At 43.9% G+C, this 144,179-nt stretch overlaps 1 protein-coding gene across 2 annotated transcripts; it reads right to left on the bottom strand.

Moving 5' to 3' along the window:
- Positions 1 to 23,794: 23,794 nt before the first annotated feature.
- On the bottom strand, positions 23,795 to 140,435 carry LOC138282639 (carbonic anhydrase 2-like). 2 transcript variants are annotated; one of them, XM_069220433.1, is made up of 8 exons: positions 140,340 to 140,435; positions 138,280 to 138,482; positions 136,919 to 137,116; positions 75,775 to 75,893; positions 43,191 to 43,283; positions 34,763 to 34,825; positions 33,829 to 33,984; positions 23,795 to 24,584 (listed from the first exon to the last, which is right to left on the bottom strand). In XM_069220433.1, exons 2-8 carry the CDS (start codon positions 138,311 to 138,313, stop codon positions 24,465 to 24,467), a joined length of 783 nt encoding a protein of 260 aa, XP_069076534.1. In that variant the 5' UTR covers positions 138,314 to 138,482; positions 140,340 to 140,435; the 3' UTR covers positions 23,795 to 24,464. The 2 variants fall into 2 exon arrangements, with proteins under 2 accessions (XP_069076534.1, XP_069076533.1); XM_069220432.1 differs by lacking the exon at positions 140,340 to 140,435 and adding an exon at positions 139,827 to 140,041.
- Between the last annotated feature and the right edge of the window lie 3,744 nt (positions 140,436 to 144,179).

Genomic DNA, 144,179 nt, shown 5'->3' with positions numbered 1-144,179 from the left:
CTAGAAGTTGGGAGAAGGTTCCAACTAGCTCTGACCAGTTCCAGGAATGCCTCTTCTCCTCCGCACTAGCTCCAGACATCAGAAGGGGGCAAATGTGTCAGGGCGGGACACAGCCTATACAAATGTACGTGTTTCCCACTTCTACCTCTCCAAACCCAGGAAGGCCACTCAGTATGCAGATGTACACCTATTACACCTCCACCCTCCCTGTGTGAAGGCTGTCTCAAACGTATGCACAAAGCCCAGCTGTCACTCTACCACAAACGTGGATTGGATTCAAGCTGCCAAAGAACCAGAGTTATGAGCACAGAGAAATGCCCACTTTCTACAATGGTAATGAAAAATCCACCTACACCAGTATGCAGTATTGTTCACTACCGTTACAACCATACCTAACATGCCCATTCCACCCCTCATAGATAAGCGCATACCTCTTCAACATATGCAAGGGTATTTCCTAATGCAATCCTATGAGAGAGGCAGCACTCACATCAGTGAGAAATCACAAAGGCTGCTTGTCACTACCAGGGCATGCCACCCAAAAAGGCACATGTCCTACCACTTACCTACACAGCACCATGCCCATAGGGCAACATAGGGCCTACCCTAGGGGTGACCTATATGTGGTAAAAGGGGGATTCCAGATCTGGCAAGTAAATTTAGATGGCAAGCTAATGTGGCAGTAAAATGTGCACACAGGCCCTGCGGTGTCAGGTCTGAAAGGTGACTTCTGTGTGTGGGGCAAGCTGTGCTGCAGGACCACTAGTAGCATCTAATTTAAAGGCCCTGGGTAAAAGGGTTACCACTGTACAAGGGACTTATAGGTAAATTAAATGTGCCAATCAAGTGTAAGCCTACCATACGACGTTCAGAAGGGAGAGCACATGCATTTTAGCACTGATCAGCAGTGAAATCAGAAAAATAAGACAAAAGAAGGAAAAAAGTTTGGGGATGGCAACGCAAAAAGGGCCAGTTCTAACACAGTGTATTACCACTCCCTCACTATTATTACTGATGGGTTGGGAATAATGTTTTGATGGCTCACTCATTTTGCATTACTCTGATTCTGCATCCTTGCTCCAGTCCTTGAATCTTGAGGCATATCCACATCCTACAGATAGCATACTTCCTACGTAATAAAAAATTAAGGCCCATATTTATACTTTTTGACGCAAACCAGCGCCGGCACTTGTTTGCGTCAAAAATTTTACTGCCGGCTAACGCCATTCCTACGCGCCATGCGGGTGCCTTATTTAAGGAATGACGTTAGCCGGCGTAGGGGAAAACGAGAGGACGCAATACCAAAATGTGGACTGCTCTTCAATCAGATGATTTGAGTTAACGTGAATTATTTGTATTAGAAGTGGCAGAATACAAAGATAAAAAATCTTAGTTGGACAATATACATTACTGCCAAAATAAGAAATTAGTTTATTTTCCCACATTGATAAATAGATTAATTTTTCATGTACTAATAAGTTCTAAATTATATTTGGGTACTAGTTTGTGTTATATGTTTTTCAGATATTGTGGCTTTTTAATTTGTGATGATTGGCTATATGTTGTGTTGATTGTTTATCTGAGTCTGTGACGTCTTTTTTTTTGTCGTCCGAAAGTACAATGTCTTGATTATATGTTATTTGGCTTTTATATAAAAGATTTATGTATATGATTTGAAATTAAATAAAATGTGGGTTTTGTATTGATAATAGAGATCACACAACTATTGTTCTCCATATAAGATAGGAAAGTTGTTTTTGTTGTTCTTTGTTGCAACGCACTAAGACACATGTCTCCTCCAGAAACGCCAGAGAAACTACATCAATGTGCCAAACGATCTATGCCACAAGCAGTTCCAGACTCTGGGTTGTGCCCTACTGAGAGTACAAGTTCATGACCAGACCCCACAATGAAGAAGGGGAGAGGAGAGGGAGCCCAAAGTTTCAAAATAAAGATATGCAAAGTGAGTCAAAGCATGCCCAGGTCAGACCAATTTCCGGGTTCATAAAGGAACATTTCCAGATCTGAAAGAGATTTTCTATCACAAGAACCCACAGCAACTTTAAGGAGGTGCCAGCAGGCTCAACATGAAAGGGTGCACCAAAGAGGAAAAACTTTCTGAGTGCACTCCACGTCCAAGCTCCAGGGTCTTTCAGACACCTAGGCCCTCAAAACTCCAGAGGAGCAACCAGTGAACTCCAAGTGGGGGATACAAGAAATAATAAGCAAACTTTCTCAGTAGAGGGAGCCACCACTTGTAAAAAAAATACCAAGAAGGAATAGCAGAATGACAAGAGCATGACCAGCACCGAAGGAATCAGCACCAAAACCCTAGAATTCTGCAAGAAGACTGTGGAGTCATACACATGGAGTAACTCAGCCAGAGCCACACAACACTATTAAAACATCCCAACAAAAAAAAGACGGAGTGGGGAGGTAGCAAAATGAAGAGAAAGGCCACACTAAGGTAATCCTTAAAGCCCTCAAGCACTCTGAGTGCAACAGCAATGAATAAAGGATGTGGTAAGGCTCCTAATGAAACCCAATCATGATGTGCAAAGGACTGGACACTCAAAACCCAAAATCAAGCATAGAACAAGGGCTCAAGGCAAAAGAGGTGTAAGAGTTCAATGCACAGATGATATAAGCATGAAATTCTAACTGCAGCAACACCCAGCATCAAGCATGTAGAGAGCAAGATGGGAGAATATGCCACACAATTTAGATCCAGCTAATAAGGCAAAAAGGACCACACAACAAATCCTCAGCATGCCCTGCGGGTTAAGATGGAAAACAGTGGACAGCAAAAGTATGCCGAAGGAAACATAGGGTCAGATAGCCCATCAGGAAGTTTGAGATACACAACCAACAAGACAAATGCGTTCTCCTGCACACAATGAAACACATGAAGCATAAGGCACAACCTACAACCAGCCTGCTGGTCAAACAAGCAAAACAGAGGTAAAATACACTAATGAAAAGCTACTACCCCTCTGGATGACCACATTGACAAACTGGGAAGGGGTCACACAACCCCAACTTATAGCACTAAGAAATCAACAGAAATCAGGGACAGAAGGGCAGAAAGAGTCATCAAAAACATATGCCTAGCAACCACAAGCCACACATCCCAAGAACAGACCAGTGGTGCCAACTTGAGTAAAACTTTGACCCTGAAACCGCAAAATGAGATAGGTCAGTGTTGGACCTGGCCCTTTTACAGTGTCATTCCCCAAACATTTTGGCTTTTCCTCCTTATCTCCTTAGTTTTCTGACCCTTTTTGGCTGACGTTATGACTCTGGGCACTTTACCACTGCTAATCGGTGCTAAAGTGCATGTGCTTTCCCTTGTAAACTTGGTATGATTGGCTTATACCTAATTGGCATATTTAATTTATCTATAAATTCCTTGTACAGTGGTATCTCTATACCCAGGGCCTGTAAATTAAATGCTACTAGTGGGCCTGCAGTGCTACTTGAGCCACCCACTGAAGTAGCCTTTCAAACCCATCTCAGGCCTGCTAGCACAGGGCCTGTGTGTTCAGTTTTCTGCCACAGGGACCTGGCATCTAAATTTACTTGCCAGGCCCATAAATCCTCTTTTACTACATTCAAGTCACCCCTAAAGTAGGCCCTAGCTAGCCCTAGGGGCAGGGTGCCATGTATGTAGAAGGCAGGACATGTGCCTAGTACTGTGGCCTGTCCTGGTAGTGACAAACAGCCTATTTGCTTTCTCACTGCTGTGAGTCCTGTCTTCTCATAGGATTGCATTGGAACTGCCCTGCCTTATGTGTAGGGGGTATTGTTTGATTTATGAGGGGTAGCGTAGGCATGTTTGGTATGGTTGTAATGGTAGTGAGAAATGCTGCTTACTGGGGTAGGTGGATTTTTTTATTATCATTACAGAAATGCCACTTCTAGAAAGTGGGCGTTTCTCTGTGCTTATAACTCTGGTGTTTGCAGCTTGACTCCAATCCACGTCTGGGCAGAGTGACAGTTGGGCTTTCTGCATACTTTTCACACAGCCTGTTCACAGGGAGGGTGGAGGTGTCACAGAGGTGCACCTGCATACTGAATACTCTTCCTGTGCTGAGAGAAGGGAGAGGCGGGGAACGCATGCATTTGTAAAGGCTGTGCCCTAGTCTCACACAATAGGGTTGTTTACCCTCAACTGATGTTTGGAGCCTGTGCTGGAAGAAAGAGGGGGCATTCCCAGAACCAGTTGTAACTCCCCTCTCTTTGTGAAACACACTGTCAACTGAGTAAAAGTGCACAGTTTTCCCCACAATTTAGACATCCTTCGGACTCCAGAGATTCTTCTGGAACTTGATAAAGGATGTTGCCGAATGGACTCACCAGGACCCACCTTGGACTGCTGCTGCTGTGCTGACCTGGTCACTATGAGGAACTGCCACCATCTGCATTCCTTGTGCTGGCCTGTTGTTGGGCCTGCTAGTCCTGTGCTTCCTACTCCCTCTTCTGTCTCCATGGGCAGGATGCTGTGGCCCCTGACCTCTGCAACCATCCAGAATTCGAGGAGTGCTGTTGTTGTATTCATAGCACTTGGAAAGCACTTCTTTGTCCTCCCCCCCTGCGCTTCTAGGCACATTGGCCATAAAAGAAGCTTCACTGTCGCAACCCAGGCTCACGGAAGTGGCCCCAGCGCTCGTAAGCGCTTCTCCAAATGCCAATATCACCGCCACGGCCCGAGCACCAGTATCGATCGAAGCGTGTCTGAAGTGCGCTGGAATTAGTCTCCCCAGGGCTCTGGAGAGCTGTTGGTGGTGCCCCCTGGGCACAGGAAGAAGCCGCTTGTAGGAAGGATCTCACCTCCGCAGCCCGGGACAGCGGAGTACCCTTGCACCATGTCAGGTGCTTCGAAGGGCTAGTGGAGGAGTGGGGTAGGCCCTGGGACCAGGAAGCCCAGGTCCGCAGGAGCCCCAGCCTGCAAGCATGAGGTGCTGTCTCCCGTAGGACTTCCGTGCGCCGGATGGAAGGAAGCCTCATCGTAGGACCCGCCCGGTCGAGGAGGAAAGCAACGGGACGGCCACTGAGGAAGGAGTGGGGCTGCCCATCCAGATTGCTGCCTTTCCCAGCAAGGGGCTTGGGCAGCAGGACCCTGGGGAGACAGGGGTGAAGTTTCCCCTTTCCCCCGGTTGCTGCAAAAGGACTACAACACCCCAAGCCCTAGTAATCCATTGTGCCCCAGGTGGGGCCCGATATTACCATAGGAGGGGGTGAGTATCGCCCTCTTCCCCCCTAACATCCACCTATGGTACCTGTTTTGTGCAGAGGAGCGCAGGGGGCTCCCCATGTAGGCTTCTAGGCATGGGAAGTGACTTCTCATCATAATGCAGGTTCTCTTTTGGACAAACTCTTTCTTGGGTTCCAGATATGGACTTTGAGGAGTGATATGTTAACTAGCTTACTTTATGGGATGCTGCATATATGTGCTGATGTTCTTTTTATGGCCACAGACTTGCAATATGTTCCTTAGTGTTCCTTTCATGGATATTTATGAGGTGTTTATGACAAGTGCATTTCCTTTCTTTAATGTAATTCTTGACTACTGCTTATGTTGCAGAATTCTGAGTACTTGCCTGTTCTAATGTGACTACTGCTTATTCTTGCAGAGTATTAGTAACCTGTGTAACATTCTGACAACTGATAAGTTAGCAGGATATTAATGACATGAAATGTGTGGTCTAATTATGTTTTGTGCAATACAGTTTATTTTTACATAGCTTAGTGTTGTGTTTACTTTGTGGTGTATATATTGCGTCACACGTGTTGTGTGTGTTGTGCAAACACTTTACACATTGCCTCTGGGTTAGGCCTGACTGCTTGTGCCAATCTATCAAAGGGGTGAGCAGGGGTTATCTTGGACGCGTAACTCCCTTGGCCTGACTAGAGTGGGTGGATTCTGCCTGGCTTAGGTGCATACCCTAGCCAACCAGAAACTCCATTTCTAACATTGCTTGTCAGCGGTGAGGATAGGACTTGCGCTTGCGCAATACCATTGTGCCTCATTGTTGCACCACAAATTGCACTTAGACCACTACATGTTCCAATTCTCATTTTTTTAAATTGTTCTCCTGTTCTCTCAAACCAGTCAATTTTTATTTATTACTCCTGTGTCATATACTTGCACTTTGGACTCTAGTTGTTTACGCCTATGTTGTGCTTTCATCAAAATGGAGTCTACCTTTGATATGGAGAGTTGTGGTATTACACTCTGGAAGAGTTAAAGGGATTCTGCAGGGAGAGAGGTATACCTGTTATGTGTGGAGAAGCCAATATGATGGTCCTCAAGAGAGCCCTTTTTAATTTTGAGGAGGCACACTGGACAGCAACAGTAAAGGAGGCCCAAGAGGTGGGCGGTTCTGAGGGAGGCCCTAAAGAGACCCATGAGAGTAGTGAGGACTCTGAGTGGGAGAGTCCCCAGTCCACACCCCAGGGGGACAGTGACTCCAGAGAGTTAGACACTGAGGGAGAAGATGATTGGCCAGGGACACCAGTAGAGAGGGAGAACCCCATAGATAGGGAGTCCCTTACTGGGCCCTTGCCTAGCAGCAGCACCACCTCCCATTCCCTGTCACCTGAGGAGCTCAGAGATAAGCAGGAAGTGAGGGACTTGATGCTTCAGCTAGCTGGGCTGGCTGTAGAAGAAAGATGGGCTGAGGTGGAAAAGACCTTAGTTCAGGAGAGGATGGCAGAGGCTGAAAGGGCTTTTGCCAGGGAAAAGCTCACTCTAGAGCTCAGTCTGACAAATCTGGACTCACCAGCTCTGCAGGTGGAGTCCAGTGGTGGCAGCATTGATTGTAGTGTGAGGCACAATCCTTACCTACCCACAGACTTGGTGCCTGGGTTCAAGAAGGTGGACGACATATGTCAGTGGCTGAGGGACCATGAGGAAGCTCTGGTTGCATGCAAGATCCCTGAGAGGGATTGGGGAACTGTCCTAGAGAGCTATACTCCTGAGGTGGGAAGGGATGCCCTACTGGCCCCAGAAGGGAGTGAGAGGCAGGTGTATACCCTCATTTGGAAAGGCCCTGATAGAAAGGTATGGTCTCACCACTGAAGACTACAGGTTGAGGTTCAGAGTAACAGGCAGGAAAACACATACCCAAAATCCCAAAACGAGAAAGAGGTGGGCTTCACCAAAAGTCTAAGCAAGTAGGAAGATTCATCCATACCTAGCGTTTTTAGTTCGTGTACGAAAGTACCCTCTTTTTGGCATGGTTACCCCCACTTTTTGCCTGCTATCAGTATGCTTAGACTGTTTTCACTGGGATCCTTCTAACCAGAACCCCAGTGATTGTGCTCTCTCCCTCTAACGTTGGTTGTCTAGGACTTTGCACATCCCACAATTGGCATACTGGTGCCTCTTAAAAGTCCCTAGTATATGGTACGTAGGTACCCACAGCATTGGGGCACCAGGGGGTCCCCATGGGCTGCAGAATGTATTGTGCCACCCATGGGTGCCCCGGCAAAATATTTCTGCAGCCTGCATGAAAAGGTGCATGCACCCTTGCATCACAGGTCACTGCACCAGGTCAGTGTACATAACACCTAAGGTAAGCCCTCATAGTCCAGGCGGCAGGGTACAGGTTCCTGTGTGTGAAAGCACCCCTGCAGGAGCAGAGGTGCCCCTACAAACTCTACTTCCATTACACTAGATTTCGTAAGTGCGGGAAGCCATTTTATCAGTGTACTGGACACAGATCACTACCTGTGTCCAGCTACGTAATGGTAACTCAGAACCTGGGCATGCATGGAATCAACATGTCGGAATCCTACCCCAATACTGTAGCCAGTATTGGTTGTATGATTCCATGCACTCCGGGGGCTCCTTACAGGACCCTCAGTATTGTTCTGGGGTTTTCTGAGTAGACCGCGCTGCTGCCACCCCTCAGACAGATTTCTGTCCTCCTGCTGCTTGACCAGACAAGATGTGCCGGGGCCCCTGGCAGCATCTGAGTGACCAGGTCAAGCAGGTGACTTCAAAGCCCCCTCCTGATGGGAAGCCACCTTACTAGGGTAGGTCTCCAGATTCGACTTGCAAGACTCCACAAGGGCTTCTCTGCATTGTTTACTTCATCTTCTGGCCACTGGAACTGTAACTGGACTCTTCAGGAACCGACAATCTGGAGCTTCAGCGATGACTCCGCTTTGCAACATTGTTTCTCCAGCTTCTTCCAGCAACTGCAACATTTCCCTGGCTGTGCATCCTCAGAGGTCAGTGAGACTTAAACCTGCACCAAGAAGCAAAACATAATCTACCTTGGAGTGGAGGAGTCACTCCCCTGCATCTGTAGGCACCACCTGCAATGAAGACTGGCTGCGTGGATCTGCTTTCCTTTGTAACTGCATGGATCCTGCTTCACAGGTGGTGGTCTGGAGTGGTCCCCTTGGTCCTCTCTGCCAGCCGTCCAACTTGGGAGACAGTACGCTCTTGCCTTTCCTTGCAGGACAGTACCCCTGTGCACCACAACTTTTCCAGCTACCAAAGCTTCTTTGCTCCTCTTCCGGTGTGCTGATTGGGCCTCACTGTGACTTACTGTGCCTGCTGCCTTTGGGTTGCCTGTGGGGGCTGCGACTGCTTCTGTTGGCTCTCCCGACTGCTTAGGGTAACCTCAGATTTCCATCCTTATGTCTAGTCCCCTGAGTCTTGCTGGTCCTCTTCAGCCTTGCAACTCTTCTTTTGCTCCTGTTGTATTTGCCAAGGCCTGTGGGTGGTTCTTCTGCATCAATGACTATCTGCGACCCGCCAACTGACATGGGACACCATCTGCACTGCTCCCAAGATTTCTCTTCCGCTCCTGGGCTCCACAGCTGGTATTCTTCTACTCTCGTCAACCTGGTTCTGCATCCACAGAAGGGTGTGTAGTGGCTCCTGCCCCCACTGGACACTCCATCGTGGACTGGACTCTGTCCCCTTCTTCTGCAGGTCCTCTTCCACAGGAATCCACTTTTGGTTTCTTCTTGTCTTGTCTTGTTCTAGTACAATCCTTTCTCTAAGACCTCCTGCTAGTCCTTAGAAAAAACAGGTACTTACCTCTGCTCTCCTGGTTGCTGGGGGTCACTCTGGTACTCACTTCTTGGGGTTCCTAGTTCCTCTAGCTCCCCTCTAATGACTCCACATATTCAGGTGGGGGACTGTATCTCACATTTCACTTTCTTAGTATATGGTTTGGCCCTCCTCTGGGGCCCTTTCTATTTTTACTAAGTATTGCCAATGCTTGTTGTTTTTATGCTAACTACTGATTGTTATTGTGTATATATTTAGTGTGTACTTACCATCAGTTGGGGGCAACTGCCTATAAGTATTCTACTGTTGTGTTACTATAATGAAGTACCTTTATTTTTGTAACACTGTATGGTTCTTTCATGTGTGATAAGTTGCTGTGTGGCTATAGTGGTATTGCATAAGCTTTGCATGTCTCCTAGATAAGTCTTGGCTGCTCATCCACAGCTACATCTAGCAAGCCCTGGCTTTCTAGACACTGCCTACACTTCCCTAATAGGGGGTCCCTGGACCTAGTATAAGGGGATAACACCATAAGTGCTCACCACACACCAGGCCAGCTTCCTACAGTATGTATGAATGTTTTGCAACCGAAATGCGGGCTGTCCTCACCAGGCCACCATGCCTGTGTTTTTAGCAGTTCCTAATGGGTCTGAAATTGCAACCTACCTCATGAATATTAGTGAGATAGGTCAATTAAGACCCCATTAGGAATCACCTAATGTGTCAAGAGCACATTAGTACATAGGTGTTTGCGATTTCCTAATAGTGACTCACAAAGATTCGCTATTAGCAACTCACAAAATGAAACCTACATACATGTGGCCCAAAGACCCTGTATGGTGTCCTGCTTTGGCCATACCTAGCTCAATTGCAGCCCTCTGTCTGTCTGAGGTAGGACAATTTCAATCCAGTTACTACTTCCATCACAAAACTTCTGCTCAGAACTCTGATTTTACATGATTACATGGGGTGGGCATAACTTCTGTAATTCCATGTAGCGTTATCACTCAGAATTACCCACAAATTCAGCGAGAATGGACACAAGGATGTATTTTGCACTAGGAAATACCGCTAAATGCAAACAAACTTGAATAGCGAGCCTGAGCACCTATCTCACTAAATGTGCATCCAAAATGGATATGAGACTGCATTTTGTGCAAAGAAATAGTGCTAAATGCAACAGAACACAAACAGTGGGCATGAGTGGCCACTCACATTTGCTAAATGTGCTCTCTAGGTAGGATTTTTCCCACAAATTACTCATAATTACCCAAGCGGCCATAATCATGTTATTATAGGTAATTTTGCATCAAAGAGTAATGTGGACCCACATTAGTCTGATTACCAAGGTTTTATTGAAATTCTGCCCAGGTCCATTGATTTGTAATTGCAATTTGGATCGCATATCAGTGTGGAGTCGCTCTCATATTGAAACATGCATTTGCAGAAGAAATTAAAGGTGCTGCGTCCATATAGGATGTACTTGTTTGTATATTTTTGTATATTATTTTTAAGGTTCAAATCGTAAAAATGGCTTGGTGATCCATGGCTTCCAGGTGTGATTCAAAAGGGTCCACCTAAGTATTAAGTTTTTTTTTTTTTTTAAACAAATGTTTATTCCTATTGTTACAATTTAGGGGCAGATTTAAGAGTCCCTGGCACCTCCTTGCGCCACATTAGCATCATTTTTTCCACAGTAATGTGGCCAAATGGATGCATTGTGCCACTTTGTAACCCTTTGCGCTGCATTATGTCTGTGCCAGGCATTATGTAAGCAAATGGGCGTTCCCTCGCTAGGGGGGCTGGAAAATGGCATACAGAAATCTAAAAGGTTTCTTCGCGTCATTTTTTTCAGCACTTTTAACACCTGCTCAGAGCAGGCGTTAAAAGGAGGTACACCATTGTTTACAATAGGCCTCTTTGGGCTTTGCAGGATTAGCGTCAAAATTGTTGACACTAATCCTGCAAAGCTCCGAACTAGCTTTACATGTTTTATCCTAGTTCCCCTAACTACCGCCATGGTGTGTCGTATCTTAGATACATACATGGTGGCGTTAGGGGAGTGTGAAGAGGTGTAAGAAAAGTGGCACTGCACTGGGTGCAGTGCAACTTTTCTTAAATCAGGCCCTTAATTTTACAGCACGTCAGCGGTAAGAGTGTGCATTGTCCTTGGGGGGGGAGGGGTGACTGCAGCAACAGATTTCCTGTCCTTTCCCACAGCCACGCCCCACCTCAGTAAAGCCTTCACCTAGCTTGAAAAGCATGTCACAGACGAGCAGGTCACCAGGACCAGCTGTACAAGTGCCAGAATCCCTGATGACTTTCTTTTCCTACTGTCCAGGTGTCGCGTGGGCTCTCATTATCCTAAATGAGACTACTGGATTTCTAGGTAACAGAGTCGTTCCTGATGTGTAGGAATGAGTCTGACCCACTTAGAAGGACCTCTGTCACCTTCAATCCGGTTTTGCTCCGGCTAACAAGCAGTGCCTCATCTCTCCCAAGGGGAAGGGATGATTGGGCAGCAGAGCGCATGACATCTTTAGGACTTCTCAGGGAAGTCGTGGTCACTCAGATCCCAACCAGCTCTCTCATCTACAGTATGATCTCATATAGAAATGACAAAGGCAGTTTGAGTTTTATAGATTGTTTGTAATAAAACGACTGCATTTTAGATAATAAGGCGTGAGCCGCAATAACCAGAACCATACAAAACAGTAGGATTGAAATAGTCACGATGAGAGTGAAACATAAAAACAACGCTATCATGGTGTTAATAGATTCTATTCTCTCTCAGTAAGTTATATTTCGAGCACAGCATGTTAAGCTACTAACTTGCCTTTCAGATTCCCCGGGAAGACATCAACCCTCATACCTGAGCAAAGGCCTGTGATCTGGTTCAGCATCTGCAACAGGGCAGTCCGCGTCTAGTTGTGGTTCCCTGGTCGGAATCTCCCTCTTGCGTGTATTAGGACAAGGAAGTGTTTTTATAACTAACATGTCAGTGTGATCACAAAACGTCCCTACGCAAGAATGTATCCAAAGACTAAACTCCTACCACGTCTATCGGCAATGTACCAGACTGTATCCTTGACTGGAGCCCAGAGTGAGCAAGAATGTGTTATTGAGAACTCCAGTGCTGAAGTAGGCTAAACAGTGTGATATAAAAAATAAAACAAGACCGTAGAACTGGCTATTTGAAAAATAACAGTACGAAGCTGAATAAAATGCATTTATAGCAAAGTGCACAGAGGCTCTATGCTGCAAGCAAAGGAATAAAATACATCCAGGGCAAAGTGCACAAAGGCCTAAGGCCTGAAGCAAACGCTCAAAGAATACATAAAAATGACCACACTACACAGGAAAATGTACATTGTTTTGGTTGTCTTATTTTGTGTGATTTGTATGCCTAATCATGTTTAATCGCTGAGCAAATCAAGTGTGTCTAAATTACCTATAAAGGGCACTTAGACACCCTACTACTTGAGTCCCAGACTGCTGCTAATACACGCACTAAAGAGAATAATATAAACCTATTATTGGATTTGGTAGAAAATAACTTTTACTCCTTGGAAATCTCATTGAGTACATCACAAACTCTGGTGTTCGTATCACGGAGGAAGATGAGAATGAGTTTGAACCTAGGTGAAGTGGCTCAGTAGAGCTTAGTCCTGTTTCCCCATACCACCCTAAGGGCATTGGTGATGTATCTAGCTTTTCACTTAATACTGGTTATAAGTTCCTGGGCATCACCAAAACCACTGTTCTGAATTCAAATAACACAGCAGAGGATAAAGGCATTCAATAAAAATAGCTCCCTTTCAGACTACAGTGCTTTATGAATTATGTTTTAATTTTCCCACTTTTAATTTCACATTGATTAATTTATTTTGATTTTCTTTTCACGCTAGGTGCTGGGCTCTGATAGTTTAAGTTTGGCCCGCAATGTTTCCATTCTCAAATACAACACTTAGGGGCAGAATTAGGAGGCCGTTGCACCATAATATCGCAGTAATATGGCAATATTATGGCAAAAGTGCCTTGCCAGATTTACAAAGTGGCGCAATGCATGCATTGCACCTCTTTGTGACCCCTTGCACCACATTATGCCTGCACCAAGCATAATGTATGCAAGAGGGTGTTCCCCCATTAGGGGGCTGAAAATATGTTTTTTTTGCATCAATTGTTTGCATTTTTAATGCCTGCCCAGAGCAGGCGTTAAAAGGGGGCACACCATTATTTATAATGGGCCCCTACATACTGTTCAGCGTATAACTTGCAAATGCAATGCTTGCTGTGTTGCCTAGTAGTTTCTGGCCATGTCGCTCTGCATTTCAATTACTGGCAGCTACTTACTGGGCGCACAGGATTGCAGCAGGCGTAGTACTGGCTCTTCAAAAGCAAGTCTGTCTGCTACCATCCAGGCCCCCTCAAGCCCAGCGCCAGCAATACTGCCAGTCAGGAACTAGACCTGGATTTCCCCTACCTGGTCTGAAATGCTTCACATCCTTAAGCCTAATAGACTCTGAGAGGGGCTTGTCATTTTGTTCATCAACATTCACCCACTTATATTAGAACCTTTTTCTCATGCAGAGCTGTTAGGATTCTAAATCTTAATCACATAATCCGCCAACTTTTTTTTATTTTGCTCCCTATCAATTTAGGAAATTTGGCAATATAATTTAACATATTTTATTCCCACTCATGCTTAGGCACACCTCTTTCTTCATTGTTGGTGATTTCAATATCTGCGCTGAAATTCCTTATATTCCTGACACTATTAATTAGATTAATTCCTTAAAGATTCTAAGTCTTACAAGGCAGGTAACTCATCTTACAGATGTTGCAGGACACATTTAGAACTCATATTTGCTAAAAGGAAGGTGGACATTTGTAGCTCTCAAGTGTGATGGACCACTCACTTATACCATTTGATCTTGCAGTTTAAGGTGGTCATTACGAACTCGGCGGGAAAACCCGCCGGGTTCGGCACTGGCGATCTACAAAAGACTGCCAGTGACTTGTATACCCCGCCGGCTCACATAATTAACATTCCGCTGGGCCAGCAGGTGGAAACAGTGTTTCCTCCAGCCGGCCCAGCGGAATGCAGGGCCTGTACAATGACGCCGGCTCCACATGGAGCTGGCATCAATGTAGCAGTGCGGTGGGTGCAGCAGCACCCTTCACGCATCTCACTGCCCGTAAATCGGGCAGTGACATGCGCGACGGGGCTGTGCACGGGGGCCCCGAGGCACCCATTCCGCCAGACTTTCCCTGGCAAGGTAAACCACCAGGGAAAGGCTGGTGGAAAACAGGTACATTATCCGGCAGGTAGCACTGCTGGAGGTGCTGCCCTGTCAGATATGTAACTCCGCCATCGCCAGGCTGCCTGGCGGCGGTAGCCTGGCGGTGGTAGAGTTACGCCAGTGGCGGTTTTGCCACATCTATTATATGGCGGTCTGGGCCGCCATGCCAGTGGTGGTAATTACAGTCATGCCGGTGGTGGTAATTACCGCCACCGTCAGCATGGCGGCCCAGACCGCCATGTTCATAATGACCCCCTAAATCTGCATCATATGAATTGCTATAAATTGGTGTTAAAAATTGGGTCTTTAGTTGGCAGAAGTATGTACAACGTCCAAGTAGGGACCACAGTCCTAAGCAAGGTAAGTCACATACACAATCTAAATTAACTTGTGCTCACCCTCTGCTAGCCTGGCACAGAGCAGGCAGGCTTAACTTAGAAGGCAATGTGTAAATTATTCATGCAACACTTATTTACAGTAACACAGTGAAAGACACCACAAAATAGCAGTTTAGAAAAACAGATAAAATGTATCCAAGTAACACAAGACCAAAATGACAAAAATCAGATCAGTAGAAGTTGAGATATGAATTTTTAAAGATTAACCCCTTCGCTTCCAGGCCTTTTCCCCCTCATGTGCCAGGTCTTTTTTTGGCTATTTGGGGCAGTTTGCTCTTAGGCCCTCATAACCCTTTGTCCACATAAGCTACCCACGCCAAATTTGTGCCATCTTTTTTCCAACACCTTAGGGATTCTAGAGGTACCCCTGAAGGAGACCAAGAAATGAGCCAAAATACAGCAAAGATTTCGTTTTTTAAAAAAACAATGGGAAAAAAGGGCTGCAGAAGAAGGTCTGTGATCTTTTCCCTGAAAATGGCATCAACAAAGGGTTTGCGGTGCTAGAAGCACCATCTTCCCAGCTTTCAGGAACAGGCAGACTTTAATCAGAAAACCACATTTTTCAACACAATTTTGGCATTTTACTGGGAAATACCCCAGTTTTACTATTTTTTGTGCTTGTAGTCTCCTTCCAGTTAGTGACAGAAATGGGTATGAAACCAATACTGGATCCTGGAGAGCTAAACATTTCTAAAAAGTAGACAAAATTCCAAATTCAGCAAGGGGTTATTTGTGTAGATCCTACAAGGTTTTCCTTACAGAAAATAACAGCTGAAATAAAAAATAAAAAATTGAGCTGAAAAAAACAGCAGTTTTTTCCACGTTTTACTCTGTAACTTTTTCCTGTGATGTCAGATTTGTGAAAGCAATATACTGTTACATCTGCTGGACTCTTCTGGTTGTGGAGATACATAGGGCTTTTAGATTCATCAAGAACCCTAGGTACCCAGAGCCAATAAATGAGCTGCACCTTGCAATGGGTTTTCATTCTATACTGGGTATACAGCAATTCATTTGCTTAAATATAAAGAGTGAAAAATAGTTACAAAGAAAACCTTTGTATTTCCAAAATGGTCACAAGATAAGGTATTGAGAAGCAGTGGTGATTTGCACATCTCTGAATTCTGGGGTCCCCATTCTAGCATGTGAATTAAAGGGCATTTCTCAAATAGTTATCTCTTTTACACACTGTCTTACATTTGAAAGGAAAAAACGCAGAGAAAGACAAGGGGCACTAACACTTGTTCTGCTGTTTTGTGTTCCCCCAAGTCTCCTGATACAAATGGTACCTCACTTGCGTGGGTAGGCCTAATGCTCACGACAGGAAACGCAACATGGACACATCACATTTTTACATTGAAATCTGACATGTTTTTTGCAAAGTGCCTAGCTGTAAATTTTTGCCTCTAGTTCAGCCGGCACCTTGCGAAACCTACCAAACCTGTGCATTTTTCACAAATAGACACCTAGGAAAATCCAGGATGGGGTGACTTGTGGGGCTCTCACCAGGTTCTGTTACCCAGAACCCTTTGCAAACCTCAAAAGTTGGCCAACAAAACACTTTTTCCTCACTTGTGTGAGTAGGCCTAGCGCCCATGACAGGAAATGCCTCAAAACACAACGTGGGCATATCACATTTTCCCAAAGAAAACAGAGCAGTTTTTTGGAAAGTGTCTAGTTGTGGATTTTGGCCTCTAGCTCAGCCGTTACCTAAGGAAACCTACCAAACTTGTGCATTTATTAAAACTAGACACCTAGGAGAATCCCTGATGGGGTGCCTTGTGGGGCTCTCACCATGTTCTGTTACCCAGAAGTCTTTACAAACCTCAAAATGTGGCTCAAAAACACTTTTTTCTCACATTTTGGTGACAGAAAGTTCTGGAATCTGAGAGGAGCCACAAATTTCCTTCCGCCCAGCATTCCCCCAAGTCTCCTGATAAAAATGGTACCTCACTTGTGTGGGTAGGCCTAGTGCCCATGACCGGAAATGCCCCAAAACACAAAGTGGACACATCACATTTTCACAAAGAAAACAGAGTTGTTTTTTGGAAAGTGCCTAGCTGTAGATTTTAGCCTCAAGCTCAGCCGGCACCTAAGGAAACCTACCAAACCTGTGTATTTTTTAAAACTATACACCTGGGGAAATCCAAGATGAGGTGACTTGTGGTGCTCTCACCAGGTTCTGTTACCTAGAATCCTTTGCAAACCTCAAAATTTGGCCAAAAAAAACACATTTCCTCACATTTCGGTGACAGAAGTTTCTGGAATCTTAGAGGAGCCACAAATGTCCTTCCGCCCAGCGTTCCCCCAAGTCTCCCGATAACAATTGTACCTCACTTGTGTGGGTAGGACTAGTGCCCGCGAAAGGAAATGCCCCAAAACACTATCTGGACACATCAAAATTATCAAATACAAAACTACCTGTTTTTGCGGGGGCCACCTGCGTTTTTGGTCCTGGGCTCAGCAGCCATGCAGGGAAACCTACCAAACCCAGACATTTCTGAAAACTAGATACCCAAGGGAGTCCAGGGAGGTGGATCCCCCATTGGATCCCCAGTGTTTTCTTACCCAGAATCCTCAGCAAACCTCAAATTTAGCTAAACAAATCACATTTTGCCCACATTTCTGTGTGGGATCACCACACCCGGACAAATTTCCTACCACCCAACATTTCCCTCAGTGTCCCGGTAAAAATGATACCTCACTTGTGTAGGTGGGCCAAGTGCCTTGGACAGGGAAGAGCCGAAACGTGTTGAAATTGAGGGGGAACCAAAGCGGGTCCAAAAGGGCAATTTGAAAAAACACTTTTCAGGCTGGCAAGTGGGGCAGAGTTTTTATTGGTATAGATGAGACAATCCTGGGTGGTAGGAATTTTGTGGATTTCTGCACATTCCTTAAGGTTCCATCACAAAAATGTGGAAAAGATGTGTGATTTCCAGCAAAGTTGGAGGTTTGCAGGGCATTGTAGGTAAGAAAATGGTTCGGGTGGATTTGAAGCACACCACCCTGGACTCACCCAGATGTTTAGTTTTCAGATGTGTCTAGGTCTTGTGGATTTTTCTACATGGCAGTGTCCCAAAGTCCAAAAAGTGCAGCCCTCACCGTTCCAAGTGGGACGATTTTGAGAGTTAGCCAAGCTCTCATGGCCCAAATGTAAAACCAAAATCCAAATAATCAAATGTCCTCTTGCTTGCCGTGGAATAAGATGTTTTAGTGTGCGGAGGGGAAAGGTGAAAGACTGTTACCCCCGTCAGTTGGGATGGGGGCATAAATATGCCCATACTGGTTGGTAGCCACCACCACCAATTTTTTTTTTTTTATTCCCTGGCATCTATTACACTTTCTGCCCCCTTCCCCCGGGGTATGGATCGAGGGTAAATGCACCATCTGCCCACTTGTGTGCAGAACAACTTTGGCCCCATTTATTTAGGGTGGTGGTATGGCCATACCCCACCCTCTTATTTTAAGAAAAAAAAATCTTACCTGGTCTCTGGTGGGCTTTCTGCCCCGCTTGGGGGCAGATGAGCCTTCCAAAAAGAGGCCAATCTGCCCCCCAGGTGGCAGATGTGGCGAACAGTAATGTGCCCCCGTGGGGAGCAACCCTTGCCCAAGGGGCTGCCCCCCAAACAAAACACACACATACACACACACCAATCCCTAGTGCCTAAGTGGTTTCTGTCCCCAGCTGGGGCACATCAGCAGAAATGGCCTAAAAACTATTTGCCGGTCGCTCCCCTCATCAATATAAATAAATAAAAAAAAGCCCTGGTGCCTAATGGCTTCTATCCCCTGGGGTCAGATCAGCCTAATTAATATTAGTTGATCTGCCCTCGGGGGGGCAGAAAAGGCCTAATAAATAAATTGCCCCCCTGGGAGCGACCCTTGCCTAAGCGGTCGCTCCCCTTATCAATATATGTATATATTTAAAAAAAACATCCCTGGTGCCTAATGGCTTCTGGTCCCCCTGGGGGCAGATCGGCCTGATTAATATAGGGTGATCTTCCCCCGGGGGCAGAAATGGCCTTATAATAAATTGGCCCGATTAGGGAGCAACCCTTGCCCAAGGGGCCACTCCCCTTCTTTGTTTACCTATGGTAAACAAACATCCCTGGTGTCTAGTGGGCGTTGCTGCAGCACAATCGATATGCGATCACGCTGCAGGAATGCTCAGAGAGACATGAAAAGGGAAGGAAAAGCCTCCCCAGCCCCCGGTACCAAGGAGAAACTAATCTGTTGGCTTTAAGCGTGACGGGACTTGACCTCTGATGTCATCAGACGTCACTGAGTGGGGGCCTGGGGGGCGAGGGTGGAAGGGGATGTGATTCCCCTTCCAGCCCTGGGATGGTGGGGTGGATGCCCTTGTGGGAAGTGCTACCACTTCCCCCAAGGGTTAGTCCCAGGATGTAATGGTTACGTCTGTGGCACCTTAGCACCACACCATCGGAGGTAACCATTACGTCCATGGCGACCAAGGGGTTAAATGTGAAAACAGTGCTTAGAAGTCCATAGCAGTAAAAAAAGTTAATCGATGTTGTGAGGGACTGGTGCAACTCCAAAATCTAGGCTGACAACGATGGAGGGTAGGCCGGCTACAAAACTCACCCAGGGACTGCTGAACTGTACCTTTGTTGGAGCAATGTGTTGATTGTGAGGACACGATGTGCTGATATCTCTGCAGGACTTGGGAGGATGCATCACTTTTTGAAGTTTGTAGCTGCAAAGCTGACTTCTGGGACCCGGTACTGGAGGGGGGGGACCTCAGGCAAGGGTAGGACTGGACTCACAGATGGCAGAGCTGCTTAGGCCCACTTCCAAGGGTTCAGGACTGGGGAGGACCACTTGGCAGGGTAGACACACAGATGGCAGAGTCCAGGTGCTGTAGCAGGTGAGTTGCAGGCAGTCCTTGATGTCCATGAGACTGCAGAAGAACTGGGGGTGAGCCCACAAGCCTTTAGAGACTCTTGGATGCAAGGATGTAGAGAACAGGTCCAGTCCTTCTCACTGCAGGACTGAAGCAGCAGGCAGAAGGCCAACACAGCAGAGCAAACAGCAAAGTGACAGTCCCTCCTACAGCACCGCACACAGCAACAATAGGGCAACACAGCAATGCAGTTGTAGACTGCCAGACCCTCTTGGCAGCACAGCAGTCATTCTTCCTGGCAGAGTGTCCTTGCTTCTAGTAGAGATCTGATTTGGTGGGATTTGGGATCTAGTATTTATACTTTGGTGCCTGGTTCTAGAAGGTGGGAGAAACATCCAGGTATTCTTTTGAAGGTTACAAACTCCCTGTCCTCCAAGGCTCCTGACACTTTACAGGGGATCATGCAGCCCTTTCTGTGAGGAGAGGCACAACCCTATTCAAGAGTAGAGTAAGTGGGGCAGTGGTGAGTTCTCCCCCCATTAAGCCAGGTAATGGCCCATCAGCCGGGTGATGGGCCATCAGGATGCAAACGTCACACCCAATCTCCCTTTGTGGGTAACTGTCTAGAGGGAATGCACAAAGCCTAGCTGTCAACATCCCAAGATGTGTATTTAGACAGGCAGAGACACAGAATGGTTAAAGTAAGAAAATGCCAACTTTTTAAGGGTGCCATTTTCAGACTTGAAATTTAAAATCTGACTTCACCATAAATTGTGATTTGAAACTGTGAGTCCAGGGGCACCAAATTCCATATGTCTATCTTTTTTCATTTGGAAGTTACACTTACAAGATGTTTTAAGGCAACCCTAATGCTATCCTATCGGAGAGATGGCCTTGTAATACTGAAAAAAATAATTTCAGAGTTTATCAATATCTGGACATGTTAAACTTAAAGGGACGTGTCAAACTTTTCGAATACACTGCACACTGCCCTTGGGGCTAACTAGGGCCTACCTTAGGGGTGTTTTACATGTAATAAAAAAGGTTTGGCCTGGCAAGTGGGTACACTTGCTAGGCCAAAACTGAAGTTTAAACTGCACACACAGGCACTGCAGTGGCAGGCCTCAGACATGTTTGAACGACTTCTGTAGTGAGTGGCACAACCAGTGCTGTAGGCCCACAAGTAGCATTTACTTTACAGGCCCATGGCTCATATAGTGCACTTTACTAGGGACTTACAAGATTTAAATATGCCAAACAGGTGTAAACCAATTATACCATGTTTAGAGGAGAAACCCCATGCACTTTAACACTGTTTAACAGTAGTAAAGTGCTTAGAGTCCTAAAACCAACAAAAACAGGGTTAGAAAAAGAGGAGGAGGAAGGCAAAGAGTTTGGGGATGACATTGCTGAGAGGGCCATTTCCAGCAGTCAGTTAGAAGGTGTTGGGCTAAACTTTTTCAGGAAGCTTTCACTAACATCTTGACCAAATGCGGACCCAGTTTCTCAACGGGCATGAACGTTAAAAACATCAAAAGATGGGGTACAATAGCCGCTAGTTCACTATTACCATTAAACACTTATTTCACCTATCATAGGATATTGTGTTCCATAATGGTAACTTTTGTACTTTTCAGGTTTTAATATCATCTGGCTGTAACCTTTATTTGGAATGGTACATAATTAAAAACCTCAGAATTTTCAGGTTTGAAATACCATCTAACTTATTTCTACTATTTTTCTTTTTAAAATGAATGATTTCAGGCAAGAAGATAACGTTATTTCTATATGAATTTGGCTTATCTAAAAAGTTATCTAAAAAATAGTAGACCCTTAAGCCTAACCCTAATATTAGTATCAAAAAGTTCCTTAAGCTTGACCATTAATGTTTAGGGACAAAATTACTGAGGCTTGGAATTGCTCTGTCACTGCCCCGCTTATAACACCGTTACATTCTGGGAAAAGTTCAACTTTTTCAATGGTCTACATTTAATGAAATAGATGTAGCCAATTTCTGTATCAAGACTGCAATTTGGACCCCATCTACTTACATTATTTCTAGCTGATATGCCCAAATCGTTTTTATGTGTTACTCAATTACATCTGAAGTATTAAATAGCAACTTAATATATTACGCTAAGCAGCTGACTTAATCCTATTGATTGTACTCCTATGGAGATTCAGCAGCAGATTACAGACCTTTCCACATATTGTAATAATAGTTTCCTAGAGACAAATACCTCAAAAACACGAGCAGCTATTTATGGAAAGAACAACATCTTTCTTTAGGTGTACGATGATGAATTCTAAGACTGCCTTGTAAGCCAGTATAAATATCTAGGTGTATTGTTTAAAGTAAATATAAGTTGGAATGCTCATTTGGAATCACATAAGGATAATGCAATTGATGGCATTTATGTTTTTCAATTTTTAAACTTTGCTTGTGGAGGACACTCTCTTAAACCCATTATTCAAGCAGAAAAACTTGCACTTATGTTGCACATTACCTTGTATTTTAGACCGTCCACCAAATATTAAAATATTCAAGGGAATGTGCTGGGAAAAAGCCATAGCTATTGCCATGTCAGATGAAATTGAAGACATGTGATTGGAAATAGGGCTATACAGCATGAAGTCGCTGGTGAAAATTTGGAGCTATTTTTTTTTTATTTAATAATAAACAAGCAATGAAATTCTACATCAGTTAAATTGCTTCCAGCTGTGGTGAATGCTGAAACTTACTGAGTACTGATGAAGAAGAATTTCCAAAGCAAGTATGAATTCGGGCTCATTCCCTGTAGAAACTGTTATTGGAAAAAGTCAAAGTAAAAGCAGGTTTGGAGTTTAGATTTTTGTGATGATTGCTATTTGGCGACGAAATTGCCTTTGCAGAGTCTGTGGGGCTCATTACGAGTTTGGCGGTCTGACAGTTGGGCCACCAAACCTGAGGCGGTGAGGCTGCCATCACACCGGTGGCCTCACTCCCCAACGTATTACGATGTTTCCACCAGGCTGACCGGTGGAAACATTGTAATATGACATTTAAGCTGGTCAGCCTGGCAGAAATAGTGCAGAGGCCAATGCTGTCGCACAAAAGCAGCTTCGGAATGTCCACTGTCTGCACAGCAGGCAGTGCGCATCCCAAGGGTGCTGGCAGGAGGGCCCCTGCACTGACCATCCCCATGGGCATGGGCAGTTCAGGGGCCCCCAGCACAGGCTTTCCGACAGGCTTTCCATGGCTGTGAAACAGCCAAGGAAAGGCTTGTGGAAAGTGGACTTGTGATCAGCACGGCAGTGCTGCCATGGACACAATCGTGGTTGACCACGACTCTAACCGCCACCACTCCGTTGGGATCTGTGAACCTGGCGGTGGCGGTGGTCCCGTGGCAGTCGAACCGCCAGGGTTGTAATCTGGCAGACGGACCGCAGGAGGGCAGCGGTCCGACTGCCAGCGTGAGTTTGACGGTCTTAAGACACCCAAACTTGTAATGAGGCCCTTAGACAAAGTAGTAATCAATTGATAGTAGGTAGTTCTGCATAGTGTGATCTGACAACTATTACTAATGGTTAAAATAGGGCTATTATCTAAGAATTCTAATTTTGTATGTCAATATTAAGAGGTGTGTAATTGCCTCAGCAAAATCCCAAATTAGTTGCGCTATACGCTGATTATTGCCGCAATATTTGTTAAAAAGCATGAAGTATTATTATCTACTGTTCAAGTGATTCGATGTTATATTATATGGGAGGTCCCATGATGCACTTCGAAATAAAAATTGATATTGTATCTATAATCTTTGTCTGCTTTTTAAAAAACATCATGCATTTGGTCTTACTCTTCATGTATTTTAATTTGTATTGCTAACATGTATTTCAGTTAATGATTAGTTTTTCCTCTGTAAATTGTTTGTGGTGTACCGTTTAAACGTGCATTTGTTTGTTTAAGAAACTGTTTTACAGTAACTGAAAAAGAGATAGATTGCTCTGAGACTGGACATTTTTCGGTATTCTGGGAGTTGTATGAGAATCGTGCAATGTTGTAAGTAAGTGGAAAAGCAATTTTTAAATATCAGATAGCTAACTTTGAATTGAAATGGATACTTGAAACATTTGTGTAGTTAATTGCTTATGTGGTGTTGCCAAGTTCAGATACCATTCTTTCCAATAACCGATCTTAAAAACAACAGTTGCAAACAAGAGATTTATTTATTGCTATTTTATTAGACATGTATGTAAAACATATTTAAAATACAATCTTAAATTAATCTGAGGTTCATTAAACGTAGTTTAAATTAGTTCTCCTATTACAGATACTTTATAGTACCAGCAAAAATTTACAGACAACACGTATATTAAGACTTTAAAATGTGCAAAGTTTACGATTTTCCATTTTAATTTAATTTTGCTACTTAAAAATAAACATTAAAATAGGTATACTATAAATATATTATTTTAATCAATCATACAGAATGCGTCCTAAATTGATAGAATGTAATCATGTGGATACGCTTCACATTTACAGGTCATGAAGTTGCTTGCATTAAGAAAAAACGCGTTAGGGTTCTCTCAATTATAAAAGGGTAAGCACTAACTGCAACTTGTGATTTAAAATGACATTGTGAGGCAATTTAAACAACACTTCACACTTAGTGATAGAGGAGCTGATTATCATGCACTGAAAGAAGAGGAGTTGTTTACTATTTTTCATTGCATAATTTTAATCAGAGAAAATGAGAAGGAACATTCAGGGATCCACTGAATGAGCAACAAACATGGGTGTGTCGCGAGCAGAGGGAAACCTTTTGCCTTGTGCTTAATGGCAGGCCTACATCACTCAAAATCAGCAAATCCAATGAAGATCCCTGTTGCTCTTAATGGAAAGAGGCTCTAACTTGTCTGCTTTTAAGAGGCTGTGGTGGTCGGTAATTGTTGACCATGTGACAAGGAGTTTCATTCTCATCGTTGAAGTAGAGACTTCGCAGCTTCGCTATCTAAAAAAGTAAAAATACACCAGTGTCAGTTTGAAAAACAAAGGTTTACTTTGTTGCAAAACATCAGTCAACCAATATTGTTACCGAAAAGGGAAAAATAAAAAAAACTATGTTATAGGAATGATTCAGCATTTTGCATTGTCATCTACTAGGAATGTAACCTGTGAACTGAATCCCAACAGTTCTTTCACATTCTACTATCCCTAGTCCAGACAATCTACTTTACACCAATAATCCTGACCTCATGCCAAAAGAATGACCTGGAAATTGTTAATTTCCTCCAATTCTGTTTTCTTTTGCAATATGCATAATCTCTATCCCCATGAGTAAAGATATTATCCAGTTATTGCTCTCTGATCCATATTAATGATTTTCTATCTACTTCATCTGGTCCAAGAGAATGAAGTACAGTCATTACATATATTTTTTATCAAAACTTATACTTTGATCAGATCAGTTGCTGTCTTGAAAGTTTTTGGGTGATCTGTAAAACAAGGAGCGAGAAAAGGTGGGTTGGGGGCAAATCACGTTTTCCCCATGCATTTTCCCATAGGGTTTTTTAACACACCTACAGACCAAACCGCTGAACTTACTCACACCAAATTCAGCAGAAAGCTAGCTCCTGCTCCAGAAAGCACGCTTTTTGTGATTTGGTGTAAATCCGTTCAGTGGTTTTAGAGATATAAAAGGGAAAAACATAGATATCTAGAGACACAGATCCTCAGCGGATCAAACTGTCCCCATTCAGTTATCTGATTGGCTGCCAACAATTCAACAAGGAAGTGTTGGCAGCCTTCTTGGGACCTGGCTTCAGCCGAGTCGAAGAAAAAAAGTGAAAAAAAAGAAAGAAGGGTCAGGGTAGGATCACCGTGAGCCCCTAGCCTTGGTCTAGGGGTTCATTACAGACCCTGCCAGGGCTAAAAAGCATTTTTTTTAAATGACGGAAAAATCCACAGATTTTTTTTATATTGCCTCTGGGTGGGCCATGTCTGGGGGTATTGGGGGCTTTAGAAAGGAGGGGGTGCATGCCCCCTCCCCCAGGGCTTGTATTAGCCCTGAGGACTACCACCTCCCTGGGGTCATCACAGACAAATATGCGGGTGCTGCGCGGCCCCCTGTAGCCCGGGGACCACCACATCCCCAGGCAAAACAATAATTTGATATGTGGGAGGTCCGTATGGCCTCCCCCAAAGCCCTGGGAAATGCCACCTCCACAGGGCTAAAGATTGAATCAAGACCCCCCCCACATCTCCAGGGACCACCACCTCCCTAGGGCAAAAGATTAAATTAACACAGGGGCCTGTGTGGCCCCTCTGCAGTCCTAGGGACTGCCACCTCCCAGGGGCTGAAAAAAGATAAGGATAAGGGGTCTGTTGTGGACCTCTGGACCTGGGACCACCACCTCCCCGGGGTGAATTTCAGATATTGGAGGGGGCCATGAAGCACCCCTAGAGGAGCCAATAATGGCCCTGGGACACAGCTAATTGCTGTGACTTGGCAGGAGCTTTGATAGCTCCTGCCAAGTCAGAGCAAACACTCCTGTTATGGCAAGTGAGAGCTGTCAACCAGCTCTTGCTTGCTGGGAGCGGAGGTTTCCTCTGTTTTCCTGCCCACAGACAGGCGAGCAGGGAAACAGAGGAAACAAATGCTCTCACAGACAGGGAGGTGCATGTTCAGCAACTCCCTGTCTATGACAGAAGTACCGGCTCCCGCAGGAGGAGGGGAGCCAGTTGGGACCCGCAGTCCCATTGCACACTTAGGCCCTCATTCCGACCCTGGCGGTCCAAGACCGCCAGGGCCGTGGGCAACGGAAGCACCACCAACAGGCTGGCGGTGCTTCATTGCACATTCTGACCGCGGCGGTAAAGCCGCGGTCAGAAAAGGGGATCTGGCGGTTTCCCGCCGGATTTCCCCTGGCTGGGCTGAATCTCCATGGCGGCGCTGCAAGCAGCGCCGCCATGGGGATTCCGACCCCCTTCCCGCCAGCCTGTTTCTGGCGGTTTTTACCGCCAGGAACAGGATGGCGGAACGGGTGTCGTGGGGCCCCTGGGGGCCCCTGCACTGCCCATGCCACTGGCATGGGCCCCCTAACAGGGCCCCAGCATGATTTTCACTGTCTGCATAGCAGACAGTGAAAATCGCGACGGGTGCTACTACACCCGTCGCACACCTGCAACACCGCCGGCTACATTCGGAGCCGGCTTCTGTGTTGCAGGCCCTTTCCCGCTGGGCTGGCGGGCGCTCCCTTGGCGGGCGCCCGCCGGCCCAGCGGGAAAGTCAGAATGGCCCCCGCGGTCTTTTGACCGCGGGCGACCATTTGGCGGTTCCCGCCAGGCGGGCGGTGACCGCCGCACGCCCGGGTCAGAATGACCCCCTTAGTGCCCTGAGGGGCACCAAGGACAGATGTCTGGGCCCCCGTGGATGGGGACCCTGGAGCCGAGATCATCCCAGGAAGGGGGCCACATGGCCCACTCCCACATGGCCCACTCCTATATATATATATATTAAGGCCGGGCCCTGGGGATGGGGTACCTGGGGCTGAATTCGGCCAGGGAGGGGGGCCATGCAGCCCACCTCCCCCCTTTGAATAGAGGTGGGCCTCAGAGGATGGGGTCCTCTGGGCCGAAGTCGGCGGAGGGAGGTGGGCCACATGGATCCACCTTCCCCACCGTTCTCCATTAAAATTGCTACTAGTATGCAAATCTGCAAATCTCCTTAAAGCTGGGCCAACTTGGCCCTGCACCGCCAACCTTAGTAGTATGCATATGTCTTCCCCCCTTCTGCCAGGATGAAGGACAGCTTCCCTAAGGCCCTCACAGTGTGGTTCCCGCCAGTTGGTGTGTTCTTGATGCAGAGGAATATGAGGAAATCAAAAAACAAAGAAGCACTTATTTCATGTAGATAAAAGGAAGGACCGTGGTTTGGTGGAGATTTACGTCTTTGTAATCTAGTTGGGCTCGCTATAGGAAGATTCAATTTATCACAGAATTCTAGAGAAAGACGGACAATCAACAACCACATTGCCAAAATGCACACAAGGCCACTGATGACATTTCCTTGTGCTCCATTACACAGCTGTATTGTAGAACACACAGTAGACATTTACCCAAGTAGGCAGAAAGAACTCTACTTTGGTAGATATTTCATGCAAAGCTGTGCACTCTTTTTGGATAAAAGGGCAGGTGAAGTCCTTTTGTGGCAGAGTCACTCACACAGCTACTGACACACCCCCAGCACACTCACACACCGACTCACAGATGCACTCAGACATTCACTCATGCATCCACTCACAAGCCCACTCAGACACTCCTGTACCCACTCACAGACCCACTCACAGACTCACACACCCACTCACAGACCCACTCAGAGACTCATGCACCCCCTCACAGACCCATTCAGACACTCATGCACCCACTCACAGTCCCACTCAGAGATTCTTGCACCCACTCACAGCAGTGTCAGATTTGAAGGGACATTGTGGAGTGATATAAGTATGATGGATTGAATGGTCCTTTGTCTAGGGAGAGATAGCAAGATAGCTAGACCACTAACTGCCTACCATAGAGGGGTCACCACATTTCATGTAATGTATTATAACACTACGACTGGATATGGGCCATGTAAAAAGAGTTCTGTTCGGAGATAGTTCTTAGTTTTCATTTTCCATTCTACTTTTTGCATCTTATTTTAGGATAGCATCACACATTACACGTAAATCCCCTTATTGGATTCTGGGAATCTTTGTCCAGGCGTGTTGTTTCCAATAATATGAAAATAAAGCTTATCCTGGATGGTATAAAATATTAATACAGCGGATTAAAATACTAGATTCTAAACACCCCAAAGTTCTTTGGGGCATTGTCATTTGACCATGCAGGCATGTACCATTTATATGTTCCATGATGGCAGGATGTCTATATATCAGGTGGGTGTCTGATGAAGTGTTTTGTCGCAAGTGTTTACTGTGTCATTCAACATTGTCGTTCAACCTATTTTGCCTGAATGACCTAAAAATCTAAATTTGCTATTCATAAAATAACCTCGTTTTAGTCTGGGCTAACTTCCTCAATTTCTGCAAGGAGCGTGCATGTTAATTCATTTGTTGTGTAACCCTGTTTTGTGATGTGAGCAAATAGTTTGCTTAGTTAGGGTAGCTCAGCTTTTACTGGATTTGTGCTCTAATATTCAGATTGGACACTGCTTGTGTTTTTTTTCTGTGTGCCTCAGTCCAGATGAATATTTGAGCAGGTACATGATATTTGACCTATTGATGGTGGTCATAGTTTTTTCCAATACCTATGTAATACTGAATCCAGCTGTTCCGCTGGAGTAACGTGTGTACATAAACTGCAGTTCCAGCAGGTGTATTGGACTCCTTCAGTTGGTTAATGTCAGTGGAAAAGGTAAAGTCACAGGTAATCTGAATGCGAGGTGTTTTCATAGGTTTACAGCTGACAATCCTTACTGTTATTTCGTGTTCATTTCGGTGCTCTTTTCTCTACTTTCTGAGAGAAACCTCATTAACCTACGTTTTTTTACTTAATGTTTTTGCATTAATGTCAAAAGGTGAGAGCAATTCCCGTGTACTATTAAAAATTGAAGTGCAGGTAAATAACAGATACATAAGCAGCGAAACAGCACCCCTATGACAAACATGTTAGCTAGTATGGGTGAGGGGTTTGCATCCATTTTTGAAAAATGTGTTAGCTAAAGGTGTACGAGCAACTTCTTAGATAAAGAAGATAGTTGCACTACAAAAGCAACCAAGCCTTGTTATTGTTTGAGTTCATATGAATGGGGATGTTGTGCTGGGACTCTAGAATATCTTCTGTCTACCCACCGTTTTAAGATAGTTTCTGCAAGACTGCTTTTACCTCCCTTCCTTAAGTCAAATGGTCTATTTTTAAGAGAGCTAAGATTGCATGGATAGGGTGTTACCTTTGCCGAAGGGTTGATCTGTCTAGTGTAGACACGGTAGAGATTAAAATAGGAATGGGTAAAGGCTGCGGATTCAAGATTTTAGGATACATGAACATACAACAATAGATAAAGCAAGAAAAATAGAACCTGACATGCATTAGATCTAACAACAGCTGAGAGCAACAGCGAAAACTTGGTCAACTGGTTAAACACCATCTAAAACTGGGAGTCCAACTTAAATGCTTCCTCAACTGTCAAGTTCCATCTACTTAACATTAGAAATAGTCATCTCCATCTCCTCTTAAAAACTAAGCCACTAATCAAAATGCTAAAACACTCATAAGTAGCTGTTTTCTTCATAAATGTCATTCAGCTGAACCTCACTCCCCCATAATGCTGGGTGTCTCTGTGAAGCAGCTGCTTTTTGTTTCTCTCCCGGCACCTTCAAAGAACAGGAAGAATTTTTAGGTATTGACAGGATTCCCACTGTGGATTGGTGTGGATTTATTTCCCTTGCACTTATTTATGAAATCTCAGATGGAGAAAACAAGATGGCTGCTCCCAGTAACTTTTTAGAGAGTTTGCAGCAAAACATTATTTTATGATTCTGAACAGCAGGACAATTAGTTTTCCTTTCTTGACTTTTACCCCTGTGTGTCTGTAAAAGTATTAAATGAGAAACAAAGAGAGGGGTGAAGGTATTAAGTAATGATAATTTGAAGTAATTTACTTAGCATGTACCCATGAGAATTGATTTGGTCTCATTATTTGTGGAGAATATTAACTGCATCGCAATTGTACATTATCCTGACATTTAACCACTAAGTGATAAAAGAGGGACATGTAGCACAGTTCTGTGCTTTATGCACTGGGTACAGACACAACAAATAATGAAACTTTTCAGCAGATCTCATGATGACTAATCTTAAATGCTACACGAAAACTAGTCAAACAACTGCCAGTAAAACAGGATTGCAACATGCTTCAAAAGCAAGCTACTTCTTTAAAATATATTAACTGGATTTTCCCAATTTCGGCCGCAAATCCTGCATGGTTTATGAGGGTGTATATGTGTTTTGCAAAAATATCACAGATAGGTATGGAAACAATCTTACAGAAGTATTTTTGTTTCCCTAATGGTATCTCAAGTAAACTAGTCATTTGCAACATTTCTGACAGCTCTGGTGTTTATCTGAGCAAAATGCTGTGCTAATACATTTTCCTGGTTTATTGATGTCAGTGTAACTGCCCGAGAATTGCTCATGGTAGAAGTTCTGTTTTTTTCTTATCTAGGGCAGTGTATGAGGAAGTGCATCTCTTTCCCTAAAGGCTCAGGTCACACTGTTGATAAATGCATTCTTGGTGGCCTTATGGGTTTGTTTTGGCTGTCCACCTTCAATCTCTGCCATGTGATCGCTGGGCCTTCGTTTGATCATCAGTTGACTGTGTCTGGGGTAGTTAACTACAAATAAATATTCAGCTTGAGTATAGGTTATATTTTGCTGTTGGTGACATATCATCTTGCTTTGCGTCCCTGTCTGTGTACCAGTAATTTGCTTATCTGTACTCAGTTCCCATTGCTTGCAGGGTCAGGTCTGATTCTTGGTGTCTCATGTTCTGCTTAATATTGTTACATTGGGAGAAAAAGACTACATTGTGCATTCATGTAATAAAAATGTATCACTTTAACCATACCCATTTAAAGCTGTACCTACATAAAGGGTTCATATGTACTGTATTTCAAGGGCGTCTCATTTTTCCTGTACTATATAATATGTTTACGCTTGCGCATTTCAGTCATGCAGTAATTTTCTGGAACAATGAAATCTGAACGGGTTATGCCACTATGTGTAAAGTAAAAAATGGTACTGATGATTCCTGTGTAGTGAAAGCCACAATTCCACGATGGGAGTATTTGGAGGGTGTGGGAAGGGGGGTGCGGAGATCACAGGAACACTGGTTTTCTCCCTTTTTGGGGTAAAATGCTCATGATTTTTGTTCGAAATCAAAGATTGGGGATTTGAGCTGCACAGACACATGATGTCATAGACTTTAAACATAACTTACAGTTCTGAAGAAAATCTAATTATGTTTTCATAGTAACAAAGTAAATTAGGAGGTAGTAGTGCACCAGCATTCTGTATACAGATTAAATTTTCAAAATGTCCAGTTTATTTACTCTCAATTGTTTAATTGTTAACACGTTGCATACCATCTGCCTGCTTCTTCTTCAAAAAAAGTCAGAAACACTCAAATAATTCAGAGCTGTTCAATTATCGAAAAAAGAAGTCAGTGTGGGATGTCCTATAAATCTGGAATCCTAATAACTGGTCCAGCACTGGCTTCTTAATACAGCATCCTGGCATTTTATTTTAAGGCTAACTCTCAGTGGTATTTAACTCCAAAAGTGAAAAATACAAATAGATAACAGCACAATCAAAATGAAACATTAATGACATTAGGAATGATGGATAACCATAATGAAGAAAATAGTCCTTGTGAAGAGTTCAGAAACAAGATATTTAGGAGGGACGAATGCAAAGGCTTGGGCATAAGAGTTAAAGAGCAGAAGCAGAGTGAGAAGCAAAGAGGGGAAGGGATGTCAGCAAACTGAACAGTCCTAGAGCTTGAGTAGATTATACCAAGAAATGAGACATGGAGAGGAGCAAAACTCACACTATAAGCCACACAAAGATAATGACTTTTTAGAGGACTTCTAAAATATAGCCAGCGAAGCGAAGCAAGTGTAGGTGAAATATATGAGAGGTGGGAAGTTTAAATATAATATCAATGTACGAGTTAAAATGGATTTAAGTGGTTACAGGGCATAGAGGAAGAGGGGTTATGACAATAGTCTAGTTAAGAGAACATTAAAGAAGAAATTAGAAATTCAATGTAGTGTAAAATAAGAAGCATCCCACCTCCACTCTGTGAAAGGCATCCTGAACAGCCCAAGAAACAGAGACAGGAGCCCTCTGGACTCTGCTGAAAGTGAATATGTGAGGGCTCCGCATGTTAAGCTTCGGTTGGATGTCTTATGAATCGACAAGAGGGTTGCAATGCTAAAATATGTTCCCGGTGTGACTCCTCATCAAAGAGACATCTTGTGTATCATACATTTTGGAATTGCCTTGGTTGACTAAGTGTTGCGTCCCCAGAGGTGGTTTGCAGTTGCAACCACTTTACATTTCATGCAGAATGTGTCTCGAGGCTAGGGACATTCTACCATTTGCATCCAAATCTCTCCCCTGTAAAAAGGCAATACCTGTTGCACAGATATGTGCCACTTTGACTATATAACAACAATAAGGGGAAGATTTATCGAAATGTCATGCAACACAGTGCAGCAAGACACCTTGCGGCAATGCGTTGTGTAACAGGGAGAGTACAGGAATGTGCCATATTTAACGTCATTTGGCACATTCCTGTCCTCTCCTCCCATTGGCACACTATGTACTGCCTAGCACTAACACAGGCACCCTTGCAGCGTGGCTTGCAGGCAGGATTGTTTTATTGCCGGAAGGGACGACTTCCAGCACAAAAACAATCTCCTTAGTCTTTTTCCTCTTTCTATGTGTGCTGCAAAATGCAGCACACATAGGAAGAGGAAAAAAGCAAGTAGAAATAAACACATTTCTCCTTCTTACACCTCCCCTGGGAAGACGTGGCATTTTGACACATTACCAGGTCTACCACTCAAGGTAAATCTGGGAATCCACCAAAACCCATGGGTGGATGCATGGGAACAACCACACTCCACCCAAGGAATGCCTCCCTGCGGCAGAGTAATGCAAGGCAGCGACTTGGGCTGCCTTATGTTACTCCAGATTTACCAAGCCACCCAAGGTCACACAAAGGGCCATATTTAGAGTTTGGCAGATGGGGTTAGTCTGTCAAAAACGTGACGTATATCCGAAACCCTGTATTATGTTCCCATTATATCCCATAGTCATACGGCAGACGGGATTCACATTTGTAAAGGAATAACCTGTCCCTCAAACTCTAAATCAGGCCCAAGGTGGCCTTGTTTGGCTTGTGAAATCTGACTCTAGGCTTTGCATAACCCTACATTCCCTTGTGTGGTTCAAGGGTGACGCAAAGGATTTGATAAATCTGCCTCTTAGTATGATGTGTTCCAGTCAATAATATGTGCATATGGCAGATGCAGGGAAACAGCATGGGAGTGGCAACTGTGCAGGTGGCCTTCAGGTGGGGCATTGCATATTTAGCAACTTTCCCCTGCAATGTTTCACGCACTGAATACAACAAAATCTGGCTTTGGTTAAAAGTGAGGGATTTCAAATGTATAACTTTTTGAACATACCTGTTTTTCACTGACACATACTGGCTCCCTCAGGACATGCCACAGAACGCATTCTAGAAGGGGAGGAGTAGTGAGCGATCCCTCGTAGGTCCAGAAATCCAATGATGTCGGCAGAAGTTCTGAAGGATCAAAATCAGTGAAAGAAGCCTTTTTGCCCTGCAAAGGACCAAAGGCAGACTAAAAGTTAGGAGTCTGGATTATAACTGGAGACAGATCACATGGGTGTTTTGTGCACTGAGTAGGACAGCAGGTGCATTTTGAGCTCCTTTTATACTGCCACGTGTTAGACATATTTTGGCAGTCCATCTCTGTGCTATGCATTATGAGACGCGTTAGTTTATAATTCCAATGAATAGCTGTATTTTGCCGTATGTGTTGTTATTTGCATTCCGTGTCAGGCTGTTTTAATAATTGCATATTGACAAATAATTCTTTAGCGAAAAAGTACACTTTTGATAAGCATTAGGTGCACAAAATTGGATCTTAAATTAGAACCCGCAAAGGCTGTCTTCCGACTTATACAAGACAAATGAAAGCAAAAGCAAAATTCAAAAAGCACCTCTCTAATGTGCCCCCAGGATGTGTAACATGCATTGGTTTGGGATAAAATAATTCTGGCCTTACTGAGAAAAGTCCTCATTACATTGCTGTTTGTTTTCCTAGGGCGCACATGCATTTCTGAGGAAACATAAAAAGTCTAACTACTTTAATCATGATAAACCACTTTAAAAAAGTGAAATAAGTATTGATTCTTTGAATAGAAGTTATTGATTCGCAAAAGGAAGCTGGCCGTGGCAGACTTCACAAGGGTGCATTAAGTCAGCACGTATAGAGATGATTGAGTACTGGTGCACTTCAGCCATTCCATCAAGCGCTACACTGCCATTCCTAACAGGATACTATTGATGGCAGATTTTACCCAATGAATTCTTACCTTTGTTGGAATGAGTTCTAGTGCTTCAATAATTTTTTGCATGGCGGGGTTCGCATGTCCTATCTGTAGGTGACAAAATGAGGAAACAATTATGTGTGGTGCTAAACAATAAAAGAACCTTTCATATTATATCATTATGACATGATGCCTTGCAGCACAGGGGCACCTTTGTATTTCTTACAGGATTCGAGTGAGTTTTCTAAAGTGCTTTGGGTTTGTGAGTTGCATTGAAATTAAATTAACCTGTAGGAGAACATGTAAAATGAGTTACCATCAACGGCAACCCCTTCTTCAGAAGCTACACTGCCAAGAGGGAATAGATAGTCAGGTATCTGTCGTCTCTCCTCCACACAAAACCTGCCTTCTCGAAGCAGAGCACATAACCACACGATCCCTCGCCTGCCCCCACCTTGACAGTGACAGCGTCCTGATCACTGCCACCCCTATCCCCCATTACTGAAGTGCATCTTTCATGTTGTCACCTCGCACATCAAATATCCAGGGAAGTATGAGTAGATCACATCTACTGTCCCAAAACTACGCTGGTTCAGACTCTACACCCACATCTCCTGAACAGTGACAACCAACCCATCGCCCCGCCTATCCGAAGAAATCACCACCTCTTGAGGACAATGGAACCCACAACACATTTACATCTAAAGGTGCAAAAAAGGAAAAGGCCAAAGTCAAACCTGTGCCCGGGAGCTCTAAGTGCGTGGCACGGGTCAGACTCGCTCTTGGTCTTCCCTGCCTCAGACTGACATGACAGTCCCACCTCTCCAAGGGACATCCGGTGTGCCATTGTTAAGGAACCCCCGGCACCTCCTTATGCCTTCCCTGAATGTAAGGTTAACCTCGCCTATGCCCAGATACAACCTTTTTCATTTTTGTGTGTTTTGTTTCTTTCCAAAGAGGTGTGCACTCCACATTCCCTATCACATATGCATACATAAATACCGTTGTTGTGTCCATGGCGGGTTGTCTTCAGGCGAGGAATGGGCAATATTTAGCAATCACTGTAGAAGCATACAAAATGGAAGCGGCATCCTGACCAGCAGGGACAGATCTTAAAACTGATAATGTTACATGAAGATTTTTTTTAATGGCTCATTGCACTCATCAAACTCAACAGTTGTAACAGATGTAACCTGCATTACTCCTAAGGCTTTACAGAAAACCACAAATCATTAATTAATGGCCATAGGGACCGCATATATAACAGGTAAGTGTAATACCTGACTATGCTGTTTGGCTGTCTGTAATAAAAAGAAGAGTAAGACAAAGGGCTCGGTGGCTCGTGGCAATAAGAATGGGAGAGGCCATCTTGTGTGTTTACAAACGCTGGATGATGTAGAGTAGTGTGGAGGGAGGGGTGGGCAAATCACATAACAAAGTCTAGTCTGTATCCATGACGTGGAACTAGGTCTGCATATGATACTGGAGCCTCTTGGCCTTGATATTTCACATACTATTGGCAATATAGTCCTTTCCTACTTTATCCCAGCGAATAAACACACGAGCGTGCCTTCTGAGCGCCCGCAGGTGGGCTTCAGTGGGGTGCAAGTAAAGCACTTGCCCAAAATAATGCTGTGCACATCACCACCTTTCACGTCAGGATTCGTTTCGCAAGGGCTGTGATGGCAACGCCGTCTGAAATGTAACCCTCCGCGAGGAGAAGTGTGTACATCTGTAATCTGTGCTCCAAGATGTTTTACACAGTGGGAGGCAGGTTGTTTAATCCAGGTTTACACGTCATGCACAATGCATACAGTAGCAGAAAGCGCACTGCTCCCTCCGGTGATAGGGCTTCATTTTTGTCTGGGGCTTCTTCTAAAGCGCCACGTAACAGCAATGGCATCTTGTCGCTCTATGGGGAAAAAGTGTTAGTCGAAGCGCTTTACGAGCTGCTGCTTTCTCAGTCCTGACGCAATTGGATTCTGATAGCTGTCGCCGTAGTTTCAGTCAATTATCGTACGCATTTTGCTTGACTCGACAAATCAGTCGATGAAGGGCACGTACAGGTCAGTATGTCAGAAAAAGGTAAAGATAGGGACAGCCGGCCCGGCCATCTCTCCTCCCTAGCTCAGTCTTCCGGCATAAAATACTCGACATTTAGAGAGGGGTAGTAAGTGTTAGTGACATCAAGGCGCAGGTTCGATAGCGAGTGGCATGACGCATGAATGATAAGGCTGGACTGAGTGCGGACAACAGCGAGGAGCAGGAGGGAGAGTGCCAGGAGGTGAATGCAGCTGAGGTGCAAGTAACTGCGTGACAAGATGTGAGCCAAGGTGAGGGGGCAGGCGCGAATGGCCCCAGGTGGGGAGATTAATGGCCTGTCAGCTCAAGTTGATGTTACACGTATGTTTTTATGAAAGTGTGCGCACCAACGCTATCCTTGAGTGCGGAGTAGTGTCGGACTAGAACAGAAAATCTTCACCAACATAAAAGTGGCCCCATTAGTGAAAGTGGCCCATATTTGCCAATAGGGGTATTTTTTTTTTACTTGAAAAGACTCACTATAGAGCTGTTTTATATGACGTACGGAAGGCAGCGTGCATTTGTATTTGCTACAGGAAATGTTTGTGTTAATATCGGAGAAATCAATAGTAAAAACCGGCTTAGAAAACCCTAAAACAGGCCACAGACAGCCAAAGAAACAGGCCCACACACTGACCTGCCAAACTAGCAAATCGGTCACTGCCTAGTCCGGCCCTACCTCGCCCTGTTTCTCTAGCTAACTGCTGTCCAACCCGGCCGCCAAAGCTGTTCGCCATGTACATAGAAAGCTTTCTTTATACTCGTCCAAGTAAACCACCAAATACTGCCTTGGTGGACAGTGAAGGGGCAGTCCGCTGCTTATCTTGCAGATACACTGGACATACTCACTTTCCACAGTCTCCCCAATCAATTCTGTACATACACTACGATAAAAAATACTTTCATCGAGCAGTCACTGCAGATGAATGCGGCACTGGATGGGTGACCAAGCTATGAGTCCCACCACTAAAAACAACCGATAGCTGTCGCTGGGGCTCCATCCGTGATGGCATCGCTGGGAGTGGAAAAAACATGGCTGTCAGGTTAAGAATGAACTTCAGAGCTTCCTGCCTGAACCCGTTTATCTTAGGGACATAGTGAGTGACACAGACATAAAAAGACACTTTTGTCATGTGGTGAAAAAAGAGATTCTTGGAGTTATAGATGAGCATCTATTAACAGCATATAGGCACTAAGAGAAATTGAAAAGCCGATAAAAATGCACGTGGATCAGCTGGCTGTTCTACCAGAGACCCACAAACCCTTGTAAGACACCACAGTTGACCTTTTGACATTCCAAGATGGACATCCATCAGTGGTAAATTTTGTACTTAAGCCCATAGGAAAGGATGAACGCCTAAGCTTGATATTTGCGAGTGTAAAATGTACTAAGCATTGATTGGTACAGTATGTGCTGTTCTTATGTCTTTGGTACAGTGCTGCCTCCATAAGAAACGAGAGGTACTAAGAGGCTTCTTCACAAATTGATTTTGTAGCAGGTTTAGAAGTGCATTTATGTAACGGTTCAATAGTAAATGTAGCAGAAACAAAAGGGAGGAGCTGGGAAATGGAGAATAGTTAGGGGAGGGATTTGGAGAGGCGTAAGGTGGGGCTAGGGGAGGGGACTAGGCAACCAAAAAGAGACCCACACAGTAGTAAATGCCATTCAGCTCAGAGCTGCAGCAAGTCCAGCACCCCACAAGGTCAAAACTGGTTCCTCAACACTCTCCCGTAGAAGATTTGGAGTCAGGGACGTAATATAAAAAATCCCATAGAAACTCATTTTAAATTAAATTATTTACCCTTTTAAAAATATGAATACATTTAATTAATTTAATGTTGAAATATTTAAATTCTGCATACTTTTTAATTGATTAAAACATATGTAATTAACCAGGGCCTAATTTGTATAACAATGTGAGATGGTGCCCAAAACTGCTCTCTGAAGCCAGCAGCCACCAATATTAAATATTAATACACCAAATACCAAAGCTACATAATCTTTCATCCACTCCAGGTCTCTTTAATCCACCATCAGACACCGCCCCATTCCCCCTTACCTCACTAATGCAGCATCATCTTTTCTCCCTTTGCAACGTTTCTCTATCTTTCTATTCCTCCTTATTTCCACTTTGTGATTTTATTCTCTCTCTTGCTCTCAATAGATGTCTGATCAGCAAAAATAAGTGCCATTCCCCAGAAATGAGCGTTGCTGGTCCCACCAGCAACCACAAGCTCAAATTAAGCACTGTAAGTGACCTATTAAAAGGATGTGAACATTAATGCAACTTGAAAATAAAATGAAATAGATTAAAATTCTACAAATATATTTTTTACTATATAATATAATATATATATACATATATATATAATATAAAATAATATAACATATATTATGTTATATTATATTATATCATATCATATATATTATATTATATTATACTTTAGGTCGGTATTTTTTATTAATGGTTCAAATATTTTTATTGTTTTGTACCATTTAACAATTTCACTCTCCTACATCCCATGGACCAGTGAGGAAAATACCAGAGGGAGCCAGGAGCTAGTGGCCGGGGTGACTAGGGAGGGTTGTGGGCGTGGCATAGCTGGGAGGGAGAGGGGAATAGGGGGAGGGAAGTCCACCTCCGGAGTTGTTAGAATTGTATAAATAATTGGCAGGATAGGTCAGGGTGAGGCTGAGGAGGTGCCACTCTAACAAGGGGGGGAACAATGTTCCTGCTCTCCTGTTGTCTCTTGTGGCAGATGCTGCAGCAGTTCATATCACTGACTACGGCTTTTGGCTGCTGTAGGCGTATGGGCCTTTGACTTGTGGGTTCACTCAGATTGTGTCCTGTGTTCCCTTGAGGGGGGTGACGTGTGTGTGTGGTAGGGTACGTCAGAAGAACTAGGTGTGGTGGCATGTCCCAGAATAGCTCAGGCTTCCTCCATTGTCAGGATTATGCACATTTGTTTCTCCACACAAAGGTGAGTCAGAACAGGTGTCCCCATTTGTATCTGATGCCTTGTTCCTATAGAACAAGGGTCTTCAAACTGGGGAGCGGTCCCCTCTAGGGGGGCCTCAAGTGATCCAATGGGGGCACTAGGCACTGGCCTAAAAGGCAGCATTATACTGATAGCAGTGTTTTTTTTAGTGAGCGGCTGTAAGTCACTCTGTAATGGGCCATCAATAACATATTTTGTCATTTATATTCTGGCTGGGAGGAGGTATCAAAAGGGAAGGGATTTCAAATATTCTTCAAACCGCTCACTCCCCTTTCTAATAATCACACTGTGGGTACCTTTACTTGTTAATAAAGCCTGCCTGACTAGAATATTATGTTTGGCAATCATGTATTTGATTGCTATTTTAAATTTGTAACTGCAATGTTTAAATAGGTCTAGACCTACTTAAACATTGCCAGTTTAATAGAATAATTGTGAAAAATGTTGAGGGGGGCCAGATGATTTTCTTTTCAACAGGGGGGCGTGGCATTAAAGAGTTTTAAAACCACTGCTATAGAAAGATGGTAGCTTCTCTGAAGGTGCGGTGACACTCAAGCGTGATGGGTGACAGGTCTGGTAGAGCCACACCCTGGTGCCCTTGAGCAGAACGGGAACTTGGTTTAGAGCTGAAGCCATGAGAGCCTCTCTCTGTTTACACTAATGAAGAGACAGGGCATTATGTCTTAGGGCATGCCGGGGGATGTGGCCAGGTTTCCCAGTCTGTGTGTGCCCTCTATTATCATGTTTGTTTCTGTCCGGTTAGGGAAGAATTGCTTGAGGAGGTGGGTGGCATTGCCTTCCAGGACCTGCTTTCCGCATTGAGGGTTATTCCTTTAATTCTGATGTTGGAGCAGCATGACCTGTTCACTAGGTCTTCCAGCAGTGTGGAAAGGCTAAGCTTTTGCTCTTGAAGCTCTAAAAGTGTGTGCCTGTGGTTGTCAAGTTCCTCTTCCTTGGCATTATTGGTCATTATTGTCTTCTAGTGTTGTCATTTGCTGACTGAAGTCAGCAACCTCTCGTTTAACTTATTTGATACCTGCAACAACCTCCTTCCTCAGCACGGTGAGCGCATTGAAAATGCCCTCCATAAAGGAGCTGGTGAGGAGAGCTTCTGGGTACTCCTGAAGTGTGCTGGGCAATAAGGCTTTTTGTGGCAGGTGACCACCTACTGGTATGCCATGCTGCAATTCTCTTTTTTTGGATAATGCCTTAGAGAGCATATCTCTCAAGGTGAAGTCGGAGCCAGACCTCTTGAAAGTAAAATGGAGATGCCTGGGGAGTAAAGCTTTGCCTCCTTCACCTCTCCTCTATTGAGCCACATTCCCAGATGACTAAGGCGTTATTGAACCGTGCCATGCCAACTTAATAGCATGTTCCAAATGCAGTCTTGCACGCTTACACATGAGCTTTAAAAACATGTTGCAACTGGAAAAATAAGTAACAATAAAATAACTATTTGCTGCCCCAGTGCTTCAAGTTACAATTGCAAAAAAGTCCACATCCACATTATGGCATGGAATTATACCCAAAGGCGACAGCCAGCACATTCACCTGATGGGGGCTCGCCCAAGCAAGCCAATGGTTGAAAAGGGCTGACTCGAAGTCCCTTTCTGAATAGTGTATGTGGATCTGTGGGTGTTTGTGCTTTGCGTGTTGTGTTTGGAGTATTGTGTGCAGTGTGAAGACTGCCGTATAGCTAAAACTGACTGTAGTCAGACGTAAACATGTCATGCACTAAAATAAGTAAAATTATATATTGATTCAAAGTAATTTCATGATAAAAGCACTCTTTTTTTTCTCCAGTTTTGACACATTCGCTACCACCGTAATTTCAACAGCCTTATCTACCTTGGTTTCATAATTTTTGCCTGTAATCTCCTCAGATAAACAGCATCATCTTTATTGCCTGTACATTACGTCTTGAAGGCTCACCCATTTCTAATAGCCAGTATGTCACTGGTAATGAATAAAAGCTCTCCCACGTAATCTTCGAACTTACCATTGGAAAACAGGAATCCACTCACCAAGTTTTACTCATCAAACCTCCTCAATCAACTTCAAGCATCATGTGCAAAAATTAAACTGTTGCTCATGTAAATAAATACATATGTATATCGATGTATTTTTCTTTAGGTAAAAAAGTTTTAAGTAATATTTATAAACAACACATATATGCTACTAGAAATCACAAAACAAATTGAACAGTAATCAATAGAATTAAAACAGACCATTTGATCTGTTTTAAAACATATATAATCTACTAAATTTACATCACTGTTCAATTATGAATCAATGTATTATGTACAATGAATTGGTACGTGCAAGGGGATTGCGAAAATAGAATTGTGTACAAGTTTTTTCGGGAAGACTTTATATATCGATCCACTTCAGAATAAGGGATCTTTCTTCTTCGGTCGACTTTTACAACATGTAAATTGTCAGATACTGTCTCTTCCTTATCTCAGAAAATTGTGACATTTACCTTCTGGTCCTGTGTAATTACTTGACTGAATTCAACACAACCAAGTATAATTCCCTCTATAAACCATAAACAACCCTAAAAAGGTTCAGTTGCAGCGTTCTTGACATATCCTATTCATTCTAGCTGGACGTTTCCTAGATTGTTTGAACTGAAGACATCCAAATGATTTTCTGCCACATTTTATTAATTGGAATATCGACCTGCACCAAAATTAGGACCATAATATGGACTCCCAAGTGTCCTTGTTTAGATTTACTAACATAAATTCTATACTTCTAGTGTTTTTATATCGGGAGTATGTATTCGGGTACCTATGTTTGATATTTGAACGGGGGTGGGGTGAATAATATAACATATAACAAACCAAACCCGAACAGTGGCATCCACTGTGCCCCAGCTTCACTTCTCTCGCTGCACTTTACAGCTTAAGCTTCTAGGAGCCGCGATCCACAACGCATCATGAGTATCCTTGCTAAAGGCATGTTTGTTTTTCCAAGCCTTTTAATGTGGAGAGAGCGCTCAGCTGCAGGTCTCAAGCCCCCGTCTATGTGAGATACAGATAAATGCAGCAAGATGAACAAACCCCGACGGTTCGTCTTATAAGAGCCACCATCAGGATACAGGGTTGAGACAGGAAAGGTAACCTCAGATGCGGTTTGTTATAAAAGCAATGAAACCTGCCGCCGTGAAACCTGCCACTGAATGTTGGCAGGGTTGGTAAATGACAGGACGCTGCATCTAAGGGGCAGACGATGCAGGGGGTGTCCTGTAACACGCACCAGAAGCAGAGTCTTCCACGTGACCCCCAAGAAGCAGAAGATGTTGTTTTAGAGGCGTGTAAGGGCAGCGTGGACAGGGCACGTTCAGAAAGGAAAGTGGGGTCAATTCTTCTATTCATAATCCGCTCACCTGCAGAAAAACCCCAAGTACAGCCAGCCCATCACAGTGTCGCACTGCCTCGCCAAACGAGCTGTACTTCGTGTTCCAGTGCACCAAATGTAGCTGTGAAAGAAGAAAGGAATATAGTTTAATAACAATGAATTAAAAAAAAACAAGAAATCACCACTGTTCACATTCATCAAATCCTGTGTGGCAAACACTGACTGGAGGCCACTGCTCTAGTTTGTTAATCAACTGTAAAAATGGAATTTGCTCTAAGTGTTTAACATGCCTTTTTAATCACTTTTTCTAATAGGCAAGGTGGGTGTTTTCATTGTTCTCATCTTTTGTCACTTTCTAATGGAAAGAAGGATAATACCTCTTGAGTGCATTGAAGTAACCTCCATGATAACTATGCATTAAGCCCTCGGGGTTTTCAGAAGTTTGACCGCAGTATTTCTTTTGTGTGGATTCAGTGTTTGCAGACTCGCACGGTGTTAAATGAAGCATCCACAAGCCAAGGTCACGGTAAGACATTTCCTAGCGCAGAAAATCAGCGATGTTTTAAAGCCTGCACAAAGGGCTCTGGCCCACGGCCCCAGCATTTTCATGGGGCCCCGATAGAGCGCGTTGCGTAACAAAGGCCCCAGTAGCCCCCGCGGTGCGGGGGTGGCGGCAGGGACGCCATTTAGGGGTCGCCAGGGGTCACAGCTGCGACCACTGCCTTGCCCTTTGCGACCCCTGGCGCGACCTCTGCGACCCCTGGCCTCAGAAATGGCAAAATCAGAACCAGGAGCACTGGGCCAGGGCGTCCTTGCAGACATCGGTTGGAGCTCCATTTCAAGCTCCCTTTTCCTTGTTTTCTGTCAGTGTTTTATGACGCTAATAGTGAATACATATATTATTCACTATTCCTGTAATAAAGAATAGAGTACAACTAGGTAGAATATGGCCCTCAACTGGCATCTGAGGTAAGTAAACAGGCTTTTAAATGTATGGTGTGTGCGTGCTTGCGAATGAGAGTCTCCTTATGAAAGAGTGTGTGTGAATGTGTAAAAAATAAGTATGTGTGTGTAAGCATGTGTGTGAGTAAAAGCCAAGGTCAAATGGCTTGTGATGTCACATCCACTACCACTGTAGTGTCGTCAGTAGCGGGCGACACCATCACCCACCACGCCAGCAGGCGGAAAGGGGTTAGACCCCTGCAGCAGACTCCCCAGTGGGTCTGGCACAGGAATGACATGAGGGATGCTTAAAAGGCAGAGCAGGGAAAATAGGCGGGGTCTTTTTGACGGGGAAGCGAGCGGCGTGGATACATAAATAAGAGTATTTTGCCCCATAGCACCGTGTCGTGTCTGTCTTCGGCATACACTACAACCCCTGGCACTTTGGCGAATTGATGTTCATGGTGGGGGGGGCGACCTCCAGGGGACCCCCAGATACTTTGCAAGGGGGCCCCCACCAGTTTCGTTACCCCATGGGATAGAGCCTGCTCTGTTCTGCAGAGAGTCTTGCCCTGATGACCTTGAATTAGCCTTGAGCAGGTTGATTAAATACCGCTTTTCTTTAATTTATTTTAATGTGGGGGATGTGAGAGAGTCAATTACAGTAATTTACAGAGAAATGTTGTGTTTATGTTTCATGCACATCCATGAAAAAGTTTTGTTTACATCAAAACAGGACTTCCCATATGAGAAAAGGGAGGGTGTCACAGAGATTATTTACAGTAGCAGTGTTACAATACTGAAAACACACATTACTATCCCTCAGTATTAGATGTAAACACATTTAGAATTTGAGCGATGTGCCTGTGCTGTGTCAGTGACATGGCCAAGGAGGGCAAAGAGCTGAAGCTAGATCATAAATTCAAAGCTGTTCTGCACAGGGGCCACCAAAATACATTTGGCCTAGGGCCCTCAAAATTCTTATAATGCCCCTGCAAAGAATGTGATTGCATCACTGCACAATGGCAGGGACATGATGGCCAAGCTGTGGGCTAGTTCAAAATGTAAGTTTGAGAAAGTACCAGCTTGCATTGGTTGGAAAGGTACACAAAATCTGTCAGTTAACTGAAATTACTTGAATGCTGCTTCTTATGTTCTAGTTCAATTTATCAGTGGAATACATTCACCAGAGCTCACTGGGGGAAGCTGGCGTGGGGGCATTGGGTGGAGAAGCAGAAACTTCCCTCTCCACATAGGGAATTTGGGAGAATCGAGGCAAGAGTGTAATGATGCTGTGGCTGCATGGCCACCGTACTTATGTCATTGTGACCTGTGTGGCAAGGACGAGTTGATCCTTACAAGTGGATGAAGATGGTGATGCAGCACCCCATCCACTGCAGATAATGAAGCTGCTCTCTCAACTCTGAGGGCAGTTTGTAGATATACTGCATTGATGGAAGAGGTGACCAGTGAAGCAGTGAGGCCCTATAGAGTGGCCTTATGGAGGTGTTGTGGTAATATTAGCCTTCCATATGCCCCCAGGCGACATAGGTGCACCTCAGAACTCCTATAAGAGATGTTTTAAGGCATGTGCAAAGTGGGCAATTGCCTAGGGCCCCCACTGTCCAACCTTTCTTCTTCTGCCTTCCTACCTCTACCTCCGACATTTTCTCTCTTTGCCCTGTTTACCTGATGGATTTTTGGATCCCATGGAAAGACATATTTCAACTGTTGCTGTGTGAACCCTGTTTCCAGACATTTGTTAGTATCATATGGGGTTCAATTAGGCAAAAATGGGTAGTACAATTCAAAGATGTTATCACCAGTGGCCCCAAAAAATATGTCTTGCCTGGTGCCCTGAAAATTTCTTAGGAGGACACTGACTCCTACTGGGGTCTCTTACCGGTACCCCTTTACTATGGATTCAGCATCCAGGGATGGACAGCACCCCCTCACACAAGACAAGGGATCACAAACAATAGTTTTTTTGATGGGCTTGAATGACAAACAATGTTCACTGATGATGACTGGGTGAAAGATTGCAGGTATATCTATCTATAGGAAATGTTTTTGTGGCTAAATAGATGAGGGTGTGGGGGGAGAGGAATGGATCCTTGTTTGAACATTGTGATGAATGAGGCGGTGATGGCACATCAGATTTTGAGAGTTCCTAGATTATGCTTAGAGAGACTGGAGCTGAGAGGAGATGATTTTGGGACACACTGTTTTCAGATAGGAGCAACTAAGAAGGGATTTAGGAGAGGTTTTGGGGAGCAGCACTTGAGGAAACTAGGGAAATGGAAGAGCGATTGCATGTGGGGATATGTGAAGCTGTAAACAGGATGCTTGACTAAGAAAATGTTCTTTTTTTTTACAGGAAGGTACCAGATCAGTTGGAGAATGGAATCCTGGAATGCATACAAGAAGAGGAAGGAAGTTTGGATCATCAGCCATTCCATCATTAAGTGGGCTAGAGATGAAGATGAAGAGGAAGGAGCCCAGCTGAGCTTTGATGAGGGTGACATGGTGGTGCGTTGTTGCATCTTGTAAGCATTGAGATGGTGACAGTTAATGCCTACATTGTGGGAGAAGAGAGATTCCAGGCAACACCAAGGTGTTGATTCCTTTGGGGGAAAGAATGATTTGGTACACGCAGCAGCACAGAAAATGATAAAGATTATAAAAGTACCTAGAGGAGCTGAGGGAGTTGTGGCAGGAAATGGAGGCAATGGGGGAACACATGCTGCCTAGAAGGATTTGGCAGGGACAGGGGTGAACCAGCCAGCAGCCATCAACAAGGCAAGGGAAAGAGTAAACAGGGAAGTCTCTGGTTTTTGGAGAGTGAATGGAATAAGAGTTGTGGCACACCAGGTGAAGTGGATGGCTTCCCGCAGTTGTTTTGTTCATTTATTGAAGCAGGGGAATGACTTAAACCTGGGACAAATGAAGACAGCACTGGTCCAATAGAAGCAAGTAGGGCTGGGTAACCTGGGAGGGAAAAGGAGATCAAAAGTATCATCTCTTTGGAGGGGTTCTTCTGGTGGCATGTCAAGGGGGCTAAGGATGAGGGTAGGGGCAGCAACAAAAGAATAATGGAAAGAAAAGAGAGAAGGATAGACAGGAAGGATGCCAGGCTTGGTCAAAAAAAGTATGTGCTGGCAGGAGAATGAGAAGGAGAAAGGCCAGAGGGACCTAAACAAGATACAAAATTAAAGGGGCCAAGGGCAATTTAAAGAGTAAAAGGTTATGGGGAGGAGGCCTTAAGGTAACTGTTTGGGGGAGGAAGGGGTTAACTGATAATTTGTTAGTGAATTGTAAGGGCATTTTAGTTTGTGCAGCAAGAGGCCAGAGGATGTCAATAGTCCATTAAGCTTGAATAAAATGGCCGTTTGACAACTACAAATGAGTCTTTGGTTATTGTCCTCCCAGTGCAGGACCCTGGATAGAGGGGTGAGGACCACTCTCTCCAACATGTGGTTTGTGAGGATGGAGTTTCTGGCGTAATGAAGAAGTGAACACACGGCTGCCATGCTTATGTCACCACAAACTCTGAGGCACTAAAATGAAGTTCAAACAGGCATTAATAAAACAGCTATTGGCCCTAAGTTTATACATATATATATTTGGCCTAAATCCCTTACTACTGCCAACCTCTATACTCCGAGAGATCAACAGGACTACCTGAATATTCATCTGGGGAGATCGCAAACCATGAGTCAAATGATCCAAACTCTATCCTTCAGTGTCTGCTGGTGACCTCCAGCTCTTCCATAGCGAATCCTACTAACTAACTTCCCAATTGACACTGATAATTTACTTCTTGCAAACATGCAGGGAAATGCCATTGTGGAGGCATTTAGAAATTCACCTCCTCAAATCGTCCTCTGACTTGGGACTGCTATACATAGATCTAACCTCACCTACCATACCACCAATCCCATTTTCAAATCCACGCAACATGCTTGGTGTAGAGCAAATTTCTTAATGAGAACTTCAACGTGGAACCACTCACATGCTGCTAGTAGTAGGAATAAAGCAATCCACGTTGGAGGTGTTGAAACAGGATAGTCACTGTCCAAGGAGAAATGTTACCTTGATGACCTGATACAAGAAAGGGTCTTGATCCCATTCCAGTTCCTTGCACAAAAATATTGCCTACTACCTTCCCAACACCTGAGGAACATACAGTTAGCTCACAGTTTCAGAGTCATCCTCAGACCTAAACCGTACATTTTCCTCATGGACAACATCCTTCAGTCCATCGCAAAATAGAAAGACCACAGGGGATTTTGTCTGGTTATACTCAACACTGATTGACACCCTCTTCTCAAACTTCTAATGTACCTTCACTGCATCAGTGATGATCTGCATGGCTTGGTGCAGAATTTGAGGATGACGACTCGCTTCACATCATGGAGACCTATGATAGGACACCGAGGCAAGCATGCTTTAAACTTAGCTATTACAAGAATTTGCATCAATGGCACTGGCCCCAGCCAGACTTTTCAGGGTGCAAATGATGATGATTCTATGTGCAAGAGGTGTCAACCAACACTCTGTGACATTGTATGCAGTGTGGGACTTTGCAATGTTTTCAAACTTTTGGAAGGACGTTAGGGACAACATTAAAATGACCCCAGGAATTTCTCTCCCATTGACAGGCAGAAGAGCTATCCTACATAACACGATGCAGTCATCCGACTGCCTCACCACATGCACATTTGGTTCCTGAGTGTCCTAAAGTGGCCAAAGTTTAGATTTTATGGCACTGGAAATCGAATGGCTTATTGCTACACTGAGCTTGGTTGACTGATATCTATGCAATGGCTTCTTATGAAAAGATATTTTACAAGTTGGATGACCGTATGCAACAATTTGAAGAGGTTTGGGGCTAGTTCCTGACAAAGATGCGGTCTGACCCATATTGATCTAACAGGCTACTCCACAGATAGAATATGCTGTCTCAGGAGCTTGCAATCACACAACTTTTGTGTATCCTGGATATCTATAATATCTATAATGTTAGACATTTGGAGAGGAATCCCATTACGGAGTATAGACACAGAGTTTGTTTCACATTGTCCCCAGATTGCATGATTATTGCTACTTACTACATGTACTATTTGAGTATGTTGAACTGTGAGATTTGTGAAGTGGTGCTTCTTTTTTCCCTGCTCCTTCCACCTTCCCCTTTCCTGCCCTCACTTTTTTATTCTCTTCTTTCACCATCGGATCTCAATTAATATGAAACCCTGCAGGGAGGAGGAAGTGCAGCTAGGTGTCGACCAAGATGGCTGTACGCTGCTGAAGTGCCAAGCATGACCCCTCGGGGCACCCTGACGGCTAAGGCCAGCGCTGGGATCACATAGCCTCTCCATCACCCCATGAGGGATTCAAATCACCAAAGCCCCATAAATGGCACTGGGCATCCCGAACAGGGAGATTGCTTTCTGGACCTGCCGCTTCAACGCAGCTATGGTGACCCATCCAACCCCAATGCAAGTTGCAGATGTCTCCTCCCCTGCCCTGGATCGAGATGCCTCACTGGCAGTGCTACCACTAATCCTGCCTCTCCAGCCCTTCCAAAAATAAGAACAATTAGTTCTGTTGTTTTCTCACAGAACCAATCATACTTATATTCTGATCTAGATATCCAGGCTCTGAAGGACACAGGGTTACCCCATTGTGAATTGATGTCTCCAGCCCTTCCAGTGCAGTGTAAAGGAGACATGCCCACTCCAACCTGGGCCCACACAGCTGCTGCAGGGTATCTAGAGAATGCATCACTCCAGCTTGGCTACTTGGCAGCTCAGTGCAGCTCACTGGTTCTAGTGTGGGCCTGCCACTCACCACGTGGTGAGTGCACCGACCCTGCCTCACCTGCCCAAGGCTTTTAAAAAGTTGGCATTTTCCTGTCCTAGCCATTCAGTGCTTGCAGATTGTCTCTGGGTTACATATCTTGGTCTGGTTGGCCTTTGGTCTTTTTTACCATCTCCTAGACAGCGACACACAGCTTAGGAGTGCCTGGATGGGCCATAACTGTCAGGATGGGAGGGTGGAGTTAGGCACAGCCCTACTTACACCTGAACAGGCTGTGCCCTACCTTCACACAAAGGGTTGCATGCCCCCTGTAGTTAGCCTGGAGGCAGGGCAGGGGAGGCAGGAAACCTTAGCACTTCAAAGGGAATCCTCTAGACGTTTCTCCCATATCAAAGAAGGAACCAGGTATAGATATTGGACCCCAGACATCAACTCTTCAGTACACTCCTAGACCTGTGCATACTACAGAAATAGGACTACTGTGCGACTTTATTGCCAGACAGACTGCCACTCTGTTGGTCGGCTACTCTGCTACCCTGCTTGTTTATAAAGAAGACTGAACTTGCACCTTACATTCCAGGCTGAAGCAACTCCAATGGTCAGCCAGATGACCTAGTTTCTAAGCTGAGCTATTAGAACATAAGGAGCTCCAGAAGCTCGGTACAACTGACCTGCTGCTTGAACCTGCAACCGGATCTGCCTGAGCCCTGCTGGCCACTGCTGGAATGCATTCCCAAGTGGTGCCCCTCAGGTCCTAGACCCTTTGTGTTGTTTCAATTGAGCTCCCCTGGAGGCCGTGAATGGGCCTGCTCAGGCCAAGATTGTGCCACTTTCATCAACCAGCAATGGAAGTTTCAGTGAACCAACACTTCCTGTTACAGCATCAACTGTTGTGGTGACCGCAAACACAAAATTCCTGCAATGACCGTCTGAGACGCCAACAGGATCTTTGTGCTACAGTAACATCTGCCGGTGATGCCCGTCCAACCCTTCACACTACTTTGATGGCCATCCATGACTGTCTCACTGCTTCGCAGAGCCCTTTCCACCACCAACAGAACTCTTGGCACTGCACTTAGAAGGTAACTTTTTCAGCAGGATTAACCTGGTGCCTGTATCTGACTTGTGATCCATTGCGGTGAGTCTGAACTTGTGACTTTCACTCAGTTTCGCAGGACCAGATAGTCATGATTGGCACTATGCGCTTTTTGCCTCTATTTTCATCTAAGTCTTTAAAATTGTATATCTCCGGTTCTACTAATTGGATTTTTGTCTTTTTGGTGTCAAATTATTTATTAACTTATACTTTATGTGTCTAAATTGGTGTGGTATTTTTCTTGTGTTGTGTTTTCACTTTATTACTTTTTGAAGTGCTGCAAAAATACACATTTTCTCTTAGTTAAGCCTGACTGATTTTTGACAAGCTATCAAATGGTTGAGTACAGGTTAATTAGGGTTTGCGTGTAACTTCACCCTGACAAGGATTGTGGGTGAGAAGGGTTTCATCAACCAGCAAACCAATTTCCTAGAATAACCAAAGCGAGAAGGCCGGATGTTTGCGTGCAGTCCAACTGCACCAAAAGGAATAGCAGCACATTATTCCAGTCCCCTGGAATGGAATAGGGGCCCTCCAGACACACCACCAAGATGTTGTTGGGAGATTTGCCAACTTCTACTCTGCGTTATACTGCTCAGAGTTTACCTCCTCCACTGCACAGATTAATGTCTTCCCTCACAGATGAGGGACCGGCCCTTTTGGAGGGAGACATAAGAGAGGAAGAGGTAACAAAAACCATATCATTACTCCATACCTGCAAATCCCCAGGGTAAGATGGGTTTCCTGGAGAGTTTTATTACATAGACAAATAATTTCTGCCCCCCTTTACTGACTCATGCTTATTAGGAGGCCGTGGACTTGTGCCCCCTAGGACTGATCTCCACCATGGCCATCATCATGGTCATCCCCAAAGAAGGCAAGGGCCCACTTGCATGCACCAGCAATCCCCTAGTTTCGCTGATCAAGGTAGATCTGAAGGTTATAGCTAAAATCCTAGCCACCTGACTGAGGAAAGTGGTCCTGCAACTGACAGACTCCTCACAAGTGGGTTTTTTCCTGGGGCACACTTCACAAGACCATCTTCAGACCCTTGTTCACATCCTATGGCATGTCAAAGAAGATCTGAAGGAGCAGGCAGCACTCTCCCTCGATGTAAAAAGGCCTTCGAAAAAGTAGAATATCCATATCTCCACAGAGTCATGTTGTGGATGGGTCTTGGGAACAATATCAACTCCAAGATGTATCTCCTCTATGACTCCCCTGATGCAGAAGTCCATTGAGGGGGCTTCATATCCAGATGCTTCCCGATTCACAGAGGCACACGCAAAGGCTGACCCCCCTCTCTGTTGCTGTTCCTCCTACAAATGGAAACCCTCTCTACCATAATTCATGTGCCCACAGATGTGACAGGTATATCTATTGGCACCATGGAAGTGAAGGTTCTCCTTTACGTTGAAGATATCATCCTCCTCCTCTCCCAAATAAACTCTTCACTGACCTCTGTCATGTCCATTATCAATTGTTTCTTTAGCCTCTCAGGATACAAAATCAATTGTGCAAAGAGTGAGGGTCTTCCCTTGTCAAAGGGGACTACCAAACTATTGGCTTTGGTAATCAGATGGGTGCAGCTAAGGGGGTGAGGGCAGATAATGGGATCATTAAAAAAAATTCTAGAAACCGGCCGCTTTGTGGCACTTTTTTCCTTCTTTCAGGAAGGGGAGAAGAAATAGGTGGGGCGAGTGGGAATCAGAGCAGAAACAAGGACGGCAGGGCGGTTGTTAGGAGAGATGAAACAGGGAGCAGCTGGGATAAGATAAGAACAAGAGCTGTGAGGTGGACAGTAACCAACCAGAAGTAAGTACAATAGCCGTGCTCAGTACATTGGCACACTGCATCCGCTAAGCAGGTAAAACACCACTGCATCCGCATTGAAGCCAGGGTCACTCACCATGTAGGAAAGAGCAATAGGACCAGTTGGACAGAAGACATTGAGATGTGCCCAACTCCTGCACAAACAAGTGACACTGTGCTCACCAGTTCTACAGGGCAGGACCCGATGGTGCAGCAGACCCCGGGCGCCAGCCTACAATCAGAGCCTTGAACATGAAGTTAATATTGACTGGGTGGTTTAGGCTCCTGATTTCACCTGAGGTAAAAGTTCACTAAATAGCACCTATTACACAAGAGCCACCAATGTGATTTTTAGGTGCCTCTGGTCCGGGCTGCGACTCACTGTACACGTTAGGCAAAATCACCCAGTGAAGTGAAAATGAGCAGTTACTGAATGATGGTGGGGAATAATCAGCATGCAATAGATTTTTTTTTAGGTTGCAGCATGTGCACACTTTGAAACATCTCAGACAATAAAAGGCGGTTTCGGGATCAATCACAAACCACTGCACTGTCTCCAAGTTCCTACAACAAATGGATAGCTGGCAGGAACTTCTCTAGCTAATCCAGTGACACAAGGTCCCCCAGCCAATCCAGGACCATCACGCTTTCTTCAAAATAAACAAAATATGGTTTAGCTTATTTGATCGTCTGTGATTACCTTGTCATGCAAAGGCTTGTCTTGTTCACCATAACGTAGAAGAGTAGGAGTAAGTTAATGGCAGAACAGCAAAGTTTTGCTATGTGTGTATGTATGTGTAATTGCTGTATTTTGGTCCGTACTTATATATAATGATTTCTGTATATGTGACATTCAATGTTATATTCATACACCGCAAAAGAGATTCCTGGTGCCTTTAAGCTGCAGCGAGGAAAATCCTCTCTTTGCCCAACCTCTGGAGGGATGGGGCTATCCCATCCTAGAGAGAAGCTATAGGATGGGTTCAACTCATTGGAAACCTTTGGAGCACAGGTGATACAAATAAACTAAAAAGGCCAACAGCTATGAGCATATTCTTCCAAAAGCTAAAAAAAAATACAATGTAGTGTGAGTTTGGTTCCAAAAGCCAAAAATAAAAATGCCATCTACATTTAAAAAATAATACAAAGGCCGTAATGTGAGTCCCTTTTACTCCAAAAGCCCAACATCTGAGCACATTTTGATAACGTGGAAAATGAAAAAAGTAGTTCACTCAAAGTAAGACAAATAGCCACAAGAGACCGACTACATGTGAAGGGGCCAGTCTACATGGAAGAGAACAAAACAACAAACGGAGGGTCAAAAATAACCAACTGCCCACAGAAAAGCAAGGATTTTCAAAGGGCCCAGAAACGTACAAATGACAAGTGATGGGTGTCGTCTAAGCCCACAAATAAGATACCTAAAAATAACAGCCATTGACACACACACACACACAGCAGTGATAATAATATTAAACCATAGGCAGAGCTAGGTAGTACATGGATTCTACAGGAGTCTAGCAGGCATTGACATGGAATGTGCCATTGGATTTGCTTTCAAACCAAGAGGTAGTTTATTCTCTTATTTTGTAGGAGACATTTTAGTTGCAGGCATCTGACATAGAATACACGCACATCAAGGAAGGCCATTGTACAAAAAAATTTATCTACGGAGCTCAGAGTAGCTGCAGTGGAATCAAAAACAAAATGTATATAAGCTGTATTATAGAAAGACATAAATATTCACATACGAGTTAATTTTGCTGATATTTATTGTAAAAAGAAGATAGAAAGAGATGGCATATAGCATAAACATTAATAGAAAAATTGAAAGTACTGCACATACTCTTTCTTTTACATTTGTGTTCCTTTACTGCTTGTGTTTCTTCTAGAGACGGTCTCTGCTAGTATTTAATAATACAAAGCAAAAAAGCAATCTCTTCTTTGCTGAAAAGTTTGTGTATCATGCATTTTTAATGAATGTATTCAGCAGGAGCTTCTTGCAACATGTAATGCAGAATTTTATTCTTAGAGAGGGTGGATGAATTCTAACTCTTGAGCAATATTTGTGTAGCAATCATTCATCTTCTAAAAATACACACTGTTTAATATCTGCTGCATGAAGGCATCATTAAACAGGATGACTGACTTTAATAAACAAATATCATGGGTTGGTTTTATGTGTATCCTCTGCAACCCTTACAGACCAGTCTGTGTTTTGTTTTTCATGGCCCATCCACATGTCAGCTAGATTTGCATTTGGCCATTTACATCCGAAGCTTAATGTTTCTGTGGTAGGATCATGCTTTATCTTGTTTTATTCCTTCGCAGTATGCAGCAACTGTATTGTGCTTGCTCACGTGATTTCTGGTGTTCATGACAGGTTAATGAACAGAGATTACAGTGGTACCTGCAATGTTGGTGTAATTGACAATTTACATTTGAGCCAAATTACACCTAATTTTTGACAGCTATCTACTGGCTACAGGAATAAAATAATATAGGTCTACCAGGAGTTTTGTTTAAAATGTTATCTTCCCTCTGCTACCATTTCATTGTTGTATAGATACCCACTAATACAAAGGACCTTCCCTCTATTAACTAACATCTCAGGAGCTCCCCTCTGCGGAGGGTTGTAACCCACACCATCATTGCCTGGGATTGTGGTGTAAAGAGGCTCCCTTAGATGAGGCATGCTACCTAAGGGTGGATGAGAGCTATCTTCCTTCAATCTGATTGGACGTACTATGGACATACAGACTTTTACCTCCACTCATTTTGAAGGATTGATCATTAACACCTTTTGTGTTTATCGCAAATTAAATAATGTGTATTACTTGGGTGCTGGTGTTCCAACTGTATTTCGTTTCATTATTTTGATGCTTGTTCAATTTTAATGCATTTTAACATATGGCCATTTTCTTGTGGCATTATATATTTTCTTCTATACAGAGTAACACCTCATTCTGAACATTCCCATATTTACTGCAGTTATGACAACTGGGATGTAATGTACATTGACACAAGCTTCACACCACCACCTTTGAGCTAGAGCCTGATTTTTCAATCAACCCATTTAAAGAGTCAAGGAGTTTATTCCCACCTTACTAAAGACATTCTAAGACCAAGAGTAGAACAGGGTGAATATTGTGATTTGTGTTTCTCGATAATATCCTCATGAACTTAGCAGACACACTATGTTAGCACTGTACCTGGATGTGAAGAGTCAGAAGCGCTGTTGAAATCTGGTTATAATTCAGGAAACAGTTTTTGGAGAAAGATTTTTGAGGACTTGTGATATAAAAAAACCTGTTTAATAGAGTAACCAACATAGTCTTTATTTTTGGGAAAAGGCGAAAAAAGGCCTTAAAAATGTGTTTTACTAAGAGTGCTAACATATCTCTTATTTTTATTAAAGAAGAACTGAGGCCCAAATCAATTGTGCTTTTTAGGATTTCAGAATTAAAAACCCTGTTCTTCATTTATAGAGGAGAGGGAATTTATATATTAAATTGGTGTATTGTACAAATGAATGGTGACTGGAGAAAGCTATCAAATTTGATTGAATGCTTATCAAGGGGAAAGTTGAAGACTTTTACTGCTAAAAAGTTAGAAAAGCTAATTCTGTCTCCCATAAACATGAGCATATGGCTTCAGGGTGGTGCTAGATGTGCAATGGATATCTTTCTGCCACCTCCAAATGTCATTTCCTAATTATGAAAATAGCAAAATATGGCAAGCGTTTCTCAAAGTAAAATCTCGCAAATGCTGGTTACAATGTGGGGGAGTAGGGAGGGTAAGGGGGCTAGGTTAATGTTATTGGCTGAATTGACTAGTATACTATGATTGCTGGTCTATTCCTTGTTTTCTAATACAAGATAGTGGCAGTAAAACAGTATGAGACTACATGGAAACATGTCATGCAACAATGTTAACTAAGATTTGTTTCTAGTAATAAAACAGTCATTCAAAGATAAACCATAAAGGCTTGCAAGGTATCAGAAATTGCTGAAAAATCATGACAGGGAAGCAAAGTGCCTTGCTAATAAAGCATGAATGCTTGTATCGTGTTAATGAGATTTAACAAAATTTAGAAATAAATTAATTGGTAAAGATAGGATGACTTTAGTTTATTTTAGACTCAATATATTTCAACTAGCTTTGTATTGTTTTGAACGATAGAAGAATTATTCAGGATACTATCCATATCTAATGAAAATTGACTGATTTGTTTTTGAATAGGAGGGTTATTATTAGCAATCATATTTTTTATTTTTTCCATTACAATAATCATTTCTACATGATGAAGTTATTATTGCTTTATGTTTTTGTATGCGGGGTTTCTATTGTGTATTTTCATTTACGGACCTGGTAGTGTTTTCATTGTCTTTGCTTCGCAGATTCTATTCATTACCTATTCTCACTTTAACTCCTTACAACAGTTCACCATTGTATTACTGATGATATTGCAAGGCCATAGTCTAAGCAAAGAGGTCATCATTTATACATACATAACAGAAAAAGTGTTGGCCTTAAAGGGGGAAGTGTAGCCCTTGACTTCCACTGCAATGATTATAATTATTATATTAATAATTAGCAGTTTCATATTGCATACTCGCAATACGCGCATTGCATGAATAGTAACTTCTAGACACCTGGATTGAAGGGGTCTCGTTGAAGATCATTAATCTTTTTAACCACACCTCTGTATATATTGTATGTAACACTTTGGCACTTTATCTATCATGTTATTCACTCTCACTGCGCCATCACTTTAGGAGCACCTGAATATTTGAGTCTTGTTTTTAATTTGTAATCAATATGAAACTGCTAATGGAATTACAGGTACGAATTATATAATAATCTTATTGAGAGAAAAGGTTTCTACAATTATTAAATTATAGCCGGGGAACTCAAGGGCTACACTTCCCCCTTGGGGTCAAAAATGTTTCTGTTATATATTTAAGACCCAGGTCCAGGGGTTACTGGGTTTGCCTCATTTTCTTCTAATTATGATTTATACATAGGCAGATGGGATACTCCATCACAAATGTGACGGATATCCTATCCACCGTATTACCAGTGCCAAGGGATATAACATACTTATAATACATGGGATTCTGTAATTACTGTGTAAATGCCAGTCTCTAATTTCTTTATATTTGGCGGCTTATGACACACCAAGTCACCGATTGGCAGGAAAAAGACATCAGAACTCGATTATTATAGTTTATTTCAGTCGAGTTCTGGAGTCACAATGCCTGCTGCCAGCTGCTGAGATGAAAGGAAAGTAAGGTCACGGAGCATCACTGAAGCAACTGTTTAAAGCAACATTACCTTTCTTTCTTCTGCTCTATATTTTAGCTTACAATGACAAGCAGAGAGATCATGTTTATTTTTTGCTCTCATTAGAAAGTTGGAAAAAAGACAGAATCTTCCTGCATGAATGCACACATTCCGGCCAAGTGCATCTTCTAAAAAAAAAGAAATTAAAAAAAAAAGTGACTTTTGTTGAACTGTTTCTAAGATCTGTTTGCAACAAAATCCTCACAGGTGTTTGATGTATTTAATTCTGTACTAAAGGTCTCATTTAGATTAATGTTCGCAAACATGATCGCTCTTTTATATGAAAGAGCTACGCACCAAGGACAATGGAGTATCTAACTGTTAGAAATGGGGTCTTTGGTTGACAGTCAGGTTACCCCCTGTTCAAGCAAGGACCCTCACTCTAGTTAGGATAAAAGAGAATCACCCTCAGCTAACCCCTGCTTACCCCCTTGGTAGCTTGGCAGAGCAGTAGGCTTAACCTCAGAGTGCTGGGCGTAAAGTATTTGTACCAACACACACAGTAACTTAATGAAAACACTACAAAATGACACTACACCAGCTTAGAAAAATAGGAAATATTTATCTAGACAAAACAAGACCAAAACGACAAAAATCCAACATACACAAGTCAAGTTATGATTTTTTTAAGGTTTAAAATAAAAAGAGTCTTTAGGTAGTTGTAACAACACACTAGCGCTGCTAGCGTGTAAATGTACCTGGTTTGCGTCAAAAATAACCCCGCACGGGCGGTGTGCGTCGAAAGTAACCCTGCACGGCTGTGTGCGTCGAAAACAACTCGGCACGGCGGTGCGCGTTGAAAAAGCCAGCCACACGACGATCCGAAAGTCCCGCGGCGCAGGGTGCGATCTCTCAGCCTCCGTCAGCGATGCTGCGCGTCGTTTCTCCTGCTCCGGGCGTCGGTTTTTCGGTCGCGTTTCCTGCGGCGTCGTTTCTCAGCTGCGGAACCGGCGTCGCGTCGTTTTCTCAGCCGCGATCGGATTTGCGTCGATCTTTTCTCCGCACGGTGCTCGGTGCGTGTGTTTTTGTCCTTAGGCTGCCAGCCTCTCCTTTCAGGGTCCCAGGAACTGGAAGGGCACCACAGAGCAGAGTAGGGGTCTCTCCAGAGACTCCAGGTGCTGGCAGGAAGAAGTCTTTGCTATCCCTGAGACTTCAACAACAGGAGGCAAGCTCTACATCAAGCCCTTGGAGATTTCTTCTTCAAGATGGAAGGCACACAAAGTCCAGTCTTTGCCCTCTTACTCTGGCAGAAGCAGCACTGCAGGAAAGCTCCACAAAGCACAGTCACAGGCAGGGCAGCACTTGTTCCTCAGCGATCAGCTCTTCTCCAGGCAGAGGTTCCCCTTGATTCCAGAAGTGTTTCTAAAGTTTGTAAGTTTGGGTGCCCTTCTTATACCCATTTTAGTCTTTGAAGTCACCTTTCTTCAAAGGGGACTAACACCTTCTTGTGAAATCCTGCCTTGCCCAGGCAAGGCCTCAGACACACACCAGGGGGCTGGAGACAGCATTGTCAGAGGCAGGCACAGTCCTTTCAGATGAGAGTGACCACTCCACCCCTCCCTCCTAGCAGAGATGGCTAATCAGGAAATGCAGATCACACCCCAGCTCCCTTTGTGTCACTGTCTGGTGTGAGGTGAAAAACAACCCAACTGTCAAACTGACCCAGACAGGGAATCCACAAACAAGGCAGAGTCACAGAATGGTTTAAGCAAGAAAATGCTCACTTTCTAAAAGTGGCATTTCCAACCTCACAATCTTAAAATCAACTTTACTAAAAGATGTATTTTTAAATTGTGAGTTCAGGGATCCCAAACTCCACATGTCCATCTACTCTCTAGGGGAATCTACACTTTAATCATATTTAAAGGTAACCCCCATATTATCCTATGAGAGAGAGACAGACCTTGCAACAGTGAAAACGAAATTGGCAGTATTTCACTGTCAGGACATATAAACCACATTACTATATGTCCTACCTTATCCATACACTGCACCCTGCCCTTGGGGCTACCTAGGGCATACCTTAGGGGTGCCTTACATGTAAGGAAAGGGAAGGTTTAGGCCTGGCAAGTGGGTACACTTGCCAAGTCGAATTTACAGTGTAAAAATACACATACAGACACTGCAGTGGCAGGTCTGAGACATGATTACAGAGCTACTTATGTGGGGGGCACAACCAGTGCTGCAGGCCCACTCGTAGCATTTGATTTACAGGCCCTGGCACCTCTAGTGCACCTTACTAGGGACTTACTAGTAAATCAAATATGCCAATCATGGATAAACCACTTACATACAATTTAAACAGGAGAGCATATGCACTTTAGCACTGATTAGCAGTGGTAAAGTGCTCAGAGTTGAAAAGCCAACAGCAACATGTCAGAAAAACATAGGAGGCAGGAGGCGAAAAAGACTGGGGATGACCCTGCATAAGCAAAAGTCCAACACGACCCCCTACCAGCCTAAAGCCAGGGGAGAACAATCAATACCTTGATGTACTTCCCTGATTGGGGCGATAGAACAGGGACCCAGGCCCACAACAGCAGGGGCATGTTCCAGTTCTACGCCTTCCTGACTCCAGTTGGATCCCTCTGTCCATACTCTCAGGGCCCACTAAGCTAACCCATGGGGAACCCTTCTCCACATCTACAGACACCATCTGTGCAACACCTAACTTTACTTTGCTCACAGATGTATTGCAATGGGCAGATAGTACCACCAGGGCCAACACAGGGGTGTTGCCCACTCCACCCCCGGGGTGTGACTCTCGTCCTCCCCCCCCCAGGGGCAACTCTGTCCACCAGGACAGCAAGCCACAGTGGCCCCAGACAACTGTCAGGGATGAGAGCCCGACCTCAGGCCTCTCTAACCACTGTGACTGTGGAGAGTGGGGGGTGGTAGCCCCAGGTGCCTGGCACCCTTTGACCACTCTCTCTTCCACCAGGTCAGGGATGTTAACCTGACCCTGGTCCTCCCCTCTGGGGCTCTGTACCCTCCCCGCAGAAGCGGCACCCCCAGAGTCAAAAACTGTCAGGGTGCTTGTAGAAACAGTCCTGCACAATTCTTCCATCAGTGCAGGGATGTTAACCTGCAACTGATCCTCCAACCTGGGGTCTGTACCTTCAGGTTGGACCAGGGCCAGGGGTGAGGCTTCCCTCCCCCTGCCCTCTCTTCTGGGGTCCTGAACCACCCAACTAGGAGCGGCCCCCCCAGAAGACAACATGGTAGGGGCACTGTTAGCAGTAGCCCCTTCCTCCAGGTCAGGGGGGACACCCTTAACCTGGCCTCCCAATCCAGGGCCTGTACCCACAGACTGGATCACTGCCTGGCAAACCAGGACTTCTTGGGGGGCATACCTACCCCCTACCAGGTCAGAGTTTACCCTCTGAACCTGGTCATCCAACCCAGGGTCACCACCCTGCGGTTGAACCACTGCCTGGCACACCAGGACTTCCTTGGGAGCACACTTACCCCCCATCAGGTCAGAGTTTACCCCCTGAACCTGATCATTCAACCCAGAGTCACCACCCTGCGGTTGAACCATTGCCTGGCACACCAGGACTTCCAGGGGGGCACACTTACCCCCCTCAAGGGACACACTGTCCCGAAGGGCCACACAAGAGTCTGGCTGGCGCAGGTCTCCTGACCTCTGCCCATCTGACAGAGTCTGGATTCCCCCCAACCCAGAAATGGTCTCACCAAGGTCATTCATGGGGGGCTCTGCTCTCAGAGCTGACCCCTGACCCTCCAGGTTCTCCACTGGGGTCCGCAACCCCCTCTCAACCCTCTGTCTGGACTTCTGCACCCCCTCACTAGGAGTGGTACTGCCAGACACCAGAACTGGTGGGACGCTGGCTACAGCGGCCCCCCCAAGTTCTCCTGACACTGTGGGGTCTCCCTCAACAGATGGCCCTATGGTACAGGCTAGGCTCCCCTCCTGGTGTTCCCGCAGGGAACCCTCCAGGACCTGGGACCGGATCTCGGGCACCTTGGGCCTCAACCCATCCCCATTCCCTCTCCTCTGAGACTGGACATGGGGTCCCTCACCCATCCCACTACACTGGGACCTACCTGGGACACTACAATCCTTCCCTACCTCACCTGGTTGGGAACTACCTAGACCACTCCTCTCAGGAGCACCCCCAAATGCCTCTTCAGACTCTCTGGTACTCACCCAGAAGTCTGCCTCCATTGTAAGCTCCCTGGGGTCAGAGAACTCACACTCCACCTGGTGTTGGCATAGCTCTGGAAAATAAGGACTAGACATATGCTCTCCAGCAATTACATCACTCAGCCCCTCACATGAATTAACCAAAGTACCCTTCACCCAACCATCCAGTGACTCTGCTTTGAAAAAGCACCCCACATCACCCTCTTGAGACTGGTGAGACAGTACCTGACTGTCCCTGACACTCAACCCACACTCTTCTGGGATGTTTTCACACTCCATAACCAGGACTTCTACCTGGGGGGAACCCCTCTCCCTGTCACTCTCACCTAGAGTCAGTAGAGTGTCCCTCCCACCAGTAGGAATATGACTCCCCATGCCAGTTCCCCAATCCACCTCAGGGACCCTGTGCATCACTGGAGCTACCTCATACCCCTGAACCTCCTGGCGTGTGTTAACTCCCTCCTTCAAGTAGGGCACCACCTCTCTGGGCATGTGCACTTCTGCAGCATCACTGGATATACAATTGTTGCTGCCACCATTCCAGCTGGACTCAGCCCTCATGACTTCCAGCTCTTTCAATTTAAGCTCGTAAGCATAAATCATTTTTTTAATCTCTAAGTTCCTCCTCCTTTCTTCCAACTCTTCCCACTTGTCATACTCCCTTTGCATCCTCAACTTTTCTGCCTCCAACCGGCGAACCCTTTCTGCCTGTCTGTCCTGTAACTCTTCAGGAGTCAGACCCTTGGGTGACACCCTGCTATCCCTCCTGGGGACCCTCCCCCCAGGCGTAACAGGTTCTTCCACTACACCACTGTGTATCCTCTGCACTTCCCCACCCACATTCTCCTCCTCTGTGTGCCCTCCAGCCTTCTTGATTGTCACCCCGGCCCTCTGTGCCTTTTGCAGCTCCCCCTCCCTGGTGGAGCTCTTAGTGGGACAGTCAAGATCTTTAAGGAACTGTTTCAATTGAGCAACTGAGTACTCCTTCAGTTTCTCCATTTCAAACACAGCTCCAGCTGTTGCATCTCCAGATTGAGACATGATGGTCACAAGTGCAAAGTTCCAAAGGCAGAAAATAAGTTCCCAATGAAGTAAAAAGAATCAGTCAAGGGATCAGCAAAATCATGGAAGTAGAACAAAAAGAGTCCTTAAGAGAAAAATCAAAAGATCACCAAACAAGTAGTATGTGGTCACGTAGTGGTCTGAGATCAAAACAGTAGTGTACACTTAATTACTGTATGTCAAGCACAAATACAAGTCCAATCCCGACCGCTGGTCACCAATGTTAGAAATGGGGTCTTTGGTTGACAGTCAGGTTACCCCCTGTTCAAGCAAGGACCCTCACTCTAGTTAGGATAAAAGAGAATCACCCTCAGCTAACCCCTGCTTACCCCCTTGGTAGCTTGGCAGAGCAGTAGGCTTAACCTCAGAGTGCTGGGCGTAAAGTATTTGTACCAACACACACAGTAACTTAATGAAAACACTACAAAATGACACTACACCAGCTTAGAAAAATAGGAAATATTTATCTAGACAAAACAAGACCAAAACGACAAAAATCCAACATACACAAGTCAAGTTATGATTTTTTTAAGGTTTAAAATAAAAAGAGTCTTTAGGTAGTTGTAACAACACACTAGCGCTGCTAGCGTGTAAATGTACCTGGTTTGCGTCAAAAATAACCCCGCACGGGCGGTGTGCGTCGAAAGTAACCCTGCACGGCTGTGTGCGTCGAAAACAACTCGGCACGGCGGTGCGCGTTGAAAAAGCCAGCCACACGACGATCCGAAAGTCCCGCGGCGCAGGGTGCGATCTCTCAGCCTCCGTCAGCGATGCTGCGCGTCGTTTCTCCTGCTCCGGGCGTCGGTTTTTCGGTCGCGTTTCCTGCGGCGTCGTTTCTCAGCTGCGGAACCGGCGTCGCGTCGTTTTCTCAGCCGCGATCGGATTTGCGTCGATCTTTTCTCCGCACGGTGCTCGGTGCGTGTGTTTTTGTCCTTAGGCTGCCAGCCTCTCCTTTCAGGGTCCCAGGAACTGGAAGGGCACCACAGAGCAGAGTAGGGGTCTCTCCAGAGACTCCAGGTGCTGGCAGGAAGAAGTCTTTGCTATCCCTGAGACTTCAACAACAGGAGGCAAGCTCTACATCAAGCCCTTGGAGATTTCTTCTTCAAGATGGAAGGCACACAAAGTCCAGTCTTTGCCCTCTTACTCTGGCAGAAGCAGCACTGCAGGAAAGCTCCACAAAGCACAGTCACAGGCAGGGCAGCACTTGTTCCTCAGCGATCAGCTCTTCTCCAGGCAGAGGTTCCCCTTGATTCCAGAAGTGTTTCTAAAGTTTGTAAGTTTGGGTGCCCTTCTTATACCCATTTTAGTCTTTGAAGTCACCTTTCTTCAAAGGGGACTAACACCTTCTTGTGAAATCCTGCCTTGCCCAGGCAAGGCCTCAGACACACACCAGGGGGCTGGAGACAGCATTGTCAGAGGCAGGCACAGTCCTTTCAGATGAGAGTGACCACTCCACCCCTCCCTCCTAGCAGAGATGGCTAATCAGGAAATGCAGATCACACCCCAGCTCCCTTTGTGTCACTGTCTGGTGTGAGGTGAAAAACAACCCAACTGTCAAACTGACCCAGACAGGGAATCCACAAACAAGGCAGAGTCACAGAATGGTTTAAGCAAGAAAATGCTCACTTTCTAAAAGTGGCATTTCCAACCTCACAATCTTAAAATCAACTTTACTAAAAGATGTATTTTTAAATTGTGAGTTCAGGGATCCCAAACTCCACATGTCCATCTACTCTCTAGGGGAATCTACACTTTAATCATATTTAAAGGTAACCCCCATATTATCCTATGAGAGAGAGACAGACCTTGCAACAGTGAAAACGAAATTGGCAGTATTTCACTGTCAGGACATATAAACCACATTACTATATGTCCTACCTTATCCATACACTGCACCCTGCCCTTGGGGCTACCTAGGGCATACCTTAGGGGTGCCTTACATGTAAGGAAAGGGAAGGTTTAGGCCTGGCAAGTGGGTACACTTGCCAAGTCGAATTTACAGTGTAAAAATACACATACAGACACTGCAGTGGCAGGTCTGAGACATGATTACAGAGCTACTTATGTGGGGGGCACAACCAGTGCTGCAGGCCCACTCGTAGCATTTGATTTACAGGCCCTGGCACCTCTAGTGCACCTTACTAGGGACTTACTAGTAAATCAAATATGCCAATCATGGATAAACCACTTACATACAATTTAAACAGGAGAGCATATGCACTTTAGCACTGATTAGCAGTGGTAAAGTGCTCAGAGTTGAAAAGCCAACAGCAACATGTCAGAAAAACATAGGAGGCAGGAGGCGAAAAAGACTGGGGATGACCCTGCATAAGCAAAAGTCCAACACTAACACTAAGGGCCAGATGTAGCAAACCATTTGCGACTCGCAAACGGCGAAAATCGCCATTTGCGAGTCGCAAACGTGGGTTTGCTGTGCAGAAATGCATTTTGGGAGTCGGAACCGACTCGCAAAATGCATTTCCGACTCTCAAATAGGAAGGGGAGTTCCCTTCCTATTTGCAACTCGCAGTGGTATGCAATTCCATTTGCGACCGCGTATGTGGTCGCAAATGGAGTCGCAATTACCATCCACTTGAAGTGGATGGTAACCCACTCGCAAACTGGAAGGGGTCCCCATGGGACCCCTTCCCCTTTGTGAGTGGACCCACCAATATTTTTTCAGAGTAGGCAGTGGTCCAAGGGACCACTACCTGCCCTGAAAAAATCCGAAACAAAAGGTTTCGTTTTTTTTTTTAAGTGCAGCTCGTTTTCCTTTAAGGAAAACGGGCTACACTTGAAAAAAAAAAAACTGCTTTATTTAAAAGCAGTCACGGACATGGAGGTCTGCTGTTCCCAGTAGGCCTCCATCCCCGTGAGTGCCCATAGTCGCTATGGGGCCACAATTTGCGACCCACCTCATAAATATTAATGAGGTGGGTCTTTGCGACCCCATAGCGACTCGCAGACGGTGTCTGAGACACCGTTCTGCATTGCAAATTGCGAGTTGAAATTTGCGAGTCGCTCGGACTCGCAAATTGCAACTCGCAATTTGCAAAGTTACTACATCTGGCCCTAAGCCACCACATAAATTAACAATGAATATGGTTTGGATTTTTTGGTAACCAAGGAAAACATGGTTGTTCGTTCTCTGATCAGGTTATTTCAAAATTCATGTTATTCATCTCTTTTCTATGCATGACCAATAAAACGTGGATTCATTTTCAATGCTTTACAAACCCAGAAAAATAGCACAAAAATAACATAACATGGCGTAACACAGTATAACTTAACCAAACATATTGTTTCAAAAGCATCTGTCAGTCACATCTAGGTATAGTCGGCCTACATTTTAGGGAAGGTAATGACACAGGACATGCTTGTAGTTGTGTCAAACTAAAAGAGAGCAGTGGGAAGGAGAATGAATGGCTAGTACAAGGGGTGGGACTGTGGATCACCAATAGATGAGGGTTTCAAACAGTGTTTTTCTAGATTTACACTGAGATTTTTGTGGGGTTTTAATTATGGTGAGCTGTACTGCCTATATTTTTCTGGCCTTCTGAATTCTGCCCTACATTTCACGCACCCTGTTTAGTTTTCTTCATTGTAGGGATAGTTGTGTAAGTATATGCCAAGTACATGCTTTGAATGTTCTTGCTTTAGTTAACTGGACTTTGGTTATTGTTTATGCACCAAATTGGGTAGTCTTTAATTTATTTTTTAGCTATTTGAATTATGCTGCCTCTTATCAGTGACACACCATCACTTTGAAGCAAATGCCTTGTGCTTCGTCTACTGCCCACATATGTACTTTACTTAATGAAGTCACTGCTTTTAAATTTGCATTATCACTGCCCAATTGAGGCAGGAGTGTGAGTAATTTCCATAACCATATGTTCACAGTGAATAAGCACCCATAAAGAAGTGTCAGAGGAGTGGTGAGAGAAATACAAATTATTTGAGTTGGTAAGCACACCAAAAACAAATCAATTCTTGGGACATACTAGAATATCTATTTTTGGGGCCATATTCCATTATTTTCCATGCATAATTTTCAAGTGCCACAGCATCAAATATTTTACTAAAGTTATGTTCAAACATATTAGCAGTATTTCCCTGGTCCGGCTGTTTGTCACTGCTTATGAATGTAATTCTGACAAATTAATTGTCAATAGCCTCTAAATTACTTATCTCTATTTTTGCTTCTACTACGATAGAGTTTAAAGTATATTCTCTTCCTAGAGGATCATTTGTGTTGGGCAGAAAAAGCCATTTACATCCCTAGGTAGCACTTTATATGCCCTGCAAAGTACTGTGGATGTTTTGTAGTACATTGCAATGAACCAAGATTATCATATACCTGTCATCTTATTGTGAATATTTTCCCCAGAATATTACCGTTAGCGAACTCATTTTGGCCTGGATGTCTATTTACTTCAGTAAAGTTCATTGTATCTCATTGTAACATACTGCAACTCGTCCTAAAACAGAGCGTTTTATTTGCATGTTTTTCTAATACCTTAGGGAGAAGGATCAGCGTTCCTGTTCCTTTGTTACAAGAGTGATCTATGTTTCCAGGGTATTCTGGTGAACTTAGAGCACCCACACTTGGGTCCCTTGATCCTCAGCAACATGGTAACAAACTCAGGGGCGTAGCTTAGTCAGTTAGATTCAGAGGGCATGGAACAGAGATTCCCCATTCATCATTGTCCTTGAAATGGCAAAATGAATGAAAACAGTATTAAAGTTTTTTTTAACAGTTTTTATTGTTTTTTGGAAAATAAGAAACCTTATGCATACACACAGTGCATGTCAGCAACTTCACATACAATATTTTGACTTTGGCATGTATTGCACTGAGGTCAAACTGCGTAAATATAGCATCAATTACCAACATCCCGTACCTTAAGAAATCTGAGTATAGAGTTCAAATAATTTCCTATTTACTAACCCTGCCCAGCTCGTCATCCTTCAGAGTCGTCCCCTGATGTAATGTCCTCTTCAGGGAACCTTCCCAGTCAATAAGCTCAAAGCTGGACAGCTGCAGCCACTTCCCTATCAGTACGTGATATTTTCATGCAGCAATCCTCGGCTGCCCCCTATTTCAGAATGTCTCTGAGCCAGTCTGTGAACAGTGGTGTCCTAGTATTCATTCAGTCTCCTTTTGGCCACTAACAAAGCGAGTTGGGTTATTCTACAGTGAACCTTGCGTCCCCTGGGGCACTCCAGCACACCCAGGAGACAGACAAGTGGTGTCAGTGGGACATGCATTTCTGTGGCTAATTTGATACGTTCCACAACTTGTCCCCAATAAGCCTGAACCAAGGTACAGCTCCAAGCCAAAAGCAGGAAATTAGAATCAACCATACCGCATGGCGGGCAGGTGGCCTGTTTCGTGGGAACTATTTTATTTAGTCGTTGAGGGTTACATGTGTACGGTGTAGGTAGCGAAAAATGCAGATGTTTGAACCTATTATTACAGGATACTTTGCGAACCAACCCCAATGCTTTCTGCCAAGCTGCATCCGAGATAGGTACACCCAAATCCCTCTCCCACATGCCTCGTGTGGGGTGCCACATCAGATCGAATGACTTTGTAAAAGAGAGTTATTAGATGTCTCTCTTCTCCCAAGTCAATGAGCCCCTCCAAGCCCGCAGAAGATTTAGGAGCCACGGGGAATCCCATCCAGATCTCTCTTGCCACACTTTCCAATATAGCATACTGTAGAAAATTATGTGGACCTATCCAAAAGGTGTCTTGTGCTTCCTGGAAGGTGATAAAGGTGTCCCCTGGGTATAGGGACCCGGCCTCCATACATCCTTCCTCTCGCCACTATGCCATCGACATGATAGAGTCTATATTTCCAAAAAACTTCAAGTCCCAAATATGCAAGTTCCTACTAAAGAGAGCTATCTGTATGATGCTATGTACCACTTTCCTCCATATACTGGTCATGTGCATAACCAAGTATGATACCGGCGTGTCCGACCTCGCTCCCTGCATCAGCAACTGGAGTAGTCTATTGTTACCTAGTCCATCCACCAGTAAACGGTTCTCCCAGTTATCCGATGGGGCCAGCCATCTAGCAGCATGCTGCAAGTGCGCCACTTAATAGTAGAAGTGTATATCCAGGACTGCTAGACCCGCTTCTTCCATGTCCCTCTGCAAGATTGTTAGTGCTACATGGCTGCATCTGCCCACCCATATCAAAAAGATTAATATACTGTTCAATTCGTGGAAGAACCAGTATTCCTGGGGAAGTAAGAAATTCTGAACTAAATATAGGCAATGGGGGAGCAAAACCATCTTAGCTACTGCCAACCTTCCCATCCCTGGAAGCGGGAGACTGTTCCAGAATTTAACTGAGTTTTCTAGTCCCCTCAACACCCTGTCTACATTGTGTAGCCTATGCTGGCACTCCGTGTGTGTTACCCTGATCCCCAAATATCGAAAGCTTTCTAGTTTCCCATCTAAGTCCCACACTCGGCAGTTGCGTTCTTGGCTTCCCCACTGGGCCTCCTAAGGGAAATAGCGGCAACCTATGTTTGTTAATTCGGAGGCCCGAAACATTGCCAAACTCTTCCAATGACTGCATAAGGATGGGCACTGACTCCTCTGCTGTACGTTGATAGACCAGTGCGTCATCAGCATAGTGTGAGACTATATGGGTTGTGTCTCCTATTCCAATTCCCCATGGCACCAGTTCCACCCTTAGTAACAATGCAAGTGGCTCAATTGCTAAGAAAACAACAGGGGCGACAGAGGACACCCTTCTCCAGTGCTGTGCCCCACCAGCCAGGCATCTGAGGTCTCTCCCCCCCATTAATATGGACCGATGGGTCCGTGTATGAGAGGCTTATCCATGAGCAGAAAGTAGGGCCAAACCCCATACCCCATAGCACCGCCTTCAAGAAGGCCCACTCAACTGTAACAAATGCCTTTTCAAGGTCCAGTGAGACCAGCGGGCACTCTCTACCCATATCTTCTAAAGAAGTACATGTGTCAGTCTACGAAGATTGTGTGTGGTGCTGTGTGCTGGTATAAAACCAGATTGGACATCAAGCACTAATCCCTGAATCACACTGGTCAGTCTTGTTGCTAATATTTTACAGAGTATTTTAAGATTTTTGTTCAGCATGGTGAGAGGCGTATATACAGCAGGATCCAATAAGGCACCCCCTGGGCTCAGCATTAGGCATAGTCTGCAGGAGGATCCTGACCTGCCTTGCCTCTCGGTAGACCTCCAGCAGTTTGTCCCCCAATGTGGACGCAAAAGCTTTGTAGAACTCTGCTGGGAAGCCATTGTTTCCTTGTGATTTGGAAGTTGCAAGCGCTTTTATGGCGCTGTTCACCTCTTCTATAGATATGTCCTCTTCAAGGCTTTGGGCCTTTTCTCTACTCAAATAAAGGGAATCCTACCCATGCCAGGGATCCCTCTAGATATGCCTCATCAACCTGTGGTCCTGGTTCATACACTGTCCTAAAGTGTTCCTGCAATGCCAGCAAGATGTCGCACCCCCGGGACAGGAGTTGTCCCTGCTTATTATGAATAGCTAAAATAGGGGTCACCTCCTTCTCCCTACAAAGCAACCACAGGTCTGCTGGTTTCCCTCCTTCTCTAAGCAACTTCTGACTGTATGGCTTAAGTCCCGTTTTCTCCAGTGTATCCCAGTGCGTGTGGATTGCCCTGTGGGTCAATAGCATCTCTTCTTGTATTTCCGCTGTGTGTGGTACCTTCCTCTGAAGCTCAGCTAATCGGTCCTCTTTTGTTTTCAGGTCAGCCATGAGTGTTCTGCGTACCCCACTAATCTTGCCAATGCTTTTCCGTCTTACAACCGCTTTAAGGGCCTCCCTCTCGACCAACACAGTATTCATCGTTCGCCAATTTGTGGACATATAGGCCCACATTTTGAGAATGGCGGTAAATGCCGCCTACCGCTGGGGCGACGTCCACCAAAAGTCTGTCGCCGCGGCTAACATCCATCTGCCAAAATATTACCACAGCTGGATTTCTGCCACAAGAAGGGTGGAAATCTGGCTGTGGCCATGCTGGCGGATGGTGTTAAGGTGGCGCTGCTACAGCCAGCAGCGCCATGCCAGTAGACCACTGCCAGCCGTATTATGTCAGCGTCCCATCCCATCCCCTGCCGGAAGACCCCCTGGATGCAGGTAAGTCAGATTTCCAACATGGGAGGTGGGTGGGGGTGTTGTGTGTATGTGTGGGGATGTGTGCATGAATGTGTGGGTGTGTGCATGAATGCGAATGTTTGTGTAGTGTTCTTTGCATGTGTGTGTGTGTGCATGTGTGAGAATGCGTGTATGAATGGAAATGTGAATGCGTGTCTGTGTGTTAGTGTGAATGTGTGTACAGATGTATGTGTGAATGAATGGATGCATGCATGTATGAATGAGTGTTTGCTTGGGTGAGTGAATGTGTGAATTCATGGTGTGTGTCTGTAAGTGTGCTTGTATGAGGAATATTGGAAGAGGGGGAGCGTGGATGGAGAGGGGGTGGGGGCATCTGGGAGTGTTGGGGGGGGGGCGGATGGGGCTCCTACCAGTGACAGGGAACGAATTCCCTGTCACTGGTAGTGCCTACCACCATGGTTTTCATGGCTTTATGAACACCACAAAAACCATGGCGGTAGGCAGGGCTAAAATGCCGTGCAATAGAGGCTGGCGGGTTGGAGATTGTTATCTCTAGCCCGGCGGCTCCAATCACCATGGCAGTCAGTGTGGTATATTGGCGGATTGACTTCAGCCAACCTGCCAATGTCATAATGTGGCAGTATGTACCGCCAGCCTGTTGGTGGTACTAAAGCCACATTTACACTGACCACCGGGGTCATAATAACCCCCATAGTGTATTATAGCACTCCCAATCCTGATCTACAGGCTTTGTCGCTCAGCAGGTCTGATGGCATATGCCAAGGTTTCACTCCACGTGTCTTCTCACTCCAAACCAGCATCAGCGAGACAGGGGAGTGGTCAGACTGGTATCGTGCCATGTGCTTTAAGGCCTCTATTTAAACATTGTCCAGATCCCCCAGGAGGAAATGCTCCAATCGGCTAAATGTATTGTGTGTATCTGACCTGCAAGTGTATTCCCTGCCATCTGGGTGCAGCAAGCGCCACCCATCTAGCAGTCCCAGATTGCCAAATGCACTCTGTAAAGTACCAGTCATTTGGGGTTTGGTGCCAGTTCTGGGTGGATGACGATCCCAGTCCCTTATCTAACACACAATTAAAATCCCCAGCCCATATTATGGATGTCCCCACACTGTCCATCGGTAGATCTTGTAGTCTTACAAAGAACCCTCTGTCATTGATGTTTGGGGCATATGAGTTCAGAAACATAGTCTCTTCCCTATTCAGCATACCCTGCAGTAGGACGTACCTCTATTCCACATCTGATTCACTTCATGTGAGTCTGAACGGTACCCCAGGGCCACCCAGATAATTACCCCTCTGGTATATAAGGAATATGAGGTGGCATATAGCTGACCCCTCCATTTATTTTTCAATTTCAGGGGTCTCCTCTATTCCCAGATGCATCTCCTGTAGGCAGGCAATTTCGATCTTGTGTCGTCTGAGAAAAGCATGAACTCTATACTGTTTAGTATAACCCCGGAGCCCTCTGACGTTCCATGTTATTACATTATATGTTTCCGACATTGATCTGATGCTACTTGTCTTCCACTTCCTCCGCTGTCCCTGCTTCTGACTCTGACCCCTACTACCAAGTATTCCGCTGTTTCATGAGGTGCACTACAATGTAAACAAGCAAACCCCCTAACACGTTTGGTAACTTAAAACCATCTCCCCGGACATACAGTATAATAACAACATTTCTACTGCAAATCAAATGAATTCTTGTTGTCAGGATTTACAGCCTACCCACCCCTCCCAAAACAAACCTATCAAACAAAGAGGAGACTCTCCCCAGGCCAGCCCATTACAATGTGTCTCAATATTAGCAGCCTTATTTAGGTAATGCATTACTGACCAGGCTCTCCACTTCAGATTCTTCAACTAAGAGCATGTCTGCTACTGCCTGCGCTCAAAGCTATTGCCTGCACCCAATGCACACGCTGCATATTCTGTCCTATCACTCGGGGGCAGAGAGAAACACACCCTCCCCCAAAAATATTCTGCAGTTATTATATGATCAAAGTTATCAACACATCGTCTTCCACTCCGGATTCCATCTGGTCTATCAGTTCTTGGTTCATCGATGTAGTGGCAGGGGCGGCATCACCCTGGTCCAAAGTCACCAATCTCATGGTTCCGTCTGCCTGGATCTCTACTCTGCCATCTTTGGCCCCCGCAGGTGTCTACTATGTGAGTATCGAAGGAGAACCATCCGCGTCATGGCTCCCTCTTAGAGCCCGTCCATGCATCCTAGTTTTTCCCGCTGAAAGACGTTCCTTCTATACTTTGTCCCACATTTACAGCCATTGCCACACATCTTCAGGTGTCTCAAAAAAGCGTGTAGTGCCACCAGCAATGGCCTTCAGATGGGCCGAATATAGCAAAATATATCAGACACCCATATGCCTAAGCTTGGCCTTGACTTCTAAGAAGGTTTTAAGAGCTGTTTGCACTTTGATAGTATAATCTGGGTAAATCGAGATCTTGTGGTTCTCAAATTTAGCATTATCTGTGTCTATTGCCGCTCTTAGCACGCTGTCTCTGTCCTTATAATTCAAAATGCAAGAAATAATGTCCCTCGTGATGCGCCAGGTTGCGGCAGTACCACCAATGTCCGATGCGCCCTCTCAGCTGAAAACATGTGTGTGAGACCAACTGGTTTCAGAGTGTCTTGTATCCATGTTTCCACAAAATGCTCGACACGGGTCCCCTCCGCCCGCTCGGGGTATGCAGCAATCCTATGTTATTGCATCGGGCGCGTGCCTCTGAGTCTTCCACTCTAGCCTCCAATGCCCCAGAACGGGTCTCCGTTGTTGCTACTTGCTTTTTTAAGGTGGCCACCTCCGCCGGCAGTTGCTCAATAGAACCCTCAGCTACGTGAATTTTGTTGGATACCTTGCTTAGGTCAGTGCACAAGAGATTGACTTCTACGGCCACCATCTTGATCCTGCTTTCTAGCACCTGCCTTGATCCCTGGATAGCCTGCATCACTTCAGCCTGTGACAGCTCCCTAAGTTCTTCATTTTGTCCCCCTCGGCCAGAGGGATGATGTGAGGCATGCTGCAACACTGAGCTTGCAAATCAATGGGATACCAGTCACTATCCCTATCGCCTCCAGTGGCAGCGGGGTCAACACCACTGTCCGGTCTCAACCACCCACCACTCCTTCAGGTGTAGCAGGCACCCGCTCACCTTCTGCCGCCATGCCGATCGCCTCTGCTGATGCAATGTTCCCACGAGCTACCAGGTGCCAGATCACAAGAGCCTCCCTTGGTCCCGTTGCTGCTCAGCCAGGCCCGGCCTCTGATGGCCTACCCCCTGCTTGGCCGATCCGCGCGGCCCAGCACTCAGCCACGCACTGAGGCTGCGAACGGTCCGCCTCAGGCAAACCCCAGTGGCCCGGTCCAAAGCTCGATCTTCCTTAGCCCCTACGCGGGCCTCCAGTGCCACGGGGGGATTCTCCTCTGCCCGGTCCCGATCACAGTCCCACGTGGCTCATCCTCATCACTGGCCCCATTTCGACCGCCTCACCATTTCGATTGCCCGGGGCCATCACAGCATGTCCGCAACCAGCCCATATGTGCCCGACATTGTTGCCAGGCTTGAGATTGTGTTTTTTTGTCGGTGGTGCCTTTATGCTTCAGGATTGTGCAGAATAGTGCGAGGCCGGCTGGAAGCCTCTCAGGCGTGCATCTTGTCGGCCATCTTACATGGCCACGCCCCCCAGTATTAAAGTTACAAGGCTTCTCTGCACCACATAAGTCATTCCCTCTTTTGTTTATTCTTGGCCTGTTTTGTGTGAGAGGGAAGAGGAGGGGCGGCTGTATACAAGCTCTGAAAAGTTTCATAGAGACGTGTGTCTGTGATGTGAGGGCTGCTACTTTGAGTGGAAGCCCCACCACAGACACTGCTGGCATGACTGGAGACCCCTGCACTCAACTACACCAGAAATTATTTATTAGAGGGTGTCACACCCCAACCCTCCCACACACAGAGCTATACCCGTGAATAAATTATGCTGAAAATTAGCTTCAGCCAGTGAAAGTGTGGCCTATAGTTTTTTATTATTTTTATTCCTATACATTTTTCCTGGTCTTTGATCTCAGTCAAGTAATGTGTTCCAAAACGCATTTAACTACCTTGTAATGTCAGTGTTTAGTATTGTAAAACACAGTGCCACATCTTCTATGCATCAGATAATGTAGACAACGACATACCTCTGCAGCATACTTGTGGCCATTAATAGTGTGTTCAGATCCATGGTTGTCACAGTTCCCCCAATGAAAGTGAAATTGCTTCAGCCTGTATATTCCAACGAGTGCTCCGCCACTAATCACTGCAATTCCAGAGAAAATATATTTGTTTTAGTTTTGGACTATTTTTGACATCTGTGTTAATCTATATATTTAATACATTTATTCCCTCAGAAAAGTTATGTTCAGGATTTTCTTTTGAAGTAGTAGTATACATGAACAAGGCCCATTATGTGTGAACCAGAAAACCTGCTCGAACAAAACACAAGAGGATACATAACAATTGCCATTTGAAGACCAAAACAATTTTCAAGTTAATTAGATCGACATTCCAGAACTGGCCCTTCTTTGGATGGAAAAGGAAAGGCATGTTACAACAAATTGTGATACTTGGGGGACCACGGTCATGAAGGATGTCTTCTTTAGATCCAAGTAACCTACTTTGTCAACCTAAATAGCTCGTGCCCCCCTTCAGTGGGGCCAGATCTGTAAGAGCAGTCAGCAAGATCCCACACAACCATAATCTCTGCTTTAGTTAAATTACTTTTCAAGTAATGTCATCACGCAATCTTCACTTGCCTTCAGATAAGATGAGCAGGTTACTACCATTTAAGATTTTTTGCAGAGCCTTAAAGAGGAGCATCTTGTCATCTGTATACATCAGGATTCTTCAACAAGTAGCTTGTGAGCTACTGGTAGTTCTTCAGCTGCCTAAAAGTAGCTCTCCTGGGTCCAGTACTGCCTACTAAATTAGAAGGTTTTGCTTGACATGATTAATATATACATTTACCAAAATTGAAAAATGTTTTTATAAAACAAGGATGTGTGTACTTTCAGAACCAATAAGTTGAGGGTTAAATTTCCTAAGTGTATTTAAAGTGGATATTTGAGTGATAAATCAGGTGGTGATGGGGAGGTTTATTACTAAAATTATGACCTCAGGCCGGGGACATTTAAGCTATGACTGCTTTGTGTTACCTATATAAAGGCATTCCAAATTGACAAAGACTTCTTTTTACATTAATGCTGGCTACCTTGTCTGATGCAGAGGTGATCTCTGTGGTTACTTTTACATAGGGTGGCCACTAACAATCTTTTCTGATGTAATCACTATTTCAATGCAAATTATATTAATAGCTCTGAATGCTTTTTATTGATCAAAAGTAGCTCTCATAACAGAGAAGGCTGGAATCCCTGGTATAAATGTATACATCTATACCAAAAGAGTGGTCCAATTAGTAAGGGACATTTTGGAGGTATTAGTATCTGGGTAGATCCACGTGGAACCTTGCAAGTCAGTGGCCATTTAGCCATCAAATAAAAAATACTGATAAAAAGATATCGTTCCAAAACAAGGCTGAATATGAAATAACAATGTTGTGAAGCCTAGCTAGGAGAATGAATGTGGTTGACTCTTTCGAAAGCCATGGATAGATTATGTAAATTCATTGTTCTGACACTATCCACTTTCACCTCCAGGCTCAAATCATCTAGAATTGCAGTAAGGACTTATCTGCTACTATGAGTTGGACAGAAATCCGTCTGAACTGTTCTGCCTAGGGTGCTCATCTTTATGAAAGGTTGACGTTATATAATAGCCATCTGCTCAGTAGGTGAAGAGTTTAGAATTAAGATTGGCTCATAGTTTACGAAACCTTCTAGAAAAGAATGGGATTTTTTAGCAGAACAGCCACCAGTTCTAATCTAAGAGTCCCTGGGAACCTCCCACACGTTACAGAGAGGTTGATGCATTCTTTAAATAGACATGCCGCAGGTGGGGGCAGGGAGTAGCCAGGTCTTTAAAAGTAAAAGAGAACACAAACTAAGTGGCAAGCCTGATGTCTTGCTACTGGCAATCAGCTTGAGTATTGTGTAGTGTTCCACTATCACCACTTGACATGTTTTTGTAGAGCCACTGACAGGCCAGTAGTACTGAGAGCCTCCCAAAGTGAAGTCTCTGACTTCAGTAGGTGTATTGTACGCTGCTGTAAATTCTAGGTATAGCTGAGTTTGATTCATCAAGAAGTGACAGTACAGAAAACTACTCTACAGAGTTCTACACAGAATTTACAATTCAAACTAATTCACTCGTAGTGAAACACCGGAATCCAATGAAAAGCTAACCACCCACAGGAAAAGTTATATATTTACAGGCTCCAAATGACAATCTCATGACTGAACGGGATCTCTTCTGAAAAAGCAACAGTTTACTTTTTGAGCCACAACACCCTCAGTCGTTCTCATTGTAGATACCTTTCAGTTTTGTTTTTCAATTATATATATTCTTCGGAATCAGACAGAAGGTGATGGAGCACTTTACATGTCACCAGTTACATTACACATGGACTCATTCATGTTTTTTTGTGTTTCATGTGCTAATTTAAGTTTTTTGCCCAGAATCACAGGACGCTGGGCCGACACCAAGACTCCAACCCGGTCCCAAACTTGGCAGCTCTGGGAGTTAACCAATTCCCCTCCAATTGCTGAAGCAATCTCATAAGTAAATCTTTGTGTAACATGGCAGGTCCTGAAATAGCCATGATAGCTGTGTGTGAATGTTTGTTTGTAGTCAAAGGAAATCAAACTTGTATTTGCTTTCTGTTCATACAGGCAGGCAGAACGACATTCCATGTGCATAGAATCACATCAAAATCATAGTAAAAAGGAGGTTACCTTCATTCACGGAGTTCTAAACAAAAATGCTTTCTAACCATGCCCTCTGAAGAGGGTGCTTAATAAGAATGATACACAGGACCAGCACAGAGGAAACTGAAGGAGGGGGAGGGCGCTCCTGCTGTAAAGCATTTTCCAATTCCCATATTTCACCTTCGATGACCTTGCATGACCAATCTTCCAAACAGCTTGCCTGAACTGAGGACCACATGATATTGGCAATGTGAGATGGCCAAATGGAAACCATTAATTTAAACTGACATCTGTCGCCTGCAGTGGCTAGTTACAGAGGGAAACGGCAATCAGTTCTGATCATTAATGTGTAGGGATGAAAAGTAATCAACTGCTATATGACTACGCCTGTAAATAAGATGCATTGTGTGCCCAGTGTGCAACGTGTGCTAAAGCTGGCCTGCGGTTTGTGGTGAGCTATCACTTTAAATTTTATATTTCCAGTCGCAGAAATTATGGCAAAAAATATATTTATATCAACTACCTATGCACTTGAATACTACTTAATTAAGCCACATTAACTCAGAGGCATATTTATATATCTGCGATGAGAGGTCGTTTGTCGTTTTCTGTTTATTGATGCAAACAGAGATCTATAGGTAATGAGTCCTTTCTAGCACGTGAGAGATGTCCGATTTATTGTACATTGCCCTACATTGAATGCCTCCGTCTCTTGCACAGCCGTCACTCAAAGTCATCTACACCATCCATCCGCCGGCCTTGCAAAATGCCGCGGTACTGCACATTCAGTTGTGCCCTTAGTTGCAGGGTCGGCTGCGCCTTGCTCACCGACTTGACAGCTAAAGAGTTCGCAAGACGCAGCAGGTTTACGCCCGGAAGTAATTAGGGCTGGCGTCTACTGAGAGGCTGCTCAATCCCATTACAGGCATTGACTGCCCAGGAGCAGGCTCGGTGCAGGAGGGCGCCTGTCGAAGGACGGAGCGCATGTTCCTGGGGCTCATCGCATTACGTTGTTTCTATCAGGTGTTCTTATGTTGTGGAATTCACGCACCGTATTACCACATGATAAAGGCGTCGCCTTTTTTAATAAAAGAAAGCTCTGCTCACTGCTTACGACCTGAAACACCGCGGGGAGGGCTTGGTCCACTCTACCTCCGTGACTCAACGGAAACAGGTTTGGCCTCTCTGTAAGATGCGCCCAGGACTCACGGAGCGCAGAGTGGGAGAGTATTTGCTTTACAGCAATGCTCTCGGTGCAATACGTGTACAAGAAACAGCATGTTTCACAATAAGCTGAGTTAATTCTCGTAGTTCGATAAAAGTGCACTTAGAAAGGACGTTGTCACGTGAGAGGGACGGGTTAGTAAGTTACAGTTGCGCTACTTTCCAGAGCAAAGCATTTATGAATACTACTAAAGGAGTACTTTGTGAATTGACACCGAACCGTCCAACACACTATTCGCAAAACTGATGGTGCTAATAATATATGAATATGACCCGAATATTCCCAATTTAGGTGTTTTGAGGATTATTTGTACCAGCAGTAAACGTATTATTGAAGTGCTGTGTCGCATACTCTCTAACATGCCTTCATTAATTGTCCTCGTTTAAGGATGTAAATATAGTGAATGCCAGCAGAGAGACTGAAATGCAAAGTTTACCGTTGGTGTGAGGGCATGTCATTGAGAACAGCAAGTAATGTCTGATGATTTAATACCGTTTTTGAGAGATCTTTAATGCACATCTGGGACAGAAAAGAAGAGAAAGTGAAAATAGATATATTACCTAAGATTGGCACCTGCAGCCAGCAATGCTGTTGGCAGGGCATTCATCAGAAAAGGGAAGAAAACAGGAGGAGATTAACATGAAAGAATGAGAAGAAGAGCAATCTTTCCTGAGCCTCATTTTAAACTAAAAGATGTTATGTACAGCCTAGGTGCAAATGAGATACAGAGAGGCGTATCAGATGTTCATTATATTTATATGCGATATATTTATATACAATAGGGAAAAATCAAATAGTGTGTGGTTATCCTAAAAATCTGGCATGTAACTTGCCACCGTGAATCATTGTTGGACAACTGAGTGTCTGCATTCCATGTGAGTACTCCTGAGTAACTCAAATTGTATTAAATAAATCATATGTTCTTCTGCGGTTATAGATGCATCGGCCTTGTTCCATGGTACATGGCAACCTATGACAATGTTTGTAGACTAGGATGATGCTGTTCAAATTCAGCCAGTCTCCTGCAAAAGGCACAAAATGTTTCCTGTAGTAGCACTGATTTCAGTTGTAAATAGTGAATTAATCTTCCATTACAGCTTTCTTTAAAAGTTATCTAAACTATTTTTACTATTATGTTCAAGCTTTGATATTCGTTCAAATTTCCTGTGCCTACCTTCACACTATTTTTGCTCTGTACATTTCACACTTATGTAACACTTCTTCGGGAGAAAAATATTTAAAAAACTGTGTTTATGTTTCATATGCACTTTCCATTTCTAATGCAGGAATAGCTCAAGCCACCAGGTTAAAATTGAATTTGCTTGCTTAGGGTGATTTTGTGGCTCTACCTAACTTGTTTTGTTGGACTAAATTGATATTATCTTCCGTAAATAAGATAGCACTACTGTGTTTTAAAGAACTATTGAAATTTGATTTACAATGGGTAAAAAACACATATTTGTGCCACAAGAGGAAGTTACAGTCTGAAAATTATTTAATTTAGAAATACGCTGAAGTGTTCTAAATCGGATCTCAAAATAAACATTATTCATGTTTCGAAATAAAGGGATTGTCGCTATGTAGATGTAAAGCAGTCAGTTGCCTTGCTTAGTCACAGATGGATTGAGAAAAATAAAAAAAATACATACGTAGGCAACCTAACGATGCTTGTATTGACTATAGAATATTTACATTTTCAATTGGCCTCAAGCCGTATTTTTCCAGTACTTGTACAACTAATCAATTTCACCTTAAATGAGATTTGTGTTGGTGCCTATTGGGAGGGCAATTCAATTGAGAATACTTTATTATAGTGTGTTCTCTTAGTAAGCCTGTGTTGGTGTTTTCTAGAGCTAGTCTTTTGATGGGGTCTGCGCTGCTGTTGGTAATTTTTAGGGTTGAGCCTGCGTATCGCTTGCGAGACGCTATAGTAGTTAAAAAAGGGCTCGGAGCCCCGCCCATGTTACGTCAGTGTCTTTCATTGGTTCGTGGGCTTGCCTTTTAAAATCTGCTTTCTTTCATTAGTGGAAGGCATGCATACGTCATGCCTTTTCCGGTGGTTAGCCCCCCTCGAGCGCAGCGACCTAGTACTGAAAACATACGAGGCTCGCTGTTTTCTGTCCGGTTTGTGGACTACTTTTTCTCTTTTTTCACAGCGTGATCTCGCTTGTTTAGCAGCCCGATCGCTCTCTTTTTTTCCATTTAATGAGGTAAGAAAAGTCCGGTTGGGAGTTTACAACTGCTAATAGCTCTAACTCGGAGAAATGCAAGACCTGTTGCATTGCAAATGCTTGTTTAACCTAAGTTCATACATTGAAAATTCTGTTTAGCCTTTGATACTATATTACAGTAGTATTTTCACAGTATTATACAGTTTTAATGTAATTTGTTTTAAACAGACTAAGGTCTCAGTAAACGTATTATTCATTCATTCATTCATTCATTTCACTCTGTCTCAGTGCCTGATCTTTCCACACAGTGTCTCGAAGAGCTACAACTGGATCTTTCACAGATTGTAGGGGAGGTTGTGTCTTTCAGACATGCTAGGACCACAGTTTCAGAATTATTTTACTAACCATGTATCAATCATAATTTGCGAATTGTGTTCAGCGTATGCTACTCTATGTGTGTGCTTTTGTGTCTTTCAATATAAACCTTCAGATATATCCTTGTGTGCTCTCTTTTCCCGTTGGTTTGCATGAGCATTTACTATTCATGAGCTGTTGGACACCCAACTTAGTCTGTCCATTAGCATCCCGTTCTTCCGATGTGCTGCTTTGAGCATGGGAAGTTGACAGTGGTCGTTTCGCCTAACATGATGTACCGGCCCTTGTCGGCTGTCAGTTTCAAGAGAGCTTCAGTTATGGTGCTGTGCCAATACCAGTCTGCACTGCCAACAGCCTGAGTGGCTGTTCTGCTGTAGACAATACCATGAATGTGCTATTTCTGGATAGCCTACATAAAAATGTCAAACTTCTTCATTTACAGGACTGCCTCAAGCATAATATCATAATTGGAGAACAAATAGCTAAGCTGTGAAGATAGCATCTGCGAGAATGAACAGACATCACTTTTGATTAAAGTGGTCTATTCCTTAAATACAGCATGAAATGGGTGAGTCATGGAACAATGTGAGAAAGAGTGATCCACGTGGTCTTATCTTAGAATCAGGCGCTAATGCTTCTAGAAAAGGACCTTATATTTACATAAAAATTACTTTTCTTCTTGAGGATGCCTCCAGAACATAAGCAAGAGTAGTTTTGACCCTATTAACATAATGCTGGTATACATTATACCATAGCAAACATTTTCTACCAGTGGTGGAGAACAATGTAATGGTAGAAAAAATGTTTTGAAAGTGTTTTGTTCCGAAACTCTTCATAGGTTCAGTGTAGACCAATAAAAGGACGTCTCTAGGACGTTTAAGTTCCAGATAGTGGACACGAGAGTAGATTATGGAAGGGGGAAAGGTGGGTGTGGTGTGAAGAGATCCTAACTAGTAAAAATGCAGGACTGCAAGGTGTTAGACTAAATACGAAATGCACTGAATATATAGATGCCAAGGTTTCAGATTCCTATGTGTGACATTTTTATAATTTCAGTGAAATTATGAGTGACATTTCAACAACTACGAGTGACACTTTCTCACGAGCAAATCAAGCAATGACGGTGAGCAAAACATATAGGCCCTCATTACCACTTCGGCGGTCTTTTTCAAAGACCGCCAAAGCCGCTGCAGTCAATAGGCGACTAGTGCTGACGGTCTGCTGACAGCCATATTAGGAGACCTGAAAGGATTTCGGCCATTTACGGGCAGAAATCCGACTCTGTCGGTGAAGAGACTGTTCCACCACCAGCACCGGCACGGCAACAAGACACCACCAGTCATATTACGATACATAATATGGCGTGGCAGAGTCCTGTCTGTGGTGTGGTGCTGGCAGTGGAAAACGACAGGACCCATCCCCTCCCAGACGACCACCTCACCAGAAAAGGTAAGTTGATCATCTGAAGGGGGGGGGTGGGTGTTAGGTGCATGTGTGTGTGTGTGTGTATGAGTGCCTGAATGGATATGCGTGTGTGTATGTATGTGTTCGTGGAGGCTGTGTGTGTCTGCATGTATGCAGAGGGGAGGGGGGTGTGTCTGGGTGTGAGATCGTGTGTGTTTGTTTGCAGAGGGGTCGGGGTATCTGTCTGATTGCGTGTATGTGTGCAAATGGGGTGTCTGAGTGCATATTTGTGAGCGAGCGAGTGGAGGTGTCTGGATGTATGCTTGCAGTTGGGGTATGTGTCTGCATGTATGCGCAGGGGAGGTGTGTGTGTCAGGGTGTGAGTGAGTAGGGTTGTGTATTGGGATGCATGTGAGTTAGGGTCTGTGCACAAGTCTGCGAGTGAGGGTGTGTGTGCAAGTGTGCAGATGCAGTGGGGGGAGTATGTGAATGTATGCGTGCGTTGAGGGGGTGAGGGTGGGCATGAATGTGGAGGGGCTGTGAATGATTCTGGAGGGAGGTGCATGCGTGAGTGCAAATGGTGTGTGTCAGTGTGAGAGCGGGTGGGGGTATTTGTATTGATATGTGCAGTTGGGTGGGGGTGTGTGCAAGTGTGTGGACGGGTGGGGGGTGCATGGAGGTGTGTGGATGGGTGGGTGGTGCATGGAGGTATGTGGACGTGAGGGTGTATGTGTGCGTTTCTGTCAGTGTTTTTGTGGCAGGGCAACTGCCTTAAAAACCCTGGCGGTTTGCTGCCTCATAATGCGGGCGGCGGCCTGAGGCCTTTCCCCAGCCCAGAGGTGCTCTCCGCAGGCCGTGACGGTGTGACCGCACCAGTGGGCTGGGTGGCATTGTGGCAGTTTGGCTTCAGCCAAACCCTGCAACTTGTAATGCAGTGATCTTTACCGCTGGGTCCATGGCGGTAAGACCGCCGCTGTGAGGTTGGCGGTCTGATGACCCCCAGCCTTGTAATGAGGGACATAAATATAAAAAATTACACCTATTTGAGCAACGAGAAACTCTATGAAGATCTTAAAACTGCTGCAAAGTATCAACATTTCAAAAAGACATCTCAGTCACTATTCTATAGAAATGGTCACTAATAGTTGAGTGAGCTCCCGCCCGGTCCAGCACTCGATGGCGTCCACTAACTGTAAGTTCACACTTTACTACAGTTCTGTAACAGGTGCAATGCACCACAGTGGCTCTACGTCTTGAGTCACCCCTGTCCCTAATCCCATAGCTGCCAAGTTTTCACATGGCTTTTTACTGACATTTCCATGGTTTCACTTCAGATAAAGTGACATTCAGTTGCCAAATATGTGACACTTTTTCATGAGTAACACCAAGCAATGACGTGCATGGCGTGAGTTGAATATCAGAAAGGACACCCTTTTGAACAATGAGAAGTTCTAAAAAAATATCTGGAAACTGCTGCAAAACACCTGAAATGGAAGGTCATTAACCTACAACCCCTTTCACGATGAAGTCTGTAATATTGCTGAATACTCATGTGGTATTGATAGGTGCTGTCACTTTTGTGTAGTACCCATTGCTTTGTGGTACAAAAAGAATAAAAAGTAGAAATAATATTTCCATTAAAGATCTCTCTACCGATAGATTTTTATTTACATTTTGGGACACAGTAATAGGAACATTGGTAAGTAGGTGGAGCTGTGGATGTAACTTTGCTACCATCAGATTGAACCAGATGTTTGCATGTGTAATCTATTATTTGGTGTCATTGGTGGTCCACTGCTCTAAGCCTGTGTCAGCAAAAGCAGGGTGACAGGCTGAAGTTCAGTTACCTCAGTACCACTCACGTGTTGTGGGTATCAGCTGGGGAGCCAAATAGACTCCCAGACCTGGCTTTACCTGGTCTGAGGGCATGTGCGCCTGGCCACCTTTGAAGGATGTGTGTCTGTAAGTGTAGGGTCAACCCTCTGTGAAGCATCCCAAGGACACTACAGACTACTTGTAGTACCAGTAGTTCTCCAAAGAAAGAGCCTCACACACTTAATTTTACCAGTGACCACCTAGGCACTTTTAAATGTGTTTCAGAGGTAATTCATGTATAATACTTAACATATACAGAATGTCATGTTACAAATAAATAATACAACTTTGTTTCCAGTCCTGTTTAGTATCAGCTCGGGCCTTTGCAGACTCTGAACAACAACTAATGACCAGTATTTTTCTCTTGGAAAGGTATCAACTCTAAGAACACTCACCTGGCAGCTGCATTCCAACAATGGGTGTGTGACTCCAAGATGAGTGCTTCACTGGCTAGCTTTGTTTACAGGTTTGAGATACATTTCTTGGGGCTTCAGCTGGGGAGGAGGGTGAAGGTCTCCAGCTACAATGTAAAGGTGTGACTGAGCACACGGAGAGCGACGGGCACCTCTCCTCAAGAGTTCCTCGCTCTGGCTCACAGAAGTGTTTGCTTCTTACAGGACCCCCTGCTTGATGTTTTACACCCCCTCTTCCCATCCCGAGCAGCAGCAATGGCAAGGCTGGTACACATGTAAAACATCCTGCCAGCCCTGCGAGTCATGTGCGCTCACAACACTGTGAAGGTCGGTCAGCACACACAGAGTGTGCGATCCGTGTGGACTATAGCACGCCAGTCTCACATTTGCCTGCAGCCCGCACCGCTACAAGGAAAATAATGTTTAATTTGCCCACCACTCAGTTCATAGTTGTAGTCAGTAGTTCAGTTCGTGCTGTGGAGCGCATTATTAAGTAATTCTGCGGAGATGTATTTGGCAAGAACTTTAACATTTGCTACTAAAAGATACACATGAAGGTAACAAAGTACCGTAAGAGACAGGGAAAGCTTGCAGACTGGAAGACGCACTGAACGTGCTGCTGTAACCTGCTTTTGAGATCAAGCAAAAGTGTCTGTCCTCGTTTCCCAACAGAGCCTGGAAAAAAAAGCGAAAACAAGCCACAGCCACAGCCACAAAAGGACCGCGCACTAGGCTTCTGCTGCTTTGGTGATTGGAGCGCGGCTCTTCCTAGCATCTCGACTTGTGCCAAGCTGTGCAAGCAGAGTGTCAGGAGGCGCTATAAATGTGTGACATGCATTTAGTGCGGTGATGGGGACCACCACACTAATTTGCGTAAGTTTAATGCCTGATGCGTGGTACTTGGCAGGGCTGTGAATACTATGTCTCAGGTAAAGCGAGCATTCAGGCCAACACAAACATTGTTCTATGCTTTGTGGAAAACTTGCTTTGTCTGAGCGTTCATTTACTGTTCTATCTGTCAGGAAAGAAATTTCACAATGAAAAACCACTGCAAAATAACCACAGAATACTATGAAATGACACATAATTCGACTTGTGGCGATTGTATTCTCTGCATGGTGAACATATTTTGATTTGTGATCCAAAATAAATAATCTTTAAAAAATATTATAATATTATCTAAGACTGAAAAGAGAACAGAACAGAGAAATCATGGGTATACAAACAATTATTTTTCATTCTCGTTTTCCAAAATTTCCAATTTTCATACTTCATGAAGTATTTCATAATTTTTCCTAAATATATCTCTCTCTAAAGCAAGACAAATAACACTTGCAAATTCTATGTGCAATTTACTAAGAGTTGTGCGGATGCTTGGAAAACTCTGTACACATTTTGTGTTGTGCCTGTCTGCTTTTCTAAAGGTAAGTAACTCGACAGAATACTTTGCATCACTTCATGCAGCTTTGCGTCCCATGAGTTCCCACACCAAACCTGAGTGTACTATTCCCCATAGTTAAAAAAAAACCGGAATGCACCAATGAACATTTCAGAAAAAAATGTATGCGTATCCAGAAGCTGACAGAGAAATTTCAGATTTTAAAACATAACACTGCTTAATCTTCGAGATCATAACTTGATGCCAGAATCCTATATTTTGCTGTACTGCGTATGATGTTAATTTTGGTTTACAGAAGCGTAACTGTCTGTTGCAATGATACTTGTTACTTTTAGCTTGCAACTGGTTGTAGTGTGTCAACGGCCACTTACATTATCTGAGCACCATAACTACAGGGTGTGGACTCATACCTAATCTTCTTTCCTTTGATAAATCTCTCAAAAGTACTTAGCTGTCCGCTTTCACAAATATTACCAAACCTTCTACCACTAGTTACATTCACCTGCTCATAAAATCCTATCCAAACACCATAGAAAATCTGAATATAGAATGTGTTTAACTAGTGTCCCTAGTATGCTGTCACCAGGGTCCTAGAAGTCAACCAAGGAGCCCAACATTGGGAGTCATTGACTCCTGGTCAAACTGAGTTCTAAGAGCAAGGCCTTTCGTTTGAAGTTTTACGCCTTGCTGGGAGTCTTAATCCCTGAAATCTAAGGTTGTCTGCGCTGCACATGGAGGAGCTGCTTGTAAGGACAAGAAGGCAACGGTGATAGCAAGAAAATACATTTATGGTAGGTAGTGCATAGGTTCGGACGTATCTCCCAGGTCCTGGAATATTCTCGCCCACAAAGTCAAGTAAATAAATTTATCCTTGGTCTTGAGGAAGGTAGTAAAAACTGAACTGTTTGTAAAGGCCTTTGGGGGAAATTCAATCATTGGGGTGCTGCAACTGTCTGAGGTTTTAGGGCCAGATGTACCAAAGGATTTTACCCATTCTGTGTCTATGGGAAAAAGCTTTCGTACATATGGCGCTTAGTGCCTGTTTGCTGCAACAGCTCAGCACTCTTTGGGATTTTGGTGAGGGGCGTTGTATTAAAGATCCTAAATGAATAAATAAATAACCCTTTTGATAACATCTCTACTATCATTATTCACATGCAGTCAACACTGCAGTTTAAAAAAAAAAAAACTGATGATGATGATGTATTTACATTTGTTTCCTACCGCACATGCAAATAAAAACATCTGTCATCGGGCACAGAGCGTACACACTTGCCAAGACAAAAAATCATGAAGTGATCAACGCATCGCTCACAGTTAGTGCAACCATTAGCACATACAGTAAAAACATGAAGACCCTTACGCATATATCTGTTATAGAATGATGCTGATGTAGCTCAGTTCAATATCCTATTGAAATTGAACCAGCTGCCGCCTTCTCTTGCACAAGCGACCAACTGTGAATGTTTCTGTAAACATAGCCCTGGGTGTTACTGTTTCTGACACTCTACTTTGAACATAACCATCATCATCTTAGGGGATAAAAAGAGGTTGATGTGCCCCCCTTGAGATCTTTAGGAGGAATGAGGCCACATCCTAAGGAACAGTATGCATCTGCCATTCCTTCATTGTAGCGTGTCTTTGCTCTCCAGTATTCATATCTCTGTACAATAGTTAGCACTGAAGCTATTCCACAAGGTATATGGGAATGAAGTGTGCCACAATTATATGACTGTGCAGAAAAGTTTCACACAATATATGTTCATATGGACAGAATATAGCTGAAAACAGTACCAGCGGTACCATGTGTACATTTTAGATCAGGAAAAGCAAAAACAAAAGACAGCGCTTATAAACTAGGCTAAAAAAAAATGAAGTTTGGCTTTGCTTTTTGCACACATATTAAGGATAAAAAGTGTTCTCTGGTGTCTAAGTTCATTGTCACCTTTGGAGGCAAGGGAGAGCAGTATCAAACGGTCCCAAAAGTGATTAGCGCTTTGATGCGATGGAAGTTAAAGAAAGATGTCATGGATAAATGAAACACTCCAGAAAGCTTTGAGTGGATGGCAACAATAGGCACCAGGGGAATGTGGTGTTGCAGTGGGGAAACAACCCAAACCACAACTCCAGAAGAACGAAGTCGTGAACAACGAAAACGGAACAACGCTCTTGTTAACCACTACTTTGTTCTTTTATGCCTTAACCACGCATGTGCTGAACAACGCACATGCGTGGTTAAGGCACAGAAGAAGGGAGTCGGCTTCTGAGGAGGACGCGGTCAGGTAAGTGGGGCTGGGGCTGTTTTAGGGGTCGGGTTGGGGTATTTTTAGCTTTTAAGGTTGGAGGTTAGGGTAGGTTAGGTTTTAGGGGGGTGAGGGGCCATGGTAGTTTTAAGGGCAGGGTGGGGGGTTAGGGTATTTTTTGTTTTTAGGGGCTGGGGTGGGGATAGTTTAGGTTTTAGGGGGTGGGGGTTCAGGGTATTTTTAGTTTTTATGGGCAGGGGTGGGGGGTCGGGGTAGTTTAGGTTTTAGGGGGGTCATTGTAGTTTTAGGAGCAGGGGTGAGGGGTTGGGGTATTTTTTGTTTTAAAGGGCGGGGTGGGGGATCGGGTAGTTTATGTTTTAGGAGGGTGGGGGGTCACTGTAGTTTTAGGGGAGGGGTGGGTATGTTGGGTTATTTTTAGTTTTTAGGGTAGTTTTAGGGGCGGGTGGGGGTTTGGGGTATTTTTAGTTTTTGGGAGCAGGGGTAGGGGGTCAGGGTAGTTTAGGTTTTAATGGGGGTGGGGGAGTCACAGTAGTTTTAGGGTTGGGGTGGTGGGTCAGGGTATTTTATCATTTTTAGGAGTAGTTTTAGGGGTGGGGGTAGGGGTAGTTTAGGTTTTAAGGGTCTGGGGGTCACTGTAGTTTTAGGGGCGGTGGTGGGGGGTCGGGGTATTTTTAGGGGGTGGAGGGTCTCAGTAGTTTTAGGGGCGGGTAGTTTAAGTTTTAGAGGTGGGGGTCAGAGTAGTGGGGTAGGGGTAGAATTGTTTTTAGGGGTGGGTCTGGGGGTTTGGGGTACGGTTGTTTTTGGGGTGGGAGGTCGGGGTGGGAGGATCGCATGCTGGAACCACGCATGCCGTTCCACACATGCCTTTACCAGGAATGCCTTTACAGCAGGAAATCATTGCTAAGGCATTTGTGGTAAAGGCATTTGTGGTAACAACCCGGTCATTGTTCCGACTGCGTTGTTTAGGCATGTGTGGTTCCGACTTACATTCATTGCAGTGACCCCAGTGCAAGATGTGGGGCAGGAAATGTACTCTTCAGATACAGGCAGTCCACATTCCAACAATCACTCTAGTATGCCTGATATCTACCAGGAGAAAACACATGCGAACATGCAGACCGCCCCACTCCTTTGAGGACAGAAGGGGCTGTGATGTTGTTGAGAGACGCATTGGATGCATCCAAGTATTGTGATAATTTCAATATGGAATTCTGCACCAGCTCTGGATCTACAAAGGTGTGAGGAAGCAGCTGGGTTTATTACATCGGAATCTGTCATGTCACCGCCCCTGGAGAGCAAAAGCAATGAGCCATCCTTCGCACCCAGAAGACATTGCAAGCGTGAGCTGCTTGCTGTCAGTAACACCCAAGATGTTTATAATGTTTGATGGTAGACATTTTATCTCGTAGTTGATGAGGGTAATCGGTGCAAATGGAGCTAACTATGAAATACATTAAACTGATTATCAGTGGTCCTCAAAAAAAGATATCATTTTGCCAACAGGGTTCAAACTTTTAAAGGTTACTTTTTTTGACACGAATGTATTTGTCCAGTTCACTTTGTAGTAAATGCACACATTTGCTAAATTTTCTTATGTTCTCAAAACAGCAACACGTCTAAGCCTGGTATCATATTTAGAAATACAGTGCTAAATGCAGTTCGTAAACAGTGAAATCGCAATGTATACAGAACTGGAAATGTTTAAGTCTAAGTGTGCATTAAGTGAAGTAGTGCACTAAATATTTTTTTTCTAATGCCTACAAATGTAATTTCTAACTGCAGTAAAAGCACCTAAATGTCACTAATGTACACAGTTGAATATTTGTAACTGTCAAAAGCACGTGGTTTCCACCTTGGGGGTAGGGTTAGGAGGGAGAGGGTCTGTTCCAAGCAAAATAATATACAACGAAAGCAATGCTCAAGTTTACTTTGCTATCCCTTGAACCCCAAAGTAGAAATCACCCAGTTATAGATAGCTGACCAGCTACATTTTTTGTTGTCTGTGCCCCCACTTTTCCCATTTCCCGCTCCGAAGCAGAGGAAAAGGATTAAAGGTGAGTCAGGCACAAAATGGCTTCTACTTAAAATAAATATCTAGGCCCATATTTATACTTTTTGAGCGCCACATTTGCATCGTTTTTTGACACAAAATTGGTGCAAACTTACAAAATACAACTGTATTTTTTAAGTTTGTGCTGTTTTTGCGTCAAAAAATGACGCAAACGCAGTGCTAACAAAGTATAAATATGGGCCCTAGTGCCTTGCCTCCATCCTAATGCAATGTGCCTGCCACCGTACCCCTCCTACCGACTTATCTTAACGTATCTACCTAGGTTTTTAGTTAATAACTAACATTCAGCCACCCTTCTGCAACATTCCCCTTCATCACCCTTCCCAGTCAAGCCTAAATACTAAAAAGAAGTACATAGAGCCACCACCATGGCTAACACCCTCCTGCACCCTGTCTAAATAATGTGAACTACTCTATAATTTGCATCCTGATACCCTCACCAGCCGACCACTGGTCCAGTGCTTAATGTGAGCAGGTGGCTGCCGGTGAGACCGACCAGCACTCATTTTTGGGGAGCAGCACTTAAATTTCCTTTCAGACATTTACTGAGAGCAAGAAAGGAAAAATACACAAAGGGGAAAGAAGGAGAAAGAAAGAAACGGAAAAAATCGTCATGACAGGAGAAAGTAGGAACCTGTGCAAGCAAGATAAAGAGGCAGGAGGTGCCTGGTGGTTGATTAAAGGGCAAGAAGTGTTTTTAAGACTACCCAGCCTTGGTATATGATGCACCAACATTTAATGGCACCCACCGCAGGCTTCTCAGCAGTGCTTTGGGCACCAGCACTCATCCTTTTACAAATTAAGCACTGTATTAGACCATCCCTTTCCCTCACCTCCCAGCTGTCAATGAGAGAGCTGAGAGCCAGTGCTATGGAGAGAGAAACTCTGCGGAGGCCTGCGGCTCAGGGGAGTGGGGGACGTGAGGTAGCATGAGGTGGCACTCAGGCACCTAACTCGGCTGAGTGGAGACCCCAAAGAAGCATGAGATTGTGGATGCGGGAGACTGACACCGTTGCCTCCCACCACTTTGAAAACTACCTCAGGCTTATAGAAGATCATCATGCACTCAAAGACGACATTAGAGACCTGTTCTGCGACTGCTTGCGCGTGATAGCATTGAAAAATGAAACGCCTTCTATCTTCCCTTCCCTTTTACAGGTGGGGGCACCTGAGAGATACCTACTAGGCCTTTGCTTGATTTTTTGGTCATTCTTAGTTTTTAGTGAGCTAGTATGATGTGAGTATGTTGGTATGAGCGTTGCAGGGAATATGTTTTCAGGTCCTATTTTTAGCAATAATATATATGATAACATAAAACATATTTTGTTTATTGATTGGTTGAATAAATACAATTACGTTTATCATTGTTTCTGCATTTATAATGTTTTTGCTTGACATTCAAAAACTGGTTAAATGGGATTCCAGTTTTGACACTTAGATAGGAGGTGTTTTTTTTCTAACACCGTTGGCTCCCACCACTTTGAAAACGACCTCAGGCTTACAGGAGATCTTCTTTCACTCAAGGACGACATTAGAGACCTGTTCTGCTACTGCTTGCTTGTGATAGTAGTGCAAAAAATGAAACGCCTTCTATCTCCCCTGCCCTGCCCTTCCCTCTCCGCTCTACTCTGTCTGTCTCCCTTTACACCTTCACTCATTCTCTTACACTCTCCCAGTTTCCTCCTCTTTTACTATCTCCACCTCTCCTCCTCTGACCCATCACCCGGTAAGGCATGCCCAGAAAATGAAACACACGCCCCCTAATTAACCTTAAGGTTGTAATGACCTTCAAAGCTGTAACCACTTGAGAGAATATTGAAATATTCAACGCAGGTCTTTCATTGTGCAACTGAAATGTTATTGAGCATTTTCGACCCACTCACGCTCAGAAATCAAACATTTGCTGCATGTACATCAGATTTGAAAAATCTAAATTCAATAAAACCTGCTAGGTAGAAAGAAAATGGCAACCCTCGAGTGCACAATGCAATACCTGCCTTGTAATTTCTTTTTTGTCTTCAAAACGTTGCTTGAAATCAAGTCACATATTCTCACACCCACACTGAAGAAAAATGTTTTTATCTTTAGAGAGTCTGCACTTAGGCTTTGGCGGGACACTTTTGTAATACTAAGCTCCATTGTGTGCAAAGACAAAAGAGCGGGCTTGTACACGACTAATCACGGCGATGCAGTGCGGGCTGGTGCCAGCCTGCGGAGGAACAGAACAGATCCATGCATATGAACCAGTCACGAGGAGCCTCACCAGCCTGCCACACCGATGAAGCAGAGAACGAGGAGTCCAGCACGGAGGCAACGCATGAGTCTGCAGCATGTAGCTTACCAAGAAGTGCCTAGGGTATGCTCACATCTCACAACTCCTTAAAATTTGTCGTCATTGAAAGCAATGACTTTAGATCTGATTATCAAGAGAAATAAATCACTTGGACAGAGTCAAAGTTCATCTGATCCGCTCAAAAAACATACTTAAAAAGCGCGTCCAATTAAAATGGAGAGAATAAATGACAGCCAAAAAAAAAAAACATTTAAAAGGAATCTCCTCTTGTATTATGATCACATCTCTTTCGATCAGCTGAACCCAGCCTTCTTTGAAATCATTAACTCAAAAATTGATCATGTGAACAAGCAGTGGCGGCTGGTGACATTTGAAAATGGTCGGGGTAAAAGCTGGGTATGATTTTTAAGAAGTGGGAGAAGCGAGCAAGCTTAATGGACAAATGTGGGGTACAGGGATAGCCTCTTCCCGAGATAAAATTGAAAGAGGATTGACAACTGGTGCATTTTAACAGAAATAAATTTAGTGAGAAAGCAAGGTTTATAAAGAAGTAGGAACGTATAGGCTTTAAATACTAAACTCATTAAAAACATCCTTGTATCTTACTGCATTAATATGTTTAACAGCAACTGTAAAGTGCAAATTGTGCAGCATGGCAATTTTAGGCTCCTTAAAAAGTGTATGCTTGCTCAGTGTCTAGTATTGCACGCACCATTGATTTAGGGAAAAAATGCTCTAACTAGTGTTTGGGAAGCACCCAGAGCTTCCTGCTGCAATAAGTCATATAGAAGTATGTGCAGATAGGTCATTAAGAGGGATGAAAAAGTGGGGCTCTCTGAAAGGAAACATGGAAACTAAATTTCAGTGACTCCCATAGTGTGCCACCCAACCAGTATTTTTGTTTCTCTTTGAAATGCTATGCATCAAGATATATAACACAACTGACATACACCTAAAACCTGCCCGTACTATTGGCTTTGTCATTGATTGTTAGCAGTTAAAGATAAATGAGTAACAACAAGGATTGGTTATAAATATTTAACATTGGAAATGTTTCAATTATGAAACTGTGAGGCTGTGAATTCAATATTATTGATGCCTGTGGAAGGATATTGTCCTTCAGTTATGTGCACTTTATGTTAGATATGCATGTCTTTTTTCTTTGCACATCTCATCCATCTGCACATCTTCATTTTCATCTTTTTCCTCCTCAGCACCCTCTTTTCACTCTCTCCCCGAATGTACTTTCTCACATCTCCCTCACTTCACCACCCCCAAATATCACTGCACTCACTCACATTTAAGCATGTTATTTTCTTTTGCTTTGTAAATATTTTAACATCTGCATACCCTCTACACACATATTTACATAGAATTTTAATTGCAATTGGAATACATGACCATTGTTCTGTGTGATTTTAAGAGAGGTCAACCCACTCATAGGCACTTTGCTTTACCTTCAGCCTATGCGCCAGATCTCTCAATCAAAGCCCCCCATAATCACTTGGCACCACTCAAAGTATGCAGTATGCAAGAGTTACAAGATGCATGAAAAAAATACAGAAACACATTATGAAATTTCCGACACTCTTGGGGAATGCCAGATTAAGTAAGATATTAAATAAAAGAGGAATTAATTCGCTGACATGCATTACTTTAACGTTTTTAACATTCATTGGTCATAAATCAATACGTTTTTGGCATTAATGCCAAGGGCATGAAAATAGAGTCAGTTTTAACATATAGCATGTGTCTGTCTTTACTATAAGCACCTATTTCTCCCTTTGCGCTTGACATGGATATTTGGATCAATTTAGCGGGGGAACAAATACAGCAGCTCCACTTCTGAAGGGGCCAGTGTCCTGCAGGCAGGGCCTGTGGTGTCACAGTGGGGGAGGTTAGCATGCTAAGGGGTCTCAGCACAATATACATAACACAAGATTAGCATTATAGCACTATACCTGTGAATGACAGACGTCTGGCCTCAAACAGGGATGCAGTCTCCGATGCCCGAAACCATAAGACTGGCAGCATAACTGGGCTACAGTGTATACCACCACAGACTACAATAACCATGAATGTCTTTAGAAAGGAAACCCGGCATTGCAGAAAAAAGCTGACAGGCTACCTGGCTTCCATCTCCAGCTTCAAACAGAGGCGAGGCAGGCAGCTGGGAACATACCGCCCAGACTTAAATTAATTGATCTGTTTAGAGACACGATTGTATCTCTAAGTTAATCAATCTATTTAAAATGTCTTAAGTTAAACCTGTAAGGAATTTCAGGGGGGCGCAGCCCCAGAACCCTAATGGAGAAACTGCCCATATGAACTAGGTCAAAGTTCTGGTAATCTAGTCATTCAACACCATTATGGAAAGGTGTGCCTCTTTTAATAAACACACCCTGGAGTAACACTCACCCTAAGAAAGTGTAATTACTATTAGCCCATAAAAATCACCCCAAATCTGGCAAAAAAATAAGAATTGAACAAGCGGTTGAAAAAAACATTACAGTGAAATCCAAAGCTCCTTAAATATGGAATACCAGCACCCCATGTACTGCACAGTAGCATAGATAACACATTGCCAAAGATGCCTTCTAATGACCTAAGCCTGTTCCTCGTGCTCTAAGCAGATATTAAAACAAGTGCACACACTCAGAATTCCAAAGGCTAAGATTGAATAATAACTCTAGGAAAAGATACCTGCATTTCAAGGGCATGATCAATGTGCATTGACAATCGATTCCAAATACATGTGAATAACATAGACATCGGTGCAATCACGAATTATAGAATAGAGAAAACTTGAATAAAATTAGGCTCAGAACATGGGAAGTTAGATCACAAAACATAACGTGATGGCAAACACAAGAAATGTATCAATAAAGAGAATATGGCCACATAATCTATCAATAAACTGTGAGATGAAAAAGAATCTCACCCTCAGAACTTGGGTGATTAAAACAATACCTCAACACTAAAACATATACAAGGGGTGCATTGCAACAGAAAACCAAGCATCTCTAATCTTTCAAGCATTCCTACTGGTTGCATAGTGTTCAATAATGTTATCCAGTAAATTTCCATTGAATACAACTTATTTCTTATAATTTACTGAATTTACTTTAGACTTTTAAGAGATTACTTACTGAAGTGCAACTGGGAAACTTTTTTGTTCTGTATCACAACAAATACAACATGAGGGAAGCCTGAAGTACTGAAAAAACAAGGAACTCCTGCACGAGCCTTTAAGTCTAGCTTTCTTCAGATGTTTTTCTGATGACATTGCTTTCTCCAGTGCAAGCTTCTTTCGCATTCTGGCTTATTTTGGAGTTAAAATAGGAGACCCTAAGAGATTTTTTTTAATTTTGTTCTTCAAGAAGAGGCTTCTTTGAATGTGACAGAAATGACAAACAATCAGTGGGAAAAAGTAAAGTTTTTCCCTCTTGAAATTTTCTAAACAATCTGGCTTCATACCAACATGCTTGTTCAAACATGCCCTAAATGGTAATCGAGCACAGATGGTGTACAAATTGCACTGGGTTTTTACCTCGCAAATCTCTCCAATAAGTAAAAAAAAAATGTTGTTATAATTTTCAGCAAAACCTAAGCAACAAGGTATTCCCCATTTTGACCTGTGAAAATGAGAACCAGAAGGTAGCATTGTGTGGGGTAATATCACGTACATAGTGTTACAGTACTTCCCCCAAATACTTTTACCATTCAATGCTGGTAAAGGACTCTAAGTGAACCAATTAAATGGACAATTAGATAGTGAAGCCATTGCTGAACCCAAGCAATCTATGTTTTTTGTGGAGTCTTTTCTCTCCAGACACAAAGCAGGTAGCAAGGTATATTAAAAAGTGTTCCATTTAAAAGTTTATTTGAAGAAATAGGTCTTATTTGATAGTCCTGGGGACTGAGTGGGTGGGGCTGGTGGTATAAGTAGCTTAGTCTTTCGAGGAAATAAATGAGAGCAGGCAGCTAATCTCTAATCTATTTAGACATGGCCACAGCAGGACTATTTTAAGAAGACGGATTAATGCTGCTGTAGCTGGAGAAGAATGTTCTTCAGGTAGAGAAGCTAATGACGCCAGAGCAGGCATTCTTTCAGAGCAGAAATAAAAAGTACTGCCAGTATGAGCAGTAATTAAAGGATGTGTGCGTAAATGGCTTGGTTGATAATGTAGTGACTAAAATGCACACCTACACATGTTGGATGCATCCAAAGGCCTGCACATTTTGGGTCGGTGCATAAATGTTGTTTTAACATATGCCTCTTCCCGCCTGACATTGTTTGGAACCTACACCAAGGACATTCAAAACATTTTCCCGTTTTCAAATGCATGATTTTAATTTTGTGACTGATAATTTAAGGACTAGATACTCTCAATTATTTGTCTTCTTCTAGTGCAGTCACTCCTCCACTTAGTCACTCTTTGAAGCCCTTGTTTCACTTCATTCTTACCTGAGCAATTCTACTCTGTCTACAGGGGTGCAGAGCCTCACAGCTAGCCCGTCGTTTTATTAAAAAAAGAAAAACTACAATTTGTCAAGTCTCTCTAGAGGGCACTAAATCCCACTTTCCATGGAATGCCCCTTCTTTCAACGCTGGCCTGACACTGTTGTCTTAGATCAGGTGCAGGAGTTGTTTGTCTTTGGAAATAGGCTGTGCCAAACCATCCGCTTCCATTGCCACTGTACCTCTTTCTGTGGTGGTTTTTAAAGGTTTGGATCTTCCCACATATGGGAGCCAGGAGTACAGGATTTGATTGGGCAGAAGTTATGTGCTTGCCCTGGAAAAAAAAGTGTTTTTGCACTCCCATTGGCTCCTGAGAGGGTTCTCATTACACAAGATGGCTACCACATCAAATGTACTTACGTAGAAGCATCTTGTTTTTACTGTACCCACCCACTCCCATCGCTCCTGCAAGAGGTTGACTTGGAGCTTCATCCCGAGTTTGCATCCTCTGTAGCCACACACCCTCTTGCTCATCCCTTCCAATCTCCCATGCCATCCATGCGAACACAGTGCACACTGATGTTACACCTACTAAAGCTAGGAACGGGTCGGAAGTATCACATGGGGGAAGAGTATTCCAAGATGGCGGTGGGTTGCCAGCACATGTAATCCTAATCACAGAGCTAATTTGATGTTTTTATTTAAATGAAAGCTGCATGGACCACTCAAAGGTTGAGCCTCCATGCAGGCTGTTAACCAGCAGACATGGTCCTCATCAGAATACATTTCTGATAGAATTCATGTTTTGAGTTACAGTCTTCCAGTTCCATGAGCCTGCACTTGTGTGATACTAAGAGCGATCGGAATCCAATGCACATAAGTTCCTACGCCAATTTCTATTTATGTAACAAGCGGGATACAGTTGATTTATCCTGGTTATGCATTCAACAAAGCAACATCAGTATTTTTGCCCTAAAAATAAATATTTAGAGCATATCAATATTATCATGATTTATATTAAGTCTCTTAATAAGCTCTTGCGGCAGCTCCATGTATGTCACAAGCATGTGGGCCCTGGCCTGCTTTAGCCTGAGGACACCACCGAACTGCTTTTGGTCTGCTCGTGGACACCAGCATTGCCAGCAGAATAAAGAAAGAAGCAACTGTGAAAGGAAAACCAAACACTAGCCAATATGTTAAGGAATGGAAATGCCAAAATGTATGAAGACTCCTAAAATGGGATGACTGAGTGTGCATGGCATGCAGCAAATGAAAGAAATGTGGCAATGAGAGTGAAGCATCTCTTTCCACTGGAAGTCACTTTTGCTTCCATGATTGCATCATTCCGTTCAGATTCGATGTGAATTTCCTGTCCATGGTACCATTAACCTGTGGGTGCCTTCCCCTTTACCTGGACCACCCACCCATTTTATTGGAATGCATCCTTAAGGCGTAACTATGGTGTCCTTTTTCAGGAGAAATGCACAATTACTCGCCCTCCAGGCCTTGGTACCTTTTTATTTGATTAAAGGAAATAATATGCAGATGGTGTGCTTCATAGCATTTTATTCTTACGTTCTCCTGATGACATAAAAATATGTGTGACGTTTTCTGTCCCGATAGCAGAGTCTCCTCACTCATAAACAAACTATTAAATTGCAGTTTTGTGAATACCAAAAGAGCATAAACTTACCCAAATGTGTAAGTTTACCTTTGTGAATAAGGCCTTGTGTGTCTAAGCTCAACAGTGACTGAAGGGGCACTTACAGTTTTAAGTCAGACCTGTTGGCATTGCCAATGCATATTGAGCCTTCGAGGTATGCCTCTGCCAGTGCTTCCACTAATATCAGTCTGCTGGTTCAGCATTCAAATAGGAGTGGCACTGACACTTACGTGGAACTACATTTCCAAGGCCTCATCGGCAAGTTGGTAAAGAAGTGGACATCATAAGACATTACTTTTTCTTTCGTTTTTTGCTACGTTGGCTGATAATAAAGTGGAGTATACAATGGCAGCACCTAAAAGCGGAAGTCCATGTGTTGAGAGCTTTGTATGCCCTAAATTGAGCAATAGTCAGTTTATGTAAATGAGAGAGTAATTTTATGTTGCTTGCAACCGATTGCCTAACTATCGATAGGAACGCTAATATTTTAGCATAGTAAGAAACCGAGACACGCGGAAGGAAGTGACTCTGTAAAATCACATCATCTGGGTACGTAAATCTGGGACACAAACCAAAATTCCGTGCTTTCACAGTGCAGCATATCAACTACAGCACATCTCCTCCCTCGATGGTGACCTGGAAATCAGCAGTGATTGCAAAAAAAGAAACACTAGTGACAATTTGCCACTGCAGGGCCAGAAGACCGGTCCCTCAATTAATAGAGATACAGAATAATGTCCTCCGTCCAGTGCATAGAGGCCATTCAGTTTGCAACGTGTGTTCTGCAAATGTACCCATTCGCTTCCTCACACGGTTAAACTGCCCAGACTCATGCTGCACCATGACGCTGAATTGGACAAAACACATCAGAAGTAGCAAGTCTTCAGTACTTTTGATGCTTTGTTCTCACTACCATCTGAAAGGTCAGTGCTACTGCAAAAACCTAGGTATCACACTACGTTGTATTTCCAATTTACAGCCAAGAACAGCTGATTCTTTGGGTCAGATTGCCAACATCTATGTACTTAGAACTTAGTGTAAACAAATGAATACTTTCCCTCCCAAGCAAAGAGCTCAATGCAGCCGAAAATAAGTTACGTTTTAACTATTTCTTTTATTGAGCACAACTTTCCCATAAAGTGGTATCTTGGTAACTACAGATCCTACCTGTAGAGCTGTTACAGGCTACAGTGTGCACAAATAAAAGTTTGTCTTTAAGGTAGAATTGCTCAGACAGCTACAGTGGCATGAAGGCAGCGCCAGCTGATTGCAATCCAAATGAAATAACCTAAGGAAGGGAAGACAGCAATATTCTCCTCCATGCATGTCATGTCCTCTTTCACAGTGGTCTGCGCTTCTGCTCAGCCTTGCACAACCTTCTCTGCTTCCCTTCTAAGAGAAGAGAGAGAGGGACCTTTTGTATAGCTTGTGTTTTTAAAGCCAACGCTCATGAATGTTCTTCCACTCTCGTCTGATGCAGGTAGTGACCAGGAGCGGCTTGCGCTGCTTTCTATGGGCATGGCAGCGTGCATGGGGAAGGGGGAATTAATAAAAAAAAAACACACACCTGGATCATCACCACCGGCGCGCCGCTCCTCTGGCTCCTCTGCTGCAGGCACAGGCTCCCAGCCTGCCCTGCAGCCAAACCTGATGCCGCTTAAAGCAGCGTTAGGATTGGCTGAAAATGAGGCGCTCCCAGGCCAACTGGGGGCCTGTGCGTATTCTCTCCAGCCCAGTAACACAGTGCCAGGCTGGAGAGAGCCTACTGCGCATGTGTGTTTGGACGGCCCGAGACGCATTGCACAGTGCACTCCCCTCAGTGCTCGTCACAGCCTGTGGCCCCGCCCCTTTTACTACAAAACAATAATAAACAAAGTTTATTATTGTTTTGAAGTAAAAGGTCTGCAGCTGCTGCTGGTGGGGGGGGGGGGTGATGCTTGTCCGCCCTAGCGGAGGAACTGCACCTGGTAGTGACGTGAGAGTGAAATGCGCACACCCTAGTAGCGTCTGAACGCCGGGGAAGGTAGGGTTCGCGCACACACTTCCACATCTTACAGGGAACACTGCTTGACGGCTGTGAATTAAAGAAAAGTATATGTTTTTTCAGGCATCCAAATGTGTACCACATAATTTTGTTTAAGGACATGAACATTTCTTCATACACGTCATTTGAAATAGAATGCAATGCATATTCTAATTTTACGGAAATGAACATTCTAAGCAAAATATGTGTCGTTTGTGTCATATTCTCTATTGCACACCGTTCATATAACTGAAAAACATACTCTGTGCAATATACAAAAAGATTTTAGTGACCCACCTCCTCCTTCAGCCATTGCTTGTTGGAAGTGTCATTTACATTCTATATCAGCTCACAGGACAGTCATTCAGTGTTGATGACATTGTCCTTTACCCTTGAAGTTGTGCTGATCGGAGTATCCTAAGATGCAACGTAGCTCAAACCTGCCTCCACCGCAGTGCACCAGTGTTCGGTGGAGGAAGTAAAACCAGACACTACAGCACAGCCCCCAAATACTGAGAGTGACTGCAGTGCAGAATCACATATGGTGCATGGTGCCAAAGTGGCCTCTGTGGGGCGCTGCAGTGTCTAGTGCCACCCGGGCTGCAGTTGCATTACTGGCTGCCTTACACGAGGAAAGGAGTCATTTATGACATTCACTGGTGGGTTGTAGGCGTCGCCTTTTAACACAAATACACATTCTGCTGTGCAGTGGGGTGTGGAAGATGTGAGGCCTGAGGCACACCACGACACAGACACTCCATCCACAGTAAAAGCAGCAGAAGAAACACAGGTAGCCGTCCATGAAATCTGGATTAATATGGCATAGAGGCTTCTCTGCACTGATGAGGTGCTTTGTGTCTTGTGTGGCCTTGGAGAAGACTGCCTTGACTTAAGGAGCGCGGAAGCTCATTGTGCAATTCAATGCTTTCTAGGGAATGTATCAAGGTATAATTTCAGTTACACCACAAGCAGTTCCATCCGTGCAGTGAAGTAAAATCTCAAGTATTTATACTTTTTTAGTGCTGCATTTGCGCCGCTTTTTGACGCAAAAACGGTGCAAACTTACAACATGGAATAGTATTTTGCAAGTTTGCACCATTTTTGAGTCAAAAAAAGATGCAAATGCGGCACTAAAACAGTATAAATATGGGCCTCAGTGTACAAACGTGCCTGTCAGGACGTTAAAATAGGCCTTGCAGAGTATGTACTCTTAGGGCTATATTTATACTTTTTGAGGCAAACCAGCGCTGATTTGTGTCAGAAAATTTACCGCCTTAGTTATGGATTGATGGTAGCCGGCGCTGCGGGCTGGTTAGAGTAAAAAAAAAAAAAGACTCTAACTGGGCAGCGCAGGCGTAGGGAAAAATGGGGGTTGTGCGTCAAAAAATTGTGAAAGTGAGGTTAGAGTCAAAAATCAAAGCTCTAACCGGACTTGCGCCATTTTGACGCACAACCCCCATTGAAATGACTTTAGCAAAGGCAGGAGTCATGCCCCCTGCCCAATGGCCATGCCCAGGGGACTTCTGTCCTCTGGGCATGGCCATTGGGCCCAGTGGCATGTAGGGGGGCCCAAGTTAGGCCCCCTATGCCACATAATTTTTTTAAAAAAAATACTTACCTCTACTTACCTGGGATGGGTGCCCCCATTAAATGGGTGTCCTCCAGGGGTGGGCGAGGGTGGGCAGGGAGTGTCCCTGGGGGCAGGGAAGGGCACCTGGGGACTGCTTCCATGGTCAGAGACCATGGAAATGAGCCCACAGGTCCCTTAACGCCTGCCCCCTCCCAAGCGTAAAAAAACAGCGCAAACCAGGCTGGGTGCCATTTTTTAAGGCCCACCCCCTCCTGTGGGTCAGAATGACGCAGGAGTATAAATAAGGTGCACAGACCTTAAAGTCATTTTTTGGACGCGAACGCTTACCTTGCATGTTATTAACGCAAGGCGGTTACACGTATCCAGAAAATGACGCACACTGCTGAATTTTGACGTTCGTGGAGTTGGGCGTCAAAGTATAAATATGGAGTTAGGTTTGCTCCGAATTTGCGTCAAAAAATGTGACGCAAATTCGGCGGAAACAGAGTATAAATATGCCCCTTAGACTTTAATTCGGAGCAGCGTTCTCTCTTGTCTTTGTCCCTCACACACATCTGCCTTTTTGGATAGTGCTAAGTTTCCAGAACGCCGGCCGGTGAGTAGGATCTTTCCCTGGAAGACATGAAAATGTCCAGGCTCCGGGTCTGATTACATTTACCCAAAGCCTTCTCATATCTACGTGTTTGCTCCAATATTACCAGTAGGCCATTTTGACAAGTAAATTTGTAGGCTTCATAAATGAAAGCACAGACTACGAGAAAGTTGAAAACTTTCTGAAGAAAGGCAAATCTTTATGAAACAGAGCTGAACCTCAATTGATTTGCATTATAAAGTTATGCTTATAAATGTTGGTAGATTATTGAACATGTTACAGATTCACTAGACTCTCTTAACAGCTGCATTATAAATGGAATGCTGGTTAAGCATGCATTTGCAATGCATTAGGTCTCGCATTTGCGAGAGTTACAGTTATTGGTGCTGTAAATTTATAACTGGAATTTTCTTGCCACATAAATTGGTCAACCCCGCCTCCTAATTTGGTCTTTTCCTGCCACATGGTGGAAACTGCCCTTAAGTGTAATAGTTACATTTCCAACCCGACGAGCTGCCCTCTACTTTCTTGGCGCTTTCATTTCCAAGAGCTCGTAAAGAATCCAAGAGGCATTTTCTACCACAGAACTACGACTCATATGGTCCTAGTTGCTAGTCACTCAAATGGATTTTATACAGACCTATTAGAAAACACAAGTTAATGAAAAAACAACTTTTATTGTCTTAACACTTTTGAGCCCTGTTGCCCTGGATTATAATGTTTAAACTTCTTACCAGAAGAGGCTAAATTGGACCTGCCTGGAATGATCGATGCTCCATGCGATTGCTGTGGACGTTCCCACACAATCTCATTTTGGAGCAGCCATGTAAAGAACCCATAAATGTCACAAAGCTACTGACACATCGCTTTCATGAAATACAGCCTTCGCCTCAGCCTTGTTTAGCAGCATTGGAATTGTCTCTACGTCCTGTGACTATTTCATTGCTGCATGTTATGCATGTGTGTGTTTGATAAAAAATTTACCTGTGATACATAAAGCTTTCAGATCCCATTGCTAGGATATGGCCTGCAGTCGTAATTAAAAGGGTAGAACTTCAAAAGGTCCTCGGGTGAGAAGGATAAACAATGGGAGTAACTGGTAGCCATGCAAATCGCTCCAATACTGCCAAGCTCGATCGCGCTGTGTGAGACTTAAAAGGCCATGAAGTGTGAAGGATAAACAATGGAAGTAACTGGTAGTCATGCAAATCGCTTCAATACTGCTGAGTGCAATTGCGCTGTATAAGATGTTTTAATGACCATGGAGCGTGAAGGATAATTAACAGAAGTAACTGGTGGTCATCCAAATCACTCCCATACTGTAGAGTGAGATCGTGCAGTGTAAAACTCTGAAATCACCATGGAGCGCATTAGTTCGCGCTGTGTAAGAAATAAAAAAAAGTAGTCCAGAAACAATGTATAAAATATGGATGCTGCGTATGTTAACAGTAGTTGGCCGTTGCTATCGAGGAGGCCTAAACATCGGAAGAGGCATGACGTATGCATAACTTTCTCAAATAAAATCAAAGCAATTTTAAAAGATAAGTCCACTAACGAATGAAAGTGATGGGCGTGGTTAAACCTCACAGAATAGATAACAACAGGTCGAAAAGCAAACGCAGAGCTTGCGTGCTGCTAATGTTTAAAGTAAAAAAAAAAACATAGAGGGTTAATGTGTTAGTCCCATATAACAACGACTAATCTATTTAGACAGACTGTAGTAGAGGTGGCGCTAATACAATCGTTCATCCTTCCTAGGTAAAACAAATGTCAAGCATTCCGTGTGATGATGGAAATAACACAAATTAACTAGTAGAAGACATTTCACGCAGTGGTCACTAATACTGGAAAGAGCTTTTGAACCAATGGAATCCTAACAGCTTTGAGATTTTCTGGAATGTATGTAGCTCGGTAAATTGAAGACAGACACTAAGAAGTTGTGATACCACACAAAAAGTGACCAAGCGTATAAACCTCAAATTAAATATTTCAGAACAACAATGGCGCTATGCTGATTTCTAATTGTGTAATCTGTGATGTTTCAAAAGTAGCAAATGAGCTGAGTTTGTAAACTTTAATATTTTTCAAGGTCTGAGCTTTAGTGGTATCTCCAGGGGTAATATATCAAAAATGAAAGAGATAAAAGGTAAGACTTCTCAGCAATCGGTTGTTGTCAGGCCACCTGCAGCACACATTGGTTCAGAACACTGCCACTCATGACATATGTGACGTTTCTTGGTGTAACCACTTTGCCTTTCAGAAAAACATCTGCTTTCTGGGTACAAAGCAAACCACGCAATTGCACTGCTTAGCTGTGTGAGATATCATTATTCTTCCCTTTTAGACAATCAACCTATAATCTATTTTTAAAATCAAAATAACTTTAGCTTAACAAAACAAGTGCTTATTTTTTTCTTCCTATTTTATAGCTATCTAGTGATACAGCGAAATATACTCAAAACACGCATACTGTGGGTAATTCTTAACATATTGTGTGCACTCTTCATTCAATATTTCCCACTTATGGATAATGCTTCCACTATCATAATGGTAGTAACTTTTGGCACATTATAGGCACTCTTGGCTCAACAGCACCCACCTATGGTTTAATGTTTGTGTTGATCTGCTAGTGATACGGATTTATATTTTGGAAGCACTCTTGGCACAGACATGGCCAGCAGGGTAGTATTGGTAATTCTTGACATTTTAATAACATTATCACTACTGCTGTCTGAGGCCTCAATCTGCACACTTGAAGTAACCCCTCTACGTCCATGCATGTACTCAGTCACCTATTCATGCGCTCATCCATTTCTCCATACATGCACTCACTTATTCAATAATTCACCTTTGCATTCACTCATTATGTAATAAGTGCACTTACTCACCCATGCACTTTATTATTCATTCATGCACTCACTCATCCAACCATTGACTCACTCATCCTTCCAAACCACACACACATAAACTCTCTAGTCATTGCAGAGTTACTTTTGCTTAAAGTCTGCAAAACTTGGATAAAATGGCAGTTTCTCGTCACAGATATTTTTGAAGTGCACATGTACATTTTATAATACACTGTGTGGATCAATCTGTCATTACAAATAATTTGGTAGCCACTCTAATGTTTGCTACCAGGAAAAATATCTTGGCCAAGTCGAGAATGTATGAAATACTTTGTCGAGCAGTGGACAAGTGGCAAACTGACGTTCCACTGGGCAGCTGAATACAACTTTAAAAGTAGGTGTCCTGTCACACACAAGCAGAATAGTGTGCATTCTTTGTGGCCATCAGAGGTTGGCTTATAATATTCACCTGTGTCCATCTGGATCCGTATGTCTCCATATAGCATGGAAAAGTAATCATTGTTACATTTCTGTCGATCAAATATTGGCTTAATATGTACTAAGTATGATATTAGCCTAAACTCAACTATGAATATAAATAAATGTTAGTAATCAACAGATGGTCAACGAACTTTAGATCTATGAAATTAATGAAAGACAAGACAGACCACTGTAGGGAGATCACACCAATAATACAATTTAAAACACAGGTGACTGCAATCCATTTAAACAAGCAAAAGGCTGCCCCTAATTTGCATATTGCAGACAACTTGTGACGTATCTAGTCATCTGTAATAAAAAAAAAGTGTAGCCTCTCAGCCGTAACAACTTATTACAGTTTGAGTTCAGGCGTCACTCACTAACCGCATGTTTATTTTTCCACAATTTAGGTATTTGTAGGAAACACAGAATCTCTCCTCATATTTCTGTGTATTCTGAGCTATTTTTTTCAATCTGGCCTGCTAAACTGATTCTATTATCCTTCTGCAAAAACATCCAACTGCTTATTGCTGTACTTAATTTCGCACTAGATGTTCTCATTTTATTCCTCATGTTCAACTTTATTAACGGAGCAGAAACTCATGTTGACCCCGATTACCAAAATACCTTTTTTTTTAAATAATTTCTCTATTCCTTACGTGTGCTCTGTTGACATATTTTTTTACTCAGGGGAGCCTTGGTTTGAGCAGTCCCTTAGAAACTGCAACTGGATTTGTGTCTTGTCTGCTGCTCAGTGCTAGCAACAGCCCCTTGTGACTTCAGAAACTACATAAGCGATACTTTGGGTAAGGATCACGAGTAACTTTTGAATGCAAGGGCACACTCTACATACACTGTTTATGTAGATGGCCACCCAAGCTTAATAGGCATAAAACCATTAGTTCCCACGAAAATTAAGCATGTTATGTATGTTTGGAAAAAATTTGTACTATGACCACTGCTTGTGGAAGAGCGCCCCCCAAAATGGGGGAGCGCGGCCCCTTTGAAAACGGGGCCGCCGAAGCCCAAGAACTCCTTCGCACTAGTGGTGCGATGGGCTGGCCTATGACTTCCGCCCCCACGCCTTGCAAGGTGTGGGGGCGGAAGTTTTGGAAGGTGAATGTTTCGGCTGCACCAGCTCCGACCGGTTCCAGCCGCCGCATGCCAGTGGGGGGCTACATAAGCGCCCCCCCAGGAAGGCTTGGCCTTCTTGCATTGTGGCGGCTGGGGTGTCGGTCGGCTTGCAGTTGTCCCACCCACCCTCTCCTTAATTTAGGTTGTGTAGAAAGTATTAGGCGGAAAGTGAGGTATTAAAGTAACCAGGAGCAACAGAGGGGTCCCCAAGGCTGGGGCCCCGGTTTAACACCAGAGATAGGATCCGGAAGTCCTGAGCCAACCTGCGGATGTACACACCAGATTAAGGGGTAGGGAGCCCAGATCGCTGGGGGGGCCATGGGGCTCCCGCTCTTGGCCGCCCCGTTACACCCCTAGGCAAATTGGTGTTTGGAGGGGGGGCGGAACCCTGAGCGTGTGGACAAGGAACGGTGTAGTCAGGGCAACCGCCCCTCCTAGGGATACAGGTGAGGTACGGCTCACTTGTGTGGTCCAATGGTGGTTCAGGACAGGAAGGGATCCTGTCATAAGTAAATGATTTATGGTTACTGAAGGATATCTTATGGATGTGATTCATGTTTATTGTGAATATGATAAAGTTTATTTGAAGTGATTTATGGTGAAGTTATATGTAAAAATATCATAAATATCTTGTAATAAAAACTTCTTCCAACCAATAAGTTGTCGGTCTACGTATAGCTGGTGGTGTGGGGGTGAGGGCTTGCTGGCGGTCTCCGGGTTCTATAGACCATCGACTGTGCAACAAGTGCATTCCTGATTTCTCAGGACAGTGAGTTTGTGGTTGAAGATTGTGGTTGAGGGAGATGATCTTTCCTCACATTACAGATTTAATGTTCTCCTCTTCACGTGTCCTTCGGGCATCTGTTCCTGGTGACTCTGCTTGAACAATCTAGCGCTGGTGAACAATCGTGTGAGCCCAGAGTCTTGCATCATCGAATCCTCGACAGCTGGTGACTGAAGTAATATTCCAAGAAACCTGCCACCTCGTGAGACACGCAACTGAGTTCCCTGTGGCAAAGTCCCATGTGTGATGACGTCATTCAGAGTCACAATTGCAGCGATTATTGAGTTGTTTTCCACGGAGGTTTTTACACGTGTAATCAATGGTTTCTCTTGTGTTCTGTCACTTGCTCTGAGTGTCTTCAAACATTACAATGACTTCTACGGGCTTTCCTGTATTTTGTGAACACTCTGCCCTAATAAGCAATGTTTAGAATGTGCATAATTTTGCTTTTAAAATAACATTCATTTGCATCCAAATCCTCTTATGAATGGCATGCACGTTTATGAACATAGTAGTAGTTATATGTAAAATGTATCTTCTATCATCTCCGGCATCTCACGGTACGCTGTTGTGTTTTATTGCCTACTCTTGGTGGTCTGGCGTGGTGCAATTCATTACATTGTATTATGTGCAGAGGTCAGGTGTATTGTGCCATGTTGTGATCTGCACATGTGTTTTGTATTTGTGCTATGTGTTGCAAAGGGTACGTTAAGGTGAATTAGTGCTCGGCTACATTAAAGGACAGTGTGGACTGACTTGCCCCTCTATGTAAAACTGCACGTTTTCTTTATCTTTGTTGACTGATGTCACCTTTGCTCTGAGTTTCTATTCTTCTCATTATTCCTAGTCTTACCCATATTCTTATTCTTATTCTTACTCTTCTTATTATTCTTATTCTTAGTCTTATTATTGTTATTATTCCTGTTCTTGTTCCTGTTCTTATTCTTATTAAGGCTAATTTTACTCAGGTTAAAAAACGAATTCGAAAAAATATACCACAGCTGTTACATCATTCATGCTAATTTATACCTTAGACAACTCCTCAAATAGCACTAAAAACGCATTCACTACAAAACAAATGTCACGAGTGTCTGCTTCTGGGATCTCACAGTAAGCACACAGTTAGAAATGCAGCAATACAAGTGGTGAATGTATTATTCTGTCTTCTCCAAGTCCCACACAAGGGGCCTAGCTGTAAAGGAGCTGGTCCTTGTCCATTTTTCCTGCCCCACCCTGTCCCTCCCACCTCTCAGGATGTGGTGTCCAGTGTCAGACGGCCTGCCCTAGGCATCGAGGTGCTGCAGGGTTATAGGGACCTTTGTCATACACAAAAAGTGGTTATGGCTTTTGTAACTCAAAGACTTTTTTGCTTGGATTAAGTTTAACCTAAGGTCACAGTGACTTTAACCACATCTCTAAATATTGGTCATGTACATTCTATCTCAGCTGCAAATAACGTGCTTCCCTAGGAATGCTCTTTTATGTTTCCAGTGCCCAAGTGCCAGTCAAGTCATTCAGAATTTGATAACTCGATGGACAGTGCTTAATTTGTAGAAGAACTATGTTTCAGCTCCAAAAGTTTTTTTTAGAAGCTCACCGCTGGCACTGCTAAATGTCGGGGTTTTCCATATACCAAGGCAGCCCAGCATTGATTATAGTCATGAATCACTGCTCCACCACCATACACTCCGAGCATCTTCATTTCACTTCTGCAGGGTATGTTTCACCTGTGCTTTCCCCTTTTGTCACTCGTTACAACAGAAGTAACTGGTGGTCATGCAAATCACTCCCATACTGTAGAGCGAGATCGCGCAGTGTAAAACTTTGAAATCGCCATGGAGCGCATTAGTTTGCGCTGTTTAAGAAATAAAAAAAAGTAGTCCAGAAACAATGTATAAAACATGGATGCTGCGTATGTTAACAGTAGTTGGCCGGTGCTCTCGAGGAGGCCTAAACATCGGAAAAGGCATGACGTATGCATACCTTTCACAAATAAAATCAAAGCAATTTTAAAAGACAAGTCCACAAACGAATGAAAGTGATGGGCGTGGTTAAACCCCACAGAATAGAAAACAACAGGTCGAAAAGCAAACGCAGAGCTTGCATGCTGCTAATGTTTAAAGTTAAAAAAAAACCTTAGAGGGTTAATGTGCTTGTCCCATATAACAACGACTAATCTATTTAGACAGACTGTAGTAGAGGTGGAGCTAATACAATAGTTCATCCTTCCTAGGTAAAACAAATGTCAAGCATTCCGTGTGATGATGGAAATACAACAAATTAACTAGTAGAAGACATTTTGCACAATGAACACTAATACTGCAAAGAGCTTTTGAACCAATGGAGTCCTAAGCGCTTTGGGATTTTCTGGAATGTATGTAGCTCGGTAACTTGACGACAGACACTAAGAAGTTGTGATACCACACAAAAAGTGACCAAGCATATAAACCTCAAATTAAATATTTTAGAACAACAATGGTGCTATGCTGATTTTTAATTGTGTAACCTGTGAAGTTTCAAAAGTAGCAAATGAGCTGAGTTTGTAAACTTTAATATTTTTCAAGGTATGAGCTTTAGTGGCATCTCCAGAGGTAATATATAAAAAATTAAAGAGATAAAGTAAGATAAAAGGTAAGAATTCTCAGCAATCGGTTGTCAGGCCACATTCAGCACTCATTGGTTCAGACCACTGCCACTCATGACATATGTGACGTTTCTTGGTGTAACCACTTTGCCTTTCAGAAAAAACATCTGCTTTCTGGGTACAAAGCAAGCCACGCAATTGCACTGCTTAGCAGTGTGGGATATCATTATTCTTCCCCTTTAATAAATCAGCCTATAATCTATTTTTAAAATCCAAATAACTTTAGCTTAACAAAACAAGTGCTTATTTTTTTCTTCCTATTTTATAGCTATCTAGTGATACAGCGAAATATACTCAAAACATGCATACTGCGGGTAATTCTTAACATACTGTGTGCACTCTTCGTTCAATAGTTCCCACTTCTGAATAATGCTTCCACTATCATAATGGTAGTAACTTTTGGCACATTATAGGCACTCTTGGCTCAACAGCACTCGCCTATGGATTAATGTTTTTGTTGATCTTGAGAGACCGTAGCTTATATAATCTATATTAACATGAGATGTTTATGAACTAATGTACAATAATGCGGCATAGAAATTGTATTAATATGTTTTGCTAAAACGTGCACTTGAAATGTGCCCACGGGGAGTGGCCACCAATGTATATGGGGACTAATGAAAATGACTAATGTTGATGAATTATTGCCTTTAAATGGTTTTACACTAGTTATTAATGGTTATGTTATTAAAGTTTTGTTAATAAATCATTAGACCTTAGTTAGCATAAGTAGAGGCATAGCTGCCTGACTCTCATATTAAATGTGTTTTTCTAACGTGCAGTGTGCTGACTTGCTAAAGGACATGAACTCTTGTTTTTCCTTCAAACCAGAAGCTGAATGTAACTATAGTATATCCGTTCTCATGAAGTTCGACTTCCTTGTAGGAATATTTTAGCTAAATGCAACAGTGTAGATTTATGTTAGGTACAAGGTCGCCTAAACCGGTACAGACAATGGAGCTACTGACCGAAGATGCGCAAAGAATTACAAGCGGATGAAATCATACCGGGCATTCTACCTCTAAAGACGTTAATCATACGGACCAATAAAATACATGAGAACTGTTATGGGGTGACAAATTCAATGACCTAATGTAAAGTTAATTGGTTAAAGATAGTGGGGTGCAACCCTTTGTCCAATTAGGTTTTAGGGGAATGTACAACAAAAAGGGGATAAAAACCCTTGACACCAGGAAGTGAATTAGAATGGAGAACTAGAGAGACCAGAGACTAGGAGAGACTAGGGGAGATGCTGATGTGATTTGCTATGATCCAGACACTTTGTCACTTTGACTCGTGACTTGATAATTTTAGTTAGAACCATCCTTGTCCTTAGATTGCCCGTTTATACTTTACCTCCTTATGAGGGAAGTACCCCCTTTTGCCTTTTACCTGAGCTGAGTTCCTGACTGATGGCGAACCAACTGATGTCCTGAAGACGAAGACCGAACCTGAGTGCTGACCCAAACTTGGAGGGTAACTATATGACAATGAAATTGTAATTGTCTGTTTGCTTTTCCTTTCTAGGTACCAACTGCTTTTCTTTTGACAGAGACCACAGCTAGATGTGTTTCCAAATTGGTGTTACTAAATTGTTTTGCATGAAGCCAACATGCCAATGCTAATTCGAGGTTAGTTAAGGGGTTCACTAAACTAACGCAAATAGACAAATGCCTGAATCTATGCTTTGTTGAATAATGTGCTAATGATACTCTGCTAATGATAACCTATGTTCACACCTTGTTATGTCCTGATGTTTGTTATTCTTGCTTTGATGAAATCTTATCAGAGCTGTCATATTGTGACTTTGCTAATGAGTTTCTTGGTTTTGAGACTAATCAACTTACTATTAGAATTGTAATCAATAGGGAATAAATATCACAAAATCATACTAAACTGGTGTGGTTATTCATGACTGAAAGGTCATGATGGTGTCTTGAGTTTTGTTAAATGTAATTGACTAAGGTGAAATGCATTGTTGTAGTAAATATTTATTGACATGTTGATTAGCCATCTCGTCCTAAGGTGTCTTCAATCAGGGTCAAAAGATTCATTGGCCTAAAACGAGTCCCAATATGTGTAAATTAGTCATAAAGGGACACTTTAGCAATCTGCCAGTGATACTGATTTATATTTTGGAAGCACTCTTGGCACAAACGTGGCCAGCAGGGTAGTATTGGTAATTCTTGACATTTTAATAACATTATCACTACTGCTGTCTGAGGCCTCAGTCTGCACACTTGAAGTAACCCCTCTACATCCATGCATGTTCTCAGTCACCTATTCATGCTCTCATCCATTTCTCCATAAATGCACTCACTTATTCAATAATTCGCCTTTGCATTCACTCATTATGTAATAAATGCAGTTACTCACCCATGCACTTTATTATTCATTCATGCACTCACTCATCCAACCATTGACTCACTCATCCTTCCAAACCACACTCACAAAAACTCTCCAGTCATTGAAGAGTTACTTTTGCTTAAAGTCTGCAAAACTTGGATAAAATGGCAGTTTCTCGTCACAGATATTTTTGAAGTGCACATGTTCATTTTATAATACACTGTGTGGATCGATCTGTCATTACAAATAATTTGGTAGCCACTCTAATGTTTGCTACCAGGAAAAGTATCTTGGCCAAGTCAAGAATGTATGATATACTTTGTCGAGCAGTGGACAAGTGGCAAACTGACGTTCCACTGGGCAGCTGAATACAACTTTAAAAGTAGGTGTCCTGTCACACACAAGCAGAATAGTGTGCATTCTTTGTGGCCATCAGAGGTTGGCTTATAATATTCACCTGTGTCCATCTGGATCCGTATGTCTCCATATAGTATGGAAAAGTAATCATTGTTACATTTCTGTCGATCAAATATTGGCTTAATATGTACTAAGTATGATATTAGCCTAAACTCAACTATGAATATAAATAAATGTTAGTAATCAACAGATGGTCAACGAACTTTAGATCTAAGAAATTAATGAAAGACATTTGTAGGAAACACAGAATCTCTCCTCATATTTCTGTGTATTCTGAGCTATTTTTTTCAATCTAGCCTGCTAAACTGATTCTATTATCCTTCTGAAAAAACATCCAACTGCTTATTGCTGTACTTAATTTCGCACTAGACGTTCTCATTTTATTCCTCATGTTCAACTTTATTAACGTAGCGGAATCTCCTGTTGACCCCGATTACCAAAATACCTTTTTTTTTAAATAATTTCTCTATTCGTTACGTGTGTTCTGTTGACATATTTTTTTACTCAGGGGAGCCTTGGTTTGAGCAGTCGCTTGGAAACTGCAACTGGATTTGTGTCTTGTCTGCTGCTCAGTGCTAGCAACAGCCCCTTGTGACTTCAGAAACTACATAAGCGATACTTTGAGTAAGGATCACGAGTAACGTTTGAATGCAAGGGCACACTCTACATACACTGTTTATGTAGATGGCCACCCAAGCTTAATAGGCATAAAACCATTAGTTCCCACGAAAATTAAGCATGTTATGTATGTTTGGAAAAAATTTGTACTATGACCACTGCTTGTAGAGCATCGACTGTGCAACGAGTGCATTCCTGATTTCTCAGGACAGTGAGTTTGTGGTTGAAGATTGTGGTTGAGGGAGATGATCTTTCCTCACATTACAGATTTAATGTTCTCCTCTTCACGTGTCCTTCGGGCATCTGTTCCTGGTGACTCTGCTTGAACAATCTAGCGCTGGTGAACAATCGTGTGAGCCCATAGTCTTGCATCATCGAATCCTCGACAGCTGGTGACTGAAGTAATATTCCAAGAAACCTGCCACCTCGTGAGACACGCAACTGAGTTCCCTGTGGCAAAGTCCCATGTGTGATGACGTCATTCAGAGTCACACTTGCAGCGATTATTGAGTTGTTTTCCACGGATGTTTTTACACGTGTAATCAATGGTTTCTCTTGTGTTCTGTCACTTGCTCTGAGTGTCTTCAAACATTACAGTGACTTCTACGGGCTTTCCTGTATTTTGTGAACACTCTGCCCTAATAAGCAATGTTTAGAATGTGCATAATTTTGCTTTTAAAATAACATTCATTTGCATCCAAATCCTCTTATGAATGGCATGCACGTTTATGAACATAGTAGTAGTTATATGTAAAATGTATCTTCTATCATCTCCGGCATCTCACGGTACGCTGTTGTGTTTTATTGCCTACTCTTGGTGGTCTGGCGTGGTGCAATTCATTACATTGTATTATGTGCAGAGGTCGGGTGTATTGTGCCATGTTGTGATCTGCACATGTGTTTTGTATTTGTGCTATGTGTTGCAAAGGGTACGTTAAGGTGAATTAGTGCTCGGCTACATTAAAGGACAGTGTGGACTGACTTGCCCCTCTATGTAAAACTGCGCGTTTTCTTTATCTTTGTTGACTGATGTCACCTTTGCTCTGAGTTTCTATTCTTCTCATTATTCCTAGTCTTACCCATATTCTTATTCTTATTCTTACTCTTCTTATTATTCTTATTCTTAGTCTTATTATTGTTATCATTCCTGTTCTTGTTCCTGTTCTTATTCTTATTAAGGCTAATTTTACTCAGGTTAAAAAACGAATTCGAAAAAATATACCACAGCTGTTACATCATTCATGCTAATTTATACCTTAGACAACTCCTCAAATAGCACTAAAAACGCATTCACTACAAAACAAATGTCACGAGTGTCTGCTTCTGGGATCTCACAGTAAGCACACAGTTAGAAATGCAGCAATACAAGTGGTGAATGTATTATTCTGTCTTCTCCAAGTCCCACACAAGGGGCCTAGCTGTAAAGGAGCTGGTCCTTGTCCATTTTTCCTGCCCCACCCTGTCCCTCCCACCTCTCAGGATGTGGTATCCAGTGTCAGACGGCCTGCCCTAGGCATCGAGGTGCTGCAGGGTTATAGGGACCTTTGTCATACACAAAAAGTGGTTATGGCTTTTGTAACTCAAAGACTTTTTTGCTTGGATTAAGTTTAACCTAAGGTCACAGTGACTTTAACCACATCTCTAAATATTGGTCATGTACATTCTATCTCAGCTGCAAATAACGTGCTTCCCTAGGAATGCTCTTTTATGTTTCCAGTGCCCAAGTGCCAGTCAAGTCATTCAGAATTTGATAACTCATGGACAGTGCTTAATTTGTAGAAGAACTATGTTTCAGCTCCAAAAGTTTTTTTTAGAAGCTCACCGCTGGCACTGCTAAATGTCGGGGTTTTCCATATACCAAGGCAGCCCAGCATTGATTATAGTCATGAATCACTGCTCCACCGCCATACACTCCGAGCATCTTCATTTCACTTCTGCAGGGTATGTTTCACCTGTGCTTTCCCCTTTTGTCACTCGTTACAACAGAAGTAACTGGTGGTCATGCAAATCACTCCCATACTGTAGAGCGAGATCGCGCAGTGTAAAACTTTGAAATCGCCATGGAGCGCATTAGTTTGCGCTGTTTAAGAAATAAAAAAAAGTAGTCCAGAAACAATGTATAAAACATGGATGCTGCGTATGTTAACAGTAGTTGGCCGGTGCTCTCGAGGAGGCCTAAACATCGGAAAAGGCATGACGTATGCATACCTTTCACAAATAAAATCAAAGCAATTTTAAAAGACAAGTCCACAAACGAATGAAAGTGATGGGCGTGGTTAAACCCCACAGAATAGAAAACAACAGGTCGAAAAGCAAACGCAGAGCTTGCATGCTGCTAATGTTTAAAGTTAAAAAAAAACCTTAGAGGGTTAATGTGCTTGTCCCATATAACAACGACTAATCTATTTAGACAGACTGTAGTAGAGGTGGAGCTAATACAATAGTTCATCCTTCCTAGGTAAAACAAATGTCAAGCATTCCGTGTGATGATGGAAATACAACAAATTAACTAGTAAAAGACATTTTGCACAATGATCACTAATACTGCAAAGAGCTTTTGAACCAATGGAGTCCTAAGCGCTTTGGGATTTTCTGGAATGTATGTAGCTCGGTAACTTGACGACAGACACTAAGAAGTTGTGATACCACACAAAAAGTGACCAAGCATATAAACCTCAAATTAAATATTTTAGAACAACAATGGTGCTATGCTGATTTTTAATTGTGTAACCTGTGAAGTTTCAAAAGTAGCAAATGAGCTGAGTTTGTAAACTTTAATATTTTTCAAGGTATGAGCTTTAGTGGCATCTCCAGAGGTAATATATAAAAAATTAAAGAGATAAAGTAAGATAAAAGGTAAGAATTCTCAGCAATCGGTTGTCAGGCCACATTCAGCACTCATTGGTTCAGACCACTGCCACTCATGACATATGTGACGTTTCTTGGTGTAACCACTTTGCCTTTCAGAAAAAACATCTGCTTTCTGGGTACAAAGCAAGCCACGCAATTGCACTGCTTAGCAGTGTGGGATATCATTATTCTTCCCCTTTAATCAATGAGCCAAAATCTATTTTTAAAATCCAAATAACTTTAGCTTAACAAAACAAGTGCTTATTTTTTTCTTCCTATTTTATAGCTATCTAGTGATACAGCGAAATATACTCAAAACATGCATACTGCGGCTAATTCTTAACATACTGTGTGCACTCTTCGTTCAATAGTTCCCACTTCTGAATAATGCTTCCACTATCATAATGGTAGTAACTTTTGGCACATTATAGGCACTCTTGGCTCAACAGCACTCGCCTATGGTTTAATGTTTGTGTTGATCTTGAGAGACCGTAGCTTATATAATCTATATTAACATGAGATGTTTATGAACTAATGTACAATAATGCGGCATAGAAATTGTATTAATATGTTTTGCTAAAACGTGCACTTGAAATGTGCCCACGGGGAGTGGCCACCAATGTATATGGGGACTAATGAAAATGACTAATGTTGATGAATTATTGCCTTTAAATGGTTTTACACTAATTATTAATGGTTATGTTATTAAAGTTTTGTTAATAAATCATTAGACCTTAGTTAGCATAAGTAGAGGCATAGCTGCCTGACTCTCATATTAAATGTGTTTTTCTAACGTGCAGTGTGCTGACTTGCTAAAGGACATGAACTCTTGTTTTTCCTTCAAACCAGAAGCTGAATGTAACTATAGTATATCCGTTCTCATGAAGTTCGACTTCCTTGTAGGAATATTTTAGCTAAATGCAACAGTGTAGATTTATGTTAGGTACAAGGTCGCCTAAACCGGTACAGACAATGGAGCTACTGACCGAAGATGCGCAAAGAATTACAAGCGGATGAAATCATACCGGGCATTCTACCTCTAAAGACGTTAATCATATGGACCAATAAAATACATGACAACTGTTATGGGGTGACAAATTCAATGACCTAATGTAAAGTTAATTGGTTAAAGATAGTGGGGTGCAACCCTTTGTCCAATTAGGTTTTAGGGGAATGTACAACAAAAAGGGGATAAAAACCCTTGACACCAGGAAGTGAATTAGAATGGAGAACTAGAGAGACCAGAGACTAGGAGAGACTAGGGGAGATGCTGATGTGATTTGCTATGATCCAGACACTTTGTCACTTTGACTCGTGACTTGATAATTTTAGTTAGAACCATCCTTGTCCTTAGATTGCCCGTTTATACTTTACCTCCTTATGAGGGAAGTACCCCCTTTTGCCTTTTACCTGAGCTGAGTTCCTGACTGATGGCGAACCAACTGATGTCCTGAAGACGAAGACCGAACCTGAGTGCTGACCCAAACTTGGAGGGTAACTATATGACAATGAAATTGTAATTGTCTGTTTGCTTTTCCTTTCTAGGTACCAACTGCTTTTCTTTTGACAGAGACCACAGCTAGATGTGTTTCCAAATTGGTGTTACTAAATTGTTTTGCATGAAGCCAACATGCCAATGCTAATTCGAGGTTAGTTAAGGGGTTCACTAAACTAACGCAAATAGACAAATGCCTGAATCTATGCTTTGTTGAATAATGTGCTAATGATACTCTGCTAATGATAACCTATGTTCACACCTTGTTATGTCCTGATGTTTGTGATTCTTGCTTTGATGAAATCTTATCAGAGCTGTCATATTGTGACTTTGCTAATGAGTTTCTTGGTTTTGAGACTAATCAACTTACTATTAGAATTGTAATCAATAGGGAATAAATATCACAAAATCATACTAAACTGGTGTGGTTATTCATGACTAAAAGGTCATGATGGTGTCTTGAGTTTTGTTAAATGTAATTGACTAAGGTGAAATGCATTGTTGTAGTAAATATTTATTGACATGTTGATTAGCCATCTCGTCCTAAGGTGTCTTCAATCAGGGTCAAAAGATTCATTGGCCTAAAACGAGTCCCAATATGTGTAAATTAGTCATAAAGGGACACTTTAGCAATCTGCCAGTGATACTGATTTATATTTTGGAAGCACTCTTGGCACAAACGTGGCCAGCAGGGTAGTATTGGTAATTCTTGACATTTTAATAACATTATCACTACTGCTGTCTGAGGCCTCAGTCTGCACACTTGAAGTAACCCCTCTACATCCATGCATGTTCTCAGTCACCTATTCATGCTCTCATCCATTTCTCCATAAATGCACTCACTTATTCAATAATTCGCCTTTGCATTCACTCATTATGTAATAAATGCAGTTACTCACCCATGCACTTTATTATTCATTCATGCACTCACTCATCCAACCATTGACTCACTCATCCTTCCAAACCACACTCACAAAAACTCTCCAGTCATTGAAGAGTTACTTTTGCTTAAAGTCTGCAAAACTTGGATAAAATGGCAGTTTCTCGTCACAGATATTTTTGAAGTGCACATGTACATTTTATAATACACTGTGTGGATCGATCTGTCATTACAAATAATTTGGTAGCCACTCTAATGTTTGCTACCAGGAAAAGTATCTTGGCCAAGTCAAGAATGTATGATATACTTTGTCGAGCAGTGGACAAGTGGCAAACTGACGTTCCACTGGGCAGCTGAATACAACTTTAAAAGTAGGTGTCCTGTCACACACAAGCAGAATAGTGTGCATTCTTTGTGGCCATCAGAGGTTGGCTTATAATATTCACCTGTGTCCATCTGGATCCGTATGTCTCCATATAGTATGGAAAAGTAATCATTGTTACATTTCTGTCGATCAAATATTGGCTTAATATGTACTAAGTATGATATTAGCCTAAACTCAACTATGAATATAAATAAATGTTAGTAATCAACAGATGGTCAACGAACTTTAGATCTAAGAAATTAATGAAAGACAAGTCAGACCATTGTAGGGAGATCACACCAATAATACAATTTAAAACACAGGTGACTGCAATCCATTTATACAAGCAAAAGGCTGCCTCTAATTTGCATATTGCAGACAGCTTGTGACGTATCTAGTCATCTGTAATAAAAAAGTGTAGCCTCTCAACCGTAACAACTTATTACAGTTTGAGTTCAGGCCTCACTCACTAACCGCATGTTTATTTTTCCACAATTTAGGTGTTTGTAGGAAAGACAGAATCTCTCCTTATATTTCTGTGTATTCTGAGCTATTTTTTTCAATCTAGCCTGCTAAACTGATTCTATTATCCTTCTGCAAAAACATCCAACTGCTTATTGCTGTACTTAATTTCGCACTAGATGTTCTCATTTTATTCCTCATGTTCAACTTTATTAACGGAGCGGAATCTCCTGTTGACCCCGATTACCAAAATACCTTTTTTTTAAAATAATTTCTCTATTCGTTACGTGTGTTCTGTTGACGTATTTTTTTACTCAGGGGAGCCTTGGTTTGAGCAGTCGCTTAGAAACTGCAACTGGATTTGTGTCTTGTCTGCTGCTCAGTGCTAGCAACAGCCACTTGTGACTTCAGAAACTACATAAGCGATACTTTGAGTAAGGATCACGAGTAACGTTTGAATGCAAGGGCACACTCTACATACACTGTTTATGTAGATGGCCACCCACGCTTAATAGGCATAAAACCATTAGTTCCCACGAAAATTAAGCATGTTATGTATGTATGGAAAAAAATTGTACTATGACCACTGCTTGTAGAGCATCGACTGTGCATTCCTGATTTCTCAGGACACTGAGGGCCATATTTATACTCCGTTTGCGCCGAAATTGCGTCGTTTTTTTTGACGCAATTTCGACGCAAAACTAACGCCAACTAACGCCATATTTATACTATGGCGTTAGAGGCGAATAGCGCCAAAGTTCCCGGAATGTGCGTCATTTTTTAGCGTGAACCCCTTCCTTGCGTTAATGATATGCAAGGGAGGCGTTCCCGTCTAAAAAATGACTCCCAGGCCTTTACGTGGTATTTATACTCCCGGGCAAAAGTGACGCCCGGGAGTGGGCGTGGCTAAAAACGGCGCATTTGCGCCGCTTTTTAACGCCTGGGTCAGGCATGGCGTTAAGGGACAAGTGGGCTCAAAATGAGCCCAGAGTGCCCTCCCCTGCCCCCAGGGACCCCCCCTGCCACCCTTGCCCACCCCAGGAGGACACCCAAGGCTGGAGGGACCCACCCCAGGGACATTCAGGTAAGTTCAGGTAAGTTTTTTTTTTTTTTTTTTTAATAATATTTTGTGGCATAGGGGGGCCTGATTTGTGCCCCCCTACATGCCACTATGCCCAATGACCATGCCCAGGGGACAGAAGTCCCCTGGGCATGGCCATTGGGCAAGGGGGCATGACTCCTATCTTTACAATGATAGGAGTCATGTTGATGGGGGATGGGCGTCGTTAAAAAATGGCGCAAGTCGGGTTAAGACGATTTTTTCGACGTAACCTGACTTGCCCCATTTTAAGACGCCCATGCGCCATTTTCCCCCTACGCCGGCGCTGTCTGGTCTACGTGGTTTTTTCCCACGCAAACCAGGCAGCGCCGGTCTGCTTGTGCCGGCTAACGCCATTCCATAAATACGGCGCCCGCATGGCGCTTCAGAATGGCGTTAGACGGCGCAAAACTTTTTGACGCTAAACTGCGTTAGCGCAGTTTAGCGTCAAAAAGTATAAATATGGGCCTGAGGCCCGTATTTATACTCTGGTTGCGCCGAATTTGCGTCGTTTTTTTCGACGCAAATTCGACGCAAAACCAACGCCAACTAACGCCATATTTATACTATGGCGTTAGACGCTTCGGGCGCCAAAGTGCCCGGAGTGTGCGTCATTTTTTAGCGTGAACCCCTTCCTTGCGTTAATGAGATGCAAGGGAGGCGTTCCCGTCTTAAAAAATGACTCCCAGGCCTTTACGTGGTATTTATACTCCCGGGCAAAAATGACGCCCGGGAGTGGGCGTGGCCAAAAACGGCGCATTTGCGCCGCTTTTTAACGCCTGGGTCAGGGATGGCGTTAAGGGACAAGTGGGCTCAAAATGAGCCCACAGTGCCCTCCCCTGCCCCCAGGGACCCCCCCTGCCACCCCTGCCCACCCCAGGAGGACACCCAAGGATGGAGGGACCCATCCCAGTGAAGTACAGGTAAGTTCAGGTAAGTATAATTTTTGTTATTTTTCAATTTTTTTTGGGTGGCATAGGGGGGCCTTATTTGTGCCCCCCTACATGCCACTATGCCCAATGACCATGCCCAGGGGACATAAGTCCCCTGGGCATGGCCATTGGGCAAGGGGGCATGACTCCTATCTTTACAATGATAGGAGTCATGTTGATGGGGGATGGGCGTCGTAAAAAAATGGCGCAAGTCGGGTTACGACGATTTTTTCGACGCTACCTGACTTGCCCCATTTTAAGACGCCCTAACGTCATTTTTTCCCAACGCCGGCGCTGCCTGGTCTACGTGGTTTTTTTCCACGCAAACCAGGCAGCGCCGGTCTGCTTGCGCCGTCTAACGCCATTCCATAAATACGGCGCCCGCATGGCGCTTCAGAATGGCGTTAGACGGGGCAAAATTTTTTGACGCTAAACTGCGTTAGCGCAGTTTAGCGTCAAAAAGTATAAATATGGGCCTGAGGCCCGTATTTATACTCTGGTTGCGCCGAATTTGCGTCGTTTTTTTCGACGCAAATTCGACGCAAAACCAACGCCAACTAACGCCATATTTATACTATGGCGTTAGACGCTTCGGGCGCCAAAGTGCCCGGAGTGTGCGTCATTTTTTAGCGTGAACCCCTTCCTTGCGTTAATGAGATGCAAGGGAGGCGTTCCCGTCTTAAAAAATGACTCCCAGGCCTTTACGTGGTATTTATACTCCCGGGCAAAAATGACGCCAGGGAGTGGGCGTGGCCAAAAACGGAGCATTTGCGCCGCTTTTTAACGCCTGGGTCAGGGATGGCGTTAAGGGACAAGTGGGCTCAAAATGAGCCCACAGTGCCCTCCCCTGCCCCCAGGGACCCCCCCTGCCACCCCTGCCCACCCCAGGAGGACACCCAAGGATGGAGGGACCCATCCCAGTGAAGTACAGGTAAGTTCAGGTAAGTATAATTTTTGTTATTTTTCAATTTTTTTTGGGTGGCATAGGGGGGCCTTATTTGTGCCCCCCTACATGCCACTATGCCCAATGACCATGCCCAGGGGACATAAGTCCCCTGGGCATGGCCATTGGGCAAGGGGGCATGACTCCTATCTTTACAATGATAGGAGTCATGTTGATGGGGGATGGGCGTCGTAAAAAAATGGCGTAAGTCGGGTTACGACGATTTTTTCGACGCTACCTGACTTGCCCCATTTTAAGACGCCCTAACGTCATTTTTTCCCAACGCCGGCGCTGCCTGGTCTACGTGGTTTTTTTCCACGCAAACCAGGCAGCGCCGGTCTGCTTGCGCCGGCTAACGCCATTCCATAAATACGGCGCCCGCATGGCGCTTCAGAATGGCGTTAGACGGCGCAAAATTTTTTGACGCTAAACTGCGTTAGCGCAGTTTAGCGTCAAAAAGTATAAATATGGGCCTTAGTTTGTGGTTGAAGATTGTGGTTGAGGGAGATGATCTTTCCTCACATTACAGATGTAATGTTCTCCTCTTCACGTGTCCTTCGGGCATCTGTCCCTGGTGACTCTGCTTGAACAATCTAGCGCTGGTGAACAATCGTGTGAGCCCATAGTCTTGCATCATCGAATCCTCGACAGCTGGTGACTGAAGTAATATTCCAAGAAACCTGCCACCTCGTGAGACACGCAACTGAGATCCCTGTGGCAAAGTCCCATGTGTGATTACGTCATTCAGAGTCACAATTGCAGCGATTATTGAGTTGTTTTCCACGGATGTTTTTACACGTGTAATCAATGGTTTCTCTTGTGTTCTGTCACTTGCTCTGAGTGTCTTCAAACATGACAATGACTTCTACGGTCTTTCCTGTATTTTGTGAACACTCTGCCCTAATAAGCAATGTTTACAATGTACATAATTTTTCTTTTAAAATAACATGCATTTGCATCCAAATCCTCTTATGAATGGCATGGACGTGTATGAACATAGTTGTTATATGTAAAATGTATCTTCTATCATCTCCGGCATCTCACGGTACGCTGTTGTGTTTTATTGCCTACTCTTGGTGGTCTGGCGTGGTGCAATTCATTACATTGTATTATGTGCGGAGGTCGGGTGTATTGTGCCATGTTGTGATCTGCACATGTGTTTTGTATTTGTGCTATGTGTTGCAAAGGGTACGTTAAGGTGAATTAGTGCTCGGCTACATTAAAGGACAGTGTGGACTGACTTGCCCCTCTATGTAAAACTGCGCGTTTTCTTTATCTTTGTTGACTGATGTCACCTTTGCTTTGAGTTACTATTCTTTTCATTATTCCTAGTCTTACCCATATTCTTATTCTTATTCTTACTCTTCTTATTATTCTTATTATTCTTATTCTTATTCTTAGTTTTATTATTGTTATTATTCCTGTTCTTGTTCCTTTTCTTATTATTATTAAGGCTAATTTTACTCAGGTTAAAAAACGAATACAACCAACAGAAATATACATGTTTAAAAAATATACCACAGCGGTTTAATCATTCATGTTAATTTATACCTTAGACAACTCCTCAACTAGCACTAGAAATGCATTCACTACAAAACAAATGTCACGAGTGTCTGCTTCTGGGATCTCACAGTAAGCACACAGTTAGCAATGCAGCAATACAAGTGGTGAATGTATTATTCTATCTTCTCCAAGTCCCACACAAGGGGCCTAGCTGTAAAGGAGCTGGTCCTTGTCCATTTCTCCTGCCCCACCCTGTCTTCTCCCACCTCTCAGGATGTGGTGTCCAGTGTCAGACGGCCTGCCCCAGGCATCGAGGTGCTGCAGGGTTATAGGGACCTTTGTCATACACAAAAAGTGGTTATGGCTTTTGTAACTCAAAGACTTTTTTGCTTGGATTAAGTTTAACCTAAGGTCACAGTGACTTATACCACATCTCTAAATATTGGTCATGTACATTCTATCTCAGCTGCAAATAATGTGCTTCCCTAGGAATGCTTTTTTATGTTTCCTGTGCCCCAGTGCCAGTCAAGCCATTCAGAATTTGATAACTGGATGGACAGTGCTTAATTTGTAGAAGAATTATGTCTCAGCGCCCAAAGTTTTTTTTAGACGTTTGCGGCTGGCACTGCTAAATGTCGGGGTTGCCATATACCAAGGCAGCCCAGCATTGATTATAGTCATGAATCACTGCTCCAGTGCCATACACTCCGAGCATCTTCATTTCACTTCTGCAGGTTATGTTTCTCCTGGGCTTTCCCCTTTTGTCACTCTTTTCCAGTATTTCTCTATACCCTTCATTCACCCTTTTCTGCCTTTCTCTCGCTTGCTTTTGGTGAAACTTTGATGATAAAAAATAAGTCCCAGCGGCAAATAGAGTGCCATTGGGCCCCGCTTGCAACCACTGGCTCAAATAAAGCACTCTCGACAGAGTGTCCTCAGGAAACCGAAGACCTGAAAAAGAGTGTTGTTGAGTGCCGGTTCTTGAGAAATTACCATAATCTCTGGAAGCTGATTTCTATAAATCACCATTTTTGTAATTCTCAGACCATCCTCCAGCTGGTTTTTTCAGGAGCATTATAGATCATTGTCTCAATTCCCAGCTGAGATCAAGCTCTGTGACTCTACCGATGATAAATTATGTCTGCGAAAATCTCTATTTTGAGAGCAATATCTAGCAATGAAATAATTGACAAATATTGCTGAACTTTGAGGTGGGTCATAGCAAGTGTCATAGTGAAGCTGAAAAAACTGATACACTTAGGTACTGCTAGACATGAGCCAAGCTCTAACTGTACAGCTGCGATGTGTACTTATCTTAGGAACTGTAGTGTACACCTCCACAATTATTCTTCAATTTGCTCTGATTTATCAAATGGATATCAGTGAACTAAGGCTCCAAATCTCAATTCCCCTATTACCACTGTAATGAAGACTGCACAGGCAGAGCCACTGGTTTGACACCAAAGCAAGTGTTGACCTTCATTAGACCATTCATATCTACAGCTTGATTTGATGCAATAGCCGGATCATACCTAAAATGTGTATTTATTTTACCTTCTCTATAGGATAACCATCTATGGTACAGCTGCCTTCTTCCAAGGAGGAGACCATTGTTTTGCTCCTCTCTCAATGCCTAGGCATACCTTGTATAACAAAGAAAGTATTAGCTTTCTCTCTGAGGTCCTGGTCCAATGTGCTCCATGAGGACAGGGCAAGTCTGGCCGCAGGGAAAAACACCAATAAACTGAAGGTTAAAAAGTTAAAGACTTAAAGGTAGATGGATGGAGGATACATCATTGATCCGGCCTGGTAAATAGCCCTCCGAGAGCACAGTTATCTCATAGAGGTGTGTTATCTGCCTCACCAAACCCGCCTAGAGGCCGTCAGACTCATGCATGCTGCACTCACTCAGTACCCTCGTGGGCTGGTATGATCACATTTTCCATGGCTACTTTTAGCTCCCAGTCCGCCACCGCAAAGGACACGTCACCAGCATGCATGGGCATAGGGCTGTGCTCATGTCGGAAGGGCTGCAGAATAGTAACACCCCACATGTGGAGATTCTGCGATATTGAACTGCAATCAATGGTGATAACCTCCTTTCACAGTGATTGAGGCTTGTGCTACCTGCAATCTAACGAGCTGCAGAGAGGACATTAGACACAGGGCACTTTGCACACCTGCCCTCTTCCTGCAAGGCTTCATTTGTTGCACTTTGACTCTACAAAGACTGTAAGCATGCTCATAACAATGGCGATTGTATTTTACTGTTCTATATAACTTGTTATGGCTCACACTTTCAGCACTGCCTAGTTAAAAATCACATTGTGTGACTCTAATGGTGTTTGCTTAGTTGTCTGTACTTAGCACATATTCTTCTCACTCGTGTACCGGCTGCCAGTGGCCATCCCCTCTCACCCCACACTCCTGTTCCTTACTTCCTTCTCTTGAGAGTTTACCACACCTTAGTGCACGCGGCCCTTGTGGTGTTTTGTTTATTATCGTATTGGCACGTACTGTAGTTGGTTTCCACTGGCCTTTTGATTTTCCAGGGTACAAGGGTGTCCTAAAATGTGTCCAATACAAAGTAAAATCTGAAAACGGTGCTTTAACATCAAGGAAAGGGAGAAGTGGAACGGTCGTGTCGGGCTGTCAAAGTTCACAGTGTGAGTAAATGCCGATCGCACTATGTTTATTATTTTACGATTGATATAATCCCTTTATTGTACACGACACTCACCAATAAAGTGGACGCATGCTTTATTGACGTGTAATATGTGTTTATGGATTTCTGTGTTCTCTATTGTCTGCATGTACACCGTAAACATTCCACACAATGTGTACATAGATACAATGTATGTGAGTGGGTAATGTAGGTTTCAAGCGCTCTCTGTCTGCATGCTTGTGGCTGGGATCCCAGCTACTCGCCAGTTTGACTTGAGCACATTAGCTCCAACATACGTGAAGTAAACGTGTGCATCTGTCTCTGACAAATAGAAAGGATAAACTATGTAGGAATCCATTCAAATCTGATGATAGAATAGATGTATCAGGAAACAGATTAAAAAGGTCAAATCAGTGAAGCTCAATTTTGAATTAACATTGAGGGTTTTGGCGAAAAATAAACGATCCTGCTTTCCTGGCACATTTATGGAAAAAAGGCCAACATGAAGAGATAAACAGATATAGCCCTAGGGGAGTATTTGAAACAATGTCAGTGAGCGTGGACAGAGTGTATGTCTACTAGACACTGTCCTATTACAACCTTTCATGCTCCATTGTACTGGTCAGTGATGGGCATGAGTGCGTCTTCTTCAGCTTTGCATCTATTTTGTGTCTCGCATGGGGGCAATGGGGAAATCGGACACAGGAAAGGCCACAAAAGGACAAAAATGAAAAATAAACAGGAAGAACGCAGACCTTAAGTTGGGTGTCACTTATGGAAATAATGTGAGGCTAGGAGACTGAACTAGAAAGCAACTGATACAGTCTGTCTCTGAAAAGTGAAAGTTTCTACCATTACGGACAATTTTCAGCTCAAGCAGATAAAGGGGAACAGAGGAAAAGTGGGCAAGGGTCTGGGATAGCATAGTCACTGATGCCAGGGACACATAAGTTTAATTGGATCAAGGGCAAGTGCGGTCAAACCGAGTCGAAGAGTCGAAGAGGTCAACTGAATCCAAAGGGGCCCGAGAGACAGGCTTCAACATCTCCAGATCAAGACTAATGGAAGGGAGACAAGTAAATGCATGTAGGCTAATTTATTTGGGCATCTCTTATCAGGAAAAGCTAAGAAGGGCCTAAGAAGAAGTATCATTTCTTCAAGACAAGGAGGGCTTCAGGCGAAGCAGAGCCAGGCTAGGCTCGTAGACATGTTGAGCACAAGAAGCAGCTCACAGAGGGGCCTGTGGGAGCAGAGAAGCTTGACAGAAATACAACCAGATCAGTGTGCCAACCACAAATCTCTGTTCATGATCGTTCTGTTTACACATAATCACCAACACTTGACCTCTCTCACCAATGCCCTTGTCCTTTCATTATGCATCCTTTTTCTAGTATTCCGTTGATTCCGCTCAGTGAAACAAGACAGGCTGTGAGATGATCGATGCAAGAAAGATGGCTCTTTTTTAAATAAATATGCAGAGTGAACAGGGAAAGGATGATGTTGACAATAGGTGGAGCTGCACCTCAGGGGAGTAGACATATGTAGGCCTTTGGGCATGTACAGACAGCGCAGCCTGCCAGAAAGCCTTCACTTGTATTCACACTGTCCACTTTAGTCCATCAATCCAAACCAACTCCCACTTTCCAAGTAAAGATGCCCAGTTGAAGGCTGCCAAGCCATCACGTGCTCCCCGTCAATGTACAATGGAACTTCCCCAGAAATTTGTTCTGAGAAGAGTCAGAGCAGCCAGTGACACCCTCTCACGGGCACTAAGACTGTGCTTTTGGCACTCTTGGCTGATTCACAGGGATTTCAATAAAAATGCTCAACAGCTCTTTAAACACGAAAGAGAACAAAGCTTCCTCTTAAAAAATGAGGTGCCCAAAAAAAAATCACCATAATCGGAGGCAATACCAAGATGATCTACTATACTATAACACATCAAAAATGTGAATAGGAGTCCTTGTGGGGCTCACCAATGCCACAGGGGTACTAAAAAAAGTGTGGTTTACAATTTCAGTAACCCAGCATAGGAACCACACCACACAATAATATACCTCACCATACACACAAGCAACAGCACACTGCAGACCACACCCTTCACCAAAAAAATAATGCATCCTACAATATGACAACACAGTAAGCTCATTAATTACATTCTTTTCAACAACCCTCATCAACCAAATGATGAAGCAGACATTCGAGCACATCAAACACAACCACTCACACACACATATGGAGGTGTTAGACTATCCTCACTCGTCCACGTGATCCAGAAAAGTCAAGTTCAAAGGATGTTGGCATAGACCAACCCTCAAAGCCTTGGAAGCACCTCCAACTGAACTTCCTAACACACATTCTAGGAAATCTCACACACTGAGGCTAAATGCAGCACACCTAGATAGTGACACACTAAGATGATGCTCTTCCTTCTAGCCTGCAGATGGCTTGACATGTAAACCATTTTGAGATTACCTCTCAACTCGGGCCACTAACAGCAGAAGACAGCTTCAGTAGTTATTTCAACAACACCAAGAGGACGACTTATTGTTAAAAGCCATGTTGTACAAAAAGTACGTTACATAACATAGCTAATACCAGCAAGATGGCTCAACAAGTGAAGCAATCACTGCTGACATCTGGTGTAATCTGTAATTCACGAGCCTGAATTCTGGTGTGGGCCAACTCAGGGTGTCCTCCATCTGGGGATGCTATGTTGTGTATCATTTATTGTGATATTAGTGATGCCTGATATTAATTATCCCTTTTTATAGTTTTTAGAATTGCCAAACACTACTGTGTGCAATTATTAACTAAATGCCTGGAAATAACATGATAGCATGATGCAACTAAAGGATGTGGTAACAAAAAAAAAAATCATTACGTAGAAAGCAATAATGAAAAAAGAAACAGTAAACGATCAAAGACCCTTAATAAGTCAAGTACATCTGAAGTAAAAAGTAAGTGCGGGAAAATTCAGGTTTAGTGTAACTCAGTTGCTCGAAATACGTGTGATGTACCTAACAGGCCTGATGCGATAAGTGGGAAGTGGTCTTCCAACAGATACGTTTTCAGTGGCCACACCACAGGCAACATACCCAAATAAGCAATGTCAAATCAGAGTCGAGCAAAACCTGAACCTCCTGCCCCCACTCACCCATGCAATGTCACCTGACGAGACCCAAGGAATATGCATTCAAGGTCATTTCAAATGTTCTCAAACTGGACGCTCCTGGTTTGACAGCGTGCGTAGAATGGCACAGGGTACAACTCCCTAAACACTCCAGTCCTGAGCAGGCTCTTATCCACAACACCGGAGGGCTGACAAAGATGTACTACTCCATGATGGCCTCTGTGTGCCGCCCCACTGAAAGCTGCTGCATCTACATGGATTTCTGCAGTACGGACTCTAACCTCTAAACTACCTTAAAATGTATGGTTTTGGTAAAAAAAAAAAATAGGTAAGAAAGAACTGCCCTACTGTTGCCTTTTTCCTCGTTGTCAATTTCCTTGGTGGCTGAGTTTGTACAAAATATTACATTATTACATAGGCTGGCTGATATTCACTCAGATTCTTCTGGTGCCACTCTTTTTGACTCTAGTCCTTCTTACCACCACCCTCCGACCCCTCCAGCCCCCAACCACGACTCCAATACCTCTCTTCCGCCAATACCAATTGTGCTGAAAATGTCTAGTCCTTTTGCCACATTTTGCAGAGGGGAGGCTAATCAATGCTGGACTGGCCTATAGGGTAATCAGACAGTGGCTGATGGCCTTTTTTGACAGATCAATGTATGGCCCAGTTTTGTAGCAGTTTGTGGCCCTTTCTCATAGCCAGGTGGGTCGCTTTTAACAGTTGATTTCCTTGAAATTACTGGATATATTGCCTGCAGCAAACCCAAACACATGCAGTCTCCCATTCCCTGCAAAATACCTATTCCGCTTGTCTTTGCAACTTAAGAACTGCACTGATTTGAAAATGTGACCTTTTTGTTTCAGCTATCCAGTTTGCTAATAGGGGCGTTTTTATTTTGATGCCCGGGCCTATTTTTAATCCCTGTCTGACCCTGGAGGCCATTTTGCATCAGTTCATTGTTCATTGTACCTAGATGGTTCAGAATCCGACATTGCTACAGTAATGGTAACGCCACTGGGAACAAAAGTGCTGCCCGTCACTCTTTGAGTACACCCACCATCAGCCCGGCCAACCATGCATGGAAAATTCACAAATGAGTGTCTTTTCGCCGCTACAGGCAGCATTCTCCACTACCGTGTCTATTTTGTATTTTTTGTTTTCCATACAGATTGGAATGTTTGTTATGTATGCATGAACCTTGCTCACAAAGCATAACCCACATTTTAAGAACTTGTAAAACTGGGGGCATTTTATCTATATAGTGACGGCATACATAACATAGATGGTTTATTTTCTGCACACATGTTGGAAGGACAGCTTGACTCCTTCAACCCAGCGCGTCCTTGGTTCTATGGTTCCAAAGACAGGGGATTAGTGGATATACCCCCAGGATGCCTATAACTTTACATTTAATGAATGAGGCGAAGCCATTGTTCGATATGCAGAGACAAGCAATGCTGACCGAGGGCACTTCCAGTCAGGTAAAGGGGTGTGTTATATAAAGTGTCCTCTAAACTTCTTCTCTATGATCAGATACAAAAAACAAATTACATTTGCGACAGGTCCTTTGCTAATCAGACGCTAAAATGAGGATTATCACATGCAAAGAGCATTTCCTCCCATTTTGCTTACATTATCACAAATATTTCACAAGTCTGGGCTCACCACTGCTATTGGCAATAAGCACTGACAAAGCCAACAAGTCACGTCCTTTCGACCTCTTAGCTTTGCCCATGAAGTGTGCTAATGCTGTGCAGCATTAGTCAAAAAGAAAAATTTAAAACGAGCAGGATGACTTTCCATACTAATGAGCAACAGAAGAGCGGATGGGGGTAGAGAGTGGGGGAAAGTGAACTGGGCTAACGGGGGTAGGCAGAGTAGCAGTGAAGAAGGAAATTTAAACGCTGAGGTGGGGAAGCAATGGGCTAGCTGGGAGGAGGGAGCAACATGGAGTACGGGGAGAACATTTTGGGAGGAAGCCGCGCACGAGGGAGACAGCAAAAAAATACATGCCCTCCCATGGCGTGCTGAGAGAAAAATAAAAAAGTAATTGTGCGATCAGTGGAAGGACAGAGGCCATCTATATAACAGGGTGGCTAAGAAGCAGTGCTCAAGGAGAGGGATAGACATAAGAAGGAGAAGAAAATCCTTTTAATAAGAAGCAAGCAAATAAGAGTGGGTAAGCAATAGGTGGGCCCACAGCGCACTGTAATTTTTGGTATGGTCCCCAAGAGGTCTTTTAACAATAGGCAGCTAAAAAATGTCGGTAGGCAAGACTTAAAACTGAGCATGTGAGGTTAGCACTTAGTTGTAAAACGGCCCTAGTTCAACACGGTCAAAATCAATAGGTCTTGCCTTTATAATGTGAATGCTAAGCTATTTGCCTTACAAATGCTTGTTTGCAAAGCATTGTTTAAAAGAAGCCAACGAAAAAAACATTTCATAATACTACAGTAAATGTAAACACATATCGTAAAGTATTTTAAAAATGTGCATTGAATTCAATATTTATAAACAATATGCTTTATTTTAAATACTTTCATTCAAGAAATTCCAACCATAATTCTTAGTGTGTGGGGGGGCGAGGCGGGTGCACACGTGTGTGAAAAGGGGCATGCCTTACGAGTGTTTGCGCGGACACGTATGAGTGTATACGTCTGTCTGACTGTGTGTGTTTCTCTGGGGGACAGCAAATAAATATGTATGTGAGATGCCCATTCATGAGAGTGTGTGAGTGTGTGTGTGTGTGTGCTCGCGCGCGTGATGCACATCACTTATGAGTGTGTGCCAGTGTGTCTGGGTGTGTGAAGGTCTTAAGCCTATGTATGTGTGAGAGAGAGAGGAGTGATCACAGTCATCACTTATGACTGTGCATCGGTGTGGTGAGTGCCATTTGTGAATGTGTCTGAGGTAGTATTCAATTTGTGTACGTTGCTTGCGCCTGTGTGCAATAAGACATCGTATAGCAAACGGAACACTATTAACTGAGGAAAGATAAATGCACATCTAACATCCTCTACGAGAAATTAATACGTTTTCTATCCTGAAGGAATGAATATTAATCGTTTCCAACGCACGGTTCCGGTGCGCAATAAGGCAAAGATTGGGTTAGCCGGTGCTGCCTGGCGCGCGCCCTCCTCCTCACCTAAATAATGTGCGCGCACAGTTCGGTGCAGCGTCTTTCCAGCAGCCACCCAGTGAAACCAATCCCCAGGCTGGGCACTGAATCGCGGAGTCACTTGACGATACTAAAGATGATGCAGCAGGTGTTGCGTGTCATTCATCAGTGAACACGTCTCAAGTGCCTCCCGCCCCTTCTTCACACGTACACTCGGAGACGTGCTCGCGAGGAAACCCGGGCTCGCCTCCTCCTCACAACACCGGCCCCGCCACGGCTGCTGCCGGGCACTCCTCATCGCTAGCACTTCCAAGCGCTGTAGCATCTTCACAAAGCGCTTTCGGGCTCTACATACACCAGGGACCAGCAGAGTCAAATCACAATCGAACGTTACACATGCTGCTTTCTATGTGCGTCACACCCACATAATATATGGTTACAAAACGCCACCTCTGTGTGACGAGTGAGCATTCCAAGGGGGGTGTCTGATAGGCGGCCAAGGGCATGCCGGACAGGTAGGTGACCGCTCGCGAAGGCACACCAGATTAGGAGTCCTGCATTGAACAATACACCACGTGCAAATATTGGCTTTGCACTGTTGCAACCGCGTTTCTGTATTTATGCGCATATGATCGCCGTGCACACATGCCCCTGCTGGGATTATGGCAAATGTGAAAATTACATTTGACATCTCTTGTTCCACGTTTTAACAAGTTGATCCTTAATCAAGATATGGCAGAAAAACAGCTTATTCTCTTTTACTTTTAAGAGAACTCCATACAATGTGCAATAAGTGAAAAAAACATTGTATACACATCTAACTCAATCAGAACGCAGAACTGGTGTTTAGCTTCACAAACCACAGAGAGGCAGGTGCACCTGTGCAAACGAAGGTGCACAATCATTTTTTTTTGCACAGGCGTGTATTATTCATGATAAAACACTACACACACAGAGATGAGTTAGGCATAACAGAGAAGGGTCTCTATAATAGGAACATTGTGTATGTAAGTTGTTCATGTGTAAAAACACGGTGCGCGTCTCAGCAACATCTTTCGCGCACTGCCATATCACGAAAAGTCGTTTCGTCACAGTGCGCACATGTGGTGAACTACTTGTATTGTCCCTATTCCACATTTAGTAATACACCCACCCATACGTACAGGTGCAAATGTATTTTGTGTATGTGCTAACACAATTTGCCCAAATGTGTAATAAATGTACGTGGCACACATTAAATAACCACAGGGCAAAAAAAAACACATTTTGCTCTCATGTCGGGAGCAAAAATAGTTGTGAAATTCACAAGCATCTTTTGCACATGCATGCACACCTTTCCATGATACGTTCCATACTGTAAGAAATGTAAATAGGGCTGGACATTCAATAAGGTTCACCAATGCATTTTATTTGTAGAAGGTATATGGGTGCAGAAAGATATCAACAAATGTATGCAATACATCCGTAGAATATAAAAACTTAGATCTGGGTAACCAGGTCTATATTTTCCATATACGTCAACACTTCAAATATTGTGCATGCATAAGTCATAAAGGCATATGTTAGTCAAAACGTACTCGCAGGCATAGCTGTAAAATGTGAATCGCGTGCAGAGGAGTAAACTGCGAACTGCGTAATTGTCAAATGCCTTTCTAAATGGATCCCTTGAGTCCTGTTCTTTCATTGTTTTCTTCCTGCTTCTGTCCAAACCCCTGGTGGCCTCTTTTTGCCCAAGGAAGATTTGATGAGTGCATGTGTTGTGAGTAGGTGCCTACATTCAGTACTAGTGTCTAATCCGATTTGTGCTAAAGGAGCTGTGCGATGATGTGACGCATTAACAGTGCCATCACCCCTCCTTGCCCTTCACACCAGTACATTGGCGGGAAAATGGCCTACATTGAACTAGTCAGCGCCAGTCAACTCACCAGACTTATCCTGCGAGTCCTCGAACTCCACGTTGAAGGAATGGCCGTTGTTGAGGATGGTCTGTGTGGTTGTCGGGTTGTAGTTGATGTGCAGAGGCTCCAGGGATTGGTCATACTTGGCCTCCTTGCTGCAGATATCGATAGGGGACTGGTGGTCTCCCTCGGCTATGGGGAAGTATTCGCGCCAGTGGCTGGGGCCTGCGGGAAGAAGAACATTGCCATCGGTGTACAGAAGTGTGGTGCGGACGGCGCTCTGGCACACAGCAATCGCTTTAAGCTGCTGGAACTTTCTCAGGCTCGCGATCCGGTCTCAGGGTCTGTGTGTTTCTTATGTGCACAGTGTGTGGGGGCATCGGGTGGCGCTACGGTGGTAGGAACGGAGTGTTCTGTCCTTTCGGACCTCCTCGTTCCTCTCAAGGTCACCTGAGAGGAAGCGTCAAGGAGATTCAAAGGCATTCCAAGATTACGGCATAGCGCAGCAAGGCGCACGCCTCGAGCTCGGCTGCCGTGCGCAGCAATGAAACAGAGCCCTGAAGGAGTGAACTTCGAAATGAGTGAAATATCTCCTGTTATTTAAGAGACCGTGATCTGCCAGTCATTGAGGCACAAGTGTCTGCTTCGCGCTTCTCGTACGTCTGAGGGGACTGCGAGACGAGCCAAAAGAAAGCAGTGAAAAGGATACCCCTGGGGGTGTTCTGCGGTTACCGGACTGTCAGCAGCCGGGGCTACTGGCCTGTTTATTCCAGTCCCGTTTAGTGTGTGGTTACCCTATGCGATGTAGGGGAATATCAAGAGGCACTAAACGTAGATTAAAATAATGCATGCAACACGTTTGCTCGTCTCTTTTCCGCAGCATGCATAACGAGACAAAAAGAACAGACAACAAATAAAAGCGCAAAAGTATGTCTGCATAGTACAGTGCGGCTGTTTACACATTAGTTGCTTGAACCATTAAATGACGATCGCTGCACCTGCGGTGCTTCTGTTGGGTCCCCGAGGCGCTGTCAGAATTATTTCTGCCCGCACGGAGAGCCATCCGTGGAACCTGTGCCAAAGGGGCAGGTAGTGTAGCTGCAGCACAGGAAGAGAGGCTGGCACGTGCGGCCACTGTCAATAGCACTGACACCTGTGCCAAGCAGCCAACCTGAATCAAGGGGAGCGGTTCTAGGCGTGGGATAGAGGGCACAGACATTTAATTACACCTTCCACCCCCTGCACCCCTCTTTGTCAGCTGTCACTCAAGAACAAGTGCTCCTTGTGAGCAGGGCACGGGTCAGGCAGGAGGTGTGTTAACCTCTTTTTCCCTCTGCACTAGATCACTAAAGTGTCCCAAACCCCTGCCTGTACCCCCGGGGACTCACCATTGTGCTGGTCATATCCCCACTGATGTGCCATCTCTGCTGTGTGGGCTAGTGCGTCCCCGCGCGCTCTGCAGTACCGTCCCGGGCCTCTAGGCTGTCAGAGTGTCTCCGCCTGGCCTTTCTGTGGTGGCTTTTATACACTCCCATCGGCTCCATTGCACTGCTCTCGTAGAAGCAGGTGGGCTTGGCTCCCGGAGCTCAGCCTGTTCGGGGCGGAGAGAAAACACATAATCCTCTTTTAGCAATGTGGGAGACCAGCCCCTCCTTCCAATGCCTTCCACCACATCCACGCCCCCCACCCTCCCACCTCCACGGCCGTCATTGAGCCTCTCAGCATCGCAGCCATCAGCAGCGACCATGGGAGCTCAGCACCGGCCAGCGGAGTCTTCAGTAGTACTGAGGAAGCCCATCACTGACCAGAGTATCGGAGCCACTTTAGGCCACCCCTGGCCGAGCCTTAGAGAAGCCCCGAGGGCCACTCAGGACCTCAGCTAGTGACTGCTTGTACGAAACCCCACGAGCCGCCTGCGCTGTCCCACACAGTACACACTATAGCCCTCCACTGCACATCTCGTCATGGTAGAGTTACTACCATGACGAACTGGGTCCCAAGCCTCCTAATCCCTCTCACAGAGAAGAAGCGGCCATGGCAGTCAGTTACAGAGCCCTGCTCAGCCACACGTCAGCACAGCCCGGAACCCCTAACTCCACTGAGACAGCCAAATCTCGTCATGGTAGAACTGCTACACCCTTGGTAGACCAGCTGCAGCCCCAACCCTCACAGTCTCTTCCCCAAAGAAGGGACGTCTATGGTTGTAAGTTATAGACCCTTGTCAGCCACCCACCGTTACAGCCTGCAACCCCCAACTCCTCGGAGACCCCTCAAGTCTTGCTGTAGTAGAACTGTACGCTTTAGGTGGACCTGCTGCGGCCCCAACCCTCCCAGGCCCTTCCCCAGAAAACAGCAGTCTGTGGTTCTAAGATACAGAGCCCCGTCAGCCACCCACCAATACAGCCTGGAACCCCCACCCGATCAGAGACACCAAACCTCCTCACGGTAGAACTACAGGGCAAGCTGGAAACCAAAATCTGCTCTGGCAGGATTTTTCAAGCCAGCCCCTCGCTGCTGGAGGTCATGAACGGGGTCATGTCAGGAGGGTTTCATGGCTGAATCATAGCAGCCCGCTGTTCTCAGAAAGCAGCCCCCTAGCCTGCAGCCCACCGGGTAAGTAGCATGGGGGAGTCTGTGGCAAAGAGGTGCCTGCGCCTCCCAGATACCCCACTGAGCCGCTCACCATCAGGGAGTTAGAAGCCCACAGAGCTTCCTGGCCCTACGCCTACAAGAGCTGTGGCAGGACCACTGCGACCACAAACCGAAACCACTAGCGCCCCCAACAAGAACCTTCAACGCCTCCAGAAGAGGGCATACCCTACCACCCACGACCGGCGCGCTCAGCGCTCTAGCTGACAGAACGACCTCTCTGCCCTTTCCTTAGTGCAAGTGTGTGATCCTTGGCGGATCTCCGCACCAGCCCTCGAAGCCTCACCTGAGGAGAGCCACGACTCCCTCCGAGCGCATGGCCCTACGCTCAGAGCCCAGGGCCCTGGGGCCTGCACCGGACTCCCCCTCCGCTCTCCAGTGACACTAGGGCACGAAGCAGCAGCAGTGGGAGATGACTGCTCGGGCTTCTCTAATAATATCGTCCCGTGCTAGCAAGTGCAGAGCCCTCCGAGCTACTCGAAACCGGAGTCTACACACAAACAGAACCGCCCGAGCCTCGGATGGAGCCGCCCTAGAGAAGGATTAGTGCCTTATCCACCCACGGCGGATCCCCGCCCGGAGAGAGTATTGCAGATCCCGGCAAGGTCCGCCCAGGGAGACAGCGCCTTGCCGGGGAACTGAAAGGGGAAATGACTGAGAGCAGAGACCGTCGTCGGCGCTCCAGCCCCTTCACATCTTCATCTTTCCGCATCCAGGCCCGCGCTCAGTGGGGAGAATGCGCCTTCCACACGCGCAGCTCAACGCATTCCTGTGCAACCTGCTCTAAGACGCACAGTACCTCAGCGATGCCTTTCCGCCTCCGAATCCACTCAATAATTTGTTTAATCCCATTCTGTTAAATTATTGACCTTGTGCTGTGGATGAGCAGCTATTTCTGCCTTTGCAGTTCAGTGCTCTCGTTTCAATTTACTGCTGGGTTAGAGTAGCCCATGTACGTTGGGCTGATGCTGCCCTCTTGTGTGAGAAACACGAAAACAGCAAATGAAGTTTTAACGAGCCTTGTTGCAAGGGCTGGAGATTAATTTCTTGTTCTAAGCATTTTGTATTTTCGTCCACGGAGCGGTCGAGTTTAAACAATGACAATTGTGTCATCCACCTATCCCTGCTGAGTCGTGTATTTAAAAACGGTGCAGTTGGTGTAGAACAGACCAGTAATTTCAGGAATTTCAGGTAAACCAAAGCTCTTGTCCTCTGGTTTAAGGCCTTTTTCCTCCAGTGCACCCTCACAGACAAACAAGGGTTAAGTCCGCTGTAATGCCTGCTACAATTCTAAAACTGCAGAACTTGAGCACTATGGAAACCAGACATGGGAAGGGTCACTGAAAACACACAATCGTGCGGACACGGGTTTTCTTGCCTCACAGCCCATCTACGGTATATGTTGCAGATCTCTTTAAAAATGTTTCTTGTTCAAATAGATCTAAAGTTAATCATAGAAATGCCCCACACTTCACAGTTCAGTGGCATAGTGTTGCAGAGGTTAACTGGTCCCCTTATGTCGCTGATTGCCATATTCCGGTAAAACACTGGCAACAGAGATTTGAACATTTTGCCCAGGTAGCATCAATGTCCCCAGTAGAGAAACTGAGGCGTAGCTTTTGTCTGCTGCAAAAATAATCCTGGCATAGCTCAGTCTACTGCAAACAGTGTGAGAATAATGGCTTCTTCTTTGCCATGAAGATGATTGGCCTCAACATTTGTACAAAGTCTTGTTACCCTACAGACGCTGTTCTCAAAATAGCGCTTATATTAAAGGAGTACTAGGAGTAAAGAAAAATATAAAACTTTTACAAATATTTTTTAGTACTGTTCTTGCATCTACGTTCAAGACACAAATTACACAAATGTGTTGAAAAATACTGTTGGCAAGAGCGATCCTTAATGGAAAGAGGTGTTTCAACACATAACTGGGATACAGAAAAAATAGTTGTTTACATTTAATGATATTATTTGTACACATGAGACTTTTTATCTCTTCATTGCAACATTGTATTTGTAAGTACAATAGAAGAAACAGTGTTAACAAAACGCATTCTGCTGCTTCCATCCAAAATAAAATAATTAAAAAGTATTTGCATTTTGCACAGTGTTGGGACCCCTTTCGAGTCAATACGTGCTAACATTACAAAACAGCAGGCTAATGCTGACACGCAAAGTGCAGACGCCATACAACGTGAGTGTTCATATTTCACAGTTAGTCAACCTTGCTGTGTCATGTGTTCACCGTTGCTGTATGTATGTAAGTGGGCCAATACTCATTGATTGTCTTGGGGCCCATTCACAAAAACTGGCAGCTAATACACTGCCTTGGAAGTCGTTGTGCCAAGAGCACGTTGAAAGTCTGTTGGAGACGCAAACGTATTCTTCTTATCGCGCAGGGCACTTTGCACAGTGACAGACTGGCGTCGATGCTGGGTTGAAACCGACGCTGAAGAGGCGGTGCCCGACCCGGCATCTCTCAGCCCCGGAAGCTTTGTGCCCGATAACCCCCGTGCTGGGCTGCGATCGTTCCCCCTAGGCCAGTGGTTCCCAAACTTTTTAGATCCCCGGCTCCTTTGACCTATTGGCCGTGTTGGCCACGGCTCCCCATTATGTTACTTTTTTTTGGCGGGTGGGGGAACGTAATCCCAGCCTGTACCTGTACCTACACTATTTACAGTTTGACTTCTTAATTCTCTCGTTCAGGTTCCTGAAAACCATTTATTTTAAACTATTTCTTTTCTTTTGACATAGGGATATTATTAATGGTACTCTGGCGCCCTCCGCTGGTCACAATAATTAATGCAGGGGGTTTTGTTTCCAAAACCACGGTGAAAAGCTACCGATTAAAAGCACCTCCGAGTGGTTTCCAGACTGTGTGCGGCGCCCCTGGCTAATTTTGACGGCGCACCAAGGAGCCGCGGCGCACAGTTTGGGAACCACTGCCCTAGGCCGACGGACCGGGCACCAGCAGGCCGGGGACTCTGCATGCTGTGGGTTTTGTATGTAAAACTCCTTTAATTTGTACTCTTTGAATTCTGCCGTGAAGAACAAACCAGGCTATACACCATGGACGCACCATAGACTAAGGTGAGAATACCGAGGGCTCGGCATGTTGTGTATAAACCACCCGAGAGCACAAGTAAAAATAAAGTGACCCCCCTGACGAAGTGATTTCCTCTACTGCAAATAAGACTCACAAGGGTCTTAAGGCGTCTAGGGTAATAATATATTGTTTTACAGATATGAATTCACCTAATCGAAAGCCTAATATGTTAACTTGTTCTTCTCGGGGATACAGCTCGTAGCCGTAGGAAAGTGGATGACTGTTGCGTAATGAAAGAAACTAACTGTGATAATTGATACACTCGGGTAGCACCTTTGAAGCCTATTATGCATTTGCCACAATTAGAAACAGAATAAACTGCAGTATTAGCAATGATGATGGCTAATCAAGCATATTAGCATCTTTGGTGAAGTTGTTGGCGAAACAACTAGAGACAGAAGGAGTATAGTACCCGATTAAGATGCAAGACTGATGGTAAGATTTCGATGAGGAAGAAATTGTCGTAGGATTCTTGCTATTCAAAAGAGACTGCAGGATTCGGGGTGGCAGCACCACCCTTGTGGGTGGCTCAGGCATTCCCACACCCATTGGCGGCGGCTGCCGATCCAACCCAACTGACTTGAGAGCAGCACCTCACCCAACCCAGGAAGGAAAGGTGACTGTGCAGCCTATCGCATGACACTCTAGTGACCTCTCAGGGAAGTCCCAGTGAACAGATCTCACCCCTTTCTCTCGTTAGCAAAATATCTCATGCACACACACACAGGCAATAAAGAGATGCAGGGTGGTATTCAATGTATTTATTGAAAAGATTTAAATCTGCGAAAAAATACATATTCTGGAAATATTAGGTTAATGAGGCATAACAAAATTAGACTTGTGATGTTAGTTAAAAAGTAGATGAACAATCCCAAAATATTGCAATAAACATGTATTTAGAATTCCTACTTAACGCCTTGCATCTACCTTCTAGCGAGAGCACAGCGGTAATAGCCCAGTCTGTCCATACTCAGTCCATGAGAGGAGCACCCACCCCTATCACCTTAGAATGAAGGTCTGCCCTTCATCTCCTTAGCTGGCATGCAGATACAAGGCTGAGGTCCTGCTGGAGAATGGCATGCAGCATAGATGAAAATCCTGGTGAGAAGAACCCCGTTCAACCCCCCTTGGGCCTACATGGTGCTTTATAGAAAAGCATGTTTTGTTCTGAGAAATAGGCCTGACCCGGGCATGTGCCTAAGTGTTAGACTGTGTGCATGCTGTTGTGGCAGCAATGCCAAACATTATCTTGTGTTGTTCTTGTACAGTTTCTTGTCAATCTTGGGTAAGGAACATGACGAGAAACGTGTATTACAATAATAAGGCTCTCGCAGAATAGCAGCTGATTAGGACAAATAATACTTCTCCACGAAAAGCAAGCTATACTAAAATGAATACATGAGAATAGAGCTTATTATCTAGGTAAAAGGGCACAGGCCACAGGCCTTAGCTAAGCTAAAATATATGCGTCCAAGCAAGGTACTAAAATGAAGCCACAACACTCTCCCCATTGCCGGAACAAGAGTGCCAGTC

The sequence above is a fragment of the Pleurodeles waltl genome, chromosome 2_2 (genome assembly GCF_031143425.1).
Source record: "Pleurodeles waltl isolate 20211129_DDA chromosome 2_2, aPleWal1.hap1.20221129, whole genome shotgun sequence".
Taxonomy (NCBI): Eukaryota; Metazoa; Chordata; class Amphibia; order Caudata; family Salamandridae; genus Pleurodeles; species Pleurodeles waltl.
Note: the sequence above shows the minus strand (reverse complement) of the source record. Positions and strands in the feature narration are given on the sequence as shown.

Coding starts and splice junctions, on each gene's coding strand:
- LOC138282639 (XM_069220433.1), bottom strand. CDS start 138,313: ATGGCACATCAGTGGGGATATGACCAGCACAATG. Junction 43,284..75,774: donor GCCACAAGTATGCTGCAGAG/GTATGTCGTTGT, acceptor CTTCTTTCACAG/CTACATTTGGTGCACTGGAA. Junction 24,585..33,828: donor TATGTGTCAGTGAAAAACAG/GTATGTTCAAAA, acceptor TTACTTTTTTAG/ATAGCGAAGCTGCGAAGTCT.